Genomic DNA, 144179 nt, shown 5'->3' on the forward strand with positions numbered 1-144179 from the left:
CGGACATTTTGCAGTGTGTGAGAAGTCTCTTCCTATCACTTCAGATCCCTTCCACCAGATAACTTTCTCTCTACATTTTTACTTCCATCCTGAAATGACTGTACGTTGCTAAACTTAACTGGTCTTAACTGGCTTAAGCTGGTCTAGCTAGTGTCCCAGGGCACGGAACCCTCTAAAACAATTAAAGTTTTAGAAAAGCAATTCAAAAGAAATCAAAGATTGAGATAATTAGAAATGCCTGATTAGTTTGCTGTTTATTATTACACATTTCACATTGGCTCTAGACAATTTCAGACCATTCTCAAGGCTTTTGTTTAAACTGCACATAAAGCATCACACTAAAATATAATCAGCTATTCATGGCAGAACATCGGAATAAGATCTGACTTTTTTTTTTACCTGTTGTCTATAAATACAAACAGTTTGGTCAACACTTGTGTGATAACTACATGATGACAATAGACACAAAGTTATGTATAATACCACTTAGCAAGCTTGAACACCTATGGCACATAACATAACATTTGGCACCGTGGAATGTTTAGGCAATTTTCTTTGTTTCACAAAGCTTCAATTGTAATGAAAGAGCCCTCATAGTTCAGTCAATGCCAATATAAAGCTGCCATGATTCAGTGCTGTGGTTTTACAAATAACAGATGAGTAGCACCAGTTTTAACTGGCTTTAAATGGATCTATAAGGCGTTCTGGTACTTATATATCTGCAGTATTTGTCAAGATTAAATATTCCATATTTTCTGCTATTTAAATAGATATATATTGATGCATTCTTAAATTAGATTTACTTTACTACCATAGAAGTATTTGTATAGCAAATGTTTCTTTGGACTGAACCGAACATAAAAAAATAAGAGGTCACCATAAATAATAGCACTAACACATTCAGACAATAACATCATAATTTCTTGGTGTCGTGATTTTTAAATAGCTCATAAGGAGAAGTGCCCTGTAATCAGTTATAGTCTCTGTCACAGTGCATACTTTGAAGTTTCTTTTGCAACCAGAGATGAGGAGTTCAGTTTTCTTATTGTCTCCCCTCAGGTTCAAGTCTGTCCAGCGCCAAATGCTCAATAAGAGTCCACGGTCACTTCTTGGTCCCTTTGAGTTGTCAATGATGTAATGATTACGAGGGAAAGACGCACAAAATAGGAGCAGGAAGGACACAACAACAATAACATACTGTAGCTACTGGACACCTACAAGACAGAAAGCTGGAGTGTACTACATAAGACAGACACGTCACATTGGGACTGAGTGCTTCTAAGGGTCGTTATTCACACAAATACAATGCTTCATTGGACACAAGAAGTCAAAGCTGGATTCCAGAGGACTACGGGAAGGTGCTCATGTTTTTAGTATGACCATTTTACCTTGCTTTCTTTTCTCACTTACTGCTTTTACTCCTATTTTTCCAGTCCACCCTTCTTATCTATTCCATGAGCATTTTTCTATCGACAACCGCAGCCCTCCACCACCATGTCTTGATAGTTTTTCAACACCACACGTTCCTCCTGGTCCAGGTAGAGGAGGGCGATGGGGCTAAGGGCCGTTGGCACACAGCAGGCCCGCGGCACGGCTCCGTTTACAGAGTTGACCAGTGTCTGCACCATAGCATGGCTAGATGAATTCATATGGTCAGCCAGTGGGAAGCGGCACTCTCCTAGGCAAAAGAAAGCATCGTAACCGGACGGGGCCACGATCCATTTATTCCAACCTACATCTTTGAAGTCCACGTACAGCGGGTGTCGACGGCAGCGAGCGCGGGATAGCCGTTTGAGCTTGGCAGCCCTCCCACCATGTCGTTTCACTCGCCTTTCATTCCATCCCACCCGCCAACGTGTGTCAGAGCCCTGACCCCTATCACCCTTAAACCTGCCCCCGGTCCATCTGCCCCTGCCTCGTCTGCCAGCAGGGGTCTGCTTTTTGAGGGGCACAAAGGGCTCACTGCGGCCATCGTGACTGTAAGTCACCAGTAATGGCCTCTGCCTTGCCCAGCTGTGCTCATCCTGCCCGGTGGACCTGCTCAGCCGCAGATGTCTCTCCTTGGAAAGGCTGCTATTATTATCAGCAATAATGTCCAGAATGAATGACAGGCTCCCTGACCTCTCTGATAGATTCTGAAACACTTCTCTATCCAGGGGAAAGGTTTCCCAGAGTTCTCTGGTCTTTCGATCTCTAGTCAGTGGGCGTGAATGGATCAGTGTTGGCTTTGATGCAGGGTCACTGTTGGAAAGATAAAGGCTGACCACGTGAGAGTCTTCACTTGATCTCTCGTGCAGAAAACGGAGCTCTGCCGACACCACGCTCTCTTCTGTCGGAATGGAGGACAGATTGAAGCCAATGTGAATGCTGTCCCCTGACGTTTTCTGCTCTTCTGGAACACTCAGGACTGTAGAATCTAGATGAGAGAAAAGGGAGACAAAGTTCTTAAGCTGTGAAATAGTTTCTTTCCATCATGTTCAAACACTTGATTTCTGGGTAATGGCATAATTGTCCAACTAAATAATAATTGCACATCATTTGCTAGGAGCACTTATGAAAATAAGCCTCGTCCTTCTTAACTTGTTCCAAGGTGTCTACGCTGATGCCAAGACTCGAGTGAAAAATATCAGAACATTGAATCCATGGGTAGCTTTTTCAGTTTGCATCCTGGCACCAAAGGCAGGTTAATTGACTTCCACACGTCTCTGTGCTGTTTACGGTAAATTTAGCCTTTTACGACTGCCAAGGGAATCTGTGTTCCTATGACCTAGTGCAATAGCTGCTCATACCTGTGTGGTGAAAGCATCGGACTGTGTTGGCTCCTTGCACATGCTGGGAGGGGTAGCTAAACTCTGGGTCTCCAACGAGATGGTACTGTTGAGTGTGGAATCGATACAGGTCTAGAAGATACTGGGGCACCCGTGCCTCTGTACTGGGGTTGGGGTGTGACTGTAGGCCCAGGCGGGTCAGCAGGAGGTTTTGAATGGTATGGGCCAAACTAGGTTCCAGAGGACTACCAAGGTTTTCATGAGTCTGACTGGGACCCTCCTGTTGACCTGATGAGACATGAGGTAGCAGCAGGATCATCAGAACCAGTAGGTTAGCAGGGAACATGTTGGACCTGTGGAAACATAAAAAGAGGAGCCATTGTGAGACTACTTTAGATATTTTTTAAAAAGTTTGTTTCTCATTGCTATTTTGAACCCCATTGACTTTCACTGGATGGATAAAAGCCGTCATAAAGGTTTGGAATGGCACAATGACAGAAATTGTATTTTTGGGTGAACTATTACATTAATTGATTGTATTTATTCCAGTCAATTAATGAATACCTGACTCAGAAGAAATAATGGTCAACATGTATTTCTTGTCCCATTTAGTGTTGCAATTGACCATATTTTTAGCTTTAGCCATTGAGCCATGTGTCTTTGTTTTGCCTTATATGTTAGCTGATTTAGCGCTAATAGTCTGGTTTGTTGCAAAGAGTGGTAAGAAACTATCGCTCTGTGTTTTTGTTGTTGATTTACTGGTATTTGTTGTTTTGGAGACCGTAATCGCAGAAACAGTGTCATTAGGGGACTGAAGTAGTTTTACAGAGATTATGGTGTGTGCTGTTTGATTTAGAGGTCTACAATGGGCCTGTTAGACCAATTCATTAAGCCTGTGTCTCTTTAGTTGATTTAACTGACAAATGAGAATAACCTAGGACATAGACCATTGGTGTGCTGTGTTCTTGAAAAGCATGCAAACCTACTTGCTTGCAAATTCATATAGCCTCATGCAGGGCTATGCTACGCTACATTATGTACATTATGTGGCGTGACTTACTCTAGGATGCTCATGAGGCACATGATCATTCTTGAATGATTATAACGGTCAGTGCATGATGAAAGTAGATTTGAAATTTGCAGTTTGTTGACTTTGTGCTGCTGCCAGTGACCCAGAGAAAATGACTCATTGTCATTTGTGTGATTTCATTTGAACTATCCTTCCCATCGGTGCCATCTCTAAGCCAAAATAAGCCTTCAGTGGGTCCTTTACAAATACGTATGTTGGTGTAGTTTGTGAGAGGTGTCATAGGGGTAATTTGAGGCCTTTGATAGAAACAATGTTAAATTAATATTTTGGGTTAAATACAACTCTATCAACAGCTTCAGCTAAAATTGAATTACAATGGAAGCCAATGGGGCATCCATTGTATGCTTGGCTTTATTGTCTTCTTTAATAACGGTCAACACAGTCAGTAGTTACATACTGAGGGATTAGTCTAAATGATTTCTGTGGTTTCAATTAGCTTCCATTGCCTATATAGAACTTATCTCGTAATGAGAAAAATATGTCTCTACAAGGTGCTGGGTGGTCTCACACAGGCCAGGAACACTTACAACTGAGACAAACTAAATGGTCTTTTGATGTAGAATGTGCTCAAGTCAGGACTTGCTGAGCAGTGACTCCTTAGGGAGTCTTGGATTACTCTCAACTGCAGGTGTTAAATGCACTGGAAAAGAGGATGTATACCGTCCTCCCGCTGTCCTCTACGTCCCCTCCATCTCGCTCACACTCATTCACCAAACCCCAGCTGAATCCTCAGAGGACACACAGGATAAGACAGTCCCCCACGCCCACAGCATCCGGCAGTAAAGTAGATTAAGTGACTTTTACCCATCTACTTGATTGTTCCGCCCAGTGAGAGCTCACAGAGGTGTAACTTCCAGATGGAGCTGTTCTCTTGAATGCCGCCTCCCCACTAAACCTTCATTAGACTCCTTTGCTTCTGTCTTCCCCGCAGTCCCTCCCCCCCATCGGCGTGTGTTTGGGCCACATACGTGTTATGGTTTCTGTTGTGATTGGATTCGACAAGTAATCACTTCCTCTACAGGGAGAGCAGTAATCAGACAGAGGGGGCGGAAAGAGGTGTTTATTAGACCCCAGAACAGACAGCGAGAGGTGACCGCAGCAGAGGAAAGGTCGTCCAGACTCGTGCCATTACCAGAGCGACATGGCCTGTCGACCTCAGAGTGGAGGGCAGGGTTTCTTTGCATTCACTTATCTCTTTCAGGTTTCTTTCCACATTTTTCCCCCCTATTTTTATTCTTCTTATCAGTCCTCTTCCTGTAAAGCATGACTTCCAGAATTGATATATTGTTAAACAGTTCTAGGAAAAGCAAGTTCCCTCTCTCTCATGTTTTCCCCTTTCATATTTACCCAGAAGTCAGCAGTGTTGGGCCGTAGGGGTCACAGTGCCTCTGCTTGTTGCTGATTTATCCTCTACTGCTGTCTTCGTGTTTCACATTTCACTCCGTACCCCGATCCCTCCGCTCTCCTTTCCTGTTGTTCTTCCTTTCGTTCATTCCCTAGACTGCTTCTCCCCAGCTCGCTCCCCCCTCCCCATTTTGCCATTTTGTTCTTGAAGGAACACTCTTAAACATGAATTGCGCTATGTTTTCAGATGCAAAAGGTACCCACACTATATCTTGAGTCCCCATGGCACGTGAGAAGTCGCAAATGGTAGAGCTGTGCCTCTGTTCTGCTGCATTAAAGACATAAAATCATTAGAATAATATTGCAGGTAGCCCGCAGGGGTAGTTTTATTGGAGTATATTAGCACAAAACTGTAATTTATCCCAGCTGGACCAATTAAGAGATAATGACAGATTGTGCCCCATAACATTCAGTGGAACAATCCTCTTGTGACCGTACACACATACACACGCACAATGCACTGTTACAGACTGAAAAACACACTCCAGAACTGATACAGTTATAGGAACATACACCCACTTTCTATGCAGCTTGCCAAAGGGTCAGCTAAGAACAGACTAAAGTGCTCTCCAAGGATGAGTAGAGTAGACCAGACAAGAAATTTCCTCCCAGAATCCTCCCCTAACCCCCACATAACATTCTGTTATCAATTTGACTGATTTGACGGTCCCGAAACCCTCAGACAGTGTTGTATTATAATCTGGCAAATGCAGACGGATCTAAATGTATGATCTATTTTAGTTAACACAACATTGTAACATCCCATTTTGTAAGCTCTGAAAAGACACATCACATATCACAACTTCCTTTTTCTGCCAGATTGTGTCTTTATGATTTATCCAGTTAGCAAAGGGCTTGCCTGTTTGTTTGCTGTACATTTTATCCCCTAAGCCAAAAACATATATTCAGCTCTCTGTCAGCCCTGGACAGCAAGGATCTACTCTCCACAGTCATTTCTTCTGCATGCTCCAGCAAGGCAATCTTAGCAGTCCGCAAGTCTTTTACAGAACATTGACTGCTTTTTGCCTTCGGTGGAAACATTGACCTGCCTGTTTCACATGTTCTGAGGATGCATCTCCACTATGAATCTGTCATTGGGTTTGGTGAGTAACACGTGTGAATTTTTAGCACAGAGACAACAGCTTGGTAAGGAATGGGTGGTTGTTTGACATTTCAGATTTGAGTCACACACTGCAGAATATAATTTTGTTAATCACTATTGTACATATTGTCTTGTTTTCCATTGTCTACACATCCTTTAAACAAGATCATTTGACCTGAGAAGCGAAATTCTTAGATACAACTTGTTTACAGCAAATAAGGAAAAACCATAGTAAAGTTTATATGATTTGTGCATTTTTGTTATACAAAGGGCTAATAAAATAAACTTAATTCAGGAATTATTTTCAAATTTTCTTACACAACTTTGCTTCTCATAGTCAATTTATCTCAGCTGAAACAAGTTTAGATATTCTACACAAGCACTTGTCACTAGTTTTGCCCGTGGCACAGGATACAACTGATGTTGCAAGCGTCAAGGTGTTCTGCTGCGGAGGTTGGTACTCACATCCAGGTGAAGTTGGAGGTGTGCAGAGTCCATGGTTTGTCCTTGAGCTCCAGCGTTACAGACCCTCTCCTCTCATTCGCTCCTGAGGACGGAGTGGACGCCGTCTGTCTCTCCTGGGTTAGTGAATGTACCTCGTCAGCCTCTCCAGCTTGTCCTCAAGCACTCATCCTCTTCTGAGTGTCAGAGAAGTGCGTTCTTAGAAAACATCCACCGCTTCTCTGACTTCCCTGTTATGCCAGGACCAGAACGCAAACTAGCAGCTGAGAAGGAGACCAGGATAAGGAAATGGATGAGAGGAAGAATTGGAAGTTTGTGCCAGCTAAATTCCCTTCTGTCCCTCTGGCTTTGTAGCTGACTTTCTCCCTTCCTCTCTCAATCTGTCTGTACTTCTCTTTTGTGCTCTCCTCCCCTTTTTCCTCCCTCTCTCTCTCTTTCTCTCTCTCTCTTACCAGCTGGTAAACTCAGTTAAACTCTAATTGACTTTCCTGTCCATTCGGATCCTCCCTGATAGTGATGTCACCGATGCCCCCTCCCTCCACCCACCTTTTCCAAACACACACACAAACAAAGATAAGGTCAGGGCTGATTTAAATACACAGTACAGGTCAGATTGCCATTTGCAACTTTACATTTGGGTCTAAATGTTTCTTTTGCAGGAAACAGGAAAAAAACGTGAAAGATAAATTTGAGCACACAATGGGCGGCACGGCCAGTTAATCTGACATTATCTGAGCAAGTGTTTAATCTGGAGGGAGTCATGAAGGTGAAAGAGAACTAATGATGATACAAGATTAATTCACTGTCATTGGTGCAAATGAACAGCCAGAGGGTGCCAGGAAAACACATCTATCACCAGCAAGAGAGAGAGAATGGGGCACGAATATAATGAACACAAAAAGAAAGAGTGACGAGAGAGGGGGCAAGGTGTGCTCGTCCTTCCGGTGGAGTGGACTGCATTGGTATGCATCTGGCAGGGCAATGAGAAAATGTCTGTAACCTCACAAGCATCGTCTGACAGATTGGATTGCATCTGTTGAATCGGTTGAAACACCCCGTTCTCAACACACACACTCAAATACAGAGAAACCGGTTCGCCCATGCAAGGACACTACTCTCCAGAATTTTCTATGGACTGTATGGTGCACATTATTCACAGGACTGTATGATGCAGATTTTACATTGGACATCAAGTGGTAACTAAAAAAAATCAGACATTGCAATTCATTAACATGAATATAGAACAAGAATATGACAGATTTGGATTTGAAATGTGACTTTTAAACATTTTTAAATTTTTCCCTTCAGTTTTCCATTTTAGAATTTAGTTTGAAAATTTGAATCTTAATATTTATAGGTAATTTCACCTCCAAAAAAAAAAAAAAAAAACCTTTCTGTTAGTGTCTAAATTTAATGTTAATATCATTTATGTCTAAAATTATAATAAACACACAAACAAAAATATTTTTGTAAATTTTTATACATAAATTGCACAGGCACAACAATATGCAGTCTGAAGTAGAAATAATTTCATGCTCTCTGCTTCCAGTTATTCACTGCGCAAAACATTGTGGGCACCACAAATTATATTCACTGCAAGTGAAACCACAATTATTATAGTCAGAGTTTATATTTTCTTTATTTTGTGTGGTTTCCCTCGTGGTTTTCTGTATAACGACATATCATGCAACCTGTCTAACTTGTCCTAACCTAATCTGACTAGTTCCAACTACCTGACAGTTGAATTTGTTGCAATTACTCAGTTTGATTCGATGCACAGTCTAGATATGGGAAGAGTTGTTCCTAAATGCAACCCATTTTGGTTCAATGAGTCTGTTGCTGAAAAGAACTGTTGGCTGAATGAGGGAGTTTGTCTAGAAATAAAAAGGAAGGAAAAAGAGCAAGACTACTGTTGGATGATACATATGAGGATCTTCCTGTAGACTTGCTCTCAGTTGATGTTCGCAGTCACTGTTTGAAACGGTTCAGAGAGAGAGAAATGTCATCGCCCTCACATTTCCTCCTCAGAGTTGGGAGAGTCTTCTGCATTCCGACACGGGTGGGGCATCCTGAATTAATGTATTTATTTATTGGCCGCGATGTCCTTGTGCAGATCTGTGAGAATTTATTCACAAACTATTCCTCTCTGTTGTGGCGTGCTGTTTCTGGCTTGTGGTCGGCAGGAAAATTACATATAACCGAATGCAACCCTCAAATGTCACTGGAAATATTTCTTCTTAATCCCTCGAGATGCTTTGTTGTTTGACTGCCACCATCTGCTCACTCAATAAACTTTATTATTATTTATTTTTTTTTTTTTACATGTATTTTCAGTCCTAGCATGTACTGGCACGAGTTTCCCATTCCATGAATTACTCATCATAGCCATATAGGGAAACCGGATGAGATTTATTGCTAAACTAATCGAAAATGTGACACCCGCCCCAATGATGGCCATGATTTAATTTCATATTTCCTTCTCTTCTCCTCTTACCTTCCACTCTTTCCCCTCTATCTCGTTATGTTTTGCTGTTCAGCTCTGTCCATATGCTCACCCACCAGAGGCAGGAGGAGTTCCCGTCCACTTTAACCTCTGATTTCTGAGGAAAGGAAATGTGGCCCCACTGGAAATGATATAAGAGGCGTTATAGCTTTACATTCATGTAAACTGGCATCATTTTAAATTCAAGTTGATTTTTTTCAGGGACTAAACATGATATTCAAAGTTCATTTATTTGTCACATACATATTACTGTACATGCATGTGATGTAGTGCAGTGCAATGCTTATCCACGGTGCCTTGTTCCACAGTAATACTGTATTATGTACAGTATATACCAGTTTTGTTTTTTTGTTTTAAATAAAAAATGGATACTACCACCATGGACATTGTAAAAACAGATATGGACAAACTGATGCAATATTTGATATTGATGCTGCTCTGTTTGTTGTTGGGGGTTGCACTTTATTTTGATGGTCCCCTTTAGAAATTCTGTTGACTGTAAATAACTTTGTAGCTTGTCAACTAAATCTCATTAGAGTAGTAGACTGCTAGGTTAGGGTTAGTAGAATGAGTTGGCATGATTAAAAAGTTCACTGTCAAATTGTTTAAAATGGCCAATTAAATCAAAGTAGGCGTGGTTTATTGTTCACAGAAGCTGAACATGAATTCCAGCACAACGTTTAGTTTTAGTGTTAAAAGAGTGCGAGGTAAGAAAGAAGCTAAATATTTAATATTTTACAAATATGTTAATGTCAAATGACTGACCGTGATATCCAGTGATGCAAACTATTCTATTCTTTTTTTTTTTTTTTATATAAGCTTTATTATTCATGTAAAGGAAATAAACATAAACAAAGCCTTTTTTTTGACACATTAGGCATACAATTAAAGGGTTAGTTCTCCCCAAAAATTAACATTTACTTTGGATGCCTATTTGGAAGTAAAGATAGTTAGGCAATAATGGATTACTTGTATATTGTTTTTCAGATCATTCTGAAGCTTGAAACTTTTAGGTGAAAAGAGTTTCAATGGAGGGGCAGAAACCAAAGAAAATATCTTTTGTGATCCAAAGATGAATGAAAGTCTTATGGGTTTGGAACAACACAAGGGTGAGTAAATGATGACAGAATTTGCATTTTGGTAACTTTTTAGGAGTGAATGCGTGCGTGTTATTTGCAAAAAGCTCAAATGCATTTCTTTAAAATAAATTACATTTATTTTACTTTTACTATTTTTCTTTATTTTTATTAATTCCATTGAATTCATTTAAACCCGTTCTATTCTTTATGTAAAAAGGGCTGCATTATAACGTCACACCTTAATGTTCAAGACATGTTTATGATGACCTAAGACTTCAGATTCATTCTGTATATGTTTTACTTGCATTTGAAGAGCTCAGTATAAACAAACCATTTCAAAACAGAAAAGAAAGCAATGAAATGAGCTGGTGCATGCAGGGACTTTTAGTTTGATGGTATTTAATCTGAGTTTATTTAACACAGGTGATTAACTTGCTCCAATAATTCTCGCTCTGTGTTTTTTCTTCCACACAAATGGACAAACACGGCTTGCTTTGCATTCGATAGAAATTCCAAAGTGCATTCTGAGATAAGATTCCTTTCTCTTTAGGTCAGTGTTTGTTGAAAGACAGAGAGAGGGAGAGAGTGATGAGATTAGGATGGGGGCGTCCCATGCCTCGTTCCCGTAGCCGCTCTTTGAATGAGACGGAGAGAGACCAGCAGCTTCCTGAGTGTTAATCGCTGTGCTGCCAGCATACGTTTGGCAAGCCTCGCTTCTCTGCATTACATGATAATACACGGCTGGCCATCATAGATATATAAAGACACACACACACACACACACACACACACACACAATCTCATTGTATTGTCCTGATACTCTACCTCTCCCTCCTCCACAACACATTCCAATGATATGATCGGTGTTTAAGACCAGGTCGTCACATGGGTAAACGTGCACCAGGGTGTGTGTCTCTATGTAAACATGTCAGGCTTTTTGTCCCATTTTGTTATCAATGATTTTGACAGTGATCTAATGCACATGAGCTTGGCGTAGGTGGATGAGAGTCTGTGTTGGCGTCCCCTGAACCTTCACCTTGGCCCTTAGGGGCCCTGACACCTTCTTTTAGAGACACAATCAAGCATCAGTTCACCCAAGGGAAGGTGTCAACAAAACAAAGATTTCAAATCCTTGTTAAACTTCAGTTCCTGATAAACTAATGTTCAGTCAATAGAGTTTATGCGCATTCCCTTTGACTTGGTGGTAGTTTCTTAATTTATTCCATACAAACAAAAACAAGTACTGGGTTAAATATGCAAGAACTGCTGTTGATCTGTACAGTTTTCATTTAATGAAGCTCAAATTTGATGTCATGTCAACTTACAAATTCCGGAAAAAAACTCAGTGAATTAAGAACAAATGCAATTAAAATGGCTTTGGCAAGTAAATAAAACTTAAACAATAATAAATATAAAATCAATAAACTAACCAAAATAACTAGCCATTCAATCAGTAAAATGACCACTAACTTTAGTATTCTGCATGGATTGAATTGCTACATACGAATCTGAAACAAATAAGCAATTAAACCAAAGTTAGATTTTACAAGTTTAACCGCAGTGAAAAAAATTCAGATCAGGGCCCATATTCACAAAACATCTTAAGGATAAAAGTAGCTCATAACTTGCAGATTTAGGAGAAAATCTTAAAAATAATGGGCGTGTCAGTCTATTTTTGTTCTAAGAGTATTCCTCAAAGCATTTTAGCGCTAAAACATGCTCCTAAATCTGTGAAATGTTAGGAGTAGTGAAGAGGACTTCTAAGTCACTAAGACCAACTCGCAACTATCCTAAAATGGCAATCTGCCTCGGAACGTCAACATTTTAGAAATATTTGACGATAATGAGCTTTTATAAAGGTATCGCCTTTGGTTTTGGAGGTTATCATCTCCAAATCTTACTTTGATTATATGCTTGTTTTCATTAACCAATTGGGCAAGAAGTAACAGCTGTTCTTGAGTCCAGTTTGGTTTTCTGTTTCATGTCTTACTGCCATGATTATTCTACTTTGTTAATTATGTTGGCTATGCCTCACTATTCCTCACATGATGTGGCAGAGCGAAAACACACACTATAATCCCATATTCTTATCTCAACAGCCTCAGCTAATGTGATCAGCATTCTCACCACTCAGGTAATGTTTACTGCAGCCGTAAGAAAAGGCTTCAACTACTCTTAAACTGTTTGACTGCTTCTCATCCTGATATGAACTCCCACTGAGTGTGTTTTCTTGTAAGAACCTGCTGTTAAAGCGATACGAGCTGTCATTCAAACACTCAACGTGACGATATATTCAGAACCTGCTGATACGCAGACGTTTAGTCTAATCTTGTTGATTAGGAGTCTCAGCTCTCAGTTTGCGCTCCTAAACGATAGCAAGCGGCACTCTTGTCCAGCAATTAGCTCTAATCTAGGAGGCAGGAGGAGCATAAAGCATCGGCCAGCCCCAGGGGTGAGGGGGGTCAGAAAACGAGACGGAGGGGCTTTCAGAAGAAGAGGAAGATTAGAACTAACAGGAAGTGCACTCTCCTCTGCTCATGTAAACGTGTCTGGGTGACTGGACGTCTGAAATAAATAAATCGGCCTTGTGGGAGACATCCGTAGCAGCGGTGGAATTTTTCCTCCAAAACAGAGAAAGCAGCGCGACACACGCATAAGCACACAAACCCTGGAGATCCAAACAGGAACACCTGCGATTCCCTGCACCACATCCATGATCCGTGTCCATGCCGACCATCCATACTGTGTGTAAACTGTGTGTATCTATCTATCTATCTATCTATCTATCTATCTATCTATCTGTCCGTCCGTCCGTCCGTCCGTCCGTCCATCCATCCATCCATCCATCCATCCATCGTCCGTCCGTCCATCCATCCATCCATCCATCCATCCATCGTCCGTCCGTCCGTCCATCCATCCATCCATCCATCCATCCATCCATCCATCCATCGTCCGTCCGTCCGTCCGTCCGTCCGTCCATCCATCCATCCATCCATCCATCCATCCATCCATCGTCCGTCCGTCCATCCATCCATCCATCCATCCATCCATCCATCCATCGTCCGTCCGTCCATCCATCCATCGTCCGTCCGTCCGTCCGTCCGTCCGTCCATCCATCCATCCATCCATCCATCCATCCATCCATCCATCCATCCATCCATCCATCCAACCATCTATCTATTCGATGTTATTAATAATAATCAGTCTACACAATTCTTCTGCCAAGTAACAGTTCCAGTAAATAGCTTATTCACATTTGTAGACGTTTTATGCTGGAATATAGTAAACTAACCGGGTGCATTAGTGTACTGTAGAATGTGCAGATCCGAGAGTGTGTGTTTAAGAGTGTGTTACAGAGCACGGCTCATCCAGCACTAATTATAATGTAAATAACACAACAGTGTGTAACAGTATCTCACATTATCCCTTGCAGTTAGTGAGCAGTAAGCTGTGCAGTATGTTATGGATAACTCTATAGAGACTTTAGACTCTTGCTGAAAAGACCAAATCATCAGTCTCTCTTTTGTCCTCATGGGTGGCCTCTGGATTTAATGCACATGTCCAGAATCTGCCATTCGATATCAGAGAGATATACATCGCACTCTAAACACATGGAAACTCAGCACAGTTTGGGCTTCAGACAGAATTTCCAAAATAAGGCTGTGTGTGACCCATCGTAAAAAATACTAAAAATCATCAAGCGATTGAACTTTTCTTGGAAACTGCGTCCACGCAGGCATGCTAGAGAGCTGATGGAATATAAAACACCACTCCAGTCTCAGATCTCTGATCAGAAATCCCATTGAAAGGATGATGGCCTAATCCAATATCACTGGGATCAAGTGTCTCGTGAAAACGTCCTTCAAAACATCTCAAATCAGAAAGATAATGTTTCACCTACAGATGGGAGGAGGTTAAAACACGAACAAGAGAGATAAAAATGACAAAAGGCAGATTGAGAGAAATGACAGAGAGAGAAAAACAGCAGGCCGTAATTCAGAGCTGGTAAGACAGCGCAGGACGGACGGTCCACATTGCTGGATGTGTTATTTATGTCTGGTGCGGAGGCAAGGCTGTGATCCCGGCCAGATGTGGACGGTTTCCAGAGGAAAGAGCCTGCAGGTGCTCACATGTGCATTCACACACCTGTGCTCCGCTCCTGTCACAGCCTCCCTCCGTTCCTCTGCAGGTCACTCACAGGGCCTCCGAAGGTCGAGTTGAGACCCCGTACCATGCGGTACACAGAGACCACAGGCCAAAAACAGCTGCTTGCATGTGTGGATGATATAGTTTTAGCAGCAGTTTTCTTTCAGCAGAGTTTAGTGTCTGGCCGTGGTAAACAACAGGACAAACTCATTATGTGTCAAACAAAGACAAAGGGTGTTGGTAACTTTTATTATTTTGTCTTCTATTCATCTTGGAAGGGCTCTTGCATCATTTAAATTACTTTTATCTCACTTGTATATTAGTTTAAAGCTTCCACTAAGAAAAATAGTACATTGCAACATAAAAAGTCCAGCAATAAGACAAACACTTTTGAAGTATTACAGTTTTTATCATTTGCTTTGGCTTATTTATTTTTTTCAAGTGCAATTGCTGCAACTTTTATTTATTTATTAAATTTTTCAAATGAGAAATAACTCCATTGTATGATTTCAAAATGTAGTAACCCATTTAAATGCGTTTATAATATTATAGAAATGTAAATATTTATATAATGTAATGTAAATGTTAATGGAATGCCACTTTGTTTGTTGACAATGACTTCCGTTTTCTAGCTGAATGATATTGTGTATCACATTTTAGGTAGAGATTAGGTAAAAGTTTACTGGGGAAAATCAGAGCAATATTTCATAGAAAAACAATATGCATATATTTGTATTTATGCAGTACATTTGTTTTTTGTAGTAGCAGAAAACATTCCATGTCATAGATAATTATGGAATATACATGTCTGATAGATTTTCATAATTTGAAAAAGAAAAAATTCAAGTTGCGACAATTTTGACAGTCAGCTCATCAGTTTTGATCAGCAAGCCATGTGCATTCATTATTGTGCAAATTATAGATAATTCTGCTCATTTTTTGCACGCAAGAAAGTAACTGTTCAGAGATCTATACATATATATAATTCGACTATTGAGCCAAAATGAGTGAGAAAAACTGATTTATATATTATTTTTTAAACATACTGTTTATTATATAGAAATATATGAAGGCTCAATACAGCAACTGACCAATCAGAATCAAGTATTCCAGGACAGAATTTAAATGCGAGTCTGCTTTCTGCTGTTAGCTCATTTGTAAAACTATAGGTGCTAAAATAAACACAGACAGCATGTGCAAATACATGTGCAAATCACTCTTCCACCGAAGTCTAGGGTTCGGCATGGCCTTGTTTGACTGGAAGGAGACCGAGTGTAGTTACGTGTGTATGTGTATCTGTATATGTCTTCTGTTCCTTATCTAGAGCCAGTGTTTATTCAGATCCAGACTCACTGATAGGATCAGTAAATACGCTGGCCAAGAGCGACGTGCCCTGGGACCCAGCCAGTGCATCCCTCCATCTATTCCCTTTCCTCTCTGCCCTTTTATTTTGTCTTCTTCCCATCTCATCATCCATCCCGCCTGGATCGCCTCCAGCCCCTAATCATGAATCCTGCCGCTCTTCCTCTTCTCCGGTTGATCGTACAGAACAGACAATGTCAGGTCGGCCCTACTTAATTTGGACGAGAGACGGAAGCGGCGGCGGCGTCCCGCAGTGACTCTGGCCTGATAATGACTCACGCGCTTTGGCTGATGAAGGTTGGTGACCCCAATTTGTGAGAGGGAGGAGAGAGGGGCGGATACGTCGACGTCAGCGGCTCGACCAACGGCTGGATGTCCTTGTCCTGACTGACGTAAATCAAGCGCTGGAGAAAAAGATGTCAGGGGAAGAGGAAAGGAGAGAGAAGGAACAGTGTGTTGGGAATGAATGTGCATGTTTGAGACAAATTATAAGAAAAGAAGAGATACGAGAGCCAGATCTCAGCTGTACACTATCGAATCAAAAGACCAGTTACACAAATGCTCGTATAATGGTTTCAAACATCTCTTACAAACTTTCTTAACGCTTGTGCTTAAAATATTCTTGTAAATCTCATTTTGCTATATTATCACCAAATATTGGACTCAAACTTGTCTTCTTTCAATCAGCACAGGTTTTGTATTTCTTTTTGAAACTGATTGTTCATGGACTGCATTGATCTGAGCTTATACACCTCTATTTTTAGGTGAAAATCAATATTTGTGGACAATTTTGGCAACGTTCACTCAAAAAGGTGGTGCATGACATGTGCATAATGAATGAAAACAACTTGATAAAAAGATTGAATCTTACATTTTGTGATAATATAGCATAATGAGTGATTTACAAGCAATTCTTGTAGGCCGGTCATTTTTAACCAGGAACACCACAAGTGTAAGGTGAGAAAAAAGTCCCAAAATAAATATATTTGACGTTGAGTGAGGAAAGTAAGTAGGTTTTGGTTGTATGCGATAACATAGAATTTTCAGGAAAAAGAAAATCCTCTCTGGGTCAGAATAACACAACATGAGGTTTAAATTAGATTTTTTATTTTATTTTATCCAGAGTAATATTCCTGTATCATCACAGTTTTGCTATTTAACTGCTGAGTAACATAGTCAAACCACACTAGCACACATTCATATAGAGAGTTACAGTCATCCAGACAAGGCTGTTTACAAGTCTTTACTTGAACGAAAAGCTTAAGCAATGAGCTTGAGCTGGAAGAAACCAAATGACACTATAAATCAAATGTTTTTTTTTTGTTTTTGTGCAAATAGGTTGATTAGGAAATGAGAGATTTAAAGGGATAATTCACTCAAAAAAAAAAACAATTCTAAATAAATTTTCACTCACTCTCCTATAATTTCGAACAGACTTCTGCAGTGCACAAAAAACAAACAAAAACAGATATATTGACAAATGTTTTTGGTATTAATATCAATTGCATATTACTGCAATGCAGACAATTATTTTAATTTAAACGAAAAATGCCACAGTAAAAAAAAAATAATAATAACAATAATAATAATAATTGTTTGAAGGTTTGTTCTCTTATATACAGTGGACAATCTTTGCATCATTCAGTGTATTTCATGTAATTTTACTGTTACAGTAAACTTGCCGTTTTGTTAATTATTCTCTGTGTGTCAGCTCACAATTAATGGTATTTCATTTAAATAATAGTATTTCTTGTTTTTGACAAATTACATACATTATGGTCATATATTACATCTCATGTTTTTAAATACATGTTTATTGTATTATTTTAGTGTCGTGTGTTATCATTGTTGTGTGCTGTACTGATGTAAATGGCACTATGAACCTTCTACTATATATTAGTGTTTAGATGATCAACAGCATTATTGTGTTAAACTGTCAAATTGACTTGTTGTTCTGTAAAGTTGTTTACTTTTTTTTTTTTTTCTTTTAAGACATCATAAGACATTTCTCTGAATTTCTTCTTTCATGTTACCCATGCAGAAGAAAGCAATGTGTCTTTAATTTGACTTAAAACCCAAACCCATCCACAGAAAAACTCACTGGAGTAAAATAAGTGATAAAGAGCCTCTCCTAATTTCATCTGCCTGCCACTCCACCGATCAACACAGCTGTGGTCAGGAGACAGATGAGAGGATGAATGCAGGAGAGAGAGAGAGAGAGAAGGGAGGATGAGAGCAATGTAACAGCTCAGAGGACATAGGGATGGGATTATGGGAATCAGGCTGACGTGCCTTTTGTCAGAAAGAGTCCTGCCATATTTTTATTTCATATTTGGCACAGGGACACTTAAAGGAAAAGTTCACCCAAAAATGATAATACTGTTGTTATAGATTCCGCAACACTCAAACATTTGTCAAAACGTATTTCTGTATCCAAACAACACGAGAGAGTGAATGATTTATCATGGAGTGCTCATTTAAAATCTACATTTCTTCTGAAATATATGTTTGACCTTAGAAGCAACTAGACTGGTTTTCATAAAGAAAACACACACACACACACACACACACTAACAGTGTTCTTTGTGTATCCTGTCCACAACATTCCTGGAGCGATTCAATGTAACTACTTGAATAAATTGGGGGCGATTCATAATGTGTTTTGACAGAAAGCCCTTAAACTGCCTCTCACCAGAGAAGAATGCCGTTCAGCGTCAAAATGAAAATAACTCTGGCATGGCAGGGCCCCAGTTTTAGGACTTGGACCGACAACAAATGTACTGGCTTCCAACAGGAAACTGCTCAGTAGATATTGCTTGTCTACGTCCTGTTTTTGTCTAATTAGAGAATTATTATAGCAAATTCTTAACAGCTTTCTTTGTCTGCCTGTCAGGCCCAATGCTTCCAACATCAAACTCCCTGAAACCTGTTCACTACAGACAAATACTGATGCTATTGATCCTATGTTCTCCATGCAGTTTATATCAGTGGTGACCATATGCATTAAGGAAAATCAGAATTGCACACATACAGAGCACAGGTATCTTGAATATTGGGTCCCACTTTATATTAGGCTTTAACTAATATGTGTTTACATTTAAATTAATCATACAATGCACTTATTGTGTACATACATGTTTTTACATTGTACGTATATTTTTAAAAATACCTATGTGTAATTGCATCTGTAATTAATTTCTGTAATTACATTTATAATTACACCTTAAACCTACCCATACCACCAAATTCGTCCCTAACCTTACCCGTATCCCTTCTCAATAGCAGCAAAAGTGATTTGCAATACAATATGACCACAATAAGTACATTGTACTTATTTTTTTAATGTAAGTACATAGTAGTTAAGGCGACTTAATATAAAGTGAGACCGAATATTGACCGATTTTGAAAAGGACCACTAATGAATCTCACTTCATGACTTGATTTTCAGTATTATTAAATTTGATGCAAAGTTATTTTAGTATCATTGAGATACACTCAAATATATATATATTTTTGTATTTTTATATTTTTCCTTTTAGTTTTAGTATTTTTTTTTTTTGGTCTTTTTAAATTATATAAAACTATATTAAATTATTTATTTAAAAAATATGCATTTTATTTCAATTTTAGCTTGTTATTTTAGTATATCAAGTTATTAAGCTAAATGAAAAATGTAGCAACTAGCTTAAATAAAACATTTCATTCTATTTTATTTCAAGTCAATTTTTTATGGTTTATGTTTAGTTTTAACTCTAATAACCTGCTTTGGTTTTAAGGGCAGGTTGAGCATCAGAAACACAGCTAGCATTAGAATTAGTGTTAGGTTTACACAAGATCCAGACTTAACATAAGTTGATCCAGACTCATCCTCCTCAAGCCGCACCGCTTCCCAGAACCCAAAACATTTAGTTTTTTTCAGACTGATACTGGTCTTCAGAAAGCGTCTCCATAGCTGGTTATCATGTTCCCATCGGATAATGCGTGGGAGAATGGTCAAGAGAACTTCCCCATAAGAGAGAGTTTAATGTCATCTAAAGCAACGCGGTCTCTCATTAGCGCAATCTTCCTGTGTTTAATCCCGGAGGGGTGTGGGGAGAGACCCTCCACTTTGATTCAGATAAAAGCAGCTATCTCTCATCTCTTTATAATTAGGATCTCCCCTTGTGTGCAGTCCTTCCTGGCGAGACAGAGGCCGTGTGTCCCACCCAATCTCCACCTGTTTGCCCAGCAAAAAAAGCCTTTTAGTAGAGTTTGCTAAGACAAGAATCACTATTATAGAGTTTACAACAGACCTCTATGATGTATTACAATTCAGTATGTAACTTGTCCAACATTATTTGTATTACAGTGCCTTCTGATGCCTTCATTTAATTTTTGAATTTTTTCACATGCTATTTATGTGGATATTTTATTGATTTTCAATATGAAAAGACATCCTGAAAATAGTATTATATTTAAAAACTAATACTGGAATTATCATACAAGCATGATATTTATCTATTTATTTATGATGTGAACATATTTTATGCACAACTAATCAAAATTGTGGCATAGTTTCCAATATAAACAACAATTGTGCCACTAATAAAGCAAACATTAGTCTACTGGGGTATTAGTAAATGTGCCATTGAAGAACATGCTTGATAAGCACTATGAGACATGAAAAGTATGAAATAAATTAAAATAAATAAAACTATAAATAAACTACAAATAAAACTATACATAAAAATATACTTTAAAAAATGTCTCTCTCTCTCTCTCTCTCTCTATATATATATATATATATAAATATAAAATGATGAAGAAAAATTAGAAAGTGAAACTCATTGGAAAAAGTGCCTCATTTTTGCAAAACTCCCCAAAACTTACCTATTTATAAAATTCACTGCAGTTATCAACTGGAATGAACACTAGTGGCAGTAAAACGCCGACAACTTTTATTCCTTTTCACACAAACTATGATTATAGGGGCAGATTATTAATTAATACAGACATATTTTTGCTATGGTTCCTTGCACAATACTATATTATGAGCTCAAAACACTTTTACTATAATGCATGATTAGTAAACTAATACATTTTGGTGCTTGCATCACATAACCAACTCCATATATATGGCTTTTCTGTAATAGTAAACTTGCTCATTAGCGCACCCGGTACAGCATTTGATGACATCCACTTATGATGTGTAGTGCTCGATATGAGTCCCATGAAACTTGAGTCACGATAAAAGAGCTCCAAGACTTGTAGAAACAAGCTAAAATGACATGGATGCTCCAGCAAATTTGATTTCTTTGCTTTTGTTAACACTATTGAACAGGTTTAGTGTAGAGCGTTAACCTTTTAGCATCACCGAATGTTTCATTCCTAGACCGATGCAATATGTACGACAACCAACGTAATTAAATGTTCCTTGATTTACGTTCATCTATAAAACGAAATACGCTTTTAGCGCCACTCACTGGACAGCACCTTTCACTTTGAAAGCATTACAAAAATGTCAATTTAAAAACAGTACATACTTTGAGATGTGCTGGAAATTTGTGGGAATTAAAAAAAAGCCAGAATTCTCTTTGTTAATTGACAAATTAAATAGTAAGACTGCAAGAAGTGTTTTCTTTTCTAATTGTCCACAGAGTAAAAAGTAACATCCAGTCGTGTTTTGAAGTGTTTTACGGGGGCATGGGTTTCTGTTAGTGTCATCGACCTTCTTCTTTGTCGTTCTTCAGGAGTGTGATCGGTTCACGGGCCGCATTAACTCCTGCAGAGTCACAATCACTGGAGCAGCTCCAAAATTCCTTGAAAGCAAGTTAAACAAAGCTCAGGCCGACCGGGTCGAGGGTGACTCAGAGTGCCTCTGGCCTTCACAATGGGCACAGAGCGGTAAACATCCCAAAGAGATGGAGCCAACATCTCTGCCCCAAACCAAACATTACAGACAGTGTGCTGACCGAGATACAAAGTCAAATACTGTACGATGCCTTTGTATAGATCTGTTAGTTTATTCATCTTTCATAGGAACTCAGGGCTGCTATCCTCCTCAGGTCCCATTATCTGTGAATCACAGTGATGTTCAGGTGAACTAATCGCACGGAGGAAACACTGGATTCTAACACAAAAATAGATCTAGAACAATGCAGGTGATAACAGAAGGTCACAGGATGATGGACGGACGCAGCCGTTACAGATTTCACATCAGTCATGTGACTCCACTGAAAGGTACATGCAGTCATCGCTGTAGAAAACATTGAGTTATACGTATGAAAATATATGAGCTGAGAGCTTTTGGCCATTCATTCAGCTGGCTGGTTTTGTAGAGATGGTTCAGAGAGAGACCGCAGGGTCTGTGATGTATTTTTGTAAGTTATCACAGACATGTTCCTGCGCCTGGCAGGAAGAGAGAGAGGGCCGCAAACAGGACGGACTGGAATGTGCTTCCTGCTGGCCAATGGAGCTGGACAGGGCAGATTTCTTGTACCATCGCTGACTCACATTCTCACACACACACACACACACACACACACACACACACACACACACACACACACACACACACACACACATATGTTGGTTTTTGTGGTTTATGGGGACTCTCCATAGGCGTAATGGTTTCTATACTGAACAAACTGTGTGTGCTATTGCCCTACACCAACCCTACACCTAAACTTAGCCCTCACAGGAGACTTTGTGCATTTTTAGATTTTCAAAAAAAACACCATTTAGTATGTTTTTTTAAGCCTTTTGAATTACGGGGACATAGGCAGTGTCCTCATAAACCACCTTCATATTGTAATACCTCTGTCATACCCATGTCATTATACAAATTTGAGTCCTCATAAACCACATAAACATGCACACACACACACACACACACACACACAGACAGAGGGGTGCTTTTTCACTGTAAATCATCAGGCTGCAGGCACAAAACATGCTTCCCATGATCTTAAAGATTTTTGATCTGAAGGCTTGAATGTTTGGAATTACATTTAAAGAAAAAAAGTAAAAATAAAAAAAAAACATATATATATATATATATATTAAATGTAATAGTGGGTATGAAACAGGGTTATAATAGTTAACTAAAACTAAAACTGTAAAAAAAAATTATTTATATAATAATAAAATTATATATAAGCAAAATGTATTTTAGTTTAATTTGTGTAATAAAATAATTAAAACCTAATAAAACAATCTAATAAAAATTAAAGAATGTATTACATTTTATGATATTAAAATACATTCAAAATTTAAAAAATTATAGTATGTCAATGCTCCTCTGGATACGAAAACTAAAACCATAAACATTTTTGTTGCTTGAAATAAAATAAAAATATCAAAAAGTCTTATTTTGACAAAACATTTTTGATTTTCATTTTAGTCATTCCATTTTAGACATTATATATATATATATATATATATATATATATATACACATACATTATATATATAATATATATTATAATAATAATATTATATATATATATATATATATATATATATATATATATATATATATATATATAATTAATGTTAAATTGGCCAATCTAAAAGAAAAAATACAGGTTACCATAAAAACATAAAAAAAAAAAAAGTTTATTAAATCAGCTGTTTTGAGAAAACATTTATAATTTTTAATTTTAGTTTAACTTTGTGTACTAAAATAAATATAGACAAACAAAAAATAAAAATAAAAAAGACAAACACAATAAAATGACTCATTAAAATGAATTCAAATGCTCTTCGGTTCACATAAAAAATAAATCAATAAAAACTTTCAACGACTCCCATATGAGGAAAAAAAAGAATTGAATTAATGCCTCACATGTAGATGCTAATAGAGTCCATTCAGTAAGCATTAAATAAAGCACTTCTGTGAGCGAAAAACAATCCAAAGAAATGCAGATCAATTCGATGCACTTTATTTGACTGCAGTAGTCCTTCACTCGTTCCTTGATGGATTCAATGAAACATTTAAAGTAAATGAAGGGGAGGAAGATGATTAAATGTGAGCGATGAACGTCTTACGTAAGCGGTCGCAGACCTGCATCTCAAAACATGATTACTGCTGGCTATAGGTGAGCAAAATGACTAGCGCAGGTACGGTTCATGACTTGAAATATGAAATTAACATTGCATGTCCTTGTAAGCTTCCTGATTAAATTATGAGGAGCTGAGAGCACACAACAGGACGGGTCTATCTGTCTGTCTGTGTGCTGTAGGATGAGTCATCAGACCCAGCCGCTCTGCCAGGCCAACTTCACAAACAAAGGCACAGTCATTGAACAATGTCTAATGATATTCTAATAAAACCGGCTTTGGTAAACAACCTCGTACCTTTTAAGAAGATTGAATGTCATTGATTCTCCTCGCTCCATTAGCAGGATAAACTCCTGTGCCCTTAAAAGAAACTCTTTGGTCACAAATAGATGACTAATATGTCGGACGGCTGCTTTTTTTGTGTAGCTGAGTTTTCAATGAAAAACTGTAACACAATCATTTGACAACTGTGTGCTTTTGTGCAGGAGGACGCATTTTCAGAGTGACATGCAAAAAAGTAAAGACTCGTAACTCCAAAAACTATAGCAAAGAGAGTCAAACGGTCGGTATCGTTTGAAAGGAGACTTTTTAAAACTGAATTTGGACATTCTCATGCTGAGAAACTGCTAATAAACAGCATAAAATAAAAAAAAATAAAATAAAAAGTGTGTTCAAGGGAAAATTTACATAATATCAGAATATCTTCTTTTGTGTTCAGCAGAAGAAAGGAACTCATACAAGTAAATTATGACAGATTTTTTTTTTTTTTTTTTTTTGGAATTAACTATCCCTTTAAGTGTTTATTTTATTAAATTTTATCTATTTGATTCTGTAGATTTCAGTTACAATACATACAGTCATGGCCAAAAATATTGGCACCCTTGGTAAATATGATCAAAGAAGGCTGTGAAAATTAATCTGCATTGTTAATCCTTTTGATCTTTTATTTGAAAAAAATACAAAAAATCTAACCTTTCATTGGATAGTAATAATTTAAAATGGGCGGAAATATCATTATGAAATAAATGTTTTTCTCATTGGCCACAATTAACGGCACCCTTTTATTCAATACTTTTTGAAACCTCCGTTTGCCAGTTTAACAGCTCTAAATTTTCTCCTATGATGCCTGATGAGGTTAGAGAACACCTGACAAGAGATCAGAGACCATTCCTTCATCCAGAATCACTCCAGATCCTTCAGATTCCCAGCTCCATGACGGTGCTTCTTCTCTTCAGTTCAGCTCACTCATTTTCTACAGGGTTCAGCTCAGAGGACTGGAATGGCCAGCAGAAGCTTGGTTTTGTGCTCAGTGACCCATTTTTGTGGTGTTTTTGAGGTTTGTGTTTGGATTATTGTACGGTTTGAAGATCCAAACATGGCCCATTATAAGATTTCTAACAGAATCAGTCACTTATTGATTTTTTATCTGTTGGTATTTGATAGAATCCATGATGCCATGTGTCTAAACAAGATGTCCAGGACCTCCAGCAGAAATATAGGCCCACAACATCAAAAACACATCAGTATATTTCATTGTACACATGGGGTACTTTTTATCCCCGTGTTCACCAAACCCAGTGTTTGCTGCTAAAAATTTTTTTTTTATTTGTTTCATCTGACCATAGAAGCCATAGTTCCAGTCGTGTCTGATAACTGAATATGCTGGAGATTGTTTTTGGATGAGTGAGGAGAATTTTTCTCCCTAACAACATGTGGTGATGTAGGTGCTGTTTCTTTTTTAAGGTTTTCTGACCCCAGGACTTACTATTTTCTTCAATTCTCCAGTTGTCGTCCTTGGAGAGTCTTTAGCCACTCAAACTCTCCTCCTCACCGTGCATTAGGACGATATAGACACACGACCTCTTCCAGGCAGTTTCCTAACATTTTATGTTTTCTGGAATTTGTGAAGCTCAATTATCTTTTGCTGCACATCAGAAATATATTCTTTGTTTTTTCTCATTGTGATGGATGATTAAGGGAATTTGGGCTTTGTTTTCTCTCCTGTTTATATTTCTGTGAAACAGGAAGCCATGGCTGGATAATTTCATGTTCATAATCATCCTGGAGTACTCAAAATTGTGAATATGAATGGGAATATACTTCAGAGATATTTTACTCATAATAATTTCTAGGGGTGCCAATAATTGTGTCCAACGTGTGTTTGAGAAAAACATTTATTTCATCATGATACTTCCCCCCATTTTAAATTCTTATTATCCAATGAAAGGTTAGATTTTTTTAAATAAAAGGATTAACAATGCAGATTAATTTTCACAGCCTTCTTTGATCATATTTACCAAGGGTGCCAATATTTTTGGCCACGACTGTATTAAATTACAATCCTCTTTCACTTACATCAAACTTTCCAGATTTATTCTATATTCTTAAGATTTTTAATAAGGTGTTTTATTCATATATAATTCACATTTATTTCTCAAAAACATGGTCAAAATGTTTATTTTTGTTTTTTTTGACCGTATTTTCTGATTTATGGAGTGACAAAAAAGACAAATCTGAAACCCTTTCTGTAAAAACCTTTCGTGTTGATCTGGCTTTAACCAATCCAACTAGAAATATATGCAAGTAACATTTCAGCAAACTTGTAACACAAAACAACTGTCATAATGTAGTGATTAAACTGGACTGTATGTGGTGATGTGTCCTGATATACTGCTAATCTTTCTAAAACACAACTCCATCTGTTGGCTTTGACCTCACAGCTCATGCACTCTTGAGGATTCGTTAATAAATCAGCATTGCCATGATGTCAGTTTCCTGCGGCTTCAGAATAATTAGTCGCAAGGCATTTATAGTGCACATTTTTGTAATGTGATTCATGTGCAGTTTGGATTAGTTTAATTATTAGACCGGCTACTTTCAAAATGAAGGCTGTGCTGTTGGCTTTGATGGAGAACCTTTAACATCCATTGAAACTTTCCACAAAAGGTTTTTATTGTAAAACAAGGTTCTTTAGATTATTAGAATGTGCTTCACACAAAGAAACTGTTCAATGAAAGGAAACCAAAAATGTTCATTTCAGAACAGAGCTCAATATTGCAAAAGTTTATTACAAACAGCAGCATGAACAACAATGAACGCAACGAGACCCACTGCACTTTAACTCCTGTGCATGGCCCTCACAGTTCAAAAGAGCAGGAAAGCACATCTTGGCTCCTCAGGAGCGCCTCTCTCTGGACCCCCAGAGGAGTCTCCAGATCAGAGACCTGGAAGCGCAGCACGTCGATGTCCGAGGCGCCGAACCTCGCGCGCACGCGCACGCGCTCGTGCATGTCGAACTGGACCAGCTTGTCCCTCATCAGCGAGAGAGTCCACAGAAACCTCTGGCGCAGCTCCGAGCGCAGCCGCTGCTCCTCTTCATCAGAGGAGGAGGAGGAGGAGGAGCACAGCGCGATGAAGCGGGGGGAGCTCGGGTCGAATCCGCGGCTGTTGGGCTCCGGTCCTCTGGGCAGCCGCAGGACGCTCACTGCAGTCTTCATACCGCTCCGTTAAACACCTGCTTAAATCATACACACATCACGAACTCTCCTGCGGTAAAACTGACCACACATAACACACCTGGAGCAGGAGCTGCTGTTGTTTACCTTCCTCATTCAACACGAGCGCATCTCAACATCCGGCCGGAAGAGCCTAGATCTTCAAAATAAAAGTCATCGAGCAAGATACAAAGAAGTCTTTCAGCAAATATGCGTTATATTTATTAAAAGTGACAGTAAGGACATTTTATGCTAAAACATATTTCTATTTCTAAAATTGCTGTTGTTTTGAACTTCATCAGAGTATCTTGAAAGCATGCATCGCGGTAGAGTGGTCTACAGCAGGGTAGAGTGGAGGAAAACGCCCCCTACTGTTTCCCAAAAATAACCACAAGATAAAGTCGACATGCATTTTTATTGTAAACTACTTTGACAAGAATGATGTAGAAGTATTCACCATGAAGCTTACACTGGTGATGCACCAAAACACATTTGAGAGTAAATTATCTAATTTTCAGAAAAGCGTTTTAAAGCGTGTTGTTTTGTAGAATAATAGTTATGAGAACAGTAGGGCCTGTAGATAGGGACTACATGTTATTTAAGAAAAATATAATTCTATTTTCAGAATATAATCATCATTGTTTTTCTCAAACGTGGGATAACCCCCCCCCCCCCCCCCCCCCCCCCGGCTACTGTAGTTATTCTGTTCTGAACATCACATCCTTCTTCCATCAAATGTATTCTAGTTGGTTGAATAAAAATATTTGGACTTTATATTTAAAAATTACTTCAAGTTAGCATCAGGTAGTTAGTTAGCTAGCCACAACAAATATTTTATAAACTGGCTATTATAATTGTGTAATTCATAAGGAGTGAGAGCCAGAAGAGCGTAAGTGACATTTATGGTGGATATATCAGATGAAAGCTCTTAACGAGCTCTTTCTACTAGCAAATACTGCCATCCATGAGTACACATGTTTAATAGAAACAACTGAAATCAGTACACATCAGTTTTGGCTCTCCTGTAAAGTTGGTACGCCTTTCTGGTTATCACCCCTTGTTATGTTCTTTTTAAATTTAAGCTAAAGCTGCCTTTACTCTGATTTAGCTGTAAATGCATTAAAGTAAATTGCTTTGTGAGACAGGGGGCATTTTACACCAGCCATGGGGGCAGTTTACCCACCTGTGGGGCAAAACGCCTCCTTGGTACAAGTTTAATGATTATTAAAAATCGAATATCATGAAAACTCTGGTTCCCTATCGATACTCCACTCGTACTGCGTCTTGCTAAAGACGCTATGGGAAAAAGCCTTTTTTCTCCTTTACTGAAGCCTTATTCAATCACGCAGTGAAACTGCACGATCATTGGTTCGTGCAGTGTGTTAAAAACGAACCAATGTGTCGGCAGCGGAGCTGCATGAGCCTATGGCGACGGAGCCCGCCAGATCCCGCCAGAATGGGCGGGGTTATCTGGCTATATAATCGGCCGTCTGGCCATAGGATCCTCAGATTTCTTCTCCTTCAGCGACGACATCTCGCCTTCGCTGATCCCAAGAAGCCGCCTCGCCGTTGACACGCCTCGCAGCTGAGCCAGAGACCTCCTGCCAGCTGAGACGCCGCTTTCACCGCGCTCCAGCCCCGCAGAAGCCCCGGTCTGTTCGCTGCCGCCATCCGGTGAGTGCTATAAAAATGCATATTTATCGGCGTTGTTGCAAATGCCGCAACAGCGAGTGTGGCTCGTGCAGGGGATCCTGCACGATGCAAAGAGCAGTGAGCGCGTGCCGCCTGTCTGGGTCTCGCCCACGCACTGACTGCGCGCTTACTGAGACAGCTCGTTCGAGTATGAGTCTCGCTCTTCCCGCTCGCTGTCCGTCTCTGTGGAGGCAGCTCCGCTCTCCCGTTTCCTCTCTCTCAGCAAAGCTCGGAGAATGAAACATCAGAGCCACGGAGCTTCCTGCAGCGCTCGGATCCGCCGGTGTTCACACGTGAGAATCAGAGCTCCTCCTTCATTGGGCGGCTCTATTCTCTTTGGCGGACCGGAGTGGAAAGTTATGTGTGTGCGTCACTGAGACTGCGCTCACACAGGCAGCCTGCTTTCACCGAAAGCCGGGCTTTACTCTGATTTGCTCGCGGTCCTCTATGTAGCAGGCCCCGCCTCCCCCCTTCTCTTCTCCCAGTCAACTCGGAGACAGGAACAGCGAGTGAGGCTGAGCAATCAGGTTGAGTGATTTTTCGCGCCGGCTTAGCCCCGTGTGTTTCACTCTGCATACAGCGCTTTGATCTGCCAGCGCGTGTGGATTAGCGCGCCTCATTACATTGAGTGGCTCAATCCTTCTGCGCGCATTGTAAAATGCTGCGCTGGGCGGCCACCCACTCACGTTTATTTTCTCCCAGTCACCTCGGAGAAAAAGACGGTAAAATCGCATGGCTGGGCGTTCAGGCTTGAGTGATTTTTCGCGCCGGCATAGCCCCGTGTGTTTCACTCTGCATACAGCGCTTTGATCTGCCAGCGCGTGTGGATTAGCGCGCCTCATTACATTGAGTGGCTCAATCCTTCTGTGCACATTGTAACATGCTGCACTGGGCGGCCCCGACTCTCGCGTTTCTCTTCTCCCAGTCAGCTCGGAGAAGGAGACGGATAAAAAAAAAAAAAAAAAAAAAGGCTTGAGTGATTTTTCGCGCCGGCATAGCCCCGCGTTTTTCACTCTGCATACAGTCTTTGATCTGCCAGTGTGTTTACACTAAGTATTAGCGCCTCTTGCAGCTCTTTGATCTGCCAGCGCTACTTTCATTATGAAAGCTTCAGTCTGTCCCTGCCGCGCTCACGGTCCCTTTCTTCAATGAAGGTGGCCACGCCTCCCCTGCTCTAGTGTTTCTACTCTCCCAGTTATCTCGGGGAAGAAACTGCAAGCTCCAGGGTTCGCGCGATCAAGCTTGAGTGAATTTACGCCAGGGCAGCCCCGCGTTTCACTCTTTGATCTTGGCTCGCCTGCTTCAGTGAAGATGGCCCCTCCCCTCGTCCGCTACGAGCGGATCTGAGAGGATGCGCGCGGCACTTTTGATCTGCTGGTGTGTTTACACAATGGTAATTAATACCCCTCTTCTAAGAGTGGTTGATCCTTTTAGGCAGATCGAAAGCAAGTTGTCACTATGATTATAACTGACAGCTTCAGACTCCTGACGCTTCTGGGCTGTGCCCACGGCCCAAATGGCCTCTGTCATGCCTCCAAACACCCCGTTTAGCTCCGGGTGCCGATGGCAATGAGTTTGTGGTAAATACTGTTGTGAACACTGGGCCCTTTCAAAAAGCGCCCACACAACTGATCGCTGTTATAGCAAGGAAATAAAACACAAACATTTTCAAAAGGGAGTACATTCCTCTCCCTCTTATCACGAGCTTCAGGTCCCCGCTTGGCGGCCTGCCACTCGAGTTTATCCTGCCCCTTGCCACGCGGGCCAAGGCCTGGAGGGCCATCCCCGGAGTGTCAGAATGGGTTATACGGATAATAGAACGAGGTTACTCACTCCAATTCGCTCGCAGACCCCCGCGCTTCAGCGGCGTGGTCTCCTCTTCTGTAGACGGCTAGAACGCTCACGTTCTACGTTCAGAAATGATGATGCTGTTGAAAAAAGGAGCCATAGAAATGGTTCCTCCAGCTCAGAGCGAATCAGGCTTTACAGCCATTACTTCCTCGTTCCCAAGAAGGATGGCGGCCTCCGGCCCATCCTCGATCTCAGACGCCTGAATCGCGCCCTCGTGAGGAGGTCGTTCAGGATGATCACACTGAAGCAGATCCTCTCGCAAATTCGCTCAGAGGACTGGTTCTGTTCCCTGGACCTGAAAGACGCATACTTTCACGTCCAGATAGCCCCCCCATCACAGACGATTCTTGAGATTCGCCTTTGAGGGAGTGGCTTATCAGTACACGGTCCTTTCCTTTGGACTGTCCCTGGCCCCACGCACTTTTACGAAGTGCATGGGCGCGGCTCTTTCCCCTCTCAGGCAGATGGGAATCCGCATTCTCAATTACCTCGACGACTGGCTCATTCTGGCCCAGTCAGAGGTACAACTACTCTCACACAGAGCCCTCCTCCTCAGCCACCTAGAATGCCTGGGGCTCAGGGTCAATTTTGCCAAGAGCGCGCTGTTTCCCAGCCGACGGATGTCGTTTCTGGGAACAGTTTTGGACTCAGCTCAGATGAGAGCTGTGCTAGCGCTGGAACGCGCTCTGGCCATTTAAAAGCTCGCAGCCTCCTTCCAGAGCGGCACCGCTCGCCCCGTCAAAGCGTTTCAGAGGATGCTGGGCCTCATGGCCACAGCATCGCCGGTGCTACAGTTGGGCCTGCTTCGCATGCGGCCCCTTCAGCGCTGGTTGAAACCACGGGTTCCACCCCACGCATGGCGACATGATCGCCTACATATCAGGGTGAGCCAGGCCTGTGTAACAGCCCTGGTCCCCTGGAAGAACCCACGATGGTTCAGAAAGGGTGTGACCATAGGGATGGTCTGAAGCAGGAAAGTTGTCACAACAGACGCCTCCAACATGGGTTGGGGGCGCTGTGCGAAGGCAAACCGACCTTTGGTCGAAGGCGGAGCAGAACCTCCACATCAACTGCTTAGAAATGCTAGCAGTGTGTCGAGCCTGCCAGTTTTTCCTGCCAGAGCTAAAGGGACGACATTTGCTGATCCGCTCAGACAACATGTCAGTGGTGTCCTATGTAAATCACCAGGGAGGTCTCTCCTCGAAGCGCCTCTTCCTTATGGTAGAGCGACTTCTGGAGTGGGCTCAGCTCAACTTGCGCTCGCTGAGAGCAGCAAATTTGCCGGGCAGATTGAACCGAGGAGCGGATATGCTATCACGGAGCAACGTCCCCTCAGAAGAGTGGATGCTCCATCCGCAGACGGTTCGAATGATCTGGAGAATCTTTGGCAAGGCCGAAGTAGACCTTTTCGCCTCCAAAGACAACTCTCACTGCCCAGCCTATTATTCGAAGGCCAAGGACGCGTTGGCCCACGACTGGCCCAACCTCCTCCTTTATGCATACCCTCCGATCGCTCTGATTCCTCAGGTCATCAGGCGAATCAGGGAACAACGACACAAGGTCTTGTTGGTGGCCCCCCTGTGGGAGAACCAGCCTTGGATGTCAGAGCTGACCCAGCTGCTAACCGCAGCCCCCTGGTCCGTGCCCCTGAGACGAGATCTCCTCTCTCAGGTGAATGGTTTGTGGCACCCTCTTCCCAAACTGTGGGCGCTTCACCTCTGGCCGCTCAACGGGAGCCTACCAGCCTCCCAGAGCGAGTGCTAAATACCATTTCTGAGGCTAGAGCCCCGTCTACGAGACGCCTCTATGCCCTTAAATGGGCGGTTTTCTCCAAATGGTGTCTAAACCGCGGTGAGGACCCCCCTACATCTGAGTTGGCGGTGATTCTGTCCTTCCTGCAGGAACTGCCGGATAAAGGACGCTCTCCCTCCACACTCGGGGTGTTCGTATCGGCAATAGTGGCCTTCCACGCCCCTATTGCGGGCCAATCAGTGGGCAGGGACAATGCTATCGTCCGTTTTCTAAGGGGTGCCAAGAGGCTGAATCTGCCTCGGCCCCTTACTGTCCCTACATGGGACTTACCCACTGTGCTGAGGGCCCTGAGGGGCCCTCCTTTTTGAGCCGCTCCAGTCCACGAACCTTTGGTCACTGTCGCTGAAGACTGCTCTGCTACTAGCACTAGCGTCAGTCAAGCGAGTAGGAGACCTGCAGGCGCTCTCTGTGAGCCCCGCCTGCCTGGAATTTGGGCCAAACGACTCCAAGGTCGTCCTAAAACCAAGGCATGGATACGTACCTAAGGTACTTTCCACTCCGTTCAGAGCTCAGGTCATCAAACTCTCCGCGCTTCCTCCCTCCGAGGAGGACCGGGAGTTAATTTTGTGATGCCATGTTAGAGCCCTACGGATCTACTTTGAGCGTTCCACCTCCTTCAGGCGCACGGAACAGCTCTTTGTTAGCTTCGGTAACCGCGCCAAAGGGCTTCCGGTCACGAAGCAGAGACTCTCTAAGTGGATAGTGGATGCCGTTACGCTGGCTTACTCTTCCTTGGGCCTTCAATGCCCCATTGGAGTACGAGCCCATTGACTAGAGGCATTGCCTCGTCACGGGCCTGGTCTAGCAGTGTGTCTATTACAGACATTTGTGCGGCGGCCGGCTGGGCCTCGCCGTCCACATTTGCAAGGTTTTATAAGCTGGACGTACCGGCCTTGCAGGCCAGGGTCCTATCTGCTTAGATGAGTATGACTTACGTTGTGGGAATAACCCTAACGGAGAACTCTTGACTGCACGGGCACTCAAGCTCTCTGATGGGTTCCTTGCATATCTCAGCCCTGAAAGTGCTGAGTATGCGAGGAATGCATGGAATGACCCGGGCCGAGCGTGACCCCTACGAGCTCAGCTCGCTTTAGCCCGAGTATACTATTATACTTCCCTCTGAGCATGGAATGCTTATGGAGGTATTTTACACAGTCGTTCCTCTACCATAGCACGGCGTGATTGAATTGTGTTCCCATAGCGTCTTTAGCAAGACGCAGTACGAGTGGAGTATCGATAGGGAACGTACTCGGTTACTATCGTAACCTCGGTTCCCTGAGATACGGAACGAGTACTGCGTACTTTGCCGTGCCAGGTAGCTGCACGACTCAGTCGTCGCTTCAGTCGAAGTAAACCTGAGGATCCTATGGCCAGACGGCCGATTATATAGCCAGATAACCCCGCCCATTCTGGCGGGATCTGGCGGGCTCCGTCGCCATAGGCTCATGCAGCTCCGCTGCCGACACATTGGTTCGTTTTTAACACACTGCACGAACCAATGATCGTGCAGTTTCACTGCGTGATTGAATAAGGCTTCAGTAAAGGAGAAAAAAGGCTTTTTCCCATAGCGTCTTTAGCAAGACGCAGTACTCGTTCCGTATCTCAGGGAACCGAGGTTACGATAGTAACCGAGTACGACATTGTTCATAGGCTGTTTTCATTGTGTCACAGTGGGGCGTTTTCCTGCACTAGACACTAATGTTGGAATAAGAACCAGTAATGATTATCAAGCACCAATAATATCTGAGCAGCAAATCAGAATTATAAATTGTAATATTTTCAAGTATTTTTGATCAAATAAATTCATCCCAGCAGATTTGCTTGTGCCATATGGTTTTAACTAGCCTATGTTGAATTCACACTATATATGTTTCTTGTTATTATCAATATATATATATATATACATATACAAACTCGTGTGGTTCTTTTCACGTCATGCATTAAAATCGTTTAATGCACAGCTAGCCGTGGATTATTCCTTATTCATATATATCATACATACATAATTATTAATTATAATCATCAAATTTTGTCTTGTTAAAATTTGCCCTCATCAAGATCTGTTTTTGTTTCTCTATTTCCGTATTTCAGTTTCATATATTTTTTCTTGTTTCGTTAATATTTAGTTAACAATTAATAATAGATAATTACTAATTATAAACATTAATAAATAACCACATTAAATATGCCTTGATCAAGATCTGTATGATCTATTTTTTAACCTTTTTTGTATTTCAGTGTCAATTTTGCTCGTTTCTTCAATTAATCATTGATGATAAAAGTGAATTTTCTAATCCTTTTTTAAGCAAAATCAGCAAACCAGGCATCCTTATATCTTAAAATGATGGCATTATAGCAATATCTACCATGGCATTTACATGAAAGATTAGAATGAATTTTGAGAGCACATTAATTTAGTAACTGGAGCATGCAAAACCTTCATTTCTAGTGTTATCGAGCGCACCCATTTCTTGTAAATTAGGGGACAACATGTGAAACTGCTGCTCCTTTAGTTTCAATATTCTGTAATATATCACATTTAAAGCCATGCATTGACCAGACTGTCAAAAGTCCAAATGCAACTCAAAGCTACACCCATTTCATCCTTTGCTTCCTCTTATTCTGTTGTCTTCCTATTCTTTTATTATCATTATTTAGTAAGAATGGCCATAAGTTATGTTGGTTTGCATGATGACATCACTTCTGATCGCATGAACTTCCTCAAACCTCTCAAGCTGATCTTGTGCACTGAAGTAGTGCCCTCAGACCACCTGCACGCTCTTTTCAAATAAAACCACTGTAAGTACTGATCGTCTCACATTTACTCTCTTAATCATGCTTTGAATATGATAGAATTATGATATTAGCTTGCAGTTTACTTCGTAATACGCACAAACGTGCTAAAATCCAGACATGACAACTGAAAGTGATCCTGGGAAAAGTGGAACTGATATTAACTTTGAGCTGAGGACTGTGTGCGTATATGCAGTGTTTTGATCTGTTGTATGAACGTTTATGAGATGTAGTGTGCGATACATTATGAGATACAGTATTTATTGTCTGCGTATGTGCCGGTTGTAGTTTATTTCCTTGAAAGGATGGAGAAGAATGGAGGAAAACCGCGTCAGCAGTATTATGGGTAAGTCTCTGTTGCAGTTTCATGATGCATCGTCTCTATCAAACACAAAGGAACTAGTGAACAATTATGTAACACAAAATAAACGTTTTAATGTGGTAGCAGAACTTCAAGAAGATATGACAGCTAAAAGTAGAAGATTTTCATATTTTTCCCCAGAGGCTCAAAGCAAATGAGCGTTTATTGTCATTCAGCTGTGACAGTCATGGTGCTAATTTTACATTAAATCTTGAGTTGTGACATTTATCCCAGCACACACAGGATATTGCACATTACCACACAGCTATATATATATAACAATATCTGCTGAGATTGTACACTACAGTACATATCTGACAAGAAAAATATATCATTGAAGTACTATAAAATACTATAATAATCTCTGCACACAGCTGTATTTATTTATAATATAATATATTGTGTGTGTGTATCTCTCTCTCTCTCTCTGTGTGTGTGTGTGTGGTTTAAATGTTTAGTCAAAATATAAATTCAAAAATACAAATAATTTCAATGCAACAGTTGATTTATATTTAAAGATATAGTTCACTATGAAAATTACCCCATGATTTACTCACATTCAAGTCATCCTAGGTGTTTATGACTTTCTTCTTTCAGATGAATATAATCAAAGCTGTATTAAAAATGTCCCAACTCTTATAAGCTTGGCAGTGAATGGCTGTTGAGATTTTGAAGTCCAATAAAATGCATCCATCCATTATAAAAAGTGCTCCACAAAAATGCCTAAATGTTTAGTCAAAATGTACTAAAAAGCCTAAAACGACTTGAGGCTGTAAAGGTGTTTCACCAGAGTACTGAGTTAAGGGTATGAATACTTATGCAATGTACTTAATCCAGTTTTTTTATTTTTAATACATTTACGAAGTTATTCTGTAAATTCTGTAAAAAAGTTTTGCTTTGTCAGTATGGTGTACGAAGTGTAGATTGATGTGGGGAAAAAAATAATTTAAAGCAGTGTAACTTAAAAAAAAAATTAAGGGGTATGAATACTTTCGCAAGACACTGTGTGTGTATATATATTAATGTATTTTAATAGTTTATTTTAAATACAGGAAACAAAGTTTTGTTGAAGTGCTTTAATCTTTGTCCCATTAAAATGTGTCCATTTATGCAACGAATGCTTCTGTGTATTAGCTGAATATTACATTAACTCTGTAATTTCTTTGCATCATCAGGCTGGTTTCGTCAGCGTTTTGGAAAACAAAGGAATGATTCGGACCAAGTCAAACCATGTACATTTTCTCAGACGTGCTCCTCCGGACACTCCAACACCAGCAGCTCGGCGTGCTCGTCTTCCTCCTCCTCTTCCTCCCCGAAACCCTCCATATCAGCCAAGCCATCGGCCTCAGATCAGCCTCTGCCCTCCGTGCTCTCCTCCCCCTTCCGCTCCTCTCTCAGATATGACGTTTTTGTGTGTCACAACGATGAGGACAGTGATCTAGCACAGAGTCTGGCCTCTTTCCTAGAAGCTCCGTCTAAGGGCCTGCGCTGTTACCTGCAGGAGCGGGACTGTCCAGCAGGAGGCGCCGTGTCCACTGAGCTGCTGCAGGCCGTGCAGGACAGTCACTGCTGGCTGTTACTCATCACTCCAAACTTTGTGAAGGATGACTGGTGCTCGTATCAGATGCACCAGGTCCTGTCTGAAGGGCCCATGTCACAGAGGATCATCCCGGCTGTAGTAAACATGCCCAGATCACAGCTCCCACTCGAACTGCGCTTCCTCTTCACTGTGGATCTGAACATGAACAAAGAGTTTGGATACACTGTAGTCTACAAGGCGGTGCTTCAGTGTGAGTATTTTGTATCTACACAAGTATTGGAGACTCTTAGTGCTTGCAGGTTCAAATCCCACAATGCACAATATATTATGTCTTTGAATTGCATTTAAAATTCGTACCCATAATCACTCAGAAATTCCTAGTAAATTTCAAAAACAATTACAAAACTGGCAGGTACAACATTGAATTGAAATAAAAATAAAAGCTGCAATAGTATTTTCTTGGAAAATGTACTCAAATAAGCTTTGTTTTATTGGCAACTTTACAAAGATTTAACAAACTAATACATTAAATGCGATGCATATGTGACCCTAGACCACAAAACCAGTCTGAAGTCGCTGGGGTATATTTGTAGCAATAGCCAAAAATACTTTGCATGGGTCAAAATTATACCGAATATTGCTTGTTCCATATGTTATCCATGTTTATACTTTTAACTGAAAACATTTTTCATAATGAACAGATCCATGCTGATTCTAAGCTATTTGAATGAATGCATTACAAATTTGATTATATGATTACAATCAAATAAATGCAAATAGTTAATAATAAACTATGCCATGCCATTTTTAAAGGATTTGTTTATTTTTAAGTGCAGAAATCTGACCCGTTTCATTTCTGTATGACTGACAAATATGCATCGCATTAAGTTTATTAGTTTGTTCATTTTAAAATGTTGTAATGCACATGGAATTGTTAAATGCAATTCAGATACATGAAACAATTGAGGCCTAAATGTTTTTAAGTGCGGGTGATCAATCAAGACGTTTGAAGTGATTGTTCACAGGAAAAGTACATTCCATCATCATTCACTCGATCCCATGTTGTTCCAAACCTCTGACATTTTTTTCCATAGAACAGAAAACTCTTAATAAATCATTTTTTCCTGGCTATTCTTTTGCATACAGTGAAAATGCCACTCAGGTGAGTTGAGGTTGTAGTTGCTCACAAATGCACTATTTTACAACTACTTTGCAAAACTAGACAAGCTGTTGACAAGGTGAGAATAAATGGAAATGAAAAAAAATAACTTGAATGAACCAGGAGTAGCACAAAACAACCTCACCAAAGAACAAAGTTACATCAAATTAGACAAAATTAAAGCAAACAATATAACAAAAAACCTTTCAATTATTAATTAAAATATCACTATGACGCAAATCTGTTCACAAAATGAGATATTTTGCTGAATATCCACTCTTGATGAAATTGAAGGGTGATACTGTCGAGTTCCAAACAGGACAAAAAAAGTGCCGTGCCATAATCCATAATCCAACTCCTGTGCACTTTTCCTCTCTTCTGAAGTCACACAATAGCTTTGTGTGGACAATTTGAATAATTTGTCACTAACTGAAAGTTTCACTTTCCTTCTGAAGTCTCAAATATCATGCTTTTACACATTCAAACTTGAGCTAGCACAACATATTTACCCCCTGTTTCTGTTCTCTCATACAGTATAGTAGAAAAGTGCTTTGCTCTTCTGGGTTTGTGCAGCCATGAAACAGAGATAAAGCCTCATATCTGTACACCAGACGGGGATGTTTATATTTTACACTTTCCCACACTGATTTTGCTCGACACTTGTAGACGTTTTGTCACATTTTGAAACAAAATATAGATTCTCAACAATGTTTTTCCTTTTTTATAGATTTGAAGGACATGTCTGAGAAGGAAAAGTCCAGCAGTGCATCTCAGTCAGACGGCTATAAACATTCATTGCATTGACCGCAATGACAAGATTCTTCACTTCCGAGAAGTGGCGTGCAAGCAGACAAGCTGTATCGTAACTCTGTATCTCCGTCTAATGTCTCAGAATTCGCAAAATTAGATAAAAGATGAATAATGTCAAAATTGGTTCATCTAACCGCCATGCCTTATACATATATAACACACACTACCGTTCAAACGTTTGGTGTCAGTAAGATTTTTCTGCTCACCAAGTCACCAAAAAATACAGTAAAAATTGTAATATTGTGAAATATTATTACAATTTAAAAAAACGGTTTTCTATTGTAATATATTTTAAAATGTAATTTATTCTTGTGATGCAAAGCTGCATTTTCATCATCATTACCCCTGTTCTCAGTGTCACATTTCTTATCAGTGTTGTAATGCTTTATAGTTTTATTGGAAAGTGTGATGCAAGTTTATTTTAATGAATTTAAATTCAATAATGTGTGTCCTTGCTGATTAAAAGTATTCATTTAATTAATAAACAAGCAAATAAATACATATCTATTTTTGTATTACTTGAATTGTATCTGTGTGGTTTATGAGGTTTTTGCATGGATTGCCCTCCTTTTGTTTTCTACAGTGAGGGTGTCTATGAAGATATTTATATTGTGTTAAATAAATCTTGTGCAACGAGGCCTAGATGGCAACAGAAAGTCATAATACACAAGCTCAGACATGCTGGGGCATATGTTTCCCTTTCTGATTTTAGGTCAAAGTCAGATTAGAAGAAGAGCTTATGTAATATACCCAACAAAATATTATTTTAAAATCATTCTCACTCGCATACACCCACCCATGCATATGTGCACAAAAGGAAATTAAAGCAGCTGCAGATATAAATGACTGTAGCTGCATTTAATGCAATGAGTATAATGAAGATTCACATCAGTATTAATAGCATATCTCAGATATTACTAACCACAGAGAGCTCAGGACTGGTTTTCTGCCTGTCATGGATGGCCGGATTTGTGCCTTAAATAAGATGTTCACTGTCATTTCAGTGCTTTCAGAAAGGTTTTAAGCCACAGTTGGACATGCCATGTAAACCAATAGGACACCTCAAAGAACTGCAAAGGTATGATTAAACGTTCTTGGCAAATAACATGTCACATGCCGTAATCCCCTCTGGCAAATGTGGCTTCAAGCGTTCAACACATTAAATCCTTAAATTTCTCTTATTTGGATCATTGTGAAATACTGTAGACTTTCCTTTGTCATTCAGTAGCTGCAACTGTTGGAATCAGTGTAAGCATGATGTGCATCAGAGCATCTGAGAGAAACACCGCTGGTTTGTTGGGGATTAAACAAGATTATGTTGCATTTAAAATTAAGATCACACTGAAAGAGACTGATACAATGCTTATTTTGTTTCTTGACTTTATATATATGTTTTGGTTTATGCCCATTTTGGTTCTGCATGTGCATGTGATTGAACACTACGCATTGTGTTTATGAGAAAGTGACAGACATAGCTATTTTGTGATATTTAAAAAAGAGTAAGGAATACATCATGTGAATTTGTAGCTTCACAAAAAAAAATCAAGGGTCATTTCAGAAACTTCCCTGTTTGTTTTAAAATGTTTGATTTTCTAATATTGATTTTTTTTTCTGAAGAAAGGTAAACATGTAGAGGGATGAAAGCCAAAATATTAAATGTCATGGACGAACATTTACTGAGTAATCCGCTTTTATTAGATTCAGAGCCAAATTACGAGAGGGTAATAATGACTTCAGTAAGGTGGCAGCATCATAATGTTATTTTTACGCACAGATTGATAGGTTTATTAGTAAAAATGTGTTGACTTGGAACGTGGAAAAAGTTTTCATATATAAATAAATGACCTTGATGTATTTATTTAACATTAACAATGTTTAGAATTACATTGGCTTTTACATTGTTTTTCTTAAATATATAATATCATTGTATGTATGTACTATATTGTATGTCGCTTTGGACAAAAGCGTCTGCAAAATACCTTAATTAAGAACTAGAACTAGAATAATCAGTGATCTTCAGCGGCTGTGGCTTTCCGTCGGCAGTACGGCATCCGGTTATATCCAACCATCTTAGCTTGCAGAAATGGTTCATTAACTTACAGTATTCTGATTACAGTCTCCACGGAGGAACCTGAATTCTGTGAATCGATCCATCTTTGTCTCTTTCTTATTGTATTTTCTTGTATGCACTGACCATTATGGATTGACTGAAACTCATTATTTCTGTTGTGAACCATGAAGAGGTGAGCTGTTGCCAGTAATCTTTTTACTTTAAAGCCATTCTTAAAGGAATAGTCCACCCATAAATTAAAACGTACTGAAAATGTGGTCACCTTCAGGCCATCCAAGATGTAGATGTGTTTGTTTCTTCATCTTATTAGGAGAAACAATGCATTCCATCACTTGCTCAGCAATGGATGCTCTGCAGTGAATGGGTGCCGTCAGAATCAGAGTCCAAACAGCTGATAAAAACATCACAGGTATTCCACACTAATCCAGTCAATCAGTTAACATCTTGAGAAGACAAAATAATCAAATCCATCAAGGCCTTTTAACTTCAGACCATTGGTTCTGGTCAAAATACGAGTCCATAATCCATAATAACTCCACTGAAAAAGTCCATCTTCTGTTGTCCTCTCACAACAAAATCCAGCCACATATTTGTGTAGAGGTGTTTTGGCTTGTAAACGGTACTTGATCTCTGCATATTTTTCTCCTGGTTCAGGCTAGATGACTTTTATGAAAAGCATTATGGACTAATATTTCAGCTAGAAGGGATGGTTTAATAATAATAATAATAATAAAACATCTTAATGATGTATTTGTTTCTTACAAACATGCAGCTTTTCACGTCTCAAGACATTATCTGATGGACTGGAGTGGTGTGGATTATTGATGTTTTTATCAGCTGTTTGGACTCTCATTCTGACGGCACCCATTCACTGCAGAGCATCCATTGCTGAGACACTGATGCAGAGACACATTTATACAAACCTGATGAAGAAACAAACTCATCCACATCTTGGATGGCCTGAGGGTGAGGACATTTTTGGGTGAACTAATCCTTTAAGTATGACTTTAAAATAGAAAGATTGCTGGCAACAGCTCACCAGAAATTATTAGCTTCAGTCAATCCATAATAGTCAGTGAATGTTTCTCAGGACAAGAAAATACAATCAGAGAGAGATAGAGATGGATCAATTCACAGAATGCAGGTTCCTCCATGTAATATACTGTAAGTTAACTAACAATTTCGGCAACCAATTATTATTATTCTAGTGTCCAACAACATCATTAAAGAAGTATATATAATTCCAGATAATATTTGTTAAGTGTAATTGGTTTTCTCTGTGACTGACAGAATGACTTGCGTAATAATGTTGCCAAACCTCTTTGGACAGTATCTGCATTTTGTCCTCTTTTCTTTCACGTATCAATGAAATGATTAACCTAAGAAATCAATATCATTCAAACCCCCACTTCAGTTCTGTTATTAGGGTTTGAGTGCTGAGGAGAGCGGAGATCATACATGAACACGGTAAGTCTTTGCCACATTGGTTTATTTTTGTGAATAATTGAAATGTGGACATTCCTTTTAATTTAATGTACAGTATATTGATAATATGTTAATGATCAGATTCGCTAAAACTATTTTTTTGGGGGGCAATTTATATTTTTTTAATTATGCAGTTTTTGGACTAAAATAACTCTTTCAACTGATGTTTTCACATTTTCATCGACACTGTTAGATTGAAGCTGGTCATGAGTTGGAAAGCTCTTCATCTCTGAAACTCTTCAACTTTATTGTTTTTCAATTTTAAAATACATTTACTGTTGTGACTGTTCATAGGCCTTTAACAATGAAACTGTAATGCTTTGGAATTTGCTCTCACGAGTCACCACCAAAAACTGAATGTATAAACAGTGTTGCTGAAGAAAAAAAATATGTGTCTAACCGTGCTTATAAAATAGCAAGAAATAATATTTATTTATTTAAACTGGAAAATGAGTCAAGACAGTGACAGTGTAACTGGAACATAAACGAATATTGGATTTAAAAACACAAAAACCACAGAGGACTTTGCCTCCTTGTTTCAAAACACCACAGTGTGCCAGTCTTACAGGAATATGTGATGGAAACCATTCAAATTTCTCTACCAGTCTGTGCAGAATCATTTCCCTAAAACGATGTTCTCAGAGTGTATAGTTTTTTGCAGTACTGTGTTAGCTGTGGTTTCTCCCAGAAGTATGCACTCTGTCACTTTTTCTTTTTTCTGTCACTGTTTCTTCCTTTTTTGGCATCTATTAACACTACACTATTATCTGTATTTCTCATAGTAGTTTATTAGTCAAAATAGCCCATGCATCTTGGCTACAAAACACCATTTTAAAAGTGTTGCCCAAGATTAAAGACCTTGAACACGCTGACCTTCAGTGACGACAAAACAGGGGTAAGTTGTCACGCTGCAACCTACCATTACAACCAGACACAAACATGTCCATCAGAACACGCAACGAATAAATAGCCTACGCAAGTTTTCAGTATCACCACAACATGAACGACTGTCATGCACAGCCCTCTATAGTCGGCCCCGTTTGCGCATGAGCAGTCGGACGATGTGCAGTGGGTACACTCTGTGCAGTACAGTGATGTGACCCACTGAACGAGTCCCATGCAAGCAGCGAGAGAAAGATTATCGGGAGCCAAAAGAAGCGACCGTTTCCGTTCTGAGCGCTTGAACTAGACGCTAAAATCAGTGAACTAATCTAACGACGCCTCACATCTGAAGAGGAAAGACGCCCGTGAGCGCGCACTTAATAGCGCAACTTTGCTCGTAGGATGTGATTGTACAGTGCGCTTGATCTGGGGGAGAGGGGGGGACTATCTGGACAGTCACATTCACTTTACGGACTATCTTTGTGCTTTTAACTATATCTAGGTACGTGCATCCTGGTAAGTTGATTTAAGTCTCAATCAAGTAAGTTTTAAAACCTAGTGTGCTGAGTACTCCATGTTGATGATGCCTGAACATGCTGTCTATGTAGGCTGCTCACTGCGTTCTGAGACCGTTAAACATTAAATTCTGAAAATTACGCACATGATTTCTGAGTATTTTGTTCCCATAACTTTGTTATTTCTCTGCGAAACACTGTTTCACACTCCTCTTTTCGCTTTTCTTTTTCTTAAAGGGCTGTTAAACCCCTTGTCGTGTGAGAAAATTCACATTTAAGCTTCTTGTTGCCAGTTGTGCAATAGCTAATCCGTTATAGGTGGTGATGACAGTTAGTTTTAGTTCTGTTATTGACATGATGCTTTTATCTCCAGATTTAAGCTGGTAGTAACTTGATTGACAACTGTGGCTTTCAAGCAAAAAAGTGTCTAACTTTCTTTAGAACCAGCCTGACTAACCAGCAAACCAGTTTAGGTTTGATTTTTTTAGGTCAAGGAAACAGTGGTTATGAAAAGTGGTTTGAACCTGGCACTTTCACTTACCACTTTCATTTACCCATATGTTTAACAACTAGAATATCATGCATGAAAAAAAATAAAATAAAAATGGTTTACTGGGCTACGCTGGTTTATCTGGACTCCCAGCCTGGCCGAGCTACTTTTCATCTAAATGCTGGTTTTTAGGTTACCCTATATATATATATATATATATATATATATATATATATATATATATATATATATATATATATATATATATATATATATTTTTTTTTTTTTTTTTTTTATACTCTCATGAGTGACTGGTGGTCTTCCAGAAAGCTTCTCCTCTCTCGTACCCTTATGAAAGTCAGGGTCTGATTGCATCAGTCTATGAATGACTGGCTAAGGCCAACAGATCATGTAAACATTAAGAAATGATTAGCAATTCACTCAAGCTTTTAAAGGGCACTTCAAATTGCATTACACAGTTTTCATCAATGTATTGAAAGGCAATTGCATGGTAATGCATTTGTAGTGAGAATATGAAACAGGATGTTTGAGGTGGCTCTTCCGTTGAGGTTGCAAATTGGATTCAGGTTTATCTGTGTGCATTTTTGTTTAAAACCTCTAAAATGCGACGACTCCTGTTGCTAAAGGATGACTGAGCTGAGTTTCAGATCTACGCCTTGTATCCAGGCATAATAACCTTCAGCTTTGAGGTGCAAGCTTATGATTTGCTTGAACATTGCTGCATTGCTCAGGTTTTATTTTGGTCATGACGATTCACAAGTTCTTCAAATGTCAAAAGGCCTGCTCCTAACTCAAAAAACCATTGCAACAGTTGCCTTTGGTCCTGCAGATAAAGGGTCAAGCTCTGCATGATTTTGAGAGATAGTAGAGTGACAGTTTAGAGAGTGCTTCTTCTCAGACCACGGGTCAGACAGAAGATCTGAATGCTAGCTGTCAATTTCCCTTTCTTGTTTGCAAATGACTTTTAGCCTGTTTTCCACTTCCTGAGCAGCCTTATGCTGAGACATGTTAAGTCAGAGATTCTCTTTTTTTTTTGTCAGTCGAACCCTTTAGACTTAAAATATTTACTTGATAATAAGTCGTAAATATTTACTTTTTTAATGTAAAATATCTATGTTTATATAAGGCTGCATGATCAAAACTTATACTGTAATTGGGCATATTTTGCGATTGAACTGCAACATTACATTCGATTTTATCTGAAAATGCTGTCACATCCAGACACAAAAAATAAAGACTATTCTGCTTTTCAGGTTGTTGTATTTGTAAGTCGCTTTGGACAAAAGCGTCTGCTAAATGACAAAAGTAAAGTAAGTAAAAGTAAAGTAAAAAAATGCTGCTGCTGACAGCACAGGCTTTTTAAAGGAACACTCCACCTTTCTTGAAAATAGGCTAATTTTCCCCAAGAGTTAAACAGTTGAATTTTACCGTTTTCGAATCCATTCAGCCGATCTCCGCGTCTGGCTGTAGCATTTTTAGCGTTGCTTAATCATTGAACCTGTTTGGGGTGTTAGCATCTCACTCAAAAATGACCAAATAGTCTCGATATTTTTTGTACGTAATCAAGGAACTTTGCTGCCGTACCAAGGGTGCAGCAGGTGCAATGATATTACGCAGCGCCTGCAAATAGTCCCCAGCTTTATCATAACTAGTTACTTAGCTGGGGACTACTTTCAGGCATTGCATAATATCATTACGCCTGCTGCACCCATGGTACGGCAGCAACGTTTCTTGATTATTACGCCGGAATGAGAGTATAGTTCCTAGCCATATCGGCCTATAACACTTTAGAATACTGATCCTTTGTTAATGAATAACTACACAGGAACAAGTCACTAATGCACTATTAACATTGTAGTAACTACTATTACCAAACAAGAAACTCTGATTATTGATTTAGTAAGTAATAGTGCTCAGTTGAAACTGGTAGTTCACTATTAGCTAATCAATAACTACTATTTGTTATATATCCTGGAGAACTACTAAGAACTACTGTATACAGGTTCATAATGTGAATTATGCATAATGTATAATTAATTCTAAAATGAAGATGATGGTAACCCATTAGTAATGACTCAAGTGTTACTACATCCTTCTGAAGAAACTACTAATTATTTGGATCAGTATTCTAAAGTGATTCTAATAAATTATTATTATTATTATTATGTATTATTCATATTAATTATGAACCTGTATACAGTAGTTCTTAGGGAGGTATGAAAAAATAATAGTTACTGATTAGCTAATAGTCAACTACCACATTCAACTAAGCACTATTACTTACTAATTCATTAATCAGAGTTTCTTGTTAGTTACTAATAGTTACTAGAGTGCTAATATTGCGTTACTCATGTGTTCTTGTGTAGTTATTCATTAATGATGGAAGAGTATTCTAAAGTGTTACCAATCTTTCTGTCAGTACGATGTAACTACAGAAGAGTCAAGTTTTAAATAGGAAAAATATTGAGATGCTAATGGTCTAATCAGATTCAATGATCTATGCTAAGCTACGCTAAAAGTGCTACCGCCAGACCCGGAGACCGGCTGAATGGATTCAAAAACGGTAAAACTCAACTGTCCACAGAAGAGAGCGGTTGTCTTGTCAGTGCTGCCGCCGCCGATTTGGTGCACTCTTTCGGGGAAATAAAGGTTTGTATAGGTTTTGTTTATTTTATTTATAAAGTCTTTAATGTGGTGTAAATGATATTATTTTACGCAACACAACACAAGGAGAAGATGTCAGTGAGCTCTGTCAGCAGCAGTCGTTTGCTCTGGAAACGCCTTTGCCTCGCATAACAGATGAATTTTATTCGTTATAATACTGAGTGTAATTTAATTTTACGTTAAAATATGTTCTCTAATTTCAATACTATTTGTTTTTGGGCAGAATTTGGACTCAGTCACATCATCTCATCAAGTGAAACTCCACCAGCTCAGATTTCGGTGACACACCGCCACAAGAATTAGCAGTATTTCGGTAAAAAGCAATTACAGAGAACGGTTGAATACACTTAAATTAAAATGCTTTTTTATTTCTAAAATAACTATGCTGTATACAACCAAATAAATTCAATTTGTCTTGTGTTTTGTCCATGGTGTTCTTGCTTAATAATAAATGTTCATCTTTTGATTATTGCTGTTGCCTATAGTAATTCCGTGTGTGATTTTTAACTTCCAGCCCATTTTAAGCCATTAATATAATAATTTTTAAACAAATATATTAAACAACCCAGCATGGTGGGTAAAAACGTTTAACCCAACCAGCTGGGTCAAAATAACCTAGCATGTGTTCCAAGTACCTATTTCCATTAAGACTTTCATATTCCCAAATAAGAATTTGAGAAGCCTTGTGTTTTTCAAACGTACAAAAAAATGTCAATGCTGCAAAAACCACCCACACAAAGCAATAATATCAACATAATACTCAATATAGCTTGTTTAAGTGCACAGTGGTGGCATGGTTCTCTCCATGTGTTCCTACCTGAGGTTAAACCTGAAATGGTTACATTACCAACCATGAGCACTAAACTCCCACCACCCATTTTTCTGTTTGCTCTCAGTTTGCCACACAGACTAGCATTGTTTCAGAGGTCGGGTTGGACCGCGGCCTTACGGCCTTGCAGCATGTGGTGCTCATTAGATGCACCTTGAATTTAAGTTCTGTGTTTTTTACATGACAAGCGTGCAGAACAGAAGTGGAAGATTTGAGCCATCCAGAAAGGTGATAGGGTTTAGATGTAATTACACGATTTGGGATTGATGTTAAAGTTTTACTTTAATTTAGTTAGGTGAGGAAGAGTGGTCATTCATATTCAAATATTCAGGGAACATCTGTCCACAGCATTTGTGTCTGACGTCAGCACTTCATTAGTGGACTGGACTTTTGAATTTTGAAGAAACATTGTCTGAAGTGAGATTTCAAATCCTAAACGAGAAGAATTTGTTATTAAGGGATGTTAAAATGTTAGAGCAACGTCACAATGTAGTTTAAATGTGACTCATTAGAAAGTTCAGTTTTGTTTTTCAGACTTATTGTACATAATGGGTTTTTGCACAGGTGCCACACTTAGGCTATTTATTATGAATTAGAGGTTGAACGATTGATGGGTTTGCCGATTAATCGGCACAAGAAACGAATGCTAAGAGTAAGAATAAGAGTCTGTTTCTAACATTAAGTTTAACAACAGCTGTAGAAGGATTGTTCACTTTAGATGGTTAATGGTTATGGTTAATAATAAATTTTTTTAATTTTTAAAGTTGTATTTGTTATCATTAGCTAATGCACTATATTACCATGACTGACCGATGTACATGCCTAATTAAAATGTTAATATTTAAAAGTATAGTACATTTTCATGGTTTCATGTTTTTGTAAGTTCAGCACTTTTTACTTGCAGTGTTATATTTGTTTTTATTTAGTATCCATTTGAAATACATTGTTAATTATTCAGTAATCGGTCCGTGTGATTATTATTGGTCTATTATAAGTAGTCTCATCTTTCAGATTGCGCCAGTTCCAAATAAAATAAACAACTGACATGAAGTACCTTAATGAATTTAATTTAAAAAACAGACATTTCATGTAACTGCTGACACCATTACAAACCCCATGTTCCTCGTATTAATTATTTCAAAGTTCGTTATCTGTGAGCTGTTGTGAAATGAAAATGTCTAATGTTTTTCGCACTTTGGTTTTGCAAGTTTTAGACCATTTCCACCATGTGGCTTATTACTCAGTGCCACACAAATAAAGCGTACGTGTTTGCTTGTTAATGTAAAATGTGTTAAATCTATCTCACTTAGAATCAAGTGTTTAAGAGAAGGGTCTCTTATGTCGAGCATGCTGGGACACGCAACAGTTTTGCTCTGACTGCTGAATGATAGCTATGTCTGGACGCAGAGCCAGGGTTAAACTGGGTAAGGGGAGGAGCTGTGAGCTCAAGCCTATCAAGATTATTGGATTCTATTTCCAGCAGCTCATAGCTATTTTTAGGCCATCTCTCATATGGATTGAAACAAACTATACCACATAATTTTAACATGCATTTAAATTCATTTATCTGCAGTTAAACAGTATTGAGAATATAGTCGTTTAATACTCTTTTCTCTTCCATTCTTGCAGCTTATTGCTTACTAGGTTATGTGCACTTTAGAGGAGTTTTGTCTTAGACTATAGTTTTTTAGGCTTGTTCACATGCTCATTGTCAGAAAATTTGCTGCTCTGTTTTGGAGCAGCAGCATGAACTTAATTTTTGAAGTTGCGGTTTATTGATACTGTACTGATGGTGAGTTTGCAAATTATGGTTTTTTAGTTAACTCGGTGAAAATAATCCTTTTGTCATGGCTCATTACAACTAGTTCCTTCACATCAAGTTTCCACAGACATTTCGAATGATGCAGTTGCACAACATGAACCTCGTGTTGGCATAGTTTGATATTTGAGTGAGACTGCCTGGGAAAAGTATGTGTCTGTATATATATATATATATATGACACTGTAACGGATTTATGTCAGTATGAAACAACATACTAATTCTGACATGTTCTTCCGGGTTGAAGAGTGATGAATTCCAAAGATGTTCTGAGGTAGAAATGTTCTTTCCAGATAAAATATAGTGGTTTGAAGGACAGTGGCAAAGATAAATATTTAAAATGATGTTTAATTCATGTTTTAGGACTGCATTGTGATTAAAAGTGTATTTAATGTCATCTTATGATTCATACATCCAAAATTGCTGCAGTTTCCAGCAATTAATATGAATCACTGCAGTTTGGGTTTCTTCTGTAAATGATGGTAAAAACATATGGTAGACTTTTTTTTCTTTTGCTTAGAAAAAGTACAATTAAACAGCACACTGTCTAATGTATGAAACAAAAAGAAAGCTAAATTTAAAGCTGTATTACAGTTTTGTTTTGATGCTTGGAAAGCCTTTGATGCTTGGAAAGCCGTATGTACATTAGACATTTTTCTCACATACTTCAGGCACAGGCCATTTAGAATATAGCGGATGAGTATGTGTTGAGTATAATTTGAACCAGCAGGCCTGAAAAGAAAGATCTAATTGGTTTAGAATGGGCCTGTAGAAATAATCTTTTAATTCTGTCATCATTTAATCATCCTCAAGTTGTTGCAAACTCGTATGACTTTCTGTGGAGCACAAAATTAGATTTTGAAGAATAATTAATAAATTAGTAAATGTGTGTGTGTGTACACACACACACCTATCTTTATGTTTCTCGATTTGAATTAGTTTTGATTCCCAGATTTTCAATATGGTCCCATAACTTTGGCCAGCACAGAATGTGATTAAATAGCAGTTAACATTGTTAAATCTGCCTATAAACTGGGAAGATGGAAAATGAATCTAGCTTGATCCCAAAAAATGACCTTGGCCAAAGACTTTCAACACAGCACCTGCCCGCCTCTGGACATGAGTGTGGCCAAGAGAGAGATTCATGCTAGAACTGATGAAACATAGTGAGAAAGGCTATATGGGAAATGTCAGGGAATTATGGAAAGCAGAGTTAATAATCATACTTAGTAATCCAGCCTTCAGATATTATCAAAAAGGATTTACTCACAGGATAGTTGCCAAGACCATACCATCCAATTGGGACCACATATGTCAGAGAAAGTGGAAGAAACCATATACATATGCCTTAATTCTTCATGGCTTCCACAAAGTGCTGGATTTTGGTCCATATTGACATGATAGCATCACTCAGTTGCTGCAGATTTGTCAGCTGCACATCCATGATGTGAATCTCCCGTTCCTCCGCATCCCAAAGCTGCTCTGTTGGATTGAGATGTGGTGACTCTGGTGGCCATTTGAGTTTAGAGAACTCATGTTTGAGAAACCGGTTTGAGATGATTTGAGCTTTGTGACATGGCCTGCTGGAGGTATAGCCTTCTTAAGATGGGCACACTGTGGTCAACAATGCGGTGGCCTTTAAACGATGCTTAATTGGTACTAAGAGTCCCAAAGTGTGCCAAGAAAATATCCTAACACCATTACATCACCACCACCACAAGGCAGGATGGATCCGTGCTTTCATGTTGTTTACACCAAATTCTGAACCTTCCATCTTAATATTGCAGCAAAAATCGAGACGACTTTGAGTTCTTTCCAATCTTCTATTGTCGACCCAGGCTCACTGGAAATACATGCTTGTGGCAATGTTTCTGTAACACCTTACTGCATGTTTTGTAGCAGTTTTAAAATGAAATGTCCAGTGAGTGGTGCTAAAACACGTTCAACATGTGACCTTCATAAAACTTTTGCCATCCAGAGAGAGGTGATAGGGGTTAGGTGAGGAAGAGTGGTCATTCATATTCAAACATTCAGGGAAGATCTGTCCACAGCATTTGTATATCTGACGTCAACATTTAACTAGTGGACAGGACTTCTTTGTACACACAGTAAGAATGTTGAACAAGCATGGTCTTCAAATTTCAGATTTCAAATTCTTCAGATTTCAAATTCTTCAGATTTCAAATTCTTCAGATTTCAAATCAGATTTCAAATTCTAAACGAGAAGAATTTGTTATTAAGGGATGCTGTTAAAATGTTAGAGCAACGTCCCAATAATGTAGAATCATATAATATTAGAATAATTTAATCAGATTTATAAAATGTGTGTTGAGCTGCACAGCTAATATGTCTACTCAATATAATTAGTACCCAAATGAATAAATCGAGTTCAATACTTGGTACACAATACACAATGATGGTAACAAACAGTGGACAGAATGGGTCATTCATGTCACAGCAAGTTTCTAAACCTGACAACAAAATCAACCATAAAACAGCATAAATACAACTCAAAAACAGTGAAAATGTAATTTCATTCATGCCCCAGTGCATGATGGGAACAATGGTATCATAACTTTAATATTTACTCAAAGAATCAATTCCAAGTAAAATATACTAATAAGCTCAAATTGAGTACTAATATAGAATTTACTCTTTATTTTAAATTCTTGACTGAACTAAATTAATGTAGAAATTTAATTTGTTTTTCTGTAGTATTTACTTCACCACCAAATCATTTTTATCAGTGACGGTCATAACTATTTTAGCATGTTTTATTGTTTAATGTAATGTATGTATTTCATTAATACGTTTAATTGTTCGGCATGAATGAGCCATAATGTGTTATCATACATTCACTGTAAAAATATATTATGTGATATGATATCTACTTAAAAAAAAAAAAAAAATTAAAAATATCACACAATATTTCTGAGTAGTTTTTAAGGCTTGATTGCTTTAATGGATCTACCTGAATAAATCATGTGCAATGTCCTAAATTATTTAACCTGTCACACAATGACATTAAGTCCTGTCGGGCATTCATGGCCTAATGGATAGAGAGTTGGACTTGTAACCCGAAGGTCATGGGTTTGAGTCTCGGGTCCGGCAGGGATTGTAGGTGGGGTAACTAACACTCTCTCCTCCCTCAATACCACGACTGAGGTGAGACCCTTGAGCAAGGCACCAAACCCCCAACTGCTCCCCGGGTGCCACAGCATTGGCTGCCCACTGCTCCGGGTGTATGTTCACCACTGTGTGTACACTTGAATGGGTTAAATGCAGAGCACAAATACTGAGTATGGTTCATCATACTTGACCACACACCACTTCTCCTTTCTAATATTAGTAGTGAAATGTGCTCATTTATTTTAAGTTGATTTGCAAAATGTCTGTAAATTTGAGTAAGGCCTATTTGTATTTGGCTTTGAGTTACCTTGTACAATTAAAAGACTGTAGACAGATAGCTCAAAAAGGAGGAAAAAAACAACAACAAAAAAAAACCTTGTAACTGCACTGGTTTTAGCAAAGCTACTCCTCATCGAGCAAAGCATCATGTCTCATTGTGTTAGTAGGCCTACATGCAGCAATCCACAACCACAATCCATTGGTGGACAGTAGTACTTTTACTTCGTTACTGTACTTAAAGGAGTCATCGGCTGCAAAATTCACTTTACAAGTTGTTTGAACATAAATGTTTGTTGGAAGTGTGTGTACACATCCATCCACCCAGTGTTTTTTGGTAAAGGCTAGAAGGGATACGTATGGCGCTACTGGGCATGCGCACATCAATACAGCGTAATGTTTGTCACACTGTGCAACAATACTTACTGTTTTTTCATTCCTGTAAGGGGTAGGTTTAGGGTTGGGGTAGGTGTTAATAAAACACAATCTAATAGGTATGCAATTAATTTCATAGTTCATTTCTGGTCGGAGCTGTATCCCTTCTAGCCACAATCGTGTTTTTTTTTTTTAAATCTCTATTTTAAAATCCCCTTTCTCAAATCAGGCGTCTATGTTCGCATGAATCATTCGTGATCCAGCTTCATCTACAGAATAAGTGAGTATAAAGTTATGAATCTTTCCAAATCGCCTTTCCTAATAATGTGCTAGTCAGCCAGTTTCGCGGCTGAAGTTTAACGGCTGCTCGTCACCCCACGGAAGAGAGGGGCGGGGTCAGCAGAGCTCATTAGCATTTAAAGCAACATGGATTAAAAAAAGGGCTTGTTGAAAACAGAGCTTATTTTGACAGGAAAAAAGGTGTTTTTTACTCTACCATTGAACAATTTTAACCAAAGTATGTTACAGACTTTTTATTAAGACCCTAAAGAATCATATCAATGGGCATCCGATGACCCCTTTTAAATGACTTTTGGTGCTCTAGCGGTTAATAAACAGAACTGCATGCGTCTTGCGGAAGAATATTGTAGCCAGAGCTACTTCTCTCTGTTAATGTCTATGACGAATTACGCAGGTAGGCTACTGAGATACTCCGCAGCGTTACCTACCTGAACCAGTCTGAATATAAACACTTAATATAGGTCTACCGTAGTGATTCAGGTCAAGCCAAAAACACAGTTTGGAAAATGGATTCATGGTGTACTCGCTTTTTATATTAATTTAGCAAATTTTGAACACAAAAAAGTTACGGACTGCAACTTTAAGTAGGCTACTTTTTTCAAGTATCTGTACTTTACTGGATTAGTTTTATTTTGAGTAAATTTTACTTTTACTAAACTACATTTCATAAAACATATAGTTACTTCTTATAATACATCACATGCTCCGAGACGCAGAAGCGGTGTCTGATTCATGAACAAACTGATTCTTTTCAATGAACGTGTTAAATCGGTTCGCAAATCACACCTAACGATTCATTCACGAACTGGAATGATCTGATTGCAGCTGTTCCCGAGTCGACAACTCACTGATTCAAATGATCCGTTTAGAGCGAGTCTCCAGTGAACTGAATTCAGTTGATCTTGTGAGCACATGCGTTTAATGCTGTGAAAAGTTACTAATGTTGCATTTTAGGATTAATTATTGTAAATAAAAATAATATTTAGGTCAAAACTATCAGTTGTTTGTGAACTAAATCTGTTGTAAAGGGTGATCTATTTAAGCTCACTGAAATGCTTGAATGCAGACAGATCAGCATCAGTGTCTCTATGTTTTAGGTCAAAATGAGAACATCAGCAGTGCATTGATTGAGTCATTATGCATTTAACCTGTTTAATACATCCTTGTGAATTTGATTTGGTGCATGAGTTCTCACAGAAAACAAGTCATTCATTTGCATTTTTTAGGTTATTGGAGAACATTGTCTTGTGCTAATTCAGAAACCTTTATATTTTTGCCTGTTGAACGTTTAGTCTAAGAAAGGAAACAGGAAACCAGTATATAGGGTGTGTGGGTGATCATGCATGTGCACGTGTTCATGTACTGTAGTGCTCGGTCTGTGAGTGACATCGATTTATTCCAGAATCAGGACCAGATTAACTGTGTTGCATTCATCCTTTCTTTAAGCTCTCTTCACTCCCTCTCCGACTCTGACACACAAACACACTCTTTATATGATACTGGAAGTATCATATAAAAATTGAGGAAGTGAAATATACACAACAGACAAGAAAAACGATCGCGAGGACCGTTTTCACTTTACATTCATGTGTGTCTTCTTTGGGTTTTTACCTTTTTGTTGTGGTGTCTTGCACAAACATGAGGTGGGAGGAGAGAGATAGTGAACGTGATGTGATGTTGTGTTTCTTCAGGAGAGCAGTATGGACAGTTCAGATATCAGAGGGCAATCAGAGTGAAGATGACCTTAAAAGCAGCCAAAAGTGAGTATGCAAACACACATACTCTAAATAGTACATATGTATTTGGGTAAGGCCGTTGAGATGCTTCACTTCATCTAGAACACTTTAAACAGCTTTGTGTGTGTGTGTTATCGTTAAAGTTTTACTACAGTAAAACAGCATTTAGGAGCACAGTTGAAGTCCAGTTTGAAGTCCAGTATGTGCCACAACATACTGTGTAAAAATAGGCATGAGAAAATCAATTATGATCATTTATGGCAAAATCTAGGAACATAGTGCAAGTTACAGTTGGGCAAAAAATTAATTAGTCAGCCACCAATCGTGCAAGTTCTGGCTCTGAGAGATGAGATGAGAGAGGCCTGTAATTTTCATCATAGGTACACTTCAACTATGAGAGACAGAATGGGGGGAAAGAATCCAGGAAATCACATTGTAGGATTTTTAATGAATTTATTGGTAAATTCCTCGGTAAAATAAGTATTTCGGTCAATAACGAATACACACACAGGTATATACAAATGTATATATACAATATATGTGCAAATGTATATGTATATATACATATATATATATACATACACACACACACATTTCGTAGCACGAATTGCTTTCACGCCCCACAACTATTTTCTCATGTGGCGGAAACCTTTAAATGAATTCGATGGTATCGAGTCAGAACAACTGTCACACATGTGAGACTTACACTCTTATACCACATGTCCTTTTTCTCATGCACTGATAATAAAAAAAAAAACCCTCAAACGACAACAAGGGCACATTAAGATGAAACTTTAACAATAGGATATTTGACACATGAATCCTCTCAATATAACAAACTGTGTGCAGACACTATGTCAAGCGCTTTATTGATTATATTATAACAGAACATAATCGAGATTGGGAAATGTGGAGTTCATTTTCAAAATTGCAGAGATTGATATAGGGATAACCATACTAATGGATGGGAGAAACTGGAAGAATTTCTGAATTTGTGTAAATGATAAGAATTAGGAAGAATCAAATTATAAATCATGTATTGCTATTGTGTTAAATACAGCTCTACAGCTGTAATCATGTGAGAAACAGAAAATAACTAATCTGATTATGAATATTATAAAGTGTAATATAATCTAATTACAAGTACTTAATTTTGGAATCTTTAGGATTACAAGTAATCAGTTACAACACAGCACTGCTCACATATTGAGCATGCTCACTAATTTCAGAAGCACCCTTGGTTAGGACAGGGTTAACACTGCTTCTGCTGTGTTACTGATAACCCTGCATTGGGGTACCAAACTTCTTCAGCGTGAAATGATGTGATGTTAGAACATTACATCTAGATGATGCAACAGTCACCCAATCGCGTGCATCGTATTCACGTGCTTCGGACAGTTACGAAAACATAGAGCATTGTATAAACTGTCTTTTCATTGTTTGAGTGGAAAAAATGTCAAATGGTGACAGATTCATCCTTACTGTTCGAAAATCCATTCTGGAAAACTAGTTGGAAATATATAATATTCAGGATGCACAACTCTACAGCTGTTATGCATCGTATATATTCCAATCAGTGACACTGCAAATATGCAAATAAGAACATTAACCTGAGATAAGTTTGAAATGTCAGATTACAAATACCCAGGATTGATTGTTAACCCCGGGTAAATTACGAGCAATGTGAAACGTGGAGATATCCCAGGATTACCTGGTTGGCATCCCAGTGCCAGTTTTATCAATCTTACATTATGTGACCCTGGAGCACAAAAGCAGTCATCAGTAACACAGATATATTTGTAGCGATAGCCAACAATACACTGTATGGGTCAAAATTATCCATTTCTCTTTTAGGCCAAAAACCATTAGGATATTAAGTAAAGATCATGTTCCATGAAGATAGTTAGTAGATTTCCTACCGTAAATGTATCAAAACATAATTTTTGTTTAGTAATATGCATTGCTATGAACTTCATTTGGACAACTTTAAAGGCGATTTTCTCTATATTTAAATTTTTTTGCTCCCTCAGATTCCAGATTTTCAAATAGTTGTATTTCAGCCAAATAGTGTCCTATCATAACAAACCATACATCAATGGACAGATTATTTATCAGCTCTCAGATGATGTATAAATTTCAATTTCAGAAAATTGACCCTTATGACTAGTTTTGAGGTCCAGGGTTACATATATGTATTTTAATTAATAAAAGCTGTCTCTCTATTTCTTGTTCTCTTTTAGCATGGTTTTTAAGACTCCTCCCGGTTGTGCTCTTCTTCATCTGTTACTATTGCTCCCAGTTCTACTTTGACAGGTTAGTGCCACCACCTGCTCTACATGGTATCAAATACATTGTTTTCATTGGTTATTATTATTTTTGTTCTTCTCAGGCTGAGACATGCAAAAGCTTTCAAGGTATATTTATGCTAACTACTGATTTGTTCTTTCCTTTAAGTTATGGAGGCAGCGGAAAGTCCCCTCAGCCCACTGTTTCTCTGTGTCACAACTATCGCTTGCAGAGGAAGTGGGAAAGTCTCAAATTAAAGTATGTTACCTATTCACATATATTCATATTCACACGTACAACCTGTTTTGGGGAAACTAGCTTACTGAGCTTGAAAATTGGAAATTATGATTATGTCATCATTTACTCACTCTCGTGTCGTTCCAAACCTGACTTTCTTTTTTTTGTGGAACATAGAATAAGATGAAATACTTCATCACACAGTGGAAGTCGGTAGTAACCAAACCTTTTTGGTTACCAATATTTTTTAAAAAGACATGAAAATGAGCAAATCATGATTTTTTCACAAGGACAGCAGTATTTATCTGATGCAAAAACATTGAGTTTAATAGTATTAACACGTGTAAGCTTGTCAGTCTTTATTTTTTATGAAAATGATTTCCTCGATCGGAGTGGTTCAAAACTTGATGACTTAATTTTAGAAATGCAATCTAAACAAACAAACAAAAACATTGACTTCATTCAGTAAATCTAAATGGTTATTAAAAAAGCCAAGACTGTTCGGAATCAAAATCGACCATAATAAATGAACTGGAAAATGCATTTATTTAAATCTATATACTAGATGCAAAGTTGAACGAACACACACAAAAATGAAGTGACAAGGCTATATAAAACATCCAACATCCAGTGCAAAGCATTAAAAAGTTAAACACACACACACACACACACACACACACACACACACACACATACAGGAATTTACACATAAATAAGAGTTGCATGATATCTAAATGACCTAAAACAAAACAAACAAAAGAAGTACATAATTGTATTGTTTCCACTTTTCTGTTCTGATTTTAAATTTACATTTACATTCCACTTATTGTTATGTGACTGTAAGTTGCATTCCTACTGTTCTGTCCTGGTCAAAAGTGACACGAATGCCCAAAGTGTGACCTTTTTTCCCAAGCTTTGGAGGGTTAAATAGCATTTGAATAGAATTATTACAAATTGACATGCTACCTCTTGCGGATTGGCATCTGTGTTTTCTGTATTGTAGTGTTCTCCATGTTATTGTTTACACAGCTGGCCGCTCCCCATCTGAGCATGTAGAGTCTGTCTCACCATTCTCCATCTGGAGTTTACCTTTTGCATGTATGTATTTGTTTGTTGATTTGCCTGCTATCAGATTTGGCTGCTAATGCTGTCAGATCTAGGAAGACTAACCTTTTACTATCAAAACAAAAATCATAGTGTTTCAGTTCAGTGTTGAAACCAAGGAGCATTCAATGGCAAAAGTTCAGCTTGCTCAAACGACAAATCTGTCCACATTAATTCAGCATTGGGACCCACATTACATTAAAGGAATATTTCACTCATCTTGTGAAGCAAAAAGCTTATCATTTCTTGTTACGCTATTTTATTACCAAATATCGGATTAAATATTTTTATCAACTTGTTTTGTTTCAAATAGCAAATAGTTTTGTTGGTTTTGGAGCTGATTAATCACAGGCTTCATTAATAGCTTATGCACCTCAGTTGTTGAGTCAACATTGACAAAATAATCCACAAATAATATTTTTTTCCCTCAAAAACAGAGCTCAGATCAATTTCCAAAAGGTTTGAGATGTTAACAGCCCTGGGGCAATGTATTCAACGATGCATTCAAAATTGTTTACTCTGTCACAGAATACAGGCACAGAAATGGGTGAAAATGGACAGCTTTTTTCCTAACAGCAGCTCTTAAAAGCCATCAGGATTTCTCCTCCAGCTGGTGTAACCAGAGAAAAACAGGGCACTTAATGAAAAAGGACACTCCTCTCGCTCTCGAGCGGTGGGAGCGTGTTAAAGCCTGGCAGCACTGTAAAACCAACACATTCACGTGTGATGATTCTGGCTGTGCTGTTATGACTGACTAGCTTAGTTAACCCTAACATGTCAGTCAAAGACAACACAGCCAAACTAGTGCCCTGTGTAATATATATCCGTTTTATTTGTAAACTTACATGTAGTCATCACTGGAGAATGCTGTCTATGCATTGTTTTTACAATGAAACTTCACAATGTAATATATATATATATATATAAAACTCACCAAAACTGCGTATTTTGACATGATTGTGTGTGTTTTCGTCCGTCGAACCTCTACTTCTGCGCTGTCTGAAGCGGCTCGGTGTACGTGTACAGCCGAATGAGCAACCTTTCAAACTACTGTATAGCTACTTCATTGCACCGTTTCTGCGGCGTAACCCCAGGTATGTCGCCACATTCGCGAGTTATGAAGAATAAAGAAGAGAAATGTTAATCATCCGAAATGAAGCAGTAATATCTTCTCAGGCAAACATTATTAAAATCGTGTCTAGGGACAAGCTGGCCATCACACTGCTCTGACCTTATCAGTCTGTTTGTATCTAGTATTTGATGCGCTCTTGTCACTTATGAACATCTCGGTTACGTACGTAACCCTCGTTCCCTGATGGAGGGAACGGAGACGTTATATCATAACGACATTAGGGTCATAACGACACCTCTGATATTAAGAGAAAACGGCAATGAATATTGGCTAGTGGATTTTGCATACCTGAGCCACTCCCCGTGCATACGGGTAGAAAAAGGCGACAGGTGTATCCACTCATCAGGTTTTACGCTGAGGAGCCGAGACCGTATCCCTGGCACCCAGCGATGGTTTCAAAATTGTGGCATGCGGACATAACGTCTCCGTTCCCTCCATCGGGGAACGAGGGTTACATACGTAACCGAGGCGTTCCCAATCTGTCGGTCACTATGAGTTAAGTCGTGACGACATTAGGTGTCCATGGAAAGCGCCACAACCTGAACCTGAGAAAAGAGTTTCTCTGCACGGGGGAGAGCTTGTTCTTTTCCTAGTTGACCCGAAGCCCCAACTGGCTGAGGTGCCGGAGCTCCAGGTCCCTGTAATCGCACAACTGTTCTCGCGTGCGGGCCATGCTCGAGACAGTTGAGGGTCTTGATGCCCACTTCCCGTAACGGGGCAAGGGCACCCTCCATGACTTGCGTAAAGACACGGGGGGACAAGGAGAGCCCGAATGGGAGGAATCTGTACTGCCATGCCCGACCCTCAAACGCAAGCCATAGGAACAGTCTGTGTAGAGGAAGGATCGAGACATGAATGTAAGCGTCCTTCAGGTCGATCACTGCAAATAAATGCTGGATGCATTTGATAATGCGCTTCTGCGTCAACATCTTGAACGGGAGCTTGTGCAGGGCCCGATTCAAGACTCGCAGATCCAGGATTGGTCGAACGCCAACGCCTTTCTTGGGCATGATGAAGTAAGGGCTGTAAAACCCCTGTCTCATCTCAGCTCGAGGGACTGGCTCGATTGTATCCTTTGCCAGGAGGACAGCAATCTCCTCGCACAAGACAAGTGCGTCTCGGACTGCCACCGAAGTCTCGAGAGCACCGCTGAGCTTGGGAGGTCGCCTGGCGAACTGAATTGCATAGCCGAGTCGTATTGTGCGAATGAGCCAGCAGGACAGGTTGGGCAACGCAAGCCACGCCCTTAAACTCCGTGCGAGTGGCACCAAAGGGACAATTGACATACCCACGGTGGTGCAACGGAGGGGCCAGAGATGCGTGGGGTGGCATCGCGTCTCCCGACTGCAATCTCTTGGCAGCTGGCAAGAGGGGGCGTCGCGGGCGAGAGTGAGGAGGCAGTACATCACACACTGTCAGCTCGCGAGCCTGAGAACCCAGAGAAAAAGGAAATTGCTCTTTCTTTGAGAATGTGGGTACCTGGCCCTTCAGCCAGCGGCAGAACAGAATGAAATTATTCTCCCCCTGCCCTCCTTGACGCTGTCCTCGCCATCTCCTGAGATCGAGCAGCTTCCTACATCTCCGGGTTGCCTGTGTCAGGGCCGCTTTATTGCCTCTTTGGACGATATCGGGGCCAGCTGGAACATGGGGGGCACCGCGCTCCCGCGAGAGGCTTGATGTGCCGGCCAAGGTGATGATTCAGCACGGGGGGGAGCAGCTCTGGAGGACACAGGAGGGCACCCGCGGCGACAAGCAGACTGGGGCTTGCCCTGCAGCAGAGCGGTGGCTGCATCACGCAAGATGTTTTTGACGGCCTCGGTCTACTTCGGTACTGCCGAGAACCGCTGGGCACAGTCCTCAGCAGTGTCACCGAACAGTCCAGCCTGGGAGACGAGAGCAACAAGAAAGTGTACTTTGTCGACTTCGCCCCTCTCAGCAGTCTGTGACATAAATGGCGCTCTTGGCGAGACCCGAGGGGGCAGCCGCGCTGAATCTTCATCCTCAGAGAACGATTGCCCATCCCCCGATTCCGCGATCGTCATCTAATTCTCTATCGGCGCGCCGAATGAAATACTGGGCACGCCGTAAGACGGCACAGCATAATCACCAGGGAGCCGCATAGAACAGCTGCTGCGGGAGGAGTGAAAGGTCCGTGGGGACTGTCCCAGGCGGAAAGGCTCTCACTGGAACCCTCAGATCGCCCAGAGCACTAGCCGATGGTTCTCTGCTCATGGCAGAGAAGCCAGCGCGGGTAGTGACAGAGGGAGCCCCTCCCATCCCCGGGAGGATAAAAAGGCGCGATCGCAGTGCTGCCATGGTTACACGCTCAAAACGAACGCATAAACCATCCACGAACACAGCTTCAGCGTGCTGGATGCCCAGACACTGAACACAACCAGAACAGCTTCCAGACAGATGATGAATGGCTTTGTGGAGATCAACAGGTTCATCCACTCGGCTCCGAAGCAAAAATCTGATGAGTGGATGCACCTGTCGCCTATTTATACCCGTATACACGGGGAGTGGCTCAGGTATGCAAAATCCACTAGCCAATTTTCGTTTTCTCTTAATATCAGAGGTGATTGGTGCTCCCAAGTGAATCCCCTAATGTCGTCACGACGTTCTCATAGTGACCGACAGATAGGGAACAGCTATAATCATGATGAGCTCGTCTTCAGAAAAAGATTAGATTATTTGCTTAAGTCAGAAACAGCGAATCTCTTTAAAAACTGGCTGTTGTTCTCACTACATTGCATTGTTATATTTCGTAAAATATTTACCCGCCAACTGGCAACTGACACTGTTACATTTACTCGCCAACGCTGATTTTTACTCGTATTTGACGCTTGGCGAGTATTAATTTTGGCCATATATATATATATATATATATATATATATATATATATATATATATATATATGCACACACACACACACACACACAGACACACACACACACACACACACACACATACACACACACATTGTATAAATATTTGTTCCAAAATATCTGTTTGGAGGCTGTGTTAATTACTACGATAGTAATTAAATTTTCAATATAAATATAATTTTCATACAATTAATATTTTCTAATTCTATTTTAATTTAAGGTTAAAAGTCATTAAGTCAGTTAAATATATACACACAAAAAAGTAAATGTCTAAAATGAATTTGAGTAGTTTGAGGAGTAGTTTGTATTTGAGTCTGTTTTTTGTTTCACCGACACAGCATGAGCCGAAAGACTGAGCTCTTTCTAAAGCTGGAGGATTTCTTCTGGCGGGAACATCTGTCAGCTGAAGCTCTGCCCTATGGTATTAAAGGCAACGGTATGTACAGCTTCAGTTGCTCCGCTCTCTTATAATCTTTACTTTAATACAATGGTTAAATCTACTGCAAAGTCATTATGCTAATGCTTATGTTAAATCTGACTTGAGTAAATGATCGCATAAATCTCATTGCTGAAACCTCACATGCCCCCGAAACCTTTCAGTCAACATATATAAAGAAGTTTGTTCTGTTCTGTCTGTTCTGTAGCTGGCATGCTTTTGCTGCATGCTGCTCATGTTTCTGCATTCATGTTGATGCATTCATAATGGTGCACCTTGTTCAAATACTTTCTTCTTTGTCTCTGCAGAGCTCCTGCTTCTGAAGGTCTTGGCAGTGACTTCCAGCTACACAATGCCAGCAAAAATTGAGAGGTGAAGTGGGGCCGAGCTGCTTTCACAAGTGTCTAAACTCTGAACTCGAGCTCCCATAAGCTTGAAGAAACCCGTTCCTCAGATTCGGTCTTTTGCTTCAGTTGCACTGTGGCGTGAATTACTCCATGCATTACAACTTAATTACAGTAATGCTCTTGCTCATGTTCAAAATTATCTTACTTAAAGGGTTACTTTACCCAAAATGAAAATTTTGTCTTTAATCACTTACCCCCATGTCATTCCAAACCCGTAAAAGCTTTGTTCGTCTTCGTAACACAATTTAAGATATTTTGGATAAAAACCTGGCAGGCTTGTGACTGTCCCAAACAAAAATAACGACTTTATTCAACAATTTGCACCATTTTGGAGAATATCCGCTGGACGCAAACTGCGTACGCTGTTCTGTGTCAGTTGCATCACACGGATACGCTGTTTTCGTTCAGATCAAAACGTAAATAAAAGTAGAAAACTTATCCATGTGGTGCGGCAGAATGAAAGGAGAAGTAAATCCCTGCAGCTCCTACTTAGTGCTGGCTAATAGTGACTAAATATGCAAGTGGGTTACTCACAATGGGGAAGTCGTGGCCTAATGGTTAGAGATTCGGACGTGTAAGCCCATCCAAACGGCTGTGTGTGCACTTTGGATGGGATAAATGCAGAGCACGAATTCTGAGTATGGGTCATACTTGGCCGTTTGTCACGTCACTTTCACTTTCACTTTCACAATCACTTATCCTGTTACCAATTCATTTTAATTTGTACTTTTTAATTTGATCAGTTTTCTCTATTAATTTTGATATTTGTTTAATGTTCATTGCTAAAGAAATAAAAAAATGCTAAAAATTCACTCACCCTCAGGCCATCCACGTTGTAGATTAATTTATTTCTTCATCAGATTTGGAGAAACTTAGCTTTCCATAACTTGCTCAGCAATGGATGCTCTGCAGTGAATGGGTGCCGTCAGAATAAGAGTCCAAACAGCGGATAAAAACATCACAATAATCCAAACCACTCCAGTCCATCAGTTTACATCTTGTGAAGAGAATAGCTGTGTGTTTGTAAGAAAGAAATCCATCATTTAGACATTTTAATTTTAAACAGTTGCAAAATACGAGTCCATAATTCATAATAACCCTTCCTCCAGTGAAAAAGTGCATCTCCTGTCATCTCTCACATCGGAATCCACCCACATATTTGTTTAGAGCTATTTTGGTGCTTAATCTGTGCAGATTTCTGTCCTGATTCATACTTTTTCACTGGAGGAAATGTTATTATGGATTACAGACTCATTTTTAGCAGAAAGCAATGGTTTGAAGTTAAAACCATCTTAACAATGGATTTGTTTCTTACAAACATGCAGCTTTTGTCTTCTCAGGATGTTAATTGATAGACTGGAGTGGTGTGGATTACTTGTAGATTATTGTGATGTTTTTTATCAGCGGTTTGGACTCTCATTCTGACGGCACCCATTCACTGCACAGTGAGACAGTGATGCAATGCTATATTTCATTTCTCCAAATCTGATGAAGAAACAAACTCATCTACATCTTGGAGGGTGAGCAAATTGTCAACAAATTATCTTTGGGCAAATTATTCCTTTAAATTGTGTTTAGATGTTAGAAATATTTAATAGAAATGGCATAGAAGATAAAATCCTTTCTGTAATATTTAGGTTGACAATTACCATTTTCTGAACTGAAGCATTTCTTTTCACTACAAAATAAACTGTTTGTGATCTTTATTGTGTACCGCACTCATGGAAAGTGCTCTGTGTGTCAGCAGCTTAGATTGCAGGACCTGTGCAGTCATTGGAAACGGCTTTTCCATAAAAAACAGTTCACTGGGGGAGATCATTAACAAATACGACGTGGTGATCAGGTAAATAAAACCTCCACCTCCATTTGACCTTTCAGTGTTTCTGTTACACTGTCTTTATTTAGCATCAAAGACTCCTCATTATTTAAAAAAGAGACTGTTTTCTAATATAGGTCCTCAGAAAGTTTTAGTAAGAGCTTTATGAGCCTTTTAGTTATTTTCTCCTCTCCATCTCTTGTTTTCCATTGTCCACTTTTTTCTTTCCATGTACAGCGTGAAAGCCTTTCCATTAGTCTGGCTTGTATTTTGCATTCTTGTTTTATTGTAAGTCTGTTGAGTGGCATTTAATAGCCTCACTTAACAATACCTCCTGCAATTAGAGCTCTGCTTGGCTACTGTTTCTCGACCTTTGTTTCTCAAGCCTCTTTATAGCCTTGGAATGAACAAATGCTATTTTATTTTTTCTAAGCCTCTAACAAACGGCATAATTTGGCTGGGTTTGTTTTTCCATGGTCTCCCGTCCTCGCCGTGTACTCAGAAGCTAATCGTGGCGGGGGAGGAGAGCCGAGCCGCTTGACATTTGGTGTTGAGTTACAAAACCTGATGCTTCAAAGTTGCCATTAAGCAAAGATTTGAGAAGAACTCCATCTCCTCTCTAATCTCATTTGTGAGAAAAAGGGTGTTTTTTTTCTGCATGGATTCACTCCCATGAAAAATAAGCTATAACCTGGGGGTTAGTTGATAAGGATGTGCTTTTAGTGTAAGTCCATGACGTCCATAAAACTGTGGAGAGCAGAGATACTTGTAAAACTTTTGGTTATGCTCATAAAATAAATAAATAAAATATTTGACATATTTGAAGTTTATGAAGTCTCTTCTGCTCCCAAAGGCTGCATTCATTTGATCAAATATATATTAAATACAGTAATGTTATGGACTATTACACTTTAAATAGCTATTTTTATAAATAACAGTTCAACAATATAATAAAAAATAATATTACAACTTTATGCATTTCTTTACTCACTTAATGCATGTGGCGTGAATAACAGCATTACAAATGAATTACTGCTTTTGCTCATGTTCAAACTGATCTTGCTTAATGTATTAATAATATATTAATATAAATGACTGTCTGACAGGAGAAGCAAACCTTGCTGGATAATAGTGACTAAATATGCAGGTGTGTTACTCACAGTCGTGTTACCCATAAGGCCATGCAAGATCTCAATGAGTTTGTTTCTACATCAGAAATGTGTCTCTGCATCAGTGTCTCAGCAGTGGATGCTCTGCAGTGAATGGGTGCCGTCAGAATGAGAGTCCAAACAGCTGATAAAAACATCACAATAATCCACACCACTCCAGTCCATCACTTAACATCTAGAGAAGAGAAAAGCTGTGTGTTTGTAATAAACAAATCCACAATTAATTAAAACGTTATAACTTTAATCAGTTGCTTCCAGCAAAAATATGAGTCCATAATAATGCTTCCTCCAGAAAATGAAGTCCATCTCCTGTTGTCTCTCACATCAAATTCCAAGTAAAAAATTTAAAAAAGTATAATAATTTAAAATAATTAATATTTTTTATCAGCAGTGACAGTAAAGACATTTATAACAAAAGTTTTCTATTTCATAACAGTGCTGTGCTTTTCTACTTTTTATCCATCAAAGACTTCTGAAAAAAAGTATCAGTTTCCACAAAAATATTGGGCAGCACAAATGTTTCCAGCACTGCTAATAATCAGAAAGGTTTCTTGAGCAGCAAATCAGCATGTTTTTTTCATGAATAAATTACATTTTACAATACATTACAAAAGAAACTGTTTAAGTTGTAATAATATTTAACAATATTGCTGTTTTTATTGTATTTTCAGCCTTAAAGGAACACTCCACTTTTTTTTGGAAATAAACTACCCTAGAGAAAAACAGTTGAGTTTTACCGTTTTTGAATCCATTCAGCCGATCTCCGGGTCTGGCGGTAGCACTTTTAGCTTAGCTTAGCATTAGATAATTGAATCAGATTAGCCCATTAGCATCTCGCTCCATGGATACCATGGGTGCATCAGGCGAAATGATATGACGCAGCGCCTGAAAGTATCCAGCGCCACTAAATACATTAAATTTAAACTCATTTAATACATTTTCATTTAATTTTAAATGGCATGCAGTTAGTTGACTTTAAACATTAAATTCAGTGCACACTTCAGTATATTCTTTGTAAGTGTAATATTTCTGTGATAGTTGCTCATTAAAAGTATGCTAAAGTTTTAAAGGGTGGCTCTTCACAGTTTTGAGCATCCTTGACATAATTATCAGAGAGGACGCTCCACTCCCAATGGCGGATGTTTTGGCTGTAAATCTCCCATTGTTTGCTTTTAATTAGCTTTGGTAGAGTTTCATCACAGGCCTGGCTCTGCCTCAGGAATGTGTGCTAGTGAAATCTAAACAAATTATATACACACACACGGTTTATGGTGAGATGTATTGCGGCCTTCAGGTCCCCCTACTCAGTTATGAGTTATGAGTTATGCGCGAAGAGATTTTCTTTGGAAAAAAAAATCATATTTATTTTTCTCTTTTTAACTTTCTGCCAATTGAGGAAGCATTTTAACACAACTGTAGCAAAGACAGAGGGTGTAAATTAGGTCTGTAATTGTCTTTATTACGTATTTTAGCTTTCGCTTGATTCCACAGGGAATAATGGGAAATGCAGTTTGGCTGCACAAGCCTGTCATCTCATAAATCGCCTTAATGAGTGTTTTCTGCCAAGCTTTACCACTCCTCCTCATCAACAGTGCACAAATTGTGTACAAACTACATTGCATGGTCAATATTCATAATTTATGACCAATACCAATTTGTTTCCACTGTCATTCCTTAATTGATATGTTTTCAACAGTCCCGTTAGAATTATAGTATTTGCACGCACACACATTACACAGCTCTGATTTTATGATGCTGAATTAAAATAATATCTATAAAACTTTCCATCACACATCTCAAAACTTTCAATGACAAAAAAAAGTCAATGTAACAATTTGTATCATTGTAAAAATGTATCAGTTGAATCAATGTAAAAAAAAAAAACTATCTGTGTACAGGAGAGAAAAAATAAATACTTCATTTAATGATAAAGAACTTTAAACATATGTTTATAAATAAGCTTTTGTTCACTTTTTTTCTTTCTCAGTTTGGATGTAGTACAAAACATCTGGCTCATGTTTGCATTTCGTCTGTCTCTGACCATAATTCTGGCTAGGATTGGGCATGGGATACTGTGATGCATGTGAAAACAGGCTGAGAATTGAATAAATAGTTGTAATGAGGCTGAGAGGAAGATAGGAATCATGTATTTGTTGTGTTTTTCTGCCGATTAAGCAGTAGTACAAGACTTCTTCACCTTACAAATGGTGGCCAAACACATATTTTGTGAGAAAGCATGGAACAGGCACAATTTTTGGAATTTGCACCAAAAATGAGTAAAATACAAGTGCTGGATTTCATTCAAAAAATACAATCCAGGAAGGAAGCAATGCTGATTCCGTCTCTCCAAATCTGATTTGACCTTTGACCTTATTATTCACTTCTCCCATATCTTTCTGTCAGGCTGAATGATGCCCCGGTGAGAGGCTATGAGGAGGACGTGGGTAACAAAACCACGTTACGTCTGTTTTATCCTGAATCCGCCTCCCATAATCCTGGTATCCACAATGACCCAGACACCCTGATGGTCCTGGTTCCTTTCAAGCAGCAGGACCTCCGCTGGCTCAAAGAGATCCTGTATGATGAGAAGAGGGTCAGTCTGTCTCACCTTTTTCCCTCATGTGCCAGCATGCACCTGGTTTCCCAGTAATCATGAGGAGCTATGCTCGATTCAGGTCCGAAAGGGTTTCTGGAAGCCTCCGCCCCAGATTTGGCTCGGACGGTCTAGTCAGATCCGTGTTCTGGACCCATATTTCCTTCGGCTGACAGCCAGCAAGCTGCTTCAAATTCCCCTGCAACCACGCAGACAACAGGTGAGATCTGCACACATGTCCAGGATTCGAGGAATGATAAACACCTTTATTGCCATGGACTCTTACTTTGGCAGCACTCTTACTTTGGCAGAACAGATGTTCCAAATAATATGATTACTATTGGTGTCATTTCAGGCATGCATATATATATATACATATAGTACCGTTTACATATTTGATAATAATGAAACGTTTGCAATGAGGCTGACCTTTCCCTCATCCAACCAATCTCACTCCTGAAGCCTAACTTTTAGACGCTGCATGCAGCTGTCCATATTTCGGACGGAATGCATTTGTATCTGCTGTAAATTATGGTGTTCCAGTTTAAATGGTGATTACTGTGTGAGGCTGCTGTTTTTTGTTTTGTTTTGTGTGAGGCTGCTGTTGCGATAGCTATGAAGATTGTAAGTTTTGTTATCGCTACATTAAAAATGCAGCTCAGTCTCGACCTTAACATTTGTCTCACATATCAGTTAGCTATTACTCTGACATGAAGTCGATTTGAGAACTGTTCGAACTACAAGTAGAGCACAGCGATTAATGTACAGTAATATTAGTATCACTCAGCTCAAGTGGAGGCAGCGCTAAACCATAGCTAGTGTCAGCATGTAACAGCCTGTTTCAAGACGGAGAAACACCTCGCGTTTAGCCCATCAGCTGCTTCAAACATTTGAATGCTGAAATGAAGATTTCATTTTTCACTCATGACGAGTTTGCACCCCTGATCCAATGTATTTTAAACTTAAAACCAGAGCTGAATCTCCTATGCTACGTGGGAGGAACACTATATTTGCATTATGCAAAATGCACAGACAAATAAGTTTCTGATTGCAAATCTTCCATGTGAAAGTGGAAGTTAATATGTTTTTAGCAGATGAATTCCGTGCAAATGTTTTGGGACTGATGAACTTTTTGTTTCTTTGATGAATAGAAAGTTCAAAAGAACAGCAATTATTTGAAATGTTAATATTTTGTAACATTATTAATGTCTTTGCTGTCACTTTTGATCAGTAGCGAGGGTCAGTTAAATTCTCTTTAAAAAAATAAACAAAATTAGTCATACTGGCCGCAAACGTTTGAATGGTATCGTGTGTATTTGCTTTTCGTTTGCATCACTTACAGTACTGAAGGTCAGACTATCATTCTTACAGATCGACTTAAACCATAAACGATGCTGTTTTTAATAAAATCACAATCCAGTTGGCGAGCGAAGCCAATTTTCACTCGCATGTGTTAATGCTGGATTCTGCTTGTTTGTCAAAGAGAGCCAAGAGGTTTGTCTATACGGTCAAATTATCTGTTGTGTTTTTCGAATCCACATGTGTCCTGATAAATCCACAGAGATTTACAGAGCCAAAGAATTACGATCAGAAATGTGTCTGTTTATTTCTGGTCCGTGCCAGTAACAGCCTGGAAACACAAGAACACTTCCTCCCCACCCAACTCTTCTCTCTTTCTCTCTCTCTCTCTGTGTCAATCTGTCTTTCTGCATCATTTTGTCATCCATATTTTTAAACTAATTGCAGTGAGTCACACACACACATATATCTCCTCTTTCCCTGCTGTGTACTTTTTATTTTTGGAGGCACACCCCTCCACATAGTTCTGTCAGGCGACCATTTATCAGAAGTACCGTCTCGCTTCTTATATTCCTCTGGCTGCTTAAGAAGGTTGACCTCGTGTGTACCGCGTGGACAGGGACCCCTGCTAACTCCGGGCTGCTGGCCAGAAACGCAGAGACAGCGCGCTCGGGAGGCAGGCAAACTGAGCCGTGCTCCGTCAATAAACATGAGGAGCATTGTGGGAACCACACGTGTACATACACAGCCGCTTCTGGAGCTGTTGAAGGAATGAATGAATGACAAAACCACACAACAAAATTAACAAAACTTAAAAAAAAAACTTAAAATGAAAACAGAAAATATATAAATTAAAACAAATTAAAAATATTAATATAAATTATAATAGCATATCGATACTAAAGTAACTAAGCGTATAGCTACTATGAGTTTAATAGTAGTAGTAGTAGTAATAATAATAATAAAAATATTTATATGTGGGCATTACTATTATTATTATTATTATTATAGACACTTGGGATGTTTTTTTAAATTTGAATAAAATTAAAACTAAATGAATTTCAAATCACATGAGCCAATATTTTATTCACAATAGAACAAAGATAACAAATGTTTAAACTGAGAAATTTAAAAATTTTATGCACAAAATGAGCTCATTTGAAATTTGATGCTTTCTACAGGTCTCAAAATAGATGGGACGGGGGCATGTTTACCATGGTGTAGCATCTCCTCTTTTTCTCAAAACAGTTTGAAGACGTCTGGGCATCGAGGTTATGAGTTTCTGGAGTTTTGGTGTTGGAATTTGGTCCCATTCTTGCCTGATATAGGTTTCCAGCTGCTACAGAGGTCGTGGTCATCTTTGACATATTTTTCATTTAATGATGAACCAAATGTTCTCTATAGGTGAGAGATCTGGACTGCAGGCAGGCCAGTTCAGCACCCGGACTCTTCTACTACGAAAACATGCTGTTGTAATAGCTGCACATACTGCTGAAATTACATGTCATCTGGAGGGGAGCATATGTTGCTCTAAAACTTTTATATACCTTTTCAGCATTCATAGTGCCTTCCAAAACATGCAAGCTGCACATACCGTATGCAATAATACACCCCCATACCATCAGAGATGCTGGCTTTTTAATTGAATGGTGATAACACACTGGAAGGTCTCCCTCCTCCCAGAGGACACAGCGTCCGTTATTTCCAACAAGAATGTCGAATTTGGACTCGTCTGACCATAGAACACTTTTCCACTTTGAAACAGTCCATTTTAAATGAGCCTTGGCCCACAGGACACAATGGCGCTTCTGGACCATGTTCACATATGGCTTCCTTTTTGCATGACAGAGCTTTAGTTGGCATCTGCAGATGGCACGGCGGATTGTGTTTACCAACAGTGGTTTCTGGAAGTATTCCTGGGCCCATTTAGTAATGTCAATGACAGAATCATGCCGATGAGTGATGCGGTGTCGTCTGAGGTCCCGAAGACCACGGGCATCCAACAAAGGTCTTTGGCCTTGTCCCTTACGCAGAGATTTCTCCATTTTCTCTGAAGCTTTTGATGATGTTATGCACTGTAGATGATGAGATTTGCAAATGCGTTGTAATTTGATGTAGAGGAACGTTGTTTTTAAAGTATTCCACACTGTTTTTATGCACTCTTTCACAGATTGGAGAGCCTCTGCCCATCTTTACTTCTGAGAGACTCTGCCTCTCTAAGCCTCTCTAATCCCTTTTATAGCTAATGGTATAACAGACATGACATCAGTTAACTTAATTAGTTGCTAGATGTTCTTCCAGCTAAATCTTTTCAAAATGTCTTGCTTTTTCAGCGCTTTGTTGCCCCTGTGCCAACTTTTTTGAGACCTGTAGCAGGCATCAAATTTGAAATGAGCTAATTTAGTGTATAAAAGTGTAAAATGTCTCTGTTTAAATATTTGTTATGTTTATCAGTGCTGTTGCATAATGTTTACAGCCACATTTGGAAAGGAAACATTCTAATGATGAACATGATGAAATGGTAACACTGTTGTGGAAAGGGAGGCTGAGATGTGCAATGTCTTTGAGGAGATAAATGAGTGTGTTTTGTGTGGGAGCGCACAGATTAGTAGCTGGGAAAATCTTGGAGCAATGTTAAAAAGCTAATGACTTGGAACGAGAGAGAGATTGACGCAACTTAAGCAGTCATGGCTGGAAAAACCAAGACGCATTACTTACTTTTACTACTGTAAGTGGAACGTTTCCAACTTAAAAGTTGAAGTCTGGCAATAATTTACAGGGAATACATTGGAAATAGTTCATTGCATTGTTTTGATTGCAGCGTATGTGTGTGTTAAATGTTTATAGAATGTGAAAGAGCTGCTGCTGCTGCTTTTTTTTTTCTTTTTTTTTAACAGCCAATAGGTTATGTTACACTACAGGCTTATTCTGAGATGGCTACAAGGGGGAGTAAAGGAAGGGAGATAATTTGATTAGACATATTTGTATAGAAAATAAGCAATAAAATCTGCTATAGATGACTTGAACTAAAAGCTTTCACGGGGATATAATTCTTTCAGAGGAGAGATAAAGCTGTCTTCAGCCACCCCCTGCAGGAGGACAAACACTATTAAACACACTTTACCTGATCAGCTCGTTCTCCGTTTCTCCGTCAGAAACTAGTCCACCCCACCACTGGCATTCTGGCTGTATTTGTGGCACTGAACTACTGTGACATTGTGCACATGGCTGGATTTGGATATCCAGAGTCCAGGAACCAAAAACAGCCCATCCACTATTACGGAAAGGAGACAATGAAATCCATGAAGGTTAGTATAAAGCGTCCGTTTGCAATGGAAAAACTGAGTTGTGGTTGGTGCTTTGATTCTCATACTGCCGTATACTGTATGTCACGTTGCGCTGCTTTACCGAATGTCGTTGTTGTTGTTTCAGAATTCCTACCATGATCTGAATCAAGAGGCTCTCGTGCTTAAGAGACTGGAAGACCAGGGAGCTATTTTATATCTTCATCCTCATTCCTGACACCCAACATAAACACACGTATATACAGCCCTAAAGACAATATCTTCATCTTCGGACTGATTTGGACTGAACTAAAATGTCCAGCTCTCACACTGCAAAGCTATTAGTTGTTTCTGTAAGGTTTCTGCATTTCTGTGTGATTTAATAATTTGTATCTGACCTCGAGTATTTATATAATTAATGCATCTTTTCTGCTTATTGTTTTGTTTCCTTTCGGGAACTTAAAAATAAATATCACCAATGGATATTTTGTGAACTTCTTACAGTAAGTATTTATTAAAATTAATATTTTTAGATGATGATTTAATTACTATAAGCAATACTCATAAGATTTATGTTGAACAAATGGACTGTCAATTGACTGTCTCCTGCTTCTCAGACTTTTCTCATCTGGAGTTTCAGAAGCGATGTCTCAAGTTGTGCTCAGATTTGTCAAGATAAAAAAAGTCTCAGAGAAGAGATCTCAATATTTATCATCCAAATCCACACTAATACAGCTCTGTATCCATACTGTAGTATGAAAGTACTGTAATTGCATGCATTTTCATTAAAAATAAGTCATTGTATGAAAAACATCTGAGACAAAAATGAAACAACTGTGAGCTCATTAAAAACAACCAAATACATACATAAAAAAAAAAAAAAAGCTTTTTTTATAGTTCCCATATTTAATATATTTAAAGGACAAGTTCAGAACAGTAATCTTTTTCCCAGATTGCCATATCGTCCTCACTCTGTGCCAAAAGGCACTAGATAATTTGCAAGCAGGGGAACAAAACAACAACAAGAAGGATAAAATAACACTAGAAGGATAGATCAGCTAATTTCTTTTTATTTAATTTTAATTTTGGGATGAATCTTTCAAATAAGATATTATATTTGAGCATGCTGAGATATTCAATATTTCTCTGAGCAGCAGTGATTGTGAAGTCATGAGCAGGATATCTCTAGCAATGTCTCACATCACCTGGAGAGGGCGACCGATCTACGTGACTCCGTAAGCGCGCTCTGTTTACAGAGAGAGAGAAACATGAGTCTACATGCATGCGCTCAAGCACATCATATGTACATGATGGCCTTATGTTCACTTTCTGCTTCTTGTTTCAATCTGAAGTGGAAGGAGCTGCCTTTCTGTGTGAATCTGATTCATTACTCAGAGCTTCACAGAGGAGGAACATCTGGAGCTGTTTCAGGCAGCAGAGTGTTTTTTATGTGCCTAAATGTGCTGCCAGACTACAAGGCCTCGTTACTTACAGCCCTTAATATGACTGATGTTTGGTCTCAAAGCCCAATACTGCAAACATATCTAGTGTGAGGTGAACTTTTGGTTCATTCACATGGATGTTGCAAAACATGAACCACCAGTGTCTTTCATAAATCAGAGCCATAATTGGAGGTGGCACATGAAGGCATCACATGAACGGTCCAGACTGTTCTAGAACATTTTTTTTTTTCAGCCAGGGTGAAAAAATGTCTTAACGATAAGATTAAAAGTACTAATAGATGTTTTCATATTTTCGCTTCCCTTAAAGTATTCTAGGGCAGTGTTTCCCAACCTTTTTTCTGCCGTGGCACAGTTTTGATATGTAACAAATCCCACTAGGCATTATATTAAAAGAAAAAACAAAAAGGGGAAAAGGTTTGTTTGTTTATTTATTTATTTTTTCAGTAATTAATCACTGCGTTATCAGAGTTGGTATTTTGGCTTTATTATGATCAGACACTTAATTTCTGAAAATCATACTCAAATGGATTTAACAAGGTTTATGAAGACCGGATAACAGTGATATTTGCTTTTTGGACAGCGTTACAGATATTAATGAAATAAAGGCCATATGCTTTAAAGAACTTATTTTGATGTGTTGCCTAACATACTAAAGCACATATGGACTACTTCATTTTCTTGTTACATTTTGCAGTATTGTTGCATCAAGTTTATATTTTTTAAACACACAATTGTGAATATAGAGGTATACACTGAAGTCCTACTTAAGTGGGTCAATCATATTTAAATAGTTTAAATACATTTTAATTATAATACATACGATTAATTTAAATTAATTGTAAATAACACAAATACTGATTATCTGAAAACATTGCATTCAGTTCACAATTACTGTAAGTAGCTATATTATTTTTGTAAGCTAAAGTGCACTTATTTTTCAAAAGGGCCGTCCTTTTAGGACATGTCTGATGCATAATTTTTGGACGAAATCTGATATGTAATTGTATGGACTATTTGAGATGCTCATGTCATAGTCATCCACCCCTTTTGCTATCAGATTCTTCTCTGTATTCTCCATTAGTACACACATATTTCAGTTCCATGCCAGTGCAGACAGAAACTGCGGCTGGATTTTCTCTATGTAGGGATGGGCTGCCATTTGAAGTAGTTTAGGGCACAACAGAGTAGCTGAAGTGCGTCACTGGCCCTCTTCTTCTGAGGCTGGAGTGTGTGAACAGCGGCGGTCTCATTCCCCCTGCAGAATCAGTGCGGAACCTGGATGCATTGCTTTGCCATACCTGATTGGTCATCCTAGTCAGTGTTATGCAACACACAGTTACATAATCAAAAAATATCTGTTTATATGACAACTGAAAACAAGGTCAGTGCAAGTTACCAATGGGACACCTTGTTAAAACATGCCTGTAGATGTGGGTATATGTACGTTTACATGCCAGATTGCATCAAGATTGCAGGTTTTGATCAGAAAATACCTCAATGTTTTTCATCAATTATACAGGAATATGTACAATTCTTCTTAAATCAGTGTTAGAGTAGTTAGTAGCCTATTTGCACATTTAAAATTCAGGTTTAAATGACCCATCGGCTGGTAAATGACAGATTTGTGTGATATTTAAATGCTCAGCTCTGTTCCAGTAATCAGCGTAGCTGCCTTGCATGAAAAGTATATGCAAATGGGAAGTACCGCTAGAAATTGGTTGCTCTTCAATAATTTTCTCCTGCAGTACGATACTGCTGCATCATCATGATGCTTGCGTGTAATTCTTGGCTCAGATGCACAAAGAGCTGCTGCTTTTTTTTCCATAATTGCAAAATCAGCTCTCTTTACACACTTGAACCGTTTGCATGTGCCAACAAATCCGTTTGATACTTTTGCTTTTTTTGTTTGCCGATGGCGTTTGAATTCTAAAAGCGTTCTTTGAACGTTAAGACAGCGTTGAGCAGAGATAATGTTGTGTACCTGAATGCTGTATTGCGCTCAGTGCACCCACACTCTCTTAACAATTGTGCCAAACCTGAACTGGTCTTATTGTCCCCATGTGATGAACCTTCCCACACGTTGTGTAGAGCAGGGATTGTGCAGGTAAAAGCACACACGCACTGATAACACGGTTTTGGTGAAGAGGTAGATATTGGGTTGCTCTTTTTATTCACATTCTGCTATTATTATCAGAAGCAGCTAATTTGATATCTAAAGATGGAGACAAGTGAGAGAAACTGGGAAACGTCCAATTTTCCTACCTAACTTGAAGTCAGGTTATTTGCAAATGCAGTTAACTTTAGTCATTTAACAAATTATTTTGTCCAAAGCTGCTTACAGCTGAGAAACTTCTTTAACTCTCATTTTCTATTTTGATATCTGAGAGACCCCAGGGCCTTTTAATAGCTCAAAAACACGCTTAACATTAAAAGTCAGTCAAGCAAAGTCTTTAAAACCCAAGAAATAAAAGTCTGGTTCTGGTTCTTTTTAGTCCATGTCTTCTGCCATTAGTTTCTATGGCATGCATATGTTGAAATGTTATGAAATCAGGAAGTCTCAATATTATCGATGCCATTTTTGTGCATACATGCTGGAATATTAGCACTCAATTTCACATACATATTTAAGAATAGGGGTTAACAAACTTATATCGGCTTAGACCTGAAGAATTTACTTAAAGTGCCCCTGAGATTTTGAGTTAATATTTCAATAATTTAATTGGATCATTTTCAGTTTTGTCACAAAATATTTTTACTGGACTCATGCTGAAGCTTTCATCAGATTGCCCCAAAATGGACGGAGACCATTTTCGCACTATGGCGGTCAAAAGTTATTGAATGTTTTTGATATATTGAACCACTTGCATGCAACACAATGATGTTGAAGTGAAGCTGTATCTTTCCACCACTTTGATGCACAGAATGACAAAGCCAACTTTGAAAGCATAAGATCCCACCCTCCATGCAAATCACTCTCCAAAGCCACACCTTCACAACACAAGAACGCACACAGGCAGAGCAGAGGGTACCCAGCAACACGATGAGAGACGGTGTCAATGCTGTCAGATTAGCTCATGTCTCATTCACTGGTGAGAAAACATTACAGTACAAAGCGCATAATATTACAATAATAACACCATCCATAATTAACTCGCTGATGACGTTTCATATGAACAGGATACATACATTGGCAGGCAGGTAGGACAGCCTTTCGTAGTCCTCGGACCAAGGAATATTAATTGGACGAACATTTTATGGCCCTATGTCTTCCACACATTATATAAATACATATAAATACATTTAGAGCGCTTAACTTAGTGATTGCCATTGAGATGTGAAGAGACTTTCAACCAACGTAACAAAAAATGATTTCGAGCCAAATCACCTACCCTGCCTTTAAGCATATTGAATGTGCAAAAGTATATTTTTAATAAACTGTACTTTCAGAAAATATTAAATGAATGAAATAAAAGCCTACTCAAGTGCACTTAAAGAGAGCCACTTTCTTGACTATCATTCTTAACACAATTACACTTTTACAATGTTAATTTTCTGACAGTGTCAAATTATTTTTTACTTCAAAATATATTTGAACTATTGTTTTAATAATCGTTTGCCTTGTTTTACAGAAGTACACTTATTTTGATATGTTGACTAACATACTAAAGCACATGTAAAGTACCAGATTACTGTATAATTTAACTGTATTGCTATTTGATATTAAATTTAATGCATGCACTAAATTACATCATCATTACAAATGCTCATGTTTACAAATATATTTAAATACACAACAACTTTCAATGGGATAGACATTAAAGTATAGAGTAAGTACTAGATATTTAAGTATTTTAAATATATATTTTAGTCATATTTTTGTTAATCATAAATGCTTGTCAGTTCATTCAGCAGTAACTTTAACCATATTTCAATGACAATAGAAGTAATAATGAAATTGCATATAAAGGTCTGATTTAAGTGAGTCAAAACGCACTCTTAAGTTCAACTAACTGAATTTAATGTAAATTTAAATTATAATACATTTTCATTACTGTAAATTGTAACATGCAAAAGTGTGCATTGTGTTGTTGAAACACTGGGAACGATCTTGTCTAAAACTAGTGAAATTTTGCCAAAGGGCAGAAAATTGCGAATAGCATCTTAATTGCTCATTACGTCCTGAAAGCATTGCATATATGGTTCCTTTTTGCATGTGTGATGCTGGTAGGTTTGCACAGGGTTTTCCTGCTTTACAGACAAACTGATGACAGTCAGTCACTCTTTGTCTACGTGTCAACATTCATGATCTGTCTATCTAGCTGAAAAACTGGATCACACGTGGTGGGTTTACACGGGCTTCACGAGTATCTTCAGCAGCCGGATTTTGAAATCACTGCTTTGATTAGAGCCAGCGGGCTCCTCCTGCTTAACATGTCTCATTGGTTTGTTTGTCATTACGTGCTGTGTTTCTCTGGCTGCGGTCGCTGAGGTGTAGCTCTGTGACTCTGAACCCAGCTGTTCAGACGAATGCCCTCATGTTTTGCCCTCATGCCCTTTGTTCAGTACACATCATTTGTATACACCTGATCGAAAATGCACAACTAAAGACTGACACTGCCCTACATCTCCACACAGACAGACATGCATAAACTAAAAATCTGTTTCATGTGCGTGCACGACTTGCTGTACATGAAAATGGTAATTTTTCAGTTATAACTGTGAAATGTGCTTGTCAATTAATCAAAAAGTAATTTCAGGGCATGAAGAACAAATATGTTCTCATGTCAGACCGCCATTTTCTTCTTCTTCTTCTTCTTCTCAGAAAGCAGTGACGTAGTCAAAACATCCAGTAGTGTAGAATATGTACTCGCTGGATCTCTGCAGTCTTCTCGTAAATACTATACTGCATATTTTGCACTCTTTTTTGGACAGTATTTGTTGACTTTTGATAATTAAGTTATTTATTTACGCATTTTTTTTAACCAGGAAAGGAGTGGTTTTGATGCACAGTTACATTTATTGTCTCTTATAACAACAATCCTTTATTTAAACCCATGAAAATGCAGATCCTGTTGTATATAATAGTGAAAAATTTGTGACTGATCTAAAAAACACATTTATTAGTTGATGCATTTTTCTAATCCTTGAGAACTGATAGTTAATACAGATTTTATTTTTTAATTGTACTTTTTTATATTATATTATATTATGTTATATGATAACATGCACAAAACTCCTCCAAAAAAATATGGCTCTACTCAAAGACCCTACATATGAATAAATGTAATATATTTTCACATCCTATTTATTGCATTATTGTTGTATTGTTAGATTTGTTTTAATTTTAATGTAAAAACAAACAAACAAACACAAATTTTTACACCTAGAATTTTTCACCTATATTATTGGGATCTCTGGGCTCTGGCCATAAATACAGTAAGATCAGTCTGACTAAGGGTCTTCTGCAGTTCTCATTCTCTGATACTCCTTAAGGACATCCGAGATGTAAATACAGTGAGTTCTCATAGACATGTGATCCGTAACATGTTCTTTGAATCTCTTTGTGTGTGGCCAAACACAGTAAAATATATTTACTGTAAATTGATTGGTGCAGCTGATGCCAGGCTCTCGTCAAACTCACTGTGAAGTTTCTCTGTCATGGCAGTGCCAGCGTTCTGCAGCAACACTCGTGATATGATTATGAGCATCCAGAAGGTGATCCCACAACAACACAGATGTCCTATATCCAAACATGCTGCGTTCAATGCGTGCATGGGAGTTCAAGGAGTACAAAATGAGGAGTTTTAATAAATCTTTGTTTTACGAAGACACTACACTAACAAAAAGGTGTGATGAAGTAGGGGAGATGGGGTGACTGTAATACTTTAACAAAACATTAATGATTCAACATATCAGTTCTCACTCTGTTTGAGAAAAAGAAGGGCGATTCTAAATATTACTAGATTTTTTTATGTTATGTAAAGTTTTTATGTAAGTGTTAAACAGGATTCTTTGTCATTTTAACTGAAATTTAATTATATAATTACATTTACATTATGGAAGTGTACTAAGTGTACTGTAATAATGTATTTTACTGCATTTTATTATTTTTTTTTCACTTGGGAGATTCATATCTGATGCAAAAAAAACTAATCCTATAATAAATTATTATAGACCACATTTCAACCAGATTTCAACTCCATGTATAAAACATGAATAAGCTATCTATATATTTATCCGGAGGACAGATTCAATAATTCATCTATCATCTTTTGTAGCGTTACTCCTCTTTTCCTCTCTCCTGTGGCTGGCGTTCCAGGAATAAGAGCCCCAGAGGTTTTCCGAACACTAAAAAGGACAGAGAGTGAGACAAATCGAGTCTCTGAGGACATGAGGGTAACCCTGGGGGAAGAAACACTGAGATTCAGCTGCTGACCTTGTCCCTGAGCTCCTGGACTCATTTACACACAAGCACTCCCAGCCGCATGCACACAAATTCTGCTCTTACCGACACATTCCAGCCTATTGATTCTATACGATTTCATCCTATTCAATTCCACTCCACTGTAGCTCTCATCCATTCTGAATACTGAATAATAACTGGCACATTCAGTCTGCGCAAACGTGCTCTGCTGTCTCCAATCACAGATGCCTCTGTGTCTCATGGGATAGTGTTCTGTCTGTTTGTTTTCTGGGAAAGGACTGCAAGTGAGAAATCATGCTAAAGTATGACTTATTAGCTACAGTATCAAAACATATTTTTCAAAAGATATTGTAGTATATTGTAAATGAGTCATTGAATCATTTATTCAACATATTAAATCAGAAATAGTTAATAAGAATAGATCATTGACTCATTCACTCAACTGATTTGTTCAAAAACGCAGATTCATTCAGCGACCAAACGCTACTGTTTAGAGACGTACAATTCTGATGTGCTTTATTTGGAACTATCTTTATTGGTGAAAGACTGAAAATACCAAAAAATAAATAAATACATTTTGAAATGAACAAAACAGGTTATTAGGGTGTGTTTTACAAGAAAATGCAATTTTAGTCTTTCTACATGTGAATTTCACATTTAACTCGATGTGATACTTAATTATTAAATTATTTGTCAATTGTTCTAGCAATTTCCGAGGTAAAATTGAAGTAAAAAAAAAACAAAAAACAGTAGAAGACCATTTTTTTTCTAGGACAATATTTATGTATAATAACCAGTGTAATGTTTATTTTGTAAATTGTCTACCTATGTATGTAATTATTATAGAAATTTTAAGTAAAACTACAAGTAATAGAAAAGTACTAGAGGCCTTAGGGTTACACTAAGTTTTAATAATCCACTTTAAGTTATTCTACTAAGTAACTTTGCAACTACATATCAACTAACTATAATTAATTTGCTACTACATGTCAACTAACTGTCTTTAGTGTATTAGAGTTTTAGTAGACTGTTTGGTTAGTAGAATAAGTTGACGTACTTGGAAGTTACTTATAGTCAGTAGAATATCTATTGGGGACCCTCAAAAGAAAATATATGTAAGCAGATATTAAGCAGACCATCTACTTATACTCTAATGAATGCTATTGACATGTAGCTACTTATAGCTAGTAGAATGTCTAAAATAGAGTTACTGTTCTTAGTAATAAAAGTTAAGTATAATAAGGAAGTATAGTTCCTCAAGAGCTTCACACTCATGTGGAGGAGTGCAGACTCATATCGCAGTTCTGATGGTACCAGAACAATACACACAGTACCTGTTGACCTCTGCTTTTGATGTGTCAGGAGAAATATTGGATTTGCTGCAAGCTGTTCCTCACAGAGGATTTCTACAGTTTCAACTATTTGGCTTCAGGCTATGTGTGTTCCTCTCCTACTCAATCTACAGCTACATTTGTGCTGTTTAAAATAATTCTAACCTCACATGAGTCTGAAGGCAATTCAAATGGAGCAAGTTTATGTGCATAAAAACAGAACCAGCAATTATTTAAATATTTTTTTTTATTATTTTTTTAAATTAATTATTCTGACCACCCATTTCTGCAAAACACAGTGCAACGGTTATATAACACTTATACATTATTATATAATAATAATCATATTTATTATCTCCATAAGAAAATTGATTATATATACAATATTTATTTATTCCATGGTCTGTCTGAATACTGGATTCTGATTGGCTGGAAGGTATGCAGTAAAACCGTTTAATGCACTGTTCCAAGTCAGTTTAATCATCGTTCCATATTAATGCGCTGCTTTAATTGATGCACACTAACCAACACGCATCATTCGCACACACACACACACACAGAAAGTTGGAGAGCACAGAATGCGCTGCACACACACATACACTTGCTGTTAAGGCTTCCTAGCCTATATACTAGATCGCTACATTATATTCTTTAGCAACGATGCTAAAATTGCTGTTTTTGAAGTAATTGTTTGTAGAGAGAGATGCACACACTCAGCAAGCAGGTACACACAACTGTCATCTCTCTCTCTCTCTCTCTCTCTCTCGATCGATAATTGAAATACATGCTATAATTCATTCAAATAAATGTGGTCTTACTGCACTATTTCATTTCTTTGTATGCTTTGAACCGGGCAGAATGCTAGAGCTAATGTGCCGTAACTGACGAAAATAACTGTCATATTTACCCATTTGGTCAAATATTGCACTGCAAAGAGCAATTCTAGTTTTACCTCGTCTATAACTTGGCAAATTACCATGGAATAAGCGGGATAATCAATGGCTAGCCGTGCATTAAAGGATTTTAAATACACTTCGCGGAGGCAAGGCTTCTTCTTTGCCTCCACGTCATGCATTTAAAATCCTTTAATGCACGGCTAGCCGTTGATTATCCCTTACATATATACATATATATATGAAATGGATACCCCCTACATTTTGAGCCACCGGAGTGTTTTGCAGTGATGGTCAGTAGCGTCGCTACTAGTTTAACTACAATTCTCAGTAGCGTGATGGTAGCGTCGCTGCTTTCTGAATCAAATAGCTTTTCAGTAGCTAAGCTCTTTTTTTGATCAAGTAGCGTGGTAGCGTCAACAAAAGCTAACGTTACTTTATCCAAAGAAAGCATTTTGAAACTCGAGCTCAAACCGTAAATATAACTGTTACGGATCACTGGTCCTGGATCAGCACAGACACTAAAGCCCTTAACGCCATTGGCTCCTCAAACTGTCAGTCAAACCTCATTATTCCTCCCGCCTCTCTCGTCAATGAAGTGCGGCGTGCATTTTGGAGCTTCTCAGCTTGTTTGCTGTCTGAAGGTAACTAAAGAACTGTTGATTGAATAAGAATAAGTACAGCGCTTTCTTTACTCAAAAAAACACTATTTATAAAGGCTAATGTTTTTTTTTTTTATTGTATTTGAGGAGCGGAGAAGAGTTTCTTAGTCTAGCATTTGTTGTCAAGTCACAGCCAAATAGCTTGTGCGAAGTCCTGAATCTTTCATAATATGATAAGTACTTTGGCCAAATAACAGAAAAAAACTTAACGCCCACATAATGACAGAAAACTGGGGAAAACGGGACACGAGTCAGGAAAAACAAACAAACAAAACATTCACTGGTCAAAAGCTTCGTATTTGAACTTGATTTTGGTGAAATGTTTATTTTAATATAATGATACATGCAACGATGCAAATAAATGTAGCCTATCTGAAGGCCTGTACATCTATATGGTAACACTATGCAATACGATTTCATTAATGTTAGCTAATGTATTATCTAACATGAGCATACAACGTATAAAATACATTCATTACTGTATTACATTAACATATATTCATTACAGTATTTGTTAATGTTAGTTATTGAAAATAGGGTCATTCATTGGTAGTTCATGTCACAGTGCATTAACAAATGTGAACAAATAACTTTTGATTTTAATAATGCATTAGTAAATGTTGAAATTAACATTAAGATAAATGGTGCAGAAGTAATGTTCATTCTTAGTTCATGTTAACTACACAGTTAACTAATGTTCACTACTGAACCTTATCGTGAAGTGTTACCATTTATAAAAATGTATCTTTATACAATAAAGCCACTATACCAATAGGAGGTTTCCGGCCGACAGCAAAACATTGATTTTGTCTATGTCACAATTTGAGGTCAGTCCGGCCCTGTATTTGATACTGATTATGTTGCCAAATTGGTTTGGAACAGATGTTGAATAAACAATTAAACTGAACATGCCTATCTATCTGCGTGACTGACAGTTTTATTGATCACTGAGAGAGCATTGACTTGGTATGACGTTGGTTCAATATAATTTTTTTTTTTTTTTTAAATAGCTTGGATGTAGTACTTTTGCTATGTTGCTGTAGCTTAGCTTTCTACATTTCCCAGGGCTGTAGCTTTAGTGTAGTGAAGCTTCATTTAAAGAAGAGTAAATGTTAGCTTAGCTCACTACATTTTCCAAGTTGCTTGCCCAACACTGGTGTTTTGCCACTTCTTGTGGCATTTTGTAATCCTGCAACAAAACCACATTTTTCATGAACTTGATAGAAAAGTAATGCATTTTATTTTTGTCACAGAAAATATTCTCATTACTTTCAAACTACTCAGCAAAGGAGTTATTCGACAGAGGGAGAGAAATGGAAAACAGGACAAAAAATGATGAATGTGGAAAAAGAGATGAATGTGGATGAGCAGGCTGTTTCTGGGTTTGTGGTTGGTAGAGAGGGATCGTCCCGGCCATGACAGTTTCATTCCCCAGCCAAAGACCCAGTTCAGCTCAGTTCTTCCCACATTGTGCTGCTGTTTTCTCTCTGGGTCTTTATTAGATGGTCAAAACAGAGCTGTTGTCTCAAAATATTTTAATATATGTTTCATTGCTTTATTTCATTTCTTTAAATTAGTCTCTTCTAATGGTAGATTGAAGTTGTCATTGTCACACTTTTTATTTTATTTTATTAATCATCCCTTTAATATGAGTTACTTCCTACGATTTGGGACTTTGATGAATGCTACTTTTTAATTTAATTTAATTTTATTTTATTTTATTTTATTTTATTTTATTTTATTTTATTTTATTTTATTTTATTTAATTTTATTTAATTTAATTTAATTTAATTTAATTTTATATAGGGCAAGGAACTATTTATCTTTGAAATCGGAGGGAAAATTTAATTTCTTTTGATAATAATCATCCCTTTAATATGAGCAATTTATGATTTGGCACTTTGATGTTATTTTGGCACTTTTAATTTGTTTGTTTAGCTTGGTTTTGGGCCAATTTGAGAAAGTTTGTGTTCTGAAAGTCTTTGCATTTTCATTTATGATGATCATCCTCACTTTAATATGAGTTTATTCCTACGATTTGGTATTTTGAAGAAAATCCAATAAGTAAACTTGGATAAAGAAAAACAAAATCCTTTACAATGGTTCCTGTCTGGCAGAGGTAAGCAAATGTGATACGCAGAACCCTGGAGTGGGCTCACATCCATCTATTGATGTTGTAATTAAACTTTAACTAGCCTCAGTTTGAATGCTGAGTGAAAGATTTCAAGTATGAGAAGAGGAAAAGGGAATAAGACAGACTGAAACACAATCTCTCTCTCTCTCTCTCCCTCGTTCCCATTCGCTTTCTGACAGCAGCACTCATTCTAACTCCAGTCCTGTCGAACTGGAATACACTTATTAAACCTTTGGCTCTGGTTGGGTGTGTAAAGTCAGGATAAGTTTGTGATGAGTTTTGCAACTGCTTACGGTAGTTGTTTTCAGTAGAACTGATCTTTTCTTCTTCCAGCCATGCGGTGAATGTTTCTTCAGTCATTTAGATCTCACAAATGATCTCAAACAAAGACAACCCACAGAAACGTGATGACTTCAAGAGGGAAAGTAAATGTTTTTTATTGAATCATATCATTGAAATAAGTAAAAATAAATGTTTTCTTTGCACTTTTTATGTTTTCATATTTCTGTACTCTGTGTAACTGTGACTCTTTGGGGGACTCAAGCAGCAGATGCTGAAGCAAGTTAATGTCTTCAGAAACAGGCCTAGGGCATTGTTCTTAAGTGAGACAACAGAGAATAGTGTGTGTCAGAGAGAGAGGCAGGTTTGAGGTTTAATAAGACCCTTATATTGTGATCACATATATCACCCTCACCCTGATACAATTGACAGAGGCTTTGAAGAAATGCAAAATGCAATCAGTGTATACATTTTATCGGTTCATGCATTCCCTGGGAATCAAACCCAGGACCTTGGCATTGTTGGCATCATGTTTTGAGCATAACATTTTGAAAACATGACTATGAAATTATAGAAAAAAATGGCAAGACACTTTTAAATATGAAACTATAACTGCTAGTAGGTGGCAGCAAGTCACTGTCTTAATGAGTCATTGAATCATTCATTCAACCTATTCATTCAGGAACAAATCAAGGGACTGTCTTTATGAATCCTTACACCATTCCTCAAATGATTTGTTCAAAAACATGGATTTATTCAGAGACCAAATACCACTGCTCTTCAATTTCAGTATTTTAAATGTTTTAAACACATTTTGTCTTTGGTTCTGTGAACATTAAGAACATTCCATTTTATAATTTTGCAAACATTATTGGAACGTTACTTTTGAATTCAGAAAATATTACATGAATGTCAAACTGAAATTGAAGTTTAGAAAATAAAGTGTCCATCAAAAATATCTGAATATTTTTTTTTGTGCTAACGTTTTGAGAACATTATTAAAGACCAGATAACTTTGAACAACAATTCTATTAATATTTCATTATTTTCAGAGAACCTTGCCAGAATATCCATAAACTTTTTTTTGCTGGCTAGAATCAGTGTCTCATTTCCAATCATGCTGTTATTGAGGGAAACCAGCACTCTTGCTCCTATGCTGTTGTTTATACTATATGCTATAAATATTAAAAATCAAGAACTCACTTGATGCTTAAAGTTGCAAAATTCACATTTTCCACTTGCAAAAGTGGACAGTTCTCTCACTCTTTAGAGGAAGTCTGGCATCATCTCATCATTTCAGTTCAGCGCTTATAGCGGAGAAGGCAGGAATGGCTTATGTTCCATAATCACTGTCTTGGATAAAGCATATGGTATTGCATAATTCAGAAGCCACAGAAGAGATTACATCACTCTGTAAAAACTGTGAAAAGAAACAGAGACAAAAGGGCTGGCAGCACAACAAAACAGTCTATTATTAACAAGGTCTCTTTCCTTTCCTTTTCTTTGTTCATTCATCCCAAATATAAAAACATAAGGTGTCCAGTACCACAAATAAGTAACTGCTACTGTGTTTTAAAAATAGCTGTAGGCTAATCTGTCTGTAAGTGTGGAGCGCAGATGTGGTTTAGAAGACAATGAAGATCTCAGTTGAATTTAGGGATCTTCCTGCCAATGAATGTGTGGACAGTAATGTTGTCTGGTCAAAAATAGCCATAGGTAAAGATCATGTATGGTTGTTAAGGGTCTACCAAGAAAATTCTGGAAGAAATCCATGCAAATTGGTCGAAATGTGATTGTTATTCAAGTTTTAGTGACATTTTCCCCTCCAGTAGGTTGTAAACCTCTGTGACTGAATGATTCATTGACTCAGTGAGTTATAATTGAGATCAAACAAATCCTTCAGACCGGTTTTGAACCAGATAATTCGCTGAAAAGACCCAAAACAATGATTCGTTCATGAATCGCATACTGCTACTTCTGTCATGAACTCTCATAAACAATGTGTTATGTTTCAGTGCATACATAAATATGTAAATTATAATGAAAATGTTCATTAACATTCGATATCAGGAATCTTATTCATTATATATCAGATTTATCGTTATTGTACAATTGCATGTTTTATGAAATGCTTTCTAATGCATGGAAACATAATCGTAAGCAATGATCTTTTGTAAATGTCACTCTGCTCCTCTGAGATTCTGCCTTTTCATGGACACTTATATATAGATAGGGAGGAAATGAGGGGCCACTCGATGATAAAGGCCTTTTAGAGAGATATTTTTATTCATAAATAAGGCTCTTAGGCCCTTTAGCCTAGCTGTACAGGTCTGCCTAACCCACTCCCACATATACTCCAAAACAACTTTCACAATATACTCACAGTGCCTCAACCAGCCTTGTCAAGCAATGACGCACATACACACACACACACACACACACACATAATAAACAGTCTGACTCATGTTCTCTGGGCCCAAACTGCATCTAGCGGACCACAACTTTTGTGTTTATAATAGACTTACACTCACACACTGAAAACACTCGTATTCTGAGTAACGTCTAAGGCAAGCTCTTCTAAACTACCCTGCATGATGAGCTTGCCTCTAATTATCAAGTACAAAGTTATAATAACATGCTTAATAATGTAAGAGTACTTCTCTTTTTTCTTCTCTTTTAATTTCACAGATAAATAAATTAAATATGAATAAATTATTAATAAATAATTAAGTTTCACCACATGACATTTTGACAAAATCTCAATGATACTGAAATAACACTGTTCCAGACAAAAGCCTTCAGATGAATGTTGTGTAGTTTCTCTCACTCTCTCTCAGCTCTGCGTGGATCCTGGACTCTGTTTATGTTCTCTCTCTCACTCCTTCCAGCCATGTATACCATCAGCTCCAGATCCTTTCGCTCAGCTTCAGTCCTTTCCCTCACATTGTTCTGGAGAAAATTCATGAGACACCTTTCCAGGAGCTCCTCAAACCCCGACCTCATCCTCTCTTATCCCTCTCGTTTCTTTTGAGAGATTATTGATTGTCTATTGATGGAGGTTTTCCTTCTCGGCTCAGCCATATGTTCTTGTTCCAAGATTGATGGAGCTGCAAGAGAAACCCTGCAAACCATCTGAAGTTTCTTTTTAGCACAGCCATTTTCCACAGATGCTTTGGTCCTCTGCGTAGTGTGAAAACCATCTCTGCGATGGAACAAACTCACGTTATATGATGTTGCAGTGCTTGAAATCCATCTATTTTGGCCGTCAGATTTAAGAGCATCTGTCTCTTTCAACACTCAATTAACCGTAATGGCTGTTCAGATAAAATATTAAAATCACCACAGCCTTTATTTCAGCAGTTTAGGATATCATTACAGTCTGTTAAACAAATTGTATGGTTTGCATCTTGCATGCTTTCCGTGACCCTGTCAGAATGAACCTGAGACCTATATTTTAAGCCTGCGGTGAAAGGCTCTGTTGTATGTGATAACACTGAGAAATAATGTTCCAGCAGGAAACACTGTGGGTGTCAGATTACTTTTCACTCAATAGATAAACTTATAAATGCTCATGCATTACAAACACATCCTCTTTGCATCATGATGTGTTTGAGATTCAATAAGCCTACTATAAATATTATAAACAAATGAAATGCAGATAGAAATATTGACTCTAAAAATATAATTTCATCAATTAAAATGTAATAACATCATTACACACACACACACACACACACACAAATGTATTTGTCATTTTTACTTTTCTTACATGCTTGTATAGTTTTTTAATCATTTTAATATAATTTTTAGTTATTTTAGTACATCAGAAATTAAATGAATAATGCATATATATGTATATATAATTGCTCTGTTGGCTGTAGAGTCAAGACATTTATGTGAATAAAAGATGAATATGAGACAAACGGGGAAGTCGTGGCCTAATGGTTAGAGAGTCGGACTCGTAATCCAAAGGTTGCGGGTTCGAGTCTCGGGCCGGCAGGGATTGTAGGTGGGGGGAGTGAATGTCCAGCGCTCTCTCCACCCTCAATACCACGACTGAGGTGCCCTTGAGCAAGGCACCAAACCCACAACTGCTCCCCGGGCGCCGCAGCATAAATGGCTGCCCACTGCTCCGGGTGTGTGTTCACGGTGTGTGTGTGTTCACTGCTGTGTGTGTGCACTTTGGATGGGATAAATGCAGAGCACGAATTCCGACTATACTTGGCAGTATGTCACTTCACTTCACTTCAAAACTACAGAATGTCACATTTTATTATTTGCTGATTCAACACATAGATGTTTTACCAGCTAAGAAGTTCAGCACTTTTATAGTTTCATCCCTCTATCTGATGTGAGCATAAGTATTGGAGCAGTTGGCTCACAGGTCTTTCTAAGTGATCAGCTGTGTCCTGTTGCATTAATTCTTCAGATATTAAAAGCAGGGAATGTGTCGTATCAGTTATATCCATTACTTCTATATTCTGAATCTTGCATTCGATGATGACACACACAAACCAGTGAAGATGACAGAGCTGACTTTGAGAGAAAAGCAAGCAATTTGGATGCTAAAAGAAAAGAGGAAGTCAGTTAGAGCTCTAGCAAAAACAAAGGGCATGGAGAAACCAAGAGTTTGGAGACCACCAGCGACACCAACAACTACCTGATCGACTGAGAAAACAACAGTAGTTGATGACAGACAAATCATAAAAGCTGTGAAAATGAACCCTAAAAGACGTGTTTGTAAAATCACCAACAACTTCCAGAAAGCTGGGGTGATGCTCTGACAATCTACTGTCCTCAGGAGACTTTGACACAGAATTACAGATGCTACACAGCAAGATGCAAACCTCTGACCAGCACCAAACATAGAAAGGCAAGATTAGAGTTTGCAAAAAAGCACAAAGGTGAGCCAGAAGAGTTTTGGAACTGTGTTTATGGACCGATGAGACAAAGATGAACCTTTATCTAAGTGATGGGAAAGCACTAATGTGGAGAAAAAAAGGGAACTGCAATGATCCCAAGCATACAGCCTCATCTGTAAAGCATGGTGGAGGTGGTGTCATGGCATGGGCATGCATGGCTGTCTCTGGAACAGGCCCTCTCAACTTTACTGATGACTTAATGTATGATGACAGTAGCAGAATGAATTTGGAAGGGTACAAAACCATCTTGCCATATCTTTTATATCTGCCTTATGTTCAACTGTCCCAATACTTATGCTCACATCAATGAGTGGGATGAACTCTAAAAGTGCTGTTCTTTTTATTTGGTAAAACATCTATGTGTTGAAACGGCTAATAATAAAATGTGACATTCTGTAGTTTTGTCTCATATTCATCTTTTAATCAAATTTGCAAATGTCTTGACTCCACAGCCAACAGAGCAATTTTGTCTGTACTGTTCCAATACTTATGGAGGGCACTGTATATGTATATAGCTGTGAAAATGAGCTTTAAAGGATCAGTCTGGGTCATCAGATGAATCTATCATGTGTTAGACTTACACAACAGTCCTAGCTCAAATCCCAAGTCCAACCCTCCTACATTGTGTGTGAGTGTATATATATATACAGTATACACACACACACACACACACACACACACACGTATATATACACATTATAAAACATGCTCCAATAGGCCTACTATACTCTTTACTGATTCATTTTTCCATAAAACATTTTTACTGTGTGTGTGTATAAACCAGATATCATGTTAATTTATAAATATTGTGATTTATTAATTTATAAATATTGTGATTTATTAATTTATAAATATTCATATGTTTTGGGGAGTCTCTACACATCACATTTTCTAAAGAGTAAAACAGAATTCTGAAAATCATTATTCATTTTTGTCTTGCCTTTCCTTTCTGCTCTTGACAGTTCAAGAAAAATGATGTTTTGTATTAATGACCATAGAGCATGATCAGTTTCTATATTAATAGACTGAAGGAAGTGAGGAAGCGTGACTGAGCGGTTTCTCGGCTCTTCAGGGAGGACTGTCGTTGCTTCAAGGCTTGTTGTGTGATTCATTTGAAGGAGTCTTGTTTTCTAGTGTCTTGTTTTCTAGACTCTCAAATAAACCGCAGAGTTTAAAATGTCTGGAGGACTGCAGAAGAAACTTTCTCTCAAAGATTTCAATGTAGGAGGGTTGGACTTGGGATTTGATCTAGGACTGTTGTGTAAGTCTAACACATGATAGACCCATCTGATGACTTACTAGACTGATCCTTTAAAGCTCTGATATACAGTATATAGAGACCACATAATACCAACCGGATCATGCTGTAAATAAAGCTCAATGAAAGAGCAAAACTAAAGGATAAACTCTATGATGTGTGATGTGTGGGCGTGGCATAAAATGGAGGCGGATGAACATGAGCTTGCAAGGGGCGGGGCTTAAGCAGGCTTTATAAATGAAGAAAAGTCAAAGTCGTGACGTATTGTCAAGTATGGTGACCCATACTCGAAATTGGTGCTCTGCGTTTAACCCATCCAAGTGCAGTGAACAAGTGAACAAATGCACGCACACACACACACACACACACACACACACACACACGTTGGTTTTTGTGGTTTATGGGGACTCTCCATAGGCGTAATGGTTTTTATACTGAACAAACTGTGTGTGCTATTGCCCTACACCAACCCTACACCTAAACTTAGTCCTCACAGGAGACTTTGTGCATTTTTAGATTTTCAAAAAAACACCATTTAGTATGTTTTTTAAGCCTTTTGAATTACGGGGACACTGTCCTCATAAACCACCTTCATATTGTAATACCTCTGTCATACCCATGTCATTATACAAATTTGTGTCCTCATAAACCACATAAACATGCACACACACACACACACACACACACACACACACACACACACACCCGGAGCAGTGGGCAGCCATGCTGCAGCGCCCGGGGAGCAATTGGGGGTTCGGTGCCTTGCTCAAGGGCACCTCAGTCCTGGTATTGAGGGTGGAGAGAGCGCTGGACATTCACTCACCCCACCTACAATCCCTGCCGGCCGAACTCGAACCCGCAACCTTTCGATTACGAGTCCGACTCTCTAACCATTAGGCCACGACTTCCCCCAGAAGTCCAGCAGAAGTCTATCTGTTCACCAGAAGATCCAGTTAAAACATTTTGAATAAACATTACAAGGTCCAAACATTTTGAATTGGACTGTGAATTCATCACAATAAGATCTATAACATGCATTTAAAAAACAAAAAAACAAATATGTTAAACAGTAAAGTGCAACAATTGTACACAGTATATGTCTTCTTTTATGGCAAATTCTAAGTAAAATGCGAAAGCTACTCACATATATGCCTGTCACTTACACATACAGAGTGGTTAAGGAAAATACATTACGCCTTCTTCCGATGTGGTCAGAATCCATCCCTGAATGTGTTTCAGTAATCAGATTTTATTAAGTGTGTCTTAACCTGACTTTAAATGAGGTCAAGTGACTGTGAATGATTGTCAGTGCATGTTAATTCCAGGTGTAAGAAAGCCTTGCTCATATCTGTGCAGCGGACTCTGAAATGATCCCAGATATTACAGTGTTTCCACTCACAATCCCAAGCAGAACGACTGGCTGGCTGTCGGCAGTGGATTTCTCTCTCTTGCCAACTTCAATTTACACAAACAAACAGCGCTAACAATTCTGCTCTCTACGTTTCATTGCATTTCTTAACAGTGCACGACGTCTTCACAGTGCGTTTTCTCTGCATTTAAATCCACTTTGTTTGCTTTGTTCAGAAAAGGAAGTGTTGCATGTTATCAAAAACAAGAATTGACATTGAAAATATAATTTATTTATATAATGTTTGGATTGTTGTTACTCATTTTATAATCAATCTAATGGATATTTCACACCTGTTATTCAGGTGTATTCGTTATTCGTTTCTCATGACCAAATATGGTAATGATTTGGGAATTGGGAATACCCCTAGTCGCTGGTCATTAATATTTGTTTTGAAACATTGAGAAGAGAAAGGAAGGCCAGCGTTATCTTATGAGCAGTGACGCATCCTGTATACAAATCCATATGATTGCGTAAATATATACATCTTGACATCATTGGACAGCGTGTTTTCATATAAATATATCCCTGTGAAAATGAGTGGACATACTGTATACAGTACGGTAGCCCCGTCATCACTAGGGAAGTATAGTTCCAAAATATACTTGGACATATTTAAAAAGAAAAAAAAAAAGTTATTTAAATTAACAACGTAAAACATAAATGCAATTTATTATAGTTTGGAAGGTTTTATGCACTTCCCATTGTGTCTACACCATGGTAAAATCATTATAATGCACAGCCTCAAGTTGCTTATTTTTCTTATGAATTTATTTTACAGAAGGCTTATTTGAGTTTCACAGGCAATATCTCTGGTATTGTACAGATCGATGAGACATTATGCTATTTTATACCGTAAGCCATCTGGCATTTGAACCATTGCATATTGTTCTTATTGGTTTTATTAAACTGTTTTATTTGTTGTTAACAACTTTCATGGAGCATGAAGACGGATGATGAGGGATATGCCCTGTGAGCATCAGTTAAACTCAGAGGTATTAATAAATTGATATCTCAAAGCAGTCAGCTGTGCTCAGGTGCATCTTCCTCAGAGGAACTTCTTGCACTTACAAAAAAGCATGAGTGATAAATTTAGATAAATGTAGGTACTTTTTTGTGTCCCATTTTCTGTAGATAATTAATTTCTGCTCATCTCTGAATAATGCATATGCACCGTGGGCAGAAGGAGCGCTGTCTGGTAACATATGGCTGGAACGATGTGTATTGTTTAAGAAAAACATGAGAACTACACCCTTCAGAGCCAAACAGAAAACGTCTCTCAGCATCTGCTACTGGAAAAATGAAAGAAATCACATTTTTCTTTAAAGGTTCAAAATTTACAACAAATTTAAATATATATTTTATACAGTATATTTATATAGTTTATATACAATTTCCTATAGTGCACATGGAACCCAAAATCTGATGTCGTGTTCAATTACTTTTTTTTTTTTGTCTATTCAATGAATTACTTGTTTATAAATGATCATCATCATTTTCACTAATATAACCACGCACTTTGCTTCTTGCATTTGACATTTGGCATTTTAGTCTATTACCCATGTACAAAACACAACAAACAAACCAACCAAAAAAACAACAGTATTCCCTTATAAGATTCTTTATTTATTTTATTTATGTAAATAGCCTGCATATAATATTATTCTGTGAAAATGATTTGTCATAGGTGAGTTTCCTCTAAAATGCATCTTTAAAATACTGCACCATTGTCTCTGCTGTGAATGGAGCTCTCCTCTCACCTTAACCCAGAATTTAACTGTACAATTTTTGTAGAAAGTGTTTGAGTTTTTGAAGTCTGCATGCCTTAGAAAATACCCTGTTTAGAAAGTGTGTGGAACTTGCCTTAGGGTTCATGCTTTGAAACTCAGTTCTTCAGACCGCTTGGAAATAAAACTGACAGTCTCACGCGCGTGGCCTCAAACTTGCACACAAATCAAATGTGATAAGAGACGAAATATGAGTCCAGGAGCGTGGACTGGGCAAGATTGAACTTCACAGAGACAATGCATGTGCGATATTTCCATTCGTTGCCGTTATTTTAGTGCACTGCAGGTTTTCAAACCGTACATCTGCCACTGCAGCGGTTGTGCTTTAGTCCGGTGCATTTTCCAGCTTCCATCTTGCATCAATTTCAAACACATGCACTTTGATATGAGGGGGGAATTGGTAATTGTAATGCATAATTATAATGCAGATAAAACATACAATAGAATAGCTTAACGAAACCAACGTCGCGGGCCTTCGCGGTGCTCAAACACGCAAGCGTTGTGTTCGGCTCCTAAGAGTCTTTGCATTGGGATTCTATTAAAGCTGATTTGCTATGGTTAGATTAAGGGGTTTGACCTCTGGGTCATACAGTATATGGCTACTATTTTGTCCTTGAGGTACAGGGCGTTGACTGATACCATGAAAATCTGCACATCAGAGTTTATAAAGCTAAAATATGTGTAGTACGCGTAGGTGTATAAATATATACGGATTCTCATCTGTTTGTGCGTCTAACCTCGATCTACACATCAGCTCGGCTCTCTAGAGGAATCGGGGGTCGTATTGCATGGCTATTGCAAGGATATTTCTCCATGCGAGGGGAAAGAAGCTTGCCAGTCTTCTACAGACTGAGTCCTTGAGTCAATTTGGAGCAGGGTTTCCCTCAAGGGTTCTCCTCCAAGCGGTTGGCAGAGCCGTTGTTGGTCTCCGCAGGCTTCTCGTCGTCTATCTCCTGATCATCCCGTGTGGTTTGGCTGGAGAAGGGATCTGTGTGCTGCCTGAGGTCGGGGCTGAGGAGCGGACTCTCTTTTAATCGAGCAGAAAGTTCTTTAGCGCTACAGGTTGGGGTGTTGGTCTCATATATGTCGTGGAAGTTGTTGTAGTCGACTTCGTAGAAGCCCTTTTCCAGAGAAAGCACCGGGGTGAAGCGGTAGCCCCACAGCACTTCCGAGTCCAGGTAGGAGCTGCGTGCTTGGCACGTCATGCCTGGATTCGTGGAGAACAATATGGGCACAGACACGCACACAGATGCAGGTACGCACAAAAACACATGAACACGTGCACACGGTTATATACACACACACACACACACACACACACGCACACACACAGAGAAATGAAGGAGGGGAGAGAGGGAGAGAAAGAAATAATTTATGAGGCTCTCAGTGTTTACAGTGCTGTACAGGTCAGATGATATTGGATTTACAAGCTTTTGCGGTGAGATATGGGCCGCATCAGTTTGTGTGCTGCATTTCACAATACTGAATTACTGTATGCCCTTATATATATATTAGTATATATCTAAACAAGGAAAGAGCTCAGAAAATCAGTAATGTGATAGAAACAATGTTTTTTTTTTTAATGGTGGTTACTACATTTCAGAATTTACTGAATAAGACTTAAGTATTATTATTAAGTATTAAAATATATATATATAGACTTGGATATATAAAATCTCAGTTCTTTGCTGCTTATTATTTGCATTTTCATAAATAAACAGTGTGTGTGTGTGTATATATATATATATATATATATATATATTATTTGGGCTTTTTCTCAGACAATATTGCTACATAATTATTAGTGACTAATTCAATGAATTAATTAGTTCATATTAATATGCAAATCATATAATTATTAAGATAAAAAAATATTCATTGAGAGTCCAAATTCCTACTCAATGTGTCACATAATGACATTATAAAAACAACTTATCCACTACCTGGTAAGAACATCACAACATGAATTACAATGAACTAAATATACAATGTTCATTTAAACAGTTTTTTTTTTTGAGATTTGTAACATTTAATAAATAAATAAATAAAAAAAATCCCACAAAAATGTTAATTATATTGAAATTTTCATCACTGATTTTATTTGCACACAATATTGTGCATTCAGTCAATATATTACACAGCTAATAGCTCTATCAAAACTGAAAGAATAATGAATAAACTTTTTTGGAGGGGAAAACACAGCTTTGCTGCCACAACATGCTTCCTCAGATTTGATGGTGAACTTTTGAACCCAGACATTTACCTGATGAAAGTCATAACTGAAGTAGAACTGTGTGCTTGATGCGTGAAAACAATGATCATTGGTTCTCACGTCAAGCATGCACTTTTGAACTTCCGTTTACCATATTTAATGTGCATAGATCAAATACAAATGTAATGTACTTTTTAAGTTGAAATAAAATTGTAAGGAATAAAAAATACTGTTTTTTTAATTTTTAGAAATGTAATGAAGTAAAAGTAAAAGTAGTCAAGTAGTAAATTGTACTTGAATAAAGTAAAAATCCCCCAAAATAATACTTAAGTAAAGTAATCAAGTAAAATTACTCAGGTATTTTACACCTCTGGGTGTGTGACATTCTGTAGCATGAGCTGGAAGCCAAAGGGATTACAGTGATCAAACGGCATATTTCATTTTCTATTTGGTGCCGTGTGTAACTATGTGTGTTTTCAGTTACAGCTATTTGAACACAGCGTGATACAGAATTGTTGCCCCATGACTTCATGTTGTCATGTAAACCTGAGTTAATGTGCTGTGTGCGACCCACCTCCATATCCGTCATGTCCATTTTTCATACACAGGATTCAATAAATAAATTAATAACCTCAAGATGATCATTATCTTTTCACGTGAGCAAATTATACACATCCTCTGAAACAGCTAGATGATGAAAGGAAATTCCCCAAATTTGTATGCATGTCTTGCGTCTATTTTGTTACAGCAATTTGTGTTTTGCTCTGAAAGGGATCATGGAAACTCAAAATCATGCAGTAATTTTAATGCAGACCTGTAATTATGGAAAAGTCCTCGTTATTAATCACTGCATTTATGTTTTAGCAAAACATGAAGAATAATACGAGACTAAAACCTCTTGCTTATAGCTATAATAGTAAGTGATGCCATATATTATAGATAAAACTGTAATTACAGATTATGGAGAATTACACCATTCCAGCATTTAAAGCCAACAACATCACAATCTACGTCAGTGCTTCTCAACGGGTGCGTCACGACCCAAAGTAAATGCTAATTACAAAAATTTCTGCAATTCATAATATAATTATGCGGTGTTAGCAAAATAAATAGTCTTAAAAGATGATTTTAAAAAGTTGGAGACTCTTAACAGATTATTTATTATTGATGTCAAAGGTAATACGTCCAGTCACACTCTATGCTATTGTGGTGCAAATTCATCTGTAACTTTATAGAAACTAAAGTAATAAAACAGATGATAATATGGACAGGTTGAGCAATATCACACAAGTAGCAGTGCGATATGGCTGTATAGATGTAGGCAATCACATCATCATCGTAATATTCATTGTATCACTCCACCTGCAGTATTTCTGCCCAAATCCACTATAATGTTATGTTTTTGTGTCACAGAATGTAGTTTTAAGAGTTTTTTAGGGGACAATTAATTGTTTAGACTTCAAATATATGGTTTGTTAATAAAGATAACGAATATTTGAAAAGTTTTCGGGGATGTGAGCTCCAGGGCTTCATGAACCCACCGAGAGAAGCCTCACCTCGGCCAGATGGAATTTTCAGCTAGCTTTGATGTTTCTATAGTGGGAGATACATGAGAGATAATTCATTTTGGGTGAATTTAACAGACAGTGTTTGGTCTCATTGATCAATTTTTTGTTCCAGAGGAAATATTTTTGGCTGAGAGCAAAATCTTATAACTTTATGTTTATGTAAATTGAATGCGCTTTCCTGTAGCTCAAATAGTAGAGCATGGTGCTAGCAACGCTAAGGTCATGGGTTCGATTCCCATGGAAAGCAAGAGCTGATAAAATGTAAAAACTGTAACTTGAATGCAATGTAAGTCACTTTGGATAAAAGCGTCTGCTAAATGCATTTATGTAAATGTAATAATGCTCTATATTAGAGCACAGCCTTTGTACTTTTGACTGAATTGCTTAGCAACTTTTATGATGGATATTGTTGTTTATAAAATATTATTCAATAAACAATATTTATATAATTGTACTATTTAATAATAGTATTTAGCATTGAGAAACGGTGTGTGTGTTCGTGATGGTGATTTTAGTTACATTGTTCGAAGAGACAGTTTTTATGAGAGAGTCAGCAGTAAAGACTTTTATATTGAAAGAGACAGAAACGCTGTTGGAAACAAGCACGTTAATTTTACTTTAATCAACAACTTGTAAGACGTAGCCAAGAAATGCACTGAGCAATGCTGTCATCGGAAATCACCCTTAACAGATGAAAGTATTATACGACAAAGATATCGCTTACCTCAGCAGACATTCAGACTAATGTTTTAGTGTGAAAATGAGATTGTGCTGAAGAATGAACGCTGTATCAGATGCAGGTAATATGACTCTCTCAGTCAATCTCTCTCTCATAATACTCTACTCCACATAATACAGTGAGCTTTTAATACAGTAATTGTATAAGCAGTGCTTAATTTGTAAATTTCGAGGTCCCGGAACAAAGCGGGGTGATGAATCCGGCATGTGATTAGAGGAGGGAGAGATAACGGAGAATTCAGCCGATCACATTAGTGGACAAGTTTAAGTGATTAACAGCGTGCATCAGTTGGTTTTATTAGGCTTCGCACATGAAAAACCTGAAAAAGCCATGAAATTTTGAAACAGCAATTTCCAGACCGGGGATGGGGGGAGGGGGGTAGGCTACTAAAAAATAATGGAATTTTATTTCACAAATGTCTGTAATAGAGTTATAATTATTCCTGTCTAGAATTTCGTAGTAGTGCCTGCGAAGGTGCGTGCAGTGGACTGAGCGCTATGGAGAATTTGGTTTTCAAACTAAAGTAAAAGACCGCTTCTTAAACCAGAGAAGGTTAACATGTTGATATTCTTGTAGAAAAAAAAAAAAACATGCATATCCTGTCAGCGACAGCCAGTTTAGTTTTACTTTTCATTTTGAAAAGCTTGCTATATTTGCTGTTTACCTAACATTATGGTTTAGAGGCTTTCCTTATTTTGTTATATTATTTATTTGATTCCTCAGTGTTTGCTAAACGTTCTGTAATTTAGGCTATTAATCGATAAATAATAAAGCATGTGATGTGTCCTATGCCTCCTCTTATTCCTTTTTGTTAATAAATGTTATGTAAGGTAGTTTGTCATTGTAACCTACTGTTTTATTGTTGTTGTGCCTTTTAATTAAGAATAACAATTAATCATTTTTTTATTTTAGTCTTAAAACGTGAAAGGTGTAAGCAAAACAGACAATTATCTTTTCTTGTAAAAGGTGACACCAAGATCGTGAATTTGAAAGTGAAAGTGCACAAAAAAAGGAATTCCTGATTACAAAATTTAAATCACAAATAATACAGATGAAAAAGAACGGGTTGAATGTTGAACACTTTCGTTACCATATAACTATAATATAAACTATGATAAAAGTTCATCAGCATGCATTGATTAATCAAATGTTGTAGCAAAAAAAATTAAAAATATGTGCCAAATTAGGCTATGTGCTTGTGCGACAAACTGAGAAAGTCGCAAAAGTGCAACCAGTGGGAAGAATGAGTCTAGAGCCCTGTATGGGTAAATAAATCCATACAAACTAGCAGATTCAGCTGGACCGCATCTTCTCTCTTTCAGTCTCTCAAAGCGGCTTCACATCAGCGGATCTCGTCTATGAGCTGCTGCACGCTGTCTCTGATCCAAGACTTGCGCTCGCATTTCAGGACAGATGTCAAAATTGTCACTTGCTTAATCGGGTCATTGTTGCATCATCACAAAAATGTGTAATTTGCACGTGTTTTTAAGCAAATCGGTACTGGCGCGCTCCAGAGGCTGTTTCAAGGCTGTCACATCCATAGCCGCCTTGCGAGTATCATATTGAGTTATTTTTCGTAGTTTGTGGTTGAGTTGCCAAATACACACAAAATTAAGCAAAAATGGCCGTCCTGGCCAGTATCCAGGTTTTTCTTAAGTAAATGTGAACAGCTGAGAAAGAAAACACGTGTATAGGCTATGGATCCGTGCATTATGTCTTGTGTGAGCAGAGCAGTTCACATGTCGCATCTTTTGCGTGCTCAGGTTCTTTATTTCAAATGTAGATGTGCCGCAAGCGCGGTCATTATAGAACATTTTTCATATTATGCACATTATAGGTCAGCACGAATGTCTTTCATTGGCGCGTGAGGAGGGGGATCCGACAAAATGAGGTGCCGGATCGGATTTCGGATGTCCCGGATCCGGATCCCTGTGTATAAGCTGTTAAACTGTCAAATTGACAATTATATTTTAATATATTATATTATATTATATTGTGCTATATTACATTATATTATATTAGATATTAATTTATCCACAAACGTTAGCTAAAATGCACATATAGTAAAAAAAAAAAAAGTTGACGAACATTTTTGCTTACTTTTGTACAAACAAACTTGGTAGAGTGTTGGTTCACCCCTTGATGTAAAAATGGATCCTGAAGCAAAACCAATTGAAAACCAGTGATCTACATTGTAGCATTGATTGAAACTGAACTGACTCCCTCTGCTTTTGCGTCATGTTTTAGAACAGGAACGGTGTGTGGGTTTGAGTGTAACACATTTAGCATTGAGTTATACTCTCTCTCTCTCTTTCTGTCTCTCTTTCTGTGTGTGTGTGTGTGTGTGAGAGTGAAAGAGAAAGACATGGAGAGGGTATGTTGATCTCAATAACCTAGCAATGGCCAGTTTCATGCACTGATGCTTTTCAAATCTATAAATAAGGGCACAACACCTCAAGGCCAGGGGTTCCTAAGTCTATTTGTGGAGAACAACGGTGATACTGAAATCTGCTGACACATATGAGTACTATCATTTCTCCTAGGATAAGACGCACCATTATGGGAACTGCTGTGTTCCCATGCAGGAAAACCTTGTACGATTCTCCTTGTCATTGTCATTCTCATAATTTAGCTTTAATATACTACATTTTGCATCATATGCGTGTTGAAATCTTTGTCTCACTGTGCATGGATTAGAACACTTAAAAAGAGCCGTTTTATAACAAATGAAATGCAATACGCCTAGGTAATTAAACAAATTCGTAAGAAATTTTCAATCCACTAATTATATGGTTACTGAACAAGCACTTATCTAATGCTTCTAGTGCGGCAAACTAGAAGTAGAAATGAAAATCACTGCCTTCAGAGGACGCCAGAATTCTCTACAGGTTTGTTTGAGCTTTAAAGGAAAATCCAGCACTAATAGTCAGTGTTAAAATTTAAACTGCTCAAGCACACATCAATAACCTTCAAACTGCTTCCACAGTTCATCTCTTAATCAACACACCACCTCATGAAGTTGGCCTTTAAAAATCTACATTAGTTATAGAACATTAATTCAAAGCAAGTTCTTATCTATGGGTTTGAGACTCATTAATAGCAAAATGAATTTGAAAGTTAATGGACGCTACTTAAAAACACAGATAAGCCTATCTTAATGCCACTGGACATATTTAGTAGATGCTGTTAGTTATGAGCACTCAATGGGCTGCTGTGTTTCAGGCATTCATCATGTTGACAGGGAGACAAGCATTTAATGACCAATTGATTTTAAATCCATATTGTTAGACATATGCTTCTAAACTTTCAGTGTTAACTGTACTGCATAATAGCTAGTTTGGAATAACCAATCTGCAAATCTTGAAGCAAATCTGTGCTTCATAATTCAGATTCACTTTGAGACTTGACTGACAATGTATTTTAAAAGTGTTTGATGTGTGGTAAAACGGTCCGAATAGTATTTGCATCTTTCTGAAGAGTTATTTTTACAATCAGCATTTCATTGCAATGCATTTGCCTTCTCAGCAATTTGACTCTCATGCTTCAAAAAAAGGCATTTTAGAAGGTAGCATAATCAAAGCGCCTTTGCTTCAGAAGCGTGCCTGTTCTGCTTTAGAATTCTGCCTATGTAGTTAGCTCACTAGCTTTTGGAACAGAGTGGATCAAATATGTTTGCATGTCATGTTCTGCGGTGGGATGAACCTTTCATTATGGAAAAGCTGTTGTTCGTGATTATATCACTCAAGATCAGGCATTTCAAAAATGAAACACTGCTTATGTTGCAACAATTAAATTATGCAAATTACATCTGATTAACCATCATCAGAGTCTCATCACGTTCATTCAAATTGCAAGCAGTACTCAAGAGAATTACTATAGAACTCCTGACCCTCAGTACTAGAAAAATAATAGACTAGACCAATGCGGCTATCCATCATACCTGTCACACGCCAGGGCTAAATTAAAACATTGCTATATTCTACAAATCAGACATCAGATTGTTTGTGACTTAATGCACTCACCAGGTCATTAGCGCTCTACTGCACATCAAAGCCATCATCCCTCATTAGCAAGTGGGAGTAGACTTCGATCTGAGAGAGGCCAGCGATCCTATTTGTAGGTTTATCCTGGCCTGTAGCACCCTAATCTATACCTGGTCATCTGTCAAAGGCATAATTTACAAGGCTTTAGGAGATCAAATGCATCATAGCCCATAGCTATTGACGTGCTTACGTATGCACATCTTCGCAGTGGAAAATGGAAAACATTTCAAAGTGATAGGAAGGTTGAGGAGATTGCTGATATGTCATATGGCATCTAGGGCACAGAGCAAGGTTAGTGTAAGATTAAATTCTCTCCATTAGGTCCTTGGATATTTCAGTCAATAACAGCTGCATGTTTGTGTTACAAAAACTTCTAAATGTGCATTGTTTTTTTTTTTGCATTGTATGTGAAGGAAAATTTCATCACACAATGCTTATCACCTTTTCTTTGTTGAGTCCTCATTGGTATTCACTGCAAAACAAGCACAGAACAGGATGCCTTCACAGGGAAGCATGTACAATGAATTGGATTTAGATTAGCAATGCAAGTTCTCTGTGGACAAACGCCCAATAAATAATTTGAATTGCAAACATTCACCTGAGATATCTGATAAACCATGGGAAATGTTTCAGCCTGGGAATGAATCTGCAATTAGTGTAGACACATTAGACAGTGGAGGCCTCTTTATTCCCTCAACAGCCCTGAGAATAAGGAGATCTACTCAAATCAATATCGCACACAATGTTCTGCAAGGTCAACCAAACAGTAGACGAGAATAATATATCTATTTAATCCATTCACTTTCATACGTATATTCAGATCGCATGTTAGCTGCTGAAGCACAGGTATCACACTAGTATCGGTTAACTTTGTACAGACCGTGCTTAAATGTATTTTTGCAGTTGATTATGTTAAGCAGACTATGACAAATTTTTTACGTAATGGACTAAAAATTAGATGCAGATTGTACAAACTGTTACAGTAAATCAACATCAGCAGCATTATTAATAATCAATTTGAATGCCACAACACCCTGGGCTCTCTGTTGTGTTATGGATTGTGTATTAGTCCAAATGTCTTGAGGTATAATACCAAAACTGTGCTCTCAAAGACATTTTAAAAGCAGTTTTCTCATTGAACTGCCTGACCTTTATTGAGTTTCACTGACCTGAGAACTGGAACAACGCTAATTAAAATGAAGAGTGGAAAAAGAAACTTTTTTGCTCCAATAAGCTTTCCAAAGGATCCCCTCCAGCAGAGTGGAACATACCCGGAGTACTTTCATCACCTTTCACCTCTTTCCACAACTCCAGCCTGGACAGGTTTGCAAGGACATGGCTAGCCAGTCAACAAGAGGCTCTCAAACCCACCTTAACTCATGTGTTGGAAATATAGCATTAGCATCAATATTGAAACATTTATCTTCTTGTCAGTTCTTGAATGTTATTTTGTGTAGTCAGCATGCTTAGGGAAGGGATGACTCAGCACTGTCAGCAAATGAATAATGTGTTGCAGTTTTGTATATTTAAACGACTGACCTCTAAGTCTCTCGCTTACTGCAAAAAATCATGGAAAATTCATTGAGGTCAACCGCTCTACAGAGCTTGGCAGTTAATGCACAACTTGCTCCTTGAAGCCATTGCGAAAAACTGATAGTTTCTAGGGTTAATGCAAAGCTTCAAACTGTCATTTGTTACTTATGGAGACTATGACACTTTTTAGGTCAACAGTTGAATTGCTTGAATTCAAGGAGAACATACCTGTAGCTTCGACCATGCCCTCCAAGATGACGACAATCTCAAACTCTTCCTTCTCCATCTGTGCCCGGGACATCTCCCAGAAAGGACTCTTCTCATTGATCTCGTGGGAGATAATGAGAGGCGATACTAGGAAGAGGCGATCGTCTCCTGTGTCAAAGCCAATGTTGATGTCCGTCTGGTTGAGCGGAATGAACTCTCCCTCCTTCGTCTGCTGTGAACGAATGAGTTTGGCACGGATTGATGCTTCCACAATGTGTGAATTACGCAGGTCACCCACTCTGAACATCAGGCACATCTTGCTGTCCCTCACCGAGATCACGGCCTTGTGGGAGAACATCAGTGTCTCTGCTCGGTTCTTGGGCTGTGAGATCTTTACGAACATGCAGCCCACCATCATGGCGTTGACAATGGACCCCAAGATGGCCTGCACCAGTAGAAGTATAATCCCTTCTGGGCACTTCTCCGTGATGACACGATAGCCGTAGCCAATGGTGGTCTCGGTTTCGATGGAAAAGAGAAAAGCAGAGACAAAGCTGTTGAGGTTTTCAACACAAGGGGTCCAGCCCTCTTCATCTGAGTGTAGAAGATCTCCTCGTATTAGCGCAATAAGCCACCACAAAAACCCAAAGAAGAGCCAGTTGACCACGTAGACCAAGGTAAAAATGAAGAAACTGAGGCGCCAACGTAAGTCGACCAGTGTTGTGAAGAGGTCGCTGAGATAGCGATAGGTCTCTTGAACATTTCCGTGATGAACATTGCACTTGCCATCTTTCTGTACGTAGCGCTGGCGGGGTTTCTTAATAGGATCGGAGATGAGGTGGGTGCGATCTGTGGGGATTTGTGCTTCCCTCAGGTGCTTGGGGAGTTTCTTCACCTGCTGTAAGGAGGTAGAGAGATAAGTAACAAATTCAGTTACAAGATCAATGTGACACAGAAGCTCTGTCTTCTTGGATAAGGACTCGATTCAAAATAAGGATGATGATAAAACGGACTACAGTATCAGCAAGTCTGAACCTGTAGACCTATATTAAGCATCAGTGTTAGGGAGACTGCTAGAGAGGCATAATACATGCAGGATGTGATGCTTCCTACAGGTCCTCTGGTGTTGCAATCTAGTCCCATTAGACTCATTCAACATATTTTGCAAGCCAGATCAATAGCTTCCATCTGCCTCTTCTATCTCTTCACTAAGCTACTGTAAGCCAGACAATGTCATTGTGGATGGCACAGTTGCCAACATCAAGCATAGGTATCTTCACACTGTTCCTTTCTAACAATGGAAGTGCACTAATATCTTTGCAACTGTCATGACATTATCACAGTACATCTCAGCACATACAGAACATGCAGATTACTGCAGCATAAGAGTGCTGGTGGCTTTTTCTTTTTTCTATTGCTGTTTTTTCTCTCCCATGACTCTCTATCTTGGCCCTAGTCCATTTCTGATTCCTTGTTCTACACCAGCTCCAAGGGACACTTCCCCCATTACCTTCCTCTTCCCCATGGGACACTGGCAAGCCCAGATAAGAATCTTTGCCCCCTCCCAAGTCCATAACACTGTGCCCTCCACATGAGACAAGGACACATTGGCACATTGTCTTTCCATTTGTGGAAGATTGTGCTTGGTTGTTAATTGAAACGTGGTATCATGTTAAAGTAGTGGCAGTCAATTATAAGCAAGCCTTAAAGTGCTTAGGAGAAACTGGAGCATACAGAGACCTCCTGCTGCGTACACACCTGCGGTCCCCTATTTTCTGTCAGATAAGGCCAAATATTGGGCAAATAATAAAACCAATACTTTTTGTAAACATTGCAAACAAATACCCTCGTCTAGGGCCAATTTCCCGTGTTTGGTGTGCCTCCAAATTTGTACTTCAAGTTAGCTATTATATTCAGTATTCCTCATCATTCAAGTCATAAATATAACAAATGTCAAAAATATGCAGTTAGAATATATTAACTATGTCTAAATAAATGATTTCAATGTATACATTTAAATAAATTATACATAACATATTCACTTTTATAAATATATAAGTATAGTATTTAGTTATTGCACAGCTCCCTGAAGTACTTGACTGAGCATTGTGTAATCAGCTATTTTATATAATCAGCCCAATATATTGATCACTATACAATGTCCTGGCTGTCAATGAGAATGTGAATGGAGCACAGAAATGTTTGATTAAAAAATGGCATTTAAAGTTAGAATTATTGTCTGAATTTCAGTTAATTAAGCACTTAACATAATCAGTCATTGGCTTAGGGTTAGCCTTCCTTTAACCTCCCGCATTATGATTTATTTGAAGGCCACTGTATTTAACTTCTGTTTTGATGGACTAATGATTAAAAACATTAAATAAATACAATAAAATACATTTCTCATTTTTATTGTATAATCTAAATTCTCAAGTATAGGTGGTCGTTATCTACGGCCATGGTTGCAGTAGATATTCATTTAACATTACTGAAGCTGAAAGTGATAGTGGGGACTACTGACCTCTCTTGGAGTCACTCCTATCTCCATGTCGTGGTCCATGTGGACGCGAGAATCACCTGCCATCCTCAGCTTCGACTGCAAACCTGAAATAGAGATAAATAACACAAAAGAATAACAATCTAATTGTTCTTACTGTATAGCAAAAAAAAAAAAAAACACGCTATGATTTTAAACATGTTTTACTTTTAATGAGCGGGGAAAACTACTGAGTGCACCTTTAATGAATGCTTATTCAATGAACCTTGGGATTTACCGCTCTAAGCCTTGATACATTACCCTTATCCCATTCAGATGGATAAACGTCATTACATGGATTTATTGTGCCCTATAGGAATATTGAATGGTTTGTTTTAGGATTACCACTGTTTATAGATTCACACGAACAAACAAGGCACATTCAAAATCAGGATTAATCTGATCAGCTAATGTCTCACCCTCTCTCAATTAGGTGAGTAAACATATTTATCATGTCAAACGCCACGGGAAAAGCTGTTCAACCATGCCTGTCTGATTTTCTAATGAGCAAACAGAAAAACTAAACCTGACTGCTCAGGTTCTCACATTAAATAGAGTGTCATTTTAAATACGACATGACATGACTTCGAGATGGAACAAGTCATACACACACGGACACCTTTGGGGGAACATCTTCGATGGTTACTTGAAGGATTAAATCAAAACTCACAAGGGAGATGTACTTTCTGAGTGTACGGATTGAGTTTAATTTGTGCCTAAAACAGGCTGGCAGTCTCAGCTGCTCCCTGCTCCCAAAAGACTATCTGCATCAGCACCATCATGCCATGAAAGCTGCTGCTGCTGTCTCCGTCATCCAGTCAAACTCTGCCTCATACACACAGAAGGAACGCCAACCTGGGTGAGCACCTCTGTGTGCTCCTCGCTGCCTCTGGCAGCTCACTATCTCCATTCTGACACATTTAGTGTTCACCCGTCAAAGCTATTGAGCCGGGCCTGAACAGAAAGTCTTACTGTAGCGTAGGTTCGATTTCAAAACCTACTGAGTTGTCTTGCGGTTTACAGCATCCAAACTGAAATGGAACCTCATTAGTATTTGGAAAGGTTTAGTTAGGGCAGGAACTCTGTGTCAAACAAATAGCCTCGAGTCTGCTGTTAGCATGTCGCTAAGCTAACAATATGTTAAGCATAAAAATAGACACAAATGTACTAGAAATAGTCAATTTTAATTGGAATTGTAAGTATTTTATTGAAACATTAATGCATTTAGAAAAGTGGCAATAAAGAGAGTTTATAAAATAAAATATAAATAATGTTAAAAAGTACAATTAAATAGCAAAATAATGTAAAATTGCATTATCAGGTTCCCTACATGCCCTTGATTTTGGAGCAGGGCTGTAAGCTTACTGTACCTATGTTTCCATTAACATGTCTTTGTTATGGAAAACTGGATTTTGGTTAGTTTTAACTTACAGATGTTATGACATGGTGCATTAAGCAATGATTCAGCTCCAGATCCTGGTCACTCCCACACTGCACCTGTGCTCCTGTCGGTAATGTCACACAGCTTCATCTATGCTAATCGCTTACATAAGGTGCCTAATGACAGTGAAAAACTCCCATGATCCCCAACAGCCCATCTGCAAGTCATGCTAGCCATGTGCACTCCCTAATTCTTCTGAAAGCTGTTTAGGATAATAGTTAAATAACCTTCAGATAAATGATGGTGGATTCTCCTCTGAAATATAGAATGTGAAAAAGAAAGAGAGTGAAAACCAGAAAGAGAAAGTACAGCCTATTTAGGGGCATGTTTTACAAACCCCCCACTGGTTTTTCCAAAGGAGATCTTAAAATAGGTATCGATCAGCTAGGAGAGTAAATCAATGTAGAGTAATCAGGTGAACTGATGAACCCCAGGAGCAAATTACCACAAATGCTGGTGCATATTTCCCTTCCATGCCTTGTAATGGCCACACACGTTTTCAGTGCAGAGAAAATTACCCTCACTGTGAATGAGATAATCAGCGCCGTGTAGACCTAAACACACAAAACCTGGCGCTGTATTGGGCAACAGCTGATCTCTGAGTAATTAGTGTAACCTAAAACGAATCCCTGTTGCAAAACAGCTAAACTCAATTTGTACTTGAAAACAGTAGTGAAAATTTTACAGAAATTGGCGGCCGGTCTCACTGGAGATTTGAGTCCTTTGTTTGACCCTCGTTCTTATTTGTCTAATTCCACTCTACTGCAGTGACATCACTCATCCCTATTTGCACGGCCCTGCTTGCGCGCAGATGGCACGTCAGAGCCGCCATCCACTCAGGAATACAGTGTTGACTGACAGGTCTGCAGTGAAAGGGCACACTGACGTGACCCGCATCCGAGATGCACATGGAGAATACATCACAGACAGACGGCAGGCCTCCGCAACGTCCCCTCCTCTGCCATTTCCACATTTTATGACGAAACGGTCCCTGTGCAACTCCATATGACTTTGATGGTTGCAAACTGGTGAGGTGAGCCAGAGCAGAGTCTGTTCCCTCATGCTTATCTTGCTGTTCTGAAGAGGTAACAAGCTCCTTATCAAGCTTTTAGAATAGCATGCTTTTTGTGGTTTTGGAGTCTGGTTGCAAGCCAGACAGAGGACACAACAGAGAGAGAGAAGCTTATATTCAATGATTCAACAGTTTTGTCGATGGTTCCATCAATACTTTCAAGAAAGAAATGTTTGGGGGCAAAACTATAAATTGTGGAAATTATGAATTGATTTTATTGACTTTTAACAGCATAAATGCATACAAATAAATGCACCCTAACAATAAATAGAAAGTGGATAAAACTAAAAAGAGACAAAGATGATAAATAATTCTAAATAAAAACAATGGTAATATTTTATTAATCGTATTTTTTATAAAATACTAATAACAACAATTATAATGCATAATGCAATGAGTTTTATGAGCAACACATTTGAGTGCTGTGCATCTACATATTTAATAAATTCAATAAAAAAAAAAAACACAAATCACAAGAGTCATTCATTTTTGAATCAGCACTTGGGATTTGTTTTTCACTAAAAAGAACCAGTTCATATGATTAATTTGTTAAAGAATCAGACTGCACTGGTCACACTGAGTATGCTTTTTGACCTTACTGAATCATTTGTTCAGGAATTAGTTGAATTAGTGGTAATTAGTTGAGTATTCTTATACAATGTGCTGTCTATGAATGCATGAGAATTGTTAACAGAACATAATTCTACCACAATATATTTTAATGGTGGAGAATGCGGGCATCACATTTTTACATTAACGTGAGGCTGTCAGACTGCTTCAATTGCACTGCAAAAATGCTGCTGCTTAATTTGTCGACATCAGCCTTTTTTCACAGTGAAAGGTGATCTCTTTCCCGTGAGTAAGACACCACAAGCATGCACTTGTATCAATGCTAATTAGTGTTTCAATGGTACGGTTTTGCTTGGAGGATTCAGCTGCCGTCGGAGTTCCTCGCTCATGCTCTCACCCCTACATCATTGCCTCTTAGAGCAGATCAGCGCAGCGATCAGGGAGACACTTCATTTGCTAGACCTGCGGATTTCTCATCAGACTGCAGAGCTGTTAACCCGCCCCCCAAACAAATAGGAACAGCTGGTTTATCGCAAAGAGAGACATTTCCTGCAATGTCTGGGGAATGACCCACGTGTTTTGTCAACACACTGCAGTACCAGTGATGTCCAACAACCCGATCTACTCAAACGCATGGGAGAGTAATGACTGGTGGGGGAGGAATAGAGCTCATGCTGCAGCAATGCATTTTACTACTCAGATACGAGTCCATTCATCCATGTCCTGCAGTCAGGGTCTCTTCCCTTTTTCTTTTGTAGGAGTAAGCGATTCTGAAGAGTCATCAAAACAAACTGAACAAGCCAGACTTTTGAATGGTGAAGACATACTGTAGTAGAAAGCTTTCTCCTTAGACTTTCCACCTTAGCATTTCTGTAGCTGTGTTCAATTCACACAGCCAGTGCAGTGTTCACGGCTGCCTAAACTCTGAACAAGGACTTCTGTAGCAGCTGAAAAAGTTAAAAATAAATAGTTCATTTGGAATGCCCTGCAACATCATGATGGATTTATAATATACTGCATGTGTCTTTTTTTATTGATGGCACTGTTTTTACAGGGCTTTAAACTAAAATTTTGCCACACCTGCCAAGGGCTTCAGACTTGAGAAAATTTACCAGCCATAAATATATGTGACCATGGACCACAAAACCAGTCATAAGGCTCAATTTTTCGAAAATGAGATTCATACATCACATGAAAGCTGAATAAATATGCTTTCCATTATTGATGTATGGTTTGTTAGGATAGGAAAATATTTGGCGACGATACAATTATTTGAAAATCTGGAATTTGAGGGTGCAAAAAACCTTTAAAGTTCTTAGCAATGCATATTACTAATCAAAAATAAAGTTTTGAAATAGGAAATTTACAAAATATCTTCATGGAACATGATCTTTATTTAATGTCCTAATGATTTTTGGCATAAAATAATCTAAAAATCTGGTTTTGTGGTCCAGGGTCACACACACACACATATATCTATATTTTTTACTAGCCATGAAAGTACATATGCATTATTTGAATAAAAACAGGCAGGACAAACTGGAAAAACACATCTAATTGGAATTATTATTATTATTACTAGTAGTAGTGATAGTAGTATTATAGAAATCAAAAATATTATTAAAATTAGTTACTGGGCAACTGTCATTTAACACTGTTTCATTTCTACTAGTCAACACTGATTTTTACCCACATTTGGCACTTGATGAGCATTAATTTTAGGCCCTGGTTTTATACCTGTGAACAATTGTAAAAAGCACACCAGGAAATAATTAAGCTGAATGAAAATCCGGACACATCACTCACTCACACAACATTTATGTTAGCTCAATTTCGTGTGCAGTGCCTGATGGGTAAATTTCCCTCTGCACTCCCTATGAAATACCAACCTACACCTATTAAGAAAACAACTTCATTAATTTGACAACACACGCACTGCAAATGCTCACAACACAACCAAATAAAGAAATGCACTGCAAATAAAATACTTTTTTTCTGTTGTGTGCATTTGCAGCACCTGCTGTCAAATCGATGAAGACGTTTTTTTAATTTGCTGGTGCTTTTTCTATTTGCATGTGTTTTCTGAAGTTGCAGCGTGTTGAGCTCTCTTGGCCACCGTACAAAATAGCATTAGAGCACAATTCCAAAACAGCGCCGATGGGCGTGGAAATTTCTGTGGGTGATTTACTGACAATGCGCAAATTAAAGAACACAGACACAACATCTCATATCAATAATGATCAACGCAGCCTACCAAGTGTAGCACAGATTATCGTAAGAATATACTCAGATTCAGATAATGTGTTCTTCTTGCGTTCCAAATAAATTTATACGTGTGGAAAAAATATTCTCTATCTGTAAGGCGCTCTCTGTTCTCTGTGGTGCCTCCTCTTAGCAATAACAAATGCAGCCATTTCAAGTGCAAAATAGTTTAAGGCACGCTTTTTCTGGGTGTCACAAACGTTAGTAAATCGCATTGCATAGTTCATTTTAATACTCTCCTCCCATAAATTTTGCTCTAAAAGGGAAACTCCTACAAATGCATACACGCCTTTTCAGCAAAATTCTTCACTGCGTGTCTTTAGTAAATCCTGACATTACTATTTTAACGCCAAAAGACGATTTGCGCTGATGCCAGATTTACTAACAGCTTGCATCAGCGCAAATCGTCTTTTGGTGTTAAAATAGTAATGTCAGGATTTACTAAAGACACGCAGTGAAGAATTTTGTGTAAATCATTATTTAGTGTGAAGTATAGCACACAAGCAAGGGACAACTTTTATGATGCTTTTGCATCCTTGTTATGTTTGACAGCATTCGTTTTATTTGCAAGGAAAAGAACAACTGCACAATTTTCTAAATTTCATCTTGTCCATTCAACAGAAAATAGATAAAAGTAATTTGTATAGGGAATGACATGCGGGTGAATAAATCATGATAAATTGCATATTTTTGGGTGGACTTTCCCTCCCAAACTAGAGGGAACTTAAGGTGCTTTGTAACAATTAAATCACAATAAATAAATTAATTGAAAATGAAACTGAAAAATGAAAAGTTTGTTTGTTTACCAAAAATTATGATTGTTTACCTGTGTGTCATGTTACCATTAATGGAAATCAGAGAGCCACAAACATTCAATTAAAGTATCAGGGTTTACTTATGAGAGATTGTCATATACAGTACCCTCGGTTCAGACACTTCGTCAATGTTATCGCTTCAGCATCGTCTCCAGTGTGAGTGTGAATGTGTGCAGACATGCATGCATGCACAGTGGAGAGAGTGGGATGATGGTTCGCCTGTCTATATCTGAAACAGTTATGACACTTTGAGGTTAGTCGGGGCAAATGAGTTAAAATGCCCCTGGAATGAACAGCATCCAGCGCGGCTCGCTGCCAGCACTGCATTCACTCGCCTGTGTGTGTATGAGTGTCCCTATCGCTCTGAATGACACCAAGCCTTCAAGCAGACATCCTGTCCACACTAAGGACAATTAGCCTAATGAAAGTAGTGCGTCTCGTCCTATCAGTGACAGGAATAGCAGCGGCTGAAACTAAGCCGGCCGCTGTCTTTGGAGTGCTGGCGCCGTGACAGCGACCTTCATCGCAGTCCTACACCAACGCAAGTGATGCTCCAGGAAGTTCAGATGGACGGCCAAATCACACCCACTCCAGAAGGCTTTATAGGGTGTGTGTGAATGCATACTTCCCTGGTCCAGTAACACTCACTCAAGAGCGCTAACAAGGCCGTGGACTCTAGGTGGTCCTTACTGTGTGTTTGTGGGGGGTGGGTTGTGTTAAGTAGAGAACAGGCTCTTCGACACTCTCTCCTGTGTTTATCAGATGGCCTGTCAGCTCCCTGAAGTGATTTGCAGCATCGAGTCTGCCAAAGTGAGCGCCGCGTCGAACTGCCCTAATTAGCATTCTGGAATCACTGAATCACTGCTTCAACACGACCGCTTAAAACACCTTAAGTCGGGGTCTGTCAATAAAGCGGAGTACAAACGGAAAATGCTAAATCCTTTTTCTTTTGGGAACGCTTATAATCCAGTGATAATGGACTCTGGGGAATCTCTTGGAAATAATCAAAATGTCAGCACGCGGGAGATGATGATGATTGGCACAGGAGAATTGAGCGTGTTCACTTGCAGGCAGATCCTCCTGAAGACAGGCCATCTGTTCTGCACAAACACACTGTAAATCTGAGTTCACTGTTCTGGAAATTAAAACCCTTATTCTCTATATTGAGCAAGGAGGTCTGTGCTACCTATAAGATGCCATCTGTTTGCATTTCCATTCATGGGTCAACAACAAACAAGCTTGAAACATTTAGACTATACAATAAGGTTCTATTTGTTCAAATTAGACAAAAACTACATGAACTAACAATGAAAAATAATTCCATCAACCAACATCAGAGAACTGTAAACATGTCAATTTGTTAAATTACTGAAATATTAAATTACTGTTCATTAGTTTACTACTTATTAACCGCAATGTTAATCTCAACATTTATAAACAGATTGTTAAAATCAAACTAAACTTTTAATATTATTTAATGGACCTGAGCTAACATAAACTAAAAATGAACTGTATTGAAATCAAATCGTTATTATAGCTATGACAGGAATGGCTGGCATCTAACAATGCCTTGGAGAAAAAAAAAATCTTAAAAAATAAAGCATATGCTTAAACCCAAATAAAACAGTTATTGAATAAGCACGTGTCCTATTGTGTATCCTAAACTGCTGAAACATTGGTGTCTCATATTATAAAGCAGTGGGAAAGAAATCAACCACATCAGATGTAACTCCTTTTGTAATCATTAACATTTGTTCCTCAGTAACTGTAACAGATTGCAGTTACATTTATTTAGTAATTAATTTACGTAATCCCATTGTATGTAACACTATTGAAAAAAGACAATGGAGCTTTTTGACCTGCAACATTTCACTAACGTGATTGCACTGTAAGAAGCTTATTGACATTGACACACTACCTGCATGTTTGTTGCACCACATAACTTGAAAATGTTTGCACATATTTACAAGCAGTTTTGGGAAAAAATAAATAAATAGATCAAACAAATAAGGCTCAGTTGCTTGACTGACACAGGAGGTATGCAAGTGGAATTGCAAAAAGAACTTAACATACTTTTAAGTCACGAAAAAGGCTAGGTGGAACGATGCTCTTCTGTCTTTGAAAGCATCACAAAACAACAATTCTGACATTTCTAGTATTGCAGCAGTGACCTGAGTATATAGTGCTGCATCGATCTGACATTGATCACCTTCTTGGCTTCTGAATGACAGATGCAAACTCTCACACACACACACACTGCAGTTTTTCACATTTCTTGTCTCTTTGCTGAACAGCCAGATAGGACGTCTATTTATTGCACTGACTGGATGTTGCTAAAACAAAGCAGCTGGGAAACGTTTGATGGTGGTTTTTGTAATATTTCTCCAAGCACATTTTTTCATGCTTATAAATCAATACATGCTATATTTAGCAAAGGCGCAAGCTTGTTTTCTTTCAGATAAACATCAGATGTTCTCTGATTTGTTTGCATAAGTGTGCCGGTGGCATTGTGTGTATGCATCTCAATGCAAAATCAAGGCCTGAATGTAACTACAAATCTGCCATTTAGCCATGTCTCTCGTTCCTTCATCTTCCCTGTTCATTATCTGTTATGTTGGCTTTTATTGCACACTGTCAGTTTCACACAGACACCCGCACACACGGCCCGTAAGACCTGCTGTGTTTATGAGGCAGAAATTGAAGGAATGATTCTCCATTGCAGCGTGTGTTTTACGAGTGCTGGTTTAAAGGATGTGGCAGTATTACTTCCCTCTGTGTTGCTAGTATCAGCTCTGTATGTCACAGAACTGTGGTCGCGTTTGGTGACAGACTGGAGAGTAAAAAGACGATCTACATTCAAATGTGATGCTGCGTTCACGTATTTGAGAATTACCATAACTCAGGGATTCAACGATGAGCTCTTCACATCCTTAGACTCACAAATGATTTGTTTCTATGGTAACACTTGTAACACCGAAAGGCTTCAAAATACCTAATCACTCAATTAATTCTCTGTAAATGAATACCTTGATATTCCATTGTGAAATATTAAAAAACAATCAAAGTGCACAAGCAGTGGTTATAATGGCCTACCTTCAACTGTTGGAGCCTCTGTAGTTTGAGTGTTTTACATACAAATCCAAGTTGACATGTCTGACAAAGATGTGCATGGTTAATATCCATATTTTTTTATTTTTTTTTGATGGGTTATATATCATGTCTTTTATTTTATAATTTCTTAAAGGTGTAGTTCCTGTCTTTTATTTCCTGGTTTCCTTTCCTTGTGTGTTCTAGTCTTGCCATTGGTTTATTTTTCTTCATAAATCTTATCTTGTGATTGGTTCATGTCGAAGAGTCTTGTTAGTTTGTATATACACTATAATGCTCATATTTGTTGTGTACTCTCTATGATTATGTTTTTGTGGCTTTTCTGATTGTCTTTATGTTTGTAGCGCTTAAGAATTCAATGTATTACCAAGAGGGTTTCTTGTTCTTGTTTTTAATCACAACATCACAGTTAGGTAAAAGTAAATGCATAGTAAATAGTAAATACATCAATAATACATAGGCAGAAAAAGATACATAAGAATGAATATTAAACGATTTCACTATTTTGGTTTGAGTGCCATTTTTTTCCATGTCTCTGATTAATATTTGCAGAAATTCTCAATTGTTCTTTTTTCCCCTAATTAAAATATACATCGTTGGCAAAACATTGTTGTGACAAGCAAATAAAATAAAATTTTTATTGGATTTATCTTCAATATCAATGTCCAAATTTTTAATCTTTTGTAATATCTCTTTAACAAAAGGTAGTTCCTCAATGACATCATTTTTCAGTAAGTGACATCAGCTGATTGGAAAACAATAGAGTAAGTGCAATGAATTATACCACTAAAAATAACAATTCATATAAGTAGGTATAACTGCAAAACATTCTATCCAGTTCGATTTTTTTAAACAAAATTAATATTACAAATATTACAATTCTGATTACAATGGTTGACTCTTAACTTTAGTGTTTTATTTACATTGTTAGACATCCTGTTTTTCTCACCATTGTTTAAAGCTATAAAAATAAACTTTAATTACCTTAAATGTTAACATAAAATTGTTTAATATTTAAAAAAATATATATATTTTATATATATATATATATATATATATATATATATATATATATATATATATATATATATATATATATATATATATATATAAAGTGCAAAGTATACAGTATAACATGAATGACCCAGCAGACGATTTAATCTCAGACCTGTCCTTTAAGCAGCTAGACACATACTTTGAAAGCATACAGTTCAATGCAGCAGGAAATGGAATTCCTCTCCAACCGCAGCTGACATGACAATACTCTGAATGTATTAGACTGAAGTTTTATCTAATTACAGCCAAGCAGATGGATTGCGCTCGAGGACTTTTCTCCTTGGATCTTACCTAACACAATACAAATGGAACACGCACTTTGGGAGCAAATGAGGTGCAAATTACTTCCATCTGATTCACATCCACACGCACATCGACGCAAACACAGTTCTTTGCGCACATCTTACAAAATCTATTTCTTTCAAGGTAACCCACTATCAAATTATGTGAAGGGACTTCACATCATGAGATCAACTAATCATTGAGTTTTCAAGAACCATTAGCCAACAGAATTATTGCTTGTGCCAAACCATGACTTCAGAGAGACATATTTCTGCTGCACAACCAGGCCTGCATGAGTTTTCTATACTTGCTTTGCTTAATATGCTATAATTTACCCAAAAATTGAAATACTGTCATCATATATTGATCTTTGTGTCATTCCGAATACATATGAACTCATTTATTTTATGGAACTCCAAATGAAACATTTAAAGACTGCACTGGTTGCTCTTGTCCATGCAATTCCAATGATTGGGAGGCTTTCTAGCTTCAAAACGAACACTAACGCATACTAAAACCTTTCCACATTTCCTGTGTACTATATACTGAAGTCTGTCTAAGAAACAAGACCAATTTAAATTCACACTAATTGCAACAACAGCCTTCCAATTTTCTCCATTTATATTCCATGGACAATTTAAAGTTTGAGGGAGTAAATACTTTGCATTTTGGTTAAACAATCCATCTAGTAATTCACACTGATTCGTAATTTCTGAATTGGCAGTAGGTAATTGAGAAAGGCCTTTGGTGTGACGCAGTTGTTTTGCTCAGAGTTAAGGGAACTGTCATGAAGTTAATGGGGTCAAAGGTCACTCCATCAGAATCAACTGTGTCATGGCAAGCAGAGACTTTAATAATGTGTATATTCTGATAAACACTGCCAATTCTGCAAATGGATTAGGCTGAACACTTCTTATGTTTGCCTGCATTTAGATGCTTATATGTGTGTGTGGGTCAGACTTTGCCTGTATTGTAGGGAACAAATATCCCCACAAGGATAGTAAAACCTGAAATCACCTCCATTGTGAGCAACAGCCAACGATCCCCATGAGGAAAACAGCTTAATAAACATACTAAATAATATCTTAGGGAAAATGTAAAAGGCTGAGAGTTTACGTTAAGCATAGGGTTAGAGGATGCAGAACATCATTGGCACAGTACAGTGAATGCATTTGCATAATGTTTATGTTTTAGCGGCAACTGCATGTGTATTTAAACATGACATGACTGTAGGTAAAGTGAAACCGTACAGCACATTTGCTATTACGTATATGCACGCTGCAAGCAAACTCTCTGAAAAATTCACAATCTCACACTCATTCCCTCTCCTTGAAGCAACGATCGAGCTGGCTTTTATTATCTTCCCCTTTATCGAGCAGCCGCTGCTTTGTTCCCTGCTTTTCAGCACAGAGTTATCTGGAGACACAAAGTGTGACAGGACCAGAGAGGCTAGGAGGAGGAAAATCTTAGCAGTTTGTAGCCGCAGCCCCAGGCGAGAGAACTAATACCCCTATAACGAAGAATCAGAGAAAATCGATATGACTCAAATCAACACCAGCGACTTTCCTCTCTGAAAGTGTGCACCCAAGACCATTCGGTTACCGCAAACGCATCTCCACGTGAAAGCATGTGCAAACTCTCTCTTGCACACACGTGCATGCACACACATGCAACTGGCGGAAATTCCTGCAATGCACTAAAACACGTGTCCCCGGGAACGCTGGCAAAAATGCCACCTTACATGCTGGAAGGCATTTTAGATCCATCCTGGATCTAGGAGCAGGGTCGCCTATGGAGTAATCCTGCGATCCCTACCGGCTCTCTGTCCCTCTCAGCATGCTCCTTTTCAAGAGCGACGAACAATATTAAGACCCATTCAATAGTGACTGCGTGACACAATCGCACTCAGCCGGAAAACGGATATTCTAGCCCGCGTTCCTCCCTCTCTTCAGACTTACCTTCATTCGAGCGCAGAGGTAGCTGTGCAGTGTCAAGGGAAGCATGTTAGGGCAGCTGCGCTCTGTTCTGACTCCAGCTCTGATGTGCTCATCTCAACTGCCTCACTGCCTCGGCTCACACAGCGCTCCACCACCTCCTTACCTCGCTCTTCTGGAGGATGCGAGTGAGAGAAAGAGAGAGAGGGAGGGATGTGAAAGTGAGCATGAGAGGATGTTTCCTCCCCCACAGCCCCCTGCTCCTCCGTTTCCCCTCGCAGGATTTGTCCTTTGCGTACTTGCGTGTGCGTGGAAGCATCCTAGCGCACAACGAGTTGGATTCTGCGGGCTGAGGTTTATGCAACTGCGTAAAAAGACTTGTCGAGAGAGAGAAGGAATCCTACTAGACGTGCAGGATAATCAATTTCTCTCATTTTTTTAGCTAAAGAACAGCCTGAGGGTGAGATACACCACAGTGCAGTAGGAAAACTGGAAGATACTGTATGTACAGAAGCAGAGAGGAGGCGCAGGGGATTGAGCGAGATAAAGTTGAACATTTGCTTGTCGCCCCTTTGCAAGGTCGTCAGAGCGGTGAGCAGATGTTTCGGGAGCAGTACAACAAGGTTAAACATGTGGCCGTCTACCCACACACTTCCAATATGCGAATAAACTCTGATTTATGACTCTGCAGTCTCCCCACACACAAATGCACGCAGTCGCACATGTCGTAATACACATCATCTGCCCAACGGCAGTAGACTCTGTGGCTTCTATGGGATCTGTTGACTCCCAGCCCACGTTTCAGTGTAGGCACAATATGGGATTGAGTTTTGGGTCACAAATGGGATCCATATCAGTTAATTGTCCCCTGTCAGATTTTATAAGAGATTCATATGGGCTAATTCAGATAGGGCCAACATGGAGCCCATGGACAAACCCATTTGGGGCTCAAACCTTAAGCCCAAATTGTGCCTACTTTGAACCCACCATGAAATGTTGGCTTAGAATGTCAAACCAATGAGTCCAGTATTGGATTATGGCGGCCACTGGTGGAAAGTGCATCATAGAGGTGCAAGGGGCCCCAAAAATTATGCATGGGCCCCTCTTGACTTATCATCCATCTGCCTTGAGAAGGAGCATGCTGAGAGGGATTGTGGGGACCACAGTATTACCGCATCGACGACCCCTGTTCAACTGACATGACAAGCATCTGCTCCTTATCCACAATGCCATGGATCTAAAATGTCTTCCAACATGCAAATAAACTCTGATTTATGACTCTGCAGTCTCCCACACACAAACGCACACAATCACACATGTCGTAATACACATCATCTGCCCAACGGCAGTAGATTATGTGGCTTCTATTTGATCTTTGGACTCCCAGCCCACGCTTCAGTGTAGGCACGATGTGGGCTTGAAGTTTGAGTCCCAAATGGGATCCATATTAATTAATTGTCCCCTGTCAGATTCTATAAGAAATTCATATTCAGATATGGACAAATCAGTTAGGGGCCCAAATTGTGCCTACTTTGGACCCACTATGAAATGTTGCCTGAGAATTTCAAACCAATGAGTCCAGTATTGGATTATGGTGGCCATTTGTGTAAAGGGGATCCCGTTTGTGCAGGGGATGACAAAGATCGCGGGGTTACCCCATCGGCGATCCCTGTCCCAGCAAGTGTCTGCTTCTAATCCATGATGCCATGCATCTAAAATGGATTCCAACATGCAAATAAACTCTGATTTATGACTCTGCAGTCTCCCCACACACAAACACATACAGTCACACATGCCGTAGTACACATCATCTGCCGAAAGGCACTATATTCTGTGGCTTTTATTGGATTTATTGACTCTCAGTCCACATTTCAGTGTAGGTACAATATGGGATTGAGGTTTGGGCCCAAAATGGGTTTATACACAGGAGTCAGTGAATTAGCCCCAGTCAGATTAATTTGGGCTAATTCAAACAGAGCCGACATGGATTCCATGGACAAGCCCAAACCCCAAGACCTTATCATGCCCACATTGGCCCCACAATGTAAAACCAATGAGCTTAGTATTAGATCACAATGGTCTTTGGCGTAAAGAGTGTCCCTCCAGTGCTGGGGCCGCAAAATTTATACATGGGCCTGGTCTTGACTATCCTGACTTAATTTGTGCTTTTTTACTCTTCATAGAAGCAGCAGATATTCAGTTTTCATACGTTTCAGTGCTGCACACTCTCGCATTAATGTATTTACACAGGAATCCAATTGTGGAAAACAATATATCATGTCCTTGAATGTGGTTCATTGATTTATGTGCACAGTGGACCCAATATCCAATGTGCACCGATTGACATGATGGAGGGGCAGTATAAAAGAGCCTGTGATTTGTAGAAATATTTGTAATATCCCTTGTGAAACCGAGTTACAATTTGGTATACTTTAAAAAGAGCAATTTTTTATTGTTTTCAGACACCTAATTGCATGTTATTTATGTCATTGAAGATGTATGATAGCATATATTTATATTAAATGCAATTTGAAATTGGGATGTTTTTGACCCACTTATAATTACTTCCATTGTCTTTGAAATATGGTATACTGCTGAATGTCCTGACAAGCATTTATGCTAAACTAATATATACTATAATGTACTTTCTATTGAAACTTGTATGTCTTGCATTTAAATATATTTGTAAATGCACATTCACAATGATAAAGTTGCACTTTATATATTTAAATTATATTAAGTTTAAATGTAATATAAAAAAAACATACTGCAGTTAAACTAATTATTAAGTTCTTTGTATGTGCTTTAGTGTTTAGTTAATCAGCACATCAAAATAAGTGCACTTCTTTAAAACATGACCAAATATGATCAAAATGCAACATTTAAAATGTATTTTAAAGTAAAACTTTTAATTTAAATTATTGCAAAGTGCAATTTTTGTGCACTTAAGTGTGTTAAGAAACATAGTCATGGAAGTGTCTCTCTTTAAGTACACCCTTTTATTCTTTTCATTAATATTGTGTTATCTGCAAGTATCGTTTTTTTCCCCACTCTTTAATAAACATTTAATAATTAAAATGCACATTCAATATAGTTAAGCACTTGTCTTTTCACAAGAGACAGTGCTTAAATTGCTTCAGTTTATTAATTTTTGCTTTAAGAAACAGTACAATATAATATATAATAGTATAATTTCCGTGTCTATGAGCAAGGATGGTAAAATGCAGGTTGCATACTTTAGAGGATTCTTTGCCAGTCGAGCAGCTGCCTTTGAAGTGAATGAGAATGCTAACAGAAAATTATAGGCCTCCTAGGACTGGTTGGGATGTTCAAATGTACAGAGCAATGTTATAGTGCATATATAGCAATATTATACTTAAGTAAGCACACTTACAGTATTTTGTGTGTGCATCACATTTAAACGTCTTGTAAACTCTACAAGCTATGCTTTGAGAACAAACAGTGGATGAAGACACATCACAGTGCTTTATTTATATATTTCTCTGTTTAATGTGTGATAAAGCATTACTTGATGCAGCATCAATCAGCTGACCCTGTAATTGTAAAATCAATAAACATTTTCAATGGGTTATCAATCCTCTAAGTGTAATCAAGAGCTTGGTCCTTCATTATTCCAAGCTTGTTATTTATTTATTTTTCCTCACTGAATCACTAAGAGACTTGAGAAGATTATAGAGATGTGAGAACAGAGGAAATAAAGACAGTAGATCAATGCAATATGTCATACATCTTTAATTCTTAATTTCATTGGCTGTTGTGAAACAATCCGTAATATGTAGAAGTGCTGTTGAAACAATCTGTAATATGTAGAAATAAAACCGTTTAGTAAATGTACTTTTCAAGACTGAACCAGCATTTGGTTTCATTCACATTCTGACCTGTTTCTCTCTTTCTCTCTGTTTTGGTTGTCCAGTATAAATGAGCATGAATTGACCCTGTCAGTGCAGATTTGATCTGTTTGAACTGAAACATTGTGACCTGAGAAAACAACGGGAGTGATAATAAAATAATAAAGACAAAACATACCAAGGGCAACAACAACAATCAGGACAGGATGATAGAAAAAAACAGAAAAAACAGCTTTGTTCTGTAGCAGTCTGTCAGTAATTTGTTTTGCTCTGATCACTGAATGTGAAAAAAAGGCTTTAAACACTTATTTTCAGAGAATATCTTTATTCAGCACAACTTTTGCCTTTTCATTTTTATATTCATACATTTAAAACCTTATAAAATCACTACCCCGGCACAGCAATTCTGACTAAATTTCCCCTTGTGGACATGCATTCCTTAATAATAATAATAATCATCATCATCATCATAATTATTATTATTATTATTATCTTTGAGGGGTATAGTTAAGGGGAATTATTATACAGTGTAATTGCTTATATAGATATCAGATAGACAGACAGATAGATAGACAGGCAAACAAACAAACAATAATTAAATACATAAATAAAAATGTACACACATATGTAAATCAGGAATATGAAACTATACAAACTATACAGAGTTCTGGCATGGAACTCTAAGCTGGCACAGTCCGATAGGTCCAGCTTAATTTGACCTAATGGTATCATTATCATATGGCTCAGCTGATTGGTTCTCTTCTGTATCGGTAGCCAATGAGCTCATTGCTCGATATCCAAATACCTGGCTTTCGTTTGCTGTAGCAGTTTGGCAGTGCACTTCATAAACCCCCCACCTTCCCCAGCTCCACCTGTATAGATCTGCTACGAGGTGATTCATGTATGCTATAGGGGGTTATTTCATGTATGTTATATTTGCAGCAGCAGTATTTCTTACATGCTCACAGCAGCATGTTGGGGATGTATTGACTTGAGCAAGTCTTGGTACTTGTTCTGCCTCAGCAGCAGCAGCAGCATAGCAGATCTATTCCACCAAGACCAAATACATTAACATTGTCATGTACATTACCATGCCAATCCCTCCAAGAGTTGTCATGACAGAAATAATAAAATAGCAAAATTAAATAATGCCTCCAAATTATCAAAGGGAATTTATCCTAACTATCATAGCTGAGAATTGTGTGGAATGTGCAATGAGAAAATCACTTTAGGAGGGCAAAAAACGCACATATGTTAATTTTGTGTAACTGTTGGCATTTGGCTCCCCAAGGATTCAATTAGCTGTGAACATAAGGTGATGATAGAAACAGGAGAATGTAAATTATTTAAGACCTCGTGCTGGGGTTAATCTTTTTTCTTGACTTACAAAATAATACTTTGTCAAGGTGTCGTGGTTAGACGCGTCAGTTATCGCTGGGGGATTGCGCTGGGGAACGGGAGCGGTGCAGGGAGACGAAGAGTCCAGAAAGTGATTTGCTGATGCCGTACTGAGCACTATGTAGGCTGCCTGCAGAGATGGAGAGATACTGTTCACAGTGCTGATTATGTGAAGTAGAAAATGTAGACAAAACAAGGCCTTCGGCCAATACGGGCAGTTGACTCCTTGGGTGCAACAGTAGTGAATCACATAATCGGTTAAATGCCTGATTTTATTTCACTCTGGTGTTTCAGAGGCACAGAGGAAAAGATGATAGTGAGCAGCATGTGTACCATGAATATCGATGAAGCCATCAAGACCGCTGATGTTAAAGATATTTTTGAATAGTCTTTTAAGTCTAAAGAGATCAATAGTACTTCATCTCATGTGTATACTAACATGTCCAGAGCAAAGCTCCAGGCAGGGGGAAAAAAATTGCAAAAATTAGCAAATCTCAAATTATCATGTGGTTGCCAGACCAGTCACGTTTTGCAGTTCGACTGATTTAATCCATCACACCTTAACTTACTTTAAACTTTGACATTTTCCAGATAATGTAATATTATTTATTACAAGCTGTTGGGGGCAGCAGAGAGGATAATAACAGATTTTTAAAAAGATTAATAAAGTGGTGCTGTGATGCCATATTTTGTACAAACTTGTAAGTTTGCCTCACCCTGATTCTCTCATCAAAAACCCAGTAGGATTTTTCCATTGGTCTTTGGATCATTGCAGAAAATAAGCTCTGTGACCAACAAAAAATTATGATTCCTACACATTTTAGTTTTTTGTCATGATAAACTTGATCCCTGAATTTAGAAGCCTAAATACAATCACCAAAATAAAAACCTAAAAGTAGGCTATAAATGAACTACACCAAGGTCACATTGACCTTAATAAGGAAGTCAGTGTATTTACATGCATGCGTTTGGCAGCTGCTTTTATCCATACAGTGCATTTTATAAGTTGGAATCAATCTCACGATTTTGTCAGCATCACGCTCTCTGCTTTGAGCTACGGGAACTCGACAGGTAACATTTGGAGGGAATGTTTATGTTTAGGGGTGCTTATTTTTTTATTCAAGCTTGATAAATGTTCAGTAGCGCTGCATAGTGATATCTGCCAGACAAATGTTGTTTAATATCTGTTTTCTGAATAATAACAAATCTTGTAGTCATTTATTGTAATGATGGCATGTTTATTATCGTGCCGTCTGGTCCGGATGTTTAGTGAGGGTGTTTCTGGATCCAAGTAATGGAAATTAAATGCAGTATATGTTGAATATTCAGCAGCTGATCAAGCAAACTGATAATGTATATTAGGAGCTGTGTGAGAAGGGGAAATGTAACTGTTGAAGCAGAAGTATGATACACTTCCACTGAAATATTCGACTTATTGACTGGATGATTTGGGGACACACGCCGCTGCCGTCTTTAGACTGATTTTACTTTAGAGTGAGCTGCAGACTTTAAAGTGTAGCTAATATGCCAGACGGTCTGTTTTGAGTTGTTTTCCAGCAGAAGTTTGTCTGAAGGAATCTTTGGCTAACCATTGAAATACCATCTGAATGCAGAAAATTGAGTATAAATGCAGGCAGTCTGTGGGAAACCTTATGTACTTAAGTACTTTTATTATCATTTCTTCTATATGTATATTAAATATCCCAGGCTACAAAAACCATTGAAGCAATGAGCTCAATATCACCAGTCTGCTCGTTTAATTTGTATATATTGTGTGGGTTGTGTGTCTGTTTTTTGATGCATTTGTCTCCTTGTTATTTTGTATGTAGACAGGCAGAAGCAATGCTCGTGGTCAGGATCTTGTCTTTTACTCCCACACGCCAAGGAAGAAAATCACCTTATTTGTGTAGCGGATCTGTACAAATCAAACAGCATTAATTTGACAAATACTTCACATAGCTCTAAATTACATGAATTGTTTGATAAAAATGAAATGTATAGCTGATCTATTTGGAAATGCGTGTGGAATATTACAATATGGTGAAATTGGTGGGTAAAAATCCAGTGAATTTGTCTTCAGTGGCTCAAGTCCAGTCTGTAGGTCATTTATTCAAGTGTCTCAAGTAGACATTGGTTGATGAGAATATTGTTCTCAAGCATTTTTCTGCGGTTGCTCAGAGCGCTTTACTGAAAAGATGATGTATGGTCCTCGGCCTGAACCTGATACAGTTTTTAAGACTTGTTGAACTAGGAAAAGCCTTTAAAAAACCTTTATGAAATGAATTATAAATGACATTTATTTCACACATTTAATAGAAGTAAAATATTTATTATTATTATTTTTTTTTTTTTTAAAGATAAAATAGTACACAAGCGCCTCATTTTGGAATTACAGCAGAGTGAAGGGTGGAAATTGTTGTAAGTATTGATTGATTGATTGATGCAAGGAAAATGCCAATCATGAATTCAATACATTTTCCAGTTGCTCAAGGATTGTCCATCTTTGTAATTCAACTGTGCAATATAGGATGACATGTTTGCTAATGTCAAATATTATGTTTACACATTGTTATATTATGTAAAATTTTAGTCAGGGATTTTTTTTTTTTTTTTTTTTTTTCAGTTAACAATTTTAGTTTCAGTTAACTATAATAATCCTGGACTAAACATTACAAACATGCACATTAACAATTACCTCATATGCATGCATGTATATATATTTATGTGTGTATTTTATTTTATGTATTTCTCTTTTTTCTGTTAAGGTTTTAATTTTAGCTAATTATAATAATCCTGGACTTGACAATAAACATTACAGGCATGCACATTAACAATTACCTCATTTACAGTATGTCTGAAAAGGCCGTTAATCTCTTTGTTAGTTTTTTTTTCCATGCATCGTATATAGGAAAGTTGGCCTCATATTTAATGTTAAAACATACTCTTTTGTGTCATACTGTGTATTTTTTTGTTTTTTCCTCCTCAAAAGGAAAATGCATCATATTTATTGTTATAACATACCCTTCAAACCCCATTGTTTAGTGTTTTCATTAGTGGACTGTTTGTTTTGGTCAAGTTTGTCATGTTTATTGCACTTGCGCTTTTACTGCTGAACTCTTCTATCGGTTTGCTGTGAAATAAAAACATAAAGCACAGTTTGGCCCCCAGTTCAGGAACATTTCTAAGGGTCCTTTACAAGGTCTCTGTACAACACAGGTTTGGCAAAGCTGACCGGATTGACCTCAGGTTGAGCGGCTGCGAATGCCAGCATGAAGTACTAGCAGAGATCATGGAGCAGGCGGAGGAGAGCAAGGGCACATACATCAAATTAATTAGATTGGATCCTACATCGATCTAACTGGAAATGTTGTGGGCGACCTGGAGCTTTGGCCCTCAAAATCACCAAATCATTCCCACATGTAACTCCATTAGTGACGTCCAGTTGCAGTCTTGAGGGTGCAGTTTTTCATTTGTAGCCAGGATGCCATGCTGTCTATTAAATCTATCACTCTCTAACTTTGTGAGTTGTTCTCCAGGTTAAAACATATAGAGGTGACACCTAGAAGATAAAGATGTATTACTAAGAGATCAATTTATTATAGGTTTGTCAGACCCCAATGCAGCATGCAAACTCTCACAAAATGGTACAAAAGCTGTCAGTGAGCCGGTACCCTTTCAAAGCTTACTGATATGTTGCTGAATAAAAGTGTTGATTTCCTTAAAAAAATAAGGATAATTCTATCAAATTCAACATGACATAAAAACTGAACTTATTTACTTTATGCGTATTCCTGGTCTTATTTTGAGTGATTCATCAGTGCTCGTTAACCAAAGAAAAAATAAATAAATTGTGCAACAGAGGAAAAACAAAGGAAAGTGGAGTCATCGATGCGAGGAACAGTATTGTGATTATCACTACTTCCAGTGACACCAAATTGTCGTATTGTTTTTATTCCACAGAAAACTGATAAAAAACAATACTTCAGAAGACAAATGAAAGTAAAATAGTGATTAAAATAAACATTGAAATCCTTGACTCAAGAGTTTTTGACTATTTTTAGTGATTATTTCTCAAAGGCGTGACATCAATGATGCACATTTTCCTTTTGAGGTGCATGAAGGGAAAAATAAATAAATAAATAAATAACACAGGCCACGGGAATGTTTGAACATCCAATAAAATGTGCATTTTCCTACTGACGATGCAAGGTAAAAACTAACAAAGGGATTTACCTCTTTGTTTGAAAAAGTCTGGGTGGGAGGTCATGAGAAGCAGTTGGGTTTGAGTTTTAAACAATGCATCTCAAACATCCCACAGAGCAGTAAGGAGTTAATTCATTTTTTATTTTTATTGAGTTTTTCAAAATAATCTGCATAGACAGTAATGGGTAAAGCATTGACAGTGTGCAATGTATAACAGAAAAAAAGAGAGAGAAAAGAGGACGAGAAACAAAAACAAAAGCAAACAACAGCGATGTGGTCTAATTCAAAACAATATTACAGTACCATCATGCAGACAGTTAAGGACACATAGTAGACTTACTGTATAATCAATGCCAAGACAGTTCAAAGGAATTACCCACAGCTTCTGAAATGATTTGGATTTACCTTTTAATATATATATCCTGTCTTTTCCATAAGTATGGATTCTTTAATCAGAATTATCCAGCCTTTGATAAGAGGGGGTTCTGTCCCAACCCATTTATTAATAATCAATAATCAATTTCTTCCCCAACATCAGCAAAGGTTTAAAGACATCTAAGTATTCTAAAAAAGAGGAGGCCAAGACACCCAGCAAGCACATTAATGTTTACATATTATAGATAGTTTGTCACAAACACCATTCCAAAAATCAGCAATCAAAGGACATTCCCAAAGACAATGAAAGAATGTGCCGATACTGTTATTGCATTGGGACATTGGGGTGATACAGTATTATTTATAGTTAAGTTTTATAATAAAAATAATGTGGCATGGTTGCAACCATGTTTAAAGGTCAGCATAAATGTATTTAGCTTAGACATGATGGGTTTGAATACTAGGGAGTACAAGAACTGATACATTTCTATCTTGAATGCAATGCATTGAAAGTTAGTTTGGATAAAAGTGAATCCATAAAAACTTTATCTCCACGCTGAAACAAGGTAGTGGTAGCAAGTCCTTGATTTGTAAGCAGGTTGAGGGGAAGATGGATGAAGCCAATGGGCAATTCTTGAGAAAACCTATTTCAGACTGCAAAGATTTGAGACTAGCGTTAAAGTTCAGGAGGACAACGATAATAAAACATACTGCCAAAGCTGCACAACAATCCACATGTCTTAGAAAGGCCTAGTCAAAAGCCAGACCTCACTCTGAATGAGAATCTGGGGAAAGACACACATTAGTGTATACAAATTGTCCCTATTTGAACTGAAAGTGCTGGAGCAATTTATTTTTGAGCAATTTAATTAAATAGCAATTTTGCCAAGGGGAACGGAATAAAAATCCCATATATTTAAGAATGCAATCCCATATATGGGATTGCGTTCTTATATTTATTCATTTATTAAATTTTTTTGTGAACAACTGTTTGTTGAGTTTATTTTTTGGAACAGTAGTACAAAACAAAAAGCAACTGTTCAGATTTGACCCACCACAACCCATCCCACCCCTTGGTTGACTTACAAAATAAATAAATAACATACAATAAATAATAATAATAATAAACACATTAATTAATATTAATAGCTAAACAAATAACAATAAAATATTTTTTACAAAGATTTTAGAAAAGAAGACACAACATTAAAAGCTGAATGCCATGAATTTACAGTTTTCACGTTAGATCCATGTATACGAGAAGTAGAGACTTCCATTGAGATAATGTCCAACAAACACACCGTCCAGGTTCATCTGTCCATTCTGTGAGGAGGATTCCAACGGTGACCAGCAATTTTTTTTCTGCTGTGAGAGCAGCTAACAGTAAAGATCTTTGTTGGACGGACAAGGTGAAGGTGAAGCCATCAGGTAAAGAACCACCAATGAATAACACTTCAAACAAAACGAAAAAAAATCTGCAAAAAGAGGCCAAACGTACGGAGCTCTACTCAAGTGAGACTAGGTTCATGAGCACGTCACGTGACTCCCCTCTATTTATTTATTTTTTTAATACATTTCAAAATATAAAAAAAAATTAAATCAATTCTCTCAAATATGTTTTAAAATGTATTTATGTTAAGATATTTTCTTTCTATATGCTTTTTTGTATTTTTTTTATATTACTGACATATATTTCAAATTATTATTTTTTTAAGGTGTTAAAATAAAAAAATAAAAAACAACACTTTGCTCTTCATAAATTTATATACGAGAAAATACATTCACATTCTAGAGCTTGGTACAAGACCATTATTACAGACAAAACTCGATTACATGGCCGGAGTGTAAAGCACTGTGAGTGTTATTGTCACCTGACTGACGTGTTTTTCTCTTTTATCCTTCTTAACAGGAATATGTGCATCATAGTTGATGTGACAACAAAAGCTTGTAGGCTGGGTGATTTCAGTCCCTTTTTGTCCTTGTTAGTAGAAAAAGCTGTATCATATTTGATGTTATAACATGCCCTTGAAATTCAGTTGTTTTGTGTTCATTGTGTTCACTTGCAGTGTTGAACTTGTTTGCAAGGTTTATTGTAATCACCATTTCTTTAACATTTCACTTCTGTACAGTTTATTATTTTGTAAGAAAAAAGAAAAGCACAGCACAGTGTTATCTCCAGTATACGTCATTGCTGCTTTCACTGTGTTCCCCGAGTACTGAGGTGGAAAATATTAAGAATTAGCATAATTATGAGTTGCAAACTTTGAAGTTGCAACTGAACAGCTCTTCAAATCATAATTAAACTGAGAACTTCAGGAATAATATGCTACATCAGTATATAAATACAAATTAGGTTATTGCCATTGTCCTCTGTATGATGAGACATGAGTGTCTTTCCCTAAACACAGAAATCAAATAGTAACATTTTCTTAAAAATATATATAAATGTATTTTTATGTCAATTACTTATGATTAGATAATAATAAAATAAATAGTAATGACACTGAATGTCATTTGCTTTGTCAAGAGTAACGCATTACTTGTTAAATTACAAGAAAATATCTAAGTTACTTTTTCTAAAAAGTAACGCTAGTTACTTTGTTTTCCCATTTATTAACTGACAAGTCTCTTGTCCCCATGTTGGCAGAAATCAGAAGTACAGAGGCGTTGTGTGTGAACATGATGTTACTGTAGTTCTAGACTAAATGTGAATGTGCATTAATTCATCTCACTCACAAAAAAAGAGATTTGTTATTCATCAAAATTCATTTAAAAAAGTGAAATACAAACTCAGAATATAACGCAAACCTGCAATAATTAAATATTTTTAAAAAACACAAAAGTATCTAATCGCATTTTATTAACCAATGTCTTTGCTGCTGACATTTGATGATCCAGATCAACCATACTAATAAGTAAAACATGTTTTAATTAAATTTGCTATAAATAGAACTTCTTATATTAAAAACAAACAATCAAGCCCTGCTCATATCATAAAAAAGTAACGCAAATGTAATGTAATTAGTTACTTTTTAGGGAGTAACGCAATATTGTAATGCATTACTTTTAAAAGTAACTTTCCCCAGCACTGATAATGACACTAAATGCCATTTCTGAACCATGACATGAACCATGATGCCATTTTTTGTACCAATGATATACTTTTTGCTAATATTTAGAATTAGATTTGAATTGCATACTTTTTGTATTTATTTAAATGTTAGATCAAATTTCCTGTTTTAGTTGTAATAAATTTATAGTTGTTGTTATTGTTATTATTAGTAGTAGTAGTAATAGTAGTAGTAGTATTAAACATCTCTAAAGTTTATTATTATATTTTTAGTTTAGCTTATTTAGTTTTGGTTAATGTTTTTTTTTTTATTTTTTATAATGGGATGTTGTGGCAATTATAGCTAAAATATTTTATATTATTTATTTTATTTTAATTTATTTTTAGTATTTTATTTCATTTAATTTTAGTATTTTATATTATCACTTAATTTTTTATGGTTTTAATTAACCAAAATGTCTTTCTTTTTTCTGTCTTTCTTCTATGCAACATTAATGAAAGTCATAAAATATTCTGTGGGACGAATATATTCTGAGATCCTATATATATATATATATATATATAGTATAAGTGTGTGTGTCTGTGCGTGTGTGTTTGTGTGTCTGTCTGTGTGTGTGTGTTTGTGTGTCTGTCTGTGTGTGTGTGTTTGTGTAAGACACGAGGGTGAGTAAATGATGACAGAATAAACTGTCCCTTTAGGAATCTTTTATTTGCTCTACTGTAGATGACAACATTACTGATGAATGTATAGTCAGGCTACATATGTGCTGTTCAATAGTTCAGTGCACTTTACTCACCCGCGGAGCTGAGTTTCATAATATATCACACTGGACTGTCTCATTTTAGCTTGAAGTGGTGTTCAGCGCCCACATAATAGAGTATAACATCAGTGCTTGTCATGTGGATCAGTTCTTCACATTAGCTGTGCGTTTAGCAGACTATACAGACTTCACAGTTAAATGCAGGCCTGATAACAGAGGTTTCATCTGCATCTCTGAAGTCTTGATGAAGCTGATTATTCTTGGGTACAATGTGTTTGTTTCTGCTCAGCAGCGACTCCTTTCAGAAAGCAGTGGAACTGCAATGGTTCCACTTGCAGGTGCCGTAAATATTCTTAAAGCCCTTAGAGGTGATGTTTCAATACATGAGACGTGGAGCAGGAAATCAGGCTGTTTCTCAGACGCTTTCCTTCTTGAAGTAAACAAGGAGCTGTTGGCTAAAATACAGCCTCTGTTTGCCAGCAGTCCTTGGCCTTGTCTATACTGACAGCTTGCTGCTGGCTAGACACCAGGTCTGACGGCCGTATTTATCAAGCCAAACGAGAATCTAAAAAGGATCTGGCACATTATTAAGTACTATGTATCTATTTTATGAACTCTTTGTACTCTCAGAAAGTGAGTCAATAAAAAAGAGGCTTGAAATGCAGAATCAGCTCATTCTAGATGAAGAAGGAAACGCTAAAGGACGCTGAAGTGACCAGCTGATTTAGATTTGTTTTCTCGACTCTAAAGAAAGGTGAGTTGCAGTTTTTACCTGCAATTTTTCTCTCCACAGCTGAGACGCCAGATTTGTTAAATCTGTAAATCAGAAAAAGAAACAAAATAGAAGAAAACTACAAGCTACACATTATTTAATAGATAGACAGACAGACAGATAGATTAGCTTTCTAATCTTTTTTTAGATTAGATAGCTTTCTATTCATAAAAGAATCCTGAACAAAATGTCATAGTTTCCAAAAAATATTAAGCAGCAAAACTGTTCCCTGTTGAAAAAACAGCATATGCTGGTATGGTATGTTTTGAAGCAAGGGATGCTGCTTTATTCTGGTCCTTTGCTGGTTTAAGCTGGTCCTTAGCTGGTTTGAGCTGATTTAAGCTGGTCCTTAGCTGGTTTAAACTGGTCATGTGCTGGTCCGACCACCTTAAGACCAGCACATGACCAGCTAAGGACCAGCTTAAACCAGCAAAGGACCAGAATAAAGCAGCATCCCAGCTTCAAAACATATGCTGTTTTTTTTTTTTAACAACACTGGTAATAAATCAATTTATCTGAAGGATCATATGACTCTGAAAACTGGAGTAACAGCTGATAAATATTCTGATTTGCATCACTGAATTAAATTATATTTAAAAGTATATTAATTATGTATTAGCCTATATATGTATGACACGGAGAAGAGTGAAAACTCCTCATATGACCGCTACAGAACATCGGAACATAACGAAACAAATGCACATGATCTTCTTCCGTCTGTTCTGCAAAATGTAAACAAATGTAGCCTGTATTTCTGCAAGCGTAAATATTGTGAAAGTATCAATATTAATTGTGTCTAGGGAAAGACATTCCTCCTGGAGCTAACGCGGGTTTGGCGGGTGTTCATTTCACACTCTGTGACAGCTTATTTAATGAATAAATTATACATTGTATTTAATGTGTAAGTACAACAAACTGGTAATGTCATTGTGGTATCGTATACTGTAATCGAATCAAGTGGGGAAGTCGTGGCCTAATGGTTAGAGAGTCGGACTCGTAATCCAAAGGTTGCGGGTTCGAGTCTCGGGCCGGCGGAGATTGTAGGTGGGGGGAGTGAATGTCCAGCGCTCTCTCCACCCTCAATACCACGACTGAGGTGCGCTTGAGCAAGGCACCGAACCCCCAACTGCTCCCCGGGCGCCGCAGCATAAATGGCTGCCCACTGCTCCGGGTGTGTCTTCACGGTGTGTGTGATTTTCTGTGATGTTAATTTCACAGGATCCTATGGTCAATTGAGGAAATGTGCACATTTAATGCACTGTTACTTGATTTCGATAAATGTTTCATGTTTTATAGTGTAAAAGTATATAGATTAACAGACCCATTTCAATAGCTTGATTCTTCCTCAGTGTCTTAAATCTGAATGTGGGTCTGTTCAGTATTAAATGAGGTCGGTGGATTCAGAAAGTTTGATGGTTTTGACTGATTTTGCTCCTAAACTTTACACCCCACAGCTACAGGATCTTCATTGCATCGCAACAAAATACTGTAGCAGTTGCACATACACAATGAGCTTTAATTCAGCATATCTGCATTTTAAACAAAGTCATTTGTTTGGGATACTGTCAGGCAAACTTAACAAAACACCAAAATGAATTAACACAGTATCATTCATTCCATGACAGTTAAAGGAATGGCTTGTTCCCCTGATGTCAAGTCAAGGTTGGTTTATGAAGTAAATCTGGTTTTTGCTGGTATTTAAATAGAAACCATGACCGTACAAAGAACTTCATACACTGACCATGAATGATAATGACTTCCAGGACTTTAAGTAAATGATACACAAAATGTATTATGAAAATATTTAATAAAAAACTTATTAAATAGATTCTAGCTTAGAAAATCATGCTTATAACGTGTGGCTCCTAACACTGCTCACTGACTATTGGATTTAGGAGTCAAAAAGCAGGCAACAAAAGCAGAAAATATGGGTGGGAGTGTCGCCTGGAGCGTGTGACTCAATCGAGTCGTTCAATGGAACTAAGTTGGTCATTAACGTTCATACTTCAGTAATGAAATCCCCCCTCAGCCACCTGGCACAGGTGATTATATCATTATGATCACAGAAGGGTGAAGAGGAATGTTACTTTGCCACCTCGACTAAGAGGTCAATGCTTCTGTGAATAGTTTGAATGAGGGAAAAGTTAAAAAAAGTTAAGAGTTTGTTCATTTGTATGTAGCATTGTATATAAAAGTGTGTCCTGCTGGCCGTTTAACGCATTTAATTTAAAAATGATTTGTGAGGTAGAAAACATCCAGGTCATAGAAACTCAGCATTTTCTGAACAGAATGACAGCCGGTTTGTTGTATAAATTGGATTTGAGACTTACAACTGTTTACACAAATACACAAATGAGTTCACATCACATCAGAAAAGTCAGTGTGGAAAAACTTCTTTCTTGGATCAGTGGTCTTGAATGGCAGCCTAGGGCAACATTTCGTGGTTTGGTATTATTGAAAATCTTATAATGGATTTTCCATTGAAAGCTTCACTGAGGTAAATTTGGTCTTCGGCATGTCAAAGCGCACAAAGGTATTGAACTGAATGAGGATTATAGACAAATGACTGGCAGGAGAACCAGGGTACCATACACAGAGAGTTTGCACCTGAAAGGTCAAGATCAGTTTCTTACTCTTCTGAACTGAGATCTAAACAACAGCTGGATCGTGTGAACCTCCAATGAAGAGCCTTTTAGACTCTAAAGGTTTCTGCACACTGAGTCCGAAATTTTCGCACATTAAAAAATAAATACGACCTCACGTTGTGTCAATCACGTTTGCACACTGCCTCCGAAACTTGCGTCCGTCAAAAAAAATCAGGTTCGATTTTCTGCGTTTTTACATCCGTAGCATGCATTTTGATAGGAAAGGATGGGGAATACGAAAAAACGGAAGGAAGTGACAAAATTTCCCAGTTCTTCCTAATTCTTGTAATAAGACAGACTACTGATGCAAAACAACAAAAACGGTGGTAATGCTTGTGGTAACGACACATTGCTCTGTGTTTGTCCTCAAGGCTCTCTGAATTCTAAAACATCATTGCTTTAAATTGATTCAGTTAACCAGTAAACACAAGGCCAATTTGAAATCCAATCATAAAAGAAAACAGCGCTCTGATGACAAATGGAAAATCGCAATAACATGCAAATCAAAGAATTTAGCATTGCTTTGAATGTCTAAAGTGTTTCTTGCTAGTTGTATGATTGAAGTTCTCTCAAACAATACAAATCCTGTTATTTACTCACTCACATGTCATTCTGTCATTTCTACATCAGTGGAGCACAAAAGAAGATACTTTTTTTTAGAAATGTCACTTTTGTTTTTTTTGTCCATCCATACAGTGAAAGCCAATAATCACCAAAACTGGTTACTAACATTCTTCAAAGTATGTTCTTTTGTGTTACACTAAAAAACAAAGTCACACTGGTTTGGAATGACATGAGAGAGAGTGATCTCGATACTCAAAAGTGTTTACGTCACTCGCGTGAATAAGAAACATAAAAAGCAATAAGAACCATTTTGTAGATTCAGTCTCTGTGGAAAGAGAAAGGCTTTGAGCTCTCAAGTGAAACCACTGTCATGTTCACTCACTATCCAAAGAACAAAAGATCAGAGACTGAAAGATGAGCGATTCTTCGTCTGAAACAGCAGTCAGTCTGTGAACTTACACAGTCCTGGGATTCATCATCTTCTGTGTCATATAACAGATGACTGACATCTTTTCACAATCCTTCAATGACTAACATCTGATTTGCATTTCTAGAAGAAACAGTCTGATAAAGTACATCTGATTGATTGTGAATGCAATGATTTCTGTTTGTTCTATAGACTTTAAATTAGATCCGAATTATGTACAATACTAATGTGATCTCATCAAAATTTGCAGAAATTCATAAGTAAAGTGTGTTTCTAGCATGTTCGGATTGATATTGAAAATACATTCCTCATTATTTGCTAACAAATGAATGTCTTGCTATGGGATTGTGTCTGAATATTAGACCTTGGGTAACTTCTCACTATTAACTAGCATGCATATTGTCTATTAATGCTTATATGAATATCTTATTCTGCATGACTGTATTGCAGATCCCTAAATCCTAACTAAACTTAACAACTACCTTATTAACTAATAATAAGCAGCAAATTAGTAGTTTATTGAGGCAAAATCATATTAATAGTTAGATAATAGTGAGAATTGGATCTTACAATAAAGTGTGACCAAACTTTGTATACTGAATAGTTTTTAGCGTCTACCAAAACATACAAAAAAGCAAATATGCACAATAGATATTCCTCTATAGATCCCCAATTCAAAACCACTGGAGTTGCAGCAAAGCGTGACATTTGACCTTTGTGGTTTGCAGCCTGCTGGTGACCCGCAACATTCACAGAAGACTGATTTATCACTGCAAGCATCGCTTAATATAACATGACCATTGGTGCTGACGAATATTTATGGCAAAGCAATAAGTGATTTTGTGGGGGTACCGTTAACAGTTCAGCGGTTACAGCGTGTCGTGCGGGAGTTTGTGCGTGTTTTGATAAGTACTTCCGTCTTGAGTAAATGTACCCTGCATGCTCCCCTTGCGCAAAGCATTTTTGTGTATACATAAACAAGGGATAAACACGGCATGACTTTGTGAGTAGGAGGGAAGCCTACAAAAGGGAAGAGTCGGGCATGAGTTGTCAGAGACACCTGGATAGAAAGAGAGAGAAAGAGAGAGCAGCGGAGTGTGAAAGAGTTAAGGAGGGACACAACTTATTAATGAGTAACACACACATGTTCATTTCCAATTTCCTGCTTTAGCTCACATTTAAAAGCTGGGAAAGAGCGGACGAAATCACACAAGCAAGAGAACCGGAGAGCGAGTGAAGTTTTGGCACCTCGACTTCTGTAGCAGGTAAGCTGAACATCTCTACATCTGTGATGCTTTCTTAGGTCTGCAGTGTAAAGCTCCGCTCATCCGATGTGCGGTCTGCTTCACTCATCAGCACCGATATCCCTCATGGTATTTTGGGAACATTAAATTCATAAATCTGCACAGCAGATGATTGGTGGCGGATGGGAACTGCGGGTTCCTCTAGCTGGGCTGAACAGTTGCTATTCTGTGCTGTAATTGAGCTTCGGAACAGAGTTGATGTGTATTCTAATAGACTCTGCATTAAACATTAAGCACACTCCAGAGATGGAACAAATGGATCTGGAGTGAACCGAGCAGCACTCAGCCGCTCATAAATGACAGATAATCAGAGATTACCCGCAGCTAACTGCCCTGAACACGCTGCCATGCGACGCCAGCATTTATCAACGCTTTTATTTACTGTTGTAATTAAGTACAATGAAACATTCAGAATGTGACAAGTTGTGAATCAAAGCCTGCGGCGGAACCACAGGCCTGTCAAACAGACGAAACTGACAGCTTAGGGCTTATTGATTAAACTGATTTGCACTTGTATGCATAGCTCATAAAATAACAGAATCTGTTTTTAATTGTGGTCATATTTTAACCTCGTAGAACAACTTAAATGTGTTTTATCACTTGCCTTCAAATTCAACCCGGGGTCATTTAAAATACAAAAATGTACCTATACATACATTATACATACATAGGGGCAGTAAAACATCAACCACTTTTATTCATTTTCGCACAAATTATGATTACAGCATCTGATTATCAATTCACTTGAGCAGTTCCCTGCACAATACTACGTCATGAACTCAAAACATTGATGCCATTCTGCATAGATCTAAGAGATTGACCAATGGCTAATAAACAATAACATGCGCACTCATGCAGTGATTCTTGCACTAAGCACAGCTATAACTACTTTCAAATGAATTCTCGTAATGACCTAGAGAGAGTGAGAGAGAAAAAATACAATGAATTTGTTCAATCTGATATCTGTGATGTAACAATAAAGAGCCTCAGCAACTAATAACACTGCAACTGTAATGTGTTTCTCAAAGTTATTGGGAATGTTATTCGAAAAGGCCCAGATTCTAAAGATTTGTTTACTGTTTGCAAAATGTGAAATCAACCCAGGTGTTCATGCACGTACGGTATGTGGACATATTTGGCTATCTTGTCTCATGCATAACAATAGGCAGTGTTTATCCCTAAATACTTCAGTCTGTTGGACAACATGTTCTCTGTCGCTGTAGCCGAGAGTTTCCGGTGTGCTGTTTTGTTTTGCCTTGGGTCTTAGTTTGGTTCTAACAAATATCGCTTCACTCTCTTCCCAGACAGATCCTCAAAATGACTCATTCCTTGAGAGAAGTGGTGAAGGAGTACATCTCAGAGCGGCGAGTTCGCAAATACCGCCTGGTGACCAAAGACGGCCGCTGCAACATCGAGTTCGGGAACGTGATGCACCGAAACCGCTTTGCCTACGTCCTGGACATATGGACCACCTTCGTCGAGACCCGATGGCGGTTTGTCATTTTGCACTTTGTGGCATCCTTCACCCTCAGCTGGTTCATCTTCGGCCTCCTCTGGTACTGGATCGCCAGAGACCACGGCGACCTAAAGTGGCAGAATCCACCCGCGAATCACACGGCCTGCGTTTACAGCGTCAACACACTGACTTACGCCTTCCTCTTCTCGCTGGAGACTCAATCCACCATCGGATACGGAAACGTGTACGTCACTGACGTCTGTCCCGGAGCCGTGGCTCTGATCATAATTCAGAGTCTTATCGGAACCATAATCAACTGCTTCTGGTGCGGCGTGGTTATGGCCAAAATCGCTCTTCCCAAGAATAGAGCCAAGACCATAAACTTCACCGACCAAGCAGTCATCTGCCCTAAAAAGGGCACCCTTTGCCTTCAGATCCGAGTGGCCAACCTGCGCAAGACCTTGATGATCGGTAGCCAGGTTTACGGCAAGCTCCTGAGGACCACGGTCACTCCAGAAGGTGAGACTATCATCTTGGACCAGGTCAGCATTGACTTTATGGTGGACGCTGGCAAGGACAGCCTGTTTTTTGTGTGTCCTTTGACCCTATACCACATCATCGACAAAACCAGCCCGTTCTTCGACATGGCGGTGGACACTCTGCATCAGCAGGAGTTTGAGCTTG

General features: G+C 38.2%; 6 protein-coding genes across 14 annotated transcripts in view; 3 read left to right on the forward strand and 3 right to left on the reverse strand.

Moving 5' to 3' along the window:
• Positions 1 to 222: 222 nt before the first annotated feature.
• Positions 223 to 7274, reverse strand: bmp16 (bone morphogenetic protein 16). Of its 2 annotated transcripts, XM_079373458.1 has the most exons (4): positions 6830 to 7214; positions 5467 to 5530; positions 2790 to 3121; positions 229 to 2416 (listed from the first exon to the last, which is right to left on the reverse strand). In XM_079373458.1, exons 2-4 carry the CDS (start codon positions 5484 to 5486, stop codon positions 1467 to 1469), a joined length of 1302 nt encoding a protein of 433 aa, XP_079229584.1. In that variant the 5' UTR covers positions 5487 to 5530; positions 6830 to 7214; the 3' UTR covers positions 229 to 1466. The 2 variants fall into 2 exon arrangements, with proteins under 2 accessions (XP_079229585.1, XP_079229584.1); XM_079373459.1 differs by lacking the exon at positions 5467 to 5530 and having other exon boundaries at positions 223 to 2416; positions 6830 to 7274.
• Positions 7275 to 21934: 14660 nt separating this feature from the next.
• tirap (toll-interleukin 1 receptor (TIR) domain containing adaptor protein) lies at positions 21935 to 39985 on the forward strand. 2 transcript variants are annotated; one of them, XM_079374086.1, is made up of 5 exons: positions 21935 to 22135; positions 35464 to 35604; positions 35887 to 35944; positions 37135 to 37749; positions 39386 to 39985. In XM_079374086.1, exons 3-5 carry the CDS (start codon positions 35914 to 35916, stop codon positions 39460 to 39462), a joined length of 723 nt encoding a protein of 240 aa, XP_079230212.1. In that variant the 5' UTR covers positions 21935 to 22135; positions 35464 to 35604; positions 35887 to 35913; the 3' UTR covers positions 39463 to 39985. The 2 variants fall into 2 exon arrangements, with proteins under 2 accessions (XP_079230212.1, XP_079230213.1); XM_079374087.1 differs by lacking the exons at positions 21935 to 22135; positions 35464 to 35604 and having other exon boundaries at positions 35880 to 35944.
• On the reverse strand, positions 26120 to 27605 carry gemin7 (gem (nuclear organelle) associated protein 7). Its single transcript, XM_079374088.1, has 2 exons — positions 27559 to 27605; positions 26120 to 27470 (listed from the first exon to the last, which is right to left on the reverse strand). The coding sequence occupies exon 2, from the start codon at positions 27451 to 27453 to the stop codon at positions 27094 to 27096; it is 360 nt and encodes a 119-aa protein (XP_079230214.1). The 5' UTR covers positions 27454 to 27470; positions 27559 to 27605; the 3' UTR covers positions 26120 to 27093.
• Positions 39986 to 42957: 2972 nt separating the features above from the next.
• Positions 42958 to 76563, forward strand: st3gal4 (ST3 beta-galactoside alpha-2,3-sialyltransferase 4). 7 transcript variants are annotated; one of them, XR_013781821.1, is made up of 12 exons: positions 42958 to 43006; positions 56016 to 56084; positions 58301 to 58373; positions 58515 to 58604; positions 64047 to 64144; positions 64453 to 64516; positions 66296 to 66394; positions 69940 to 70129; positions 70212 to 70349; positions 74584 to 74736; positions 74861 to 75215; positions 75330 to 75559. XR_013781821.1 is itself a non-coding variant. In XM_079374605.1 (11 exons), the coding sequence occupies exons 2-11, from the start codon at positions 56063 to 56065 to the stop codon at positions 74948 to 74950; spliced, it is 1017 nt and encodes a 338-aa protein (XP_079230731.1). In that variant the 5' UTR covers positions 42958 to 43006; positions 56016 to 56062; the 3' UTR covers positions 74951 to 75581. The 7 variants fall into 7 exon arrangements, 4 of the variants coding, with proteins under 4 accessions (XP_079230731.1, XP_079230733.1, XP_079230732.1 ...); XR_013781822.1 differs by lacking the exon at positions 42958 to 43006 and adding an exon at positions 44016 to 44422; XR_013781823.1 differs by lacking the exon at positions 42958 to 43006 and adding an exon at positions 44016 to 44422 and having other exon boundaries at positions 66299 to 66394.
• A 20560-nt stretch (positions 76564 to 97123) lies between these two features.
• On the reverse strand, positions 97124 to 110177 carry LOC306842894 (G protein-activated inward rectifier potassium channel 4-like). The gene is made up of 3 exons (XM_079374064.1): positions 110097 to 110177; positions 107597 to 108473; positions 97124 to 98480 (listed from the first exon to the last, which is right to left on the reverse strand). Exons 1-3 carry the CDS (start codon positions 110157 to 110159, stop codon positions 98158 to 98160), a joined length of 1263 nt encoding a protein of 420 aa, XP_079230190.1. The 5' UTR covers positions 110160 to 110177; the 3' UTR covers positions 97124 to 98157.
• A 31610-nt stretch (positions 110178 to 141787) lies between these two features.
• Positions 141788 to 144179, forward strand: part of LOC306842936 (ATP-sensitive inward rectifier potassium channel 1-like) — a 3231-nt gene continuing 839 nt past the window's right edge. The window contains exons 1-2 of the mRNA XM_079374152.1: positions 141788 to 142000; positions 143344 to 144179. The exon at positions 143344 to 144179 is cut by the window's right edge and continues 839 nt beyond it. Of these exons, the coding sequence (XP_079230278.1) occupies positions 143357 to 144179 (823 nt within the window). The 5' untranslated portion in view covers positions 141788 to 142000; positions 143344 to 143356. The remainder of the gene's footprint in view (positions 142001 to 143343) is intronic.

Source organism: Barbus barbus, assembly GCF_936440315.1.
Source record: "Barbus barbus genome assembly, chromosome: 23".
In the NCBI taxonomy this organism is placed as follows: Eukaryota; Metazoa; Chordata; class Actinopteri; order Cypriniformes; family Cyprinidae; genus Barbus; species Barbus barbus.

Coding starts and splice junctions, on each gene's coding strand:
- bmp16 (XM_079373458.1), bottom strand. CDS start 5,486: ATGGGGACTCAAGATATAGT. Junction 3,122..5,466: donor ATGGGGACTCAAGATATAGT/GTGGGTACCTTT, acceptor ATGTTTCCACAG/GTCCAACATGTTCCCTGCTA. Junction 2,417..2,789: donor CCGATGCTTTCACCACACAG/GTATGAGCAGCT, acceptor TCTCTCATCTAG/ATTCTACAGTCCTGAGTGTT.
- gemin7 (XM_079374088.1), bottom strand. CDS start 27,453: ATGAAGACTGCAGTGAGCGTCCTGCGGCTGCCCAGAGGACCGGAGCCC.
- tirap (XM_079374086.1), top strand. CDS start 35,914: ATGGAGGAAAACCGCGTCAGCAGTATTATGG. Junction 35,945..37,134: donor CCGCGTCAGCAGTATTATGG/GTAAGTCTCTGT, acceptor TTGCATCATCAG/GCTGGTTTCGTCAGCGTTTT. Junction 37,750..39,385: donor CTACAAGGCGGTGCTTCAGT/GTGAGTATTTTG, acceptor CCTTTTTTATAG/ATTTGAAGGACATGTCTGAG.
- st3gal4 (XM_079374605.1), top strand. CDS start 56,063: ATGACCTTAAAAGCAGCCAAAA. Junction 64,517..66,295: donor ATGCCAGCAAAAATTGAGAG/GTGAAGTGGGGC, acceptor TCTGTGTGTCAG/CAGCTTAGATTGCAGGACCT. Junction 66,395..69,939: donor AAATACGACGTGGTGATCAG/GTAAATAAAACC, acceptor TCTTTCTGTCAG/GCTGAATGATGCCCCGGTGA.
- LOC306842894 (XM_079374064.1), bottom strand. CDS start 110,159: ATGGCAGGTGATTCTCGCGTCCACATGGACCACGACATGGAGATAGGA. Junction 108,474..110,096: donor TAGGAGTGACTCCAAGAGAG/GTCAGTAGTCCC, acceptor ACCTCCTTACAG/CAGGTGAAGAAACTCCCCAA. Junction 98,481..107,596: donor GGGCATGGTCGAAGCTACAG/GTATGTTCTCCT, acceptor CCACGAATCCAG/GCATGACGTGCCAAGCACGC.